Source organism: Copadichromis virginalis, linkage group LG3 (genome assembly GCF_057382275.1).
Source record: "Copadichromis virginalis isolate Kocher_CV1m ecotype Utaka linkage group LG3, C_Virginalis_male_GT1.1, whole genome shotgun sequence".
Lineage (NCBI taxonomy): Eukaryota > Metazoa > Chordata > Actinopteri > Cichliformes > Cichlidae > Copadichromis > Copadichromis virginalis.
The window spans coordinates 16739553-16883731 of record NC_140620.1 but is presented as its reverse complement, the minus strand read 5'-3'; the positions used below and the strand labels follow the sequence as shown (position 1 = coordinate 16883731).

Below are 144179 nucleotides of genomic sequence, written 5' to 3'. Positions count from 1 at the left end.
TGGCGATGAGGTGGGCCAGCTCCAGCCGCTCACGCATTTGCTGCACATACTCTGGAACTGAGGGTTGGTTGCCTGGATCAGGAGGTAGACCTGCGACAAGGTCCACTGGCTCACTCAGTTCTCGGCCAAACATCATGAAGTTCGGGGTGAAACCTGTAGCACTGTGTTTGGTCGCCCTGTAGGCCATAACAGCGTACGGGATCATCAGGTCCCAGTCCCAATGACAACGCTCTGCTGTGGAGGCCAGGATCTTCTGGAGAGTGGCATTGAAACGTTCAACCTGGCCATCTGACTGGGGTCGGAATGGCGTTGTATGAGTCTTATCTATGCCAAACAAACTGCACACCCCTTGGAACACATCAGATTCAAAATTGCGTCCCTGATCACTGTGTAGTGCTTGAGGTATCCCGTAGCGGCACACCCACTCAGACGCAACGACCTCGGCAACGGTTGCAGCCCGTTCATCTGGGATAGGAAAGGCTTCAGTCCACTTTGTAAAGTAGTCTTGTATCACAAGCACATATCGGTTTCTGCGCTCTGTCTCATTCAGTGGTCCCATAATGTCCAGCGCAACGCGCTCCATTGGGGCTCCTACCCGGACAGTTCCCATCGGAGCTTGCGGTGTCTTCTGGGGTCGGGCCCTGGATGCACAGCTGGTACAAGTACGGCACCAAAGAGCGACGTCTTCCCTCATGTGATACCAATAGAATCGGGTTCGTAGTCTGGCCACAGTCCTCTCGACACCAAAATGTCCACCCACTGGCCCTTCGTGCATCTGGCCCATCACTTCTGGTTGTAGCTTACGTGGCAGTACGATTTGGGGATAGAACTGGGTCTCGTCAAGGCAGTAGAAGCGACGGACCAGAACTCCATCTCTGAAGTAGAGCCGTTTCCATTGAGCCCAGTATGTCTTAGTTGCTGGGCTGCATGGTGAAACAATAGTCCATGGGGGGCGCTCACTGCTGGCCTCCATCCAGGCGCGTATGGGTGCAATGTCTGCATCAGCGTCCTGGGCTTGGCTCAGCTCCCCCATGGTCCAACCATGAAACAGAGAAGCAGTATCAAGGGTTTTAGCCACATATACTTTCTCAGTCAGCTTTACAGTGTGTGTATTAGTGGACATGTTCTGGTGTGATATGTCTGTTCTAGTGTGAATTGTCTGTTCTGAGATGTCTGTGTTGATAGAAGTGTTTTGACATAAAATGTCTGACTTTGTAAGAGCAGTTTGGTCTAAAGTCTTTGTTTCTGGTGTGGTGGTGTTATGACTTACCCCCACTAGACACACCGCTGTAGTAGCCGGTTGTCCCTCCACCCTCACCGGACTCAGCAACAGGGAGCTGGTGTCAGAGTCCAACTCGCATTGAACTGCCTGATGACTGGTCCCCCCGAGATGCTTGGGGGGGTCCTGCACTCTGCATGGACAAGACTGGCGACAGGGTCTTCTGGAGAGGCTATCAGCATTGGTGTGCACTCGACCTGGACGGTGGATGATCTCAAAGTTGTACTCGGCAAGCTTCTCGAGCCATCGAGCTAATTGTCCCTCTGGCTCTTTCATTTTTGTTAGCCACCGTAGACTGCTGTGGTCTGTGCGCACTTTGAAAGGCCGTCCAAGGAGATACTGGCGAAAGTGGGACGTGAAATCCACGACGGCTAGTAGTTCACGTCGTGTGGTGCAGTAGTTTTGTTCAGTTCTTGATAGCTTACGACTGCCATATGCCAGCACACGTTCCACGCCCTGTTGCATCTGTGACAGCACCGCGCCGATGCCAGTGTCGCTGGCATCAGTGTCTAGTGTCATTTCTCCATGGTCAAGTGGATAGCCAAGAACAGGGGCAGAGGTGAGTCGACACTTCAGCTTGTCGAAAGCTGCTTGGTGCTCAGCATGCCACTGAAAATGTGCATTCTTCTTGGTCAGGTTGTGCAGGGGTTCGGCTATAGAGGCAAAATCTTTCACAAACCGGCGGTAATATGAGGCCAGGCCGATGAAGCGTCTGACCTCCTGGATGGACGTAGGTGTGGGCCACATCTGAACCTTTTGAACTTTGCTGGGGTCGGTAGCCACACCATGCTCGGATACCACATGGCCAAGATAAGCAACTTCGCGGCGAAAGAGGCAGCATTTGGCAGGTTTCAGTTTCAAGTTAGCTTGTTGAAGTCTATAGAATACCTGGCCAAGCCGTTGCAGCATCCCCGACACGTCCTTAGCCAGCACGATGATGTCGTCCAAGTAGACCAGGCAGGTCTCCCACTGCATGCCAGCCAGGACGCGGTCCATCAGCCGCTGGAACGTTGCCGGGGCATTGCATAGTCCAAATGGCATGACGTTCCACTCAAAGAGGCCTGTCCTAGTGCAGAAAGCGGCGGCCCTGCGTGCTCTAGGCGTCAGCTCAACCTGCCAGTAGCCAGATGCGAGGTCTAATGTGCTGAACCATCTGGCAGTTGAGAGTGTGTCCAGCGTGTCCTGGATGCGGGGCAGCGGGTAGGCGTCTGTTATGGTGCGGTCGTTGAGAGCCCTGTAGTCAATGCAGAGACGGTATGTCCCATCTTTCTTACGCACCATAACGATGGGCGAGGCCCAGCTGCTGCAGCTGCGTTGGGCGAGACCGCTCTGTAGACTGTCGTAGATCTGCTGATCAGCATTTTGCTGCTTTTCCCCTGCCATTCTTCGTGGATTTTGTTTGACTGGGGCACCAGGACGGGTTATGATGTCATGCTGCACAAGGCTGGTTCGGCCCAGGTCAGCAGGCCCTGTAGAAAACACATGTCCATAAGTGCAAAGCAAGCGTTTCAGTTGGAGCTGTTCATAGTCATTGAGGTCTGTGCAGCTCTGGGCATAGAGCTCCTGCAGGTGCAGAGGAACCACAGGAGGGCTGGTCAGAGAGTCTGCAGCTGGGGAGACCATGGAGGGTTCCACGGCCTCAGCTGGCTGGAGGAGCCCGGCAATGGATCCCGCCTTAATTGTTACTGCTTTATTGCCAAGGTTAAAAAGGCGAAGTGGGACAGCTTTAGAAGGCTGTGCGTTGACTAGGACTCTGGCGATAAGTACTTTGTGCTTCTCAACAAAACCTTTGGTGGGACTAAGCATCATGTCACCTCGAGCTGCTGCACCAGGATGCACGTTGCCTTTCACCATATACTCTTGCCCCGGTTCCACCACCACAGTTCTAGCTATTCTCACTGCGTGTGACTTTGTACTGGCTTCGGTTTGGTAGTAGAGCACCTCTTCACCGAAAAGGATGATGCGGCGTTTGCCAAAATCAAGACGTGCTTCAGCTTGAGTGAGGAAGGGATGCCCAAGCAGCACCTCATTTCCTGCTATATCTGCCACCAAGAAATCAACATCCACCTGTCGATTGTTGATATTGACAGGTATCTGGGCTTCACCTAGCACCGGCACGTCCCCAGGTCCCACACCAAGCAAGGTCTCAACAACTGAGGGCTGTAGTGGTGGTCTCACGTCTGGGTGGATGGAGTTGTAGTAGGGCAGCGGCAGCACGCTCCTCCGGGCTCCACTGTCCAAAACAGCACATACCTCCACTTCGTAGAGGCGCATGGGGATACTCATTTCTTGGCTTTGGCACTTAAGGTGGAGCACAGTGGGTTTTGGGCTGTCCCAAGGGCTACTGTTCAATGTTAAGGCCTTGGTGGTTTTGTGAGGGGAAGGGCACTGCTTTTGGACATGGCCCCAACCTTGACAGTTATGGCAGCGAACCCCACTCCTTTTAAAATTTCTGTGATTGTTCGGTGTTGTCGAGGGTGTGTGTGGGACAAAACGATTCGGTGAGGGGCTAGCTGCAGGTGCATGCTCAGCAACAGTCTCATCTCTGTCTTTTTCTCTGACGACGGCAGCTCGGGGCCGGCGTTCAGCTGCGTTACGGGCTCCTTGCTGCATGGCACTGGTTACATAAGATGCAGCCCTTTTAGTGGTTTCGTGTCGGTGGGCTATTTCGTATGCGCAGGCAAGTGTGGCTGGGTGCCTCTCTAGCAACTTCTGTACTATTTCTGCATCACCCAGCCCATTGGTGAAAACTTCAACAGCTATAGAGTCTTGTTCAATCTCTGCTCTATTACCATATGCAACAGCCACTTTCCCATAAATGTCATCTCTGAAAACATGAAGGGCCTCACCAGGTTTACGCACTCGCTGCCTCAGTTCTACAGCAACAGCAGCTGCATGGTCAGAAGAAGGGCCATATGGAGTTTCCAGTTCGTCCACCAGGCGGCGGTAATCCCATTTGGATGAGCGGGGATTTCTGTGGATAATGGCCCCTGCTGCTCCAACTAGGCAGAATTTAAGCTGAGTTGTCATTGTTTTTTCTGACCAATAGTTGGCTTCAGCGCAGCTCTCAAACCTGTGCAGAAATTCCTTCCACGGTGTGGTGCCGTCATATTGGCCCGGACGTAGGGTGGGGACTCTCTCTCTAGTGTCACCGTCCTCTTCACTGTCAGATAGGGGCTGACGGGGCACACAGCGGGTCTTGCCTGGTTTCGAGCGGGGTTTATGCTGTGCAGTGATTTCCCCATAGCTAATGGCTTCATTAAGGCTACTGGAAGGCATACATTGCATGGGTGTATTTAACATTGCGTTAAACTGAGCCGGTGTGCTGTGTACAAAACTGTCCATGTGAGCGGAGGAAAATGGGTTTGAGTCTGGATAGTGGATTTTCATTTGGGGAGTAGGAGCTGGATAATAGTTCATGCTGCTGCCTGTGTTTCTCTCACGGCCGTAGCTGCGGCATTCAGCATCAACGAAGGGATTCGTGCGGGAAAACTGCGGCCGGGCAGGACCATCGGGCGGCGCGAATACACACTCTCCATTAGCGTGTGTGTTAGCACAACTTTCGGCACACAGGAATGGGTTCATATGTTCACATTTAGTCACAGCTCTGTCTCTGTTAGCTTCCCTAATGCTCGCGGCACCCTCGGAGACACTGGTCAGCGATATGAACGGGTTGGAGTAATTGGTCTCAAGTCCGTACTTTTCACGAGAATGGCGAGCAGCGGCCATCGCGGGTTAGCTTAGCTGCGGGCTAATACACTTGTAATTACAATCACTCGGCTTTATCGTTAGCCGCTTTAGCCTGTCGGTTTTTCTCTGTGCTCACCACTTCTTTAACAACGTGAGAGGGTCCCTTCGTGGTCGCCAGTGTTAACCATTCCTCGCCGTCAGTCCCCTGACCGTGGTCGGGAGACACGAGGGGAGATGCTTCCTCCAGGGCCGAAGTTTGTCCTCCTTCGGGGTTAACTCCCTTCACTTTTGTGGAGTAGTGAGGCAGACAGAAATCAGCCGAGGCACCGGAGAGTACTGAAGAGATGAGGCTTTAATAACAGTACTGCACACTTTGGAAACACACTGCATAGCCTGTAGCCCGTTAGAACGCTGCTCCCGGTCGCCCTCTACCCATGACACACTCTCTCACTCTCTTTTTCCTCTTTCGCTCCCCGCGTTTCCTTCACGCACATGCTCACACACACATTACATACACTCCTTACTGCACCCAGTCACACACAAGACAGCAATTCCTGCAACATTATCAAAACCAAACGTGATAAATTTGGCAAGCGCAGGAGACACGGAGGAGATTTGTCAATCAGCCTGCAGAATGCAATGCTGTACTGTGCAAAAAAAAAAAAATCAGCGAAAAAGCGAAGCAGTGACGGATGAGCGGGACCACTGTGTGCTGTTTATTAATAAACAAAATATATTCTTAAATGACAACATGCCTAAAAGCAGAACGGTATTTGTACATCAGTGGGAAAATAGCGGTGGCTTACTAGCTTTTGTGCGGCTTCCCCGGGTCAGTGAAAACTTTCAAAAGAGAAATAAATTAACTTACCAGGTTGCCCGATCTCTTCACATATCATCCTCCAAGCTCGTCCTTTATATTCCTGTCTCGATACAGAAAGCAGCTCCAGGTTGTTTGCTACAGCGTTGATTAGCCTTCCCTCCATTGAAGAATAAAGGGCTTTGGCTGGATCTGCGCCTTTGACCTAGGTCACAGCCACGTCACCAGGCTCCTGATTGGTTGTCGCGGCGCGATTTGACGCTGGAGTTCAGATTTTTCCAACTCGAGCACAAGACGCGAAACACACGTATGCACAAAATGCAACACAAAAACTCATGCGCTGGGTTTTTTTTGCGAGTCAAACGCGCCAGATGCGCTACACTGACGCGCGTTTCATGCGTTTTGGCATTTTCGCGACGCAAATCAGCTTCCGAATTTTCGCGGGACCCGCAATCGCGTGTCATCCTGCTTTTGCATTGACTTTACATGTAAACCTGACGCTCTGGCCGCCTCTATCGCGTTCGGTGTGAACACAGTCGTGATGACGGCACGTTAACGCTGACATCACAAAAGAAAAGTTGCCAATATGGGATTTCTTTAGCTTTAAACCAGATGAAAGAAGTAAACCTAACGATGTACCCAAAGCAGTGTTCCATTTCTGAAGATGAACGTGTAGGTATCCCCCATCCATCTGAGTATGCTAGGCTTTTACCAGCTCCATAAACAAGCATTTGGGCTCTGAGGAGGTGCATTTGCTCACAGATAAAAGAGGGTGCCTGTAGAGCAGCGTTATTATTATTTTTTCTGTTGACTACTCTCTGTGGGGCGATCGTGGCTCAAGAGTTGGCAGTTTGTCGTGTAATCGGAAGGTTGCGGGTTCGAGCCCTGACTCGGAAAATCTCGGTCGCTGTGTCCTTGAGTAAGACACTTCACCTACTGGTATTGGCAAGAGGGGCCGATGGACACAATATGACAGCCTGGCTTCTGTCAGTCTGCTTCCACCAGTGTGTGAGAATGAATGAATAGTGCGCTTTGAGGGTCTTGAAACTTGCTATATAAATGCAATCCATTATTATTATTCTATTGGCTCCATCGTTATTAGCAAACTTACTCATGGGCAAATAAATGAATAAATCGCTCTTGTAAAAACAATCAACGATGGGCTCAGCCTATCATCAAGAGTATATATATTTGTCCAATCTATGAACAACATGTGACGTTTAGTGGTCCTCAACGTCACATGTTGTTCATAGGATTCAAATTGCTTACAACTGATATGGAAAAGCACTCTGTTCCAGGATGTTACATTTCACATACAGATGCTTGCCTTTTATCTCTTTGAGAGAAAAAAACAATATCTGTACCTCCACTTAACTTTTTGGTGAAAGAGGTTACAGCAGAGCTACTGCTTTATAACAACAGTTAAATAGTTTAAGATCCACTAGTAAGACCATGAAACCAATTAACTGTAGGTTTAGGTTACATTTTACCTACATGCTGAAGAAAAATTAAATGGAATGAATAGGAGGGTATCATGAAATAACAGCAACCTACGTGTTATTTTATCATCGGCAGTGTTAATTTAAGTAAGTTTTTTTTAAGAAAAATAATTCTTCCATTGTTTATATTAGAAGTATGACACCATTTCCACAGTCTGTTTCATCACATCAGGCTTTACCAGGAACTGCACATGTGTGAGGACAGTGTTATTGTAAAATGTGAATCATACTGTTCCAGTCAGTCATCAGCAATTTTCCCTCTAAGCGTGTGTGTGCATGTGAGCAATCGCGCACTGCTGACATGGACTCCCCACACAGAAAATCTGCGCTGCGCACAAAAACAAAATCCAGCCTGAATTGGAATTAAAGTAAATGTCACAGGCTGGGTCTCCGACCAAGCACTTTGAGCTTTCTTTGTATTGTTCTCTATTTTTTGAGATGTTGTTAGTTTTGTGGTATTTCCTATTTGCCTTTAGTTTAGGCAGTTATTGTTCCTGGGTTTTCTGTTTGAGTTCTTGCATTATTCATCACGTATTTGGTATGTTAAGTTTGTATTGTCATGTCTAGTTTTAGTGTTTCCTGTTTTATTCTGACAGTGTCATGTGTTCTTTGGTCATTGTATTTAGTTTCACTCCTCCTGGTCCTGTCATTAGATTCATGTCAGTCAGCTGTTTCCTCATGTGTCGCCACTTCCCCTGATCACCTCATGTCTGTATTTAAGCCTTTTGTTTTCTTCATGCCATTGTCAGTTCGTCTGTTTATTCTCACCAGAGTCATAGCCTGTTTATTTTTCCACCTCGGTCATAGTTATAGTTTTTGGTCTTAGTACCTTTAGTGTTTTGTTTCTTAGTGTTTTGTCAGTTCAGTGTTTTGTTTCTTAGTGTTTTGCCTGTTTGCTTTGGTCTCTTGGTTCATTTCCTGCCGTCATCGCAATAAAGGTTCACTTTTCTGTTAATCATTACTATTCCTCGTCATCATCTGCTTTTGGGTCCTGTTTCCGCACACATCGGCGCACCCCGCCGTGACAGTAAACACATGTATTTATTTTATGTCGCTGATTTTCTGTGCGTGGAGTGTCAGCAGTGCGATTGCTCACTCGCTCAGCTTAGAGGGAACAGTGGTCATCAGTGTGTCTCTGCACAGCTGTAATTAAAATGTGTTCAGAGGGCCTCAGTGTCTGAATGGTTCCAGTTCAGCTCCATAACAGCAGCGTCCCTGGTTTGATTCCTGTGTTTCAGCTCATATCTGCCTCTCTCACTGAGGGGGACGTCCACTACATGGAAATGGATTTGTTCATCAACCAAACTACAGATCACTGAGAGCAGAGGAAACTTGAGTTTGTTATGTGTGTGCATATATGACTGTCTAAAGGCAGGTTGGATACATATTCTGCTGTCTTTTTAAAACACTGCTTATTTTTTATATTGCACAGGTTTTTATGTCTGCTGGTCATTATGTTTAACACATCTTTAGTTATGAGACAGGCAAACTGACAGGCAGATTTTAAAAGCTGTCTACCGATATAAGGTGAAATAATGTTAGCATTTGTACCTTTACATGAAAACAAAGGTGAGTCTCCTACCACTGTTGGGGACTCATTATTTCTTGTGCCAATAAGAACAAACCACAGACTCAGAGGAAGAGGGCGGGCTTTACTTGGTGTCAGTGACAGAAATGAAAAAAAGCTCAAATGAGTGAGAAGGACGATGAAGGAAACATCTGTGCTGTGTCTGCTCTGTAAGTAGAATCTCTGTGTTTGTTTGAATTCTTGTACTTTGACTGTCTGCTCTCCTGATAACTGATGATGGAGGAGAAGACACGAAAAACAAATCAGGCTGATTTCAAGTTCAAAACACCACAAGGACCAACTGCAGGTCTGAACTGACTCTTTATCTTTGCTCAGGAGTCGAGGAAACACAGCAGGCAGTGAAAAGATCAAATCATTTTATTTTTCTTACACAATTTCCTTTTTTTTTTTTTTTACGTCTAAACCTCTTCCTGCGGGAAGGAAATATGTAATCAGTTCTGTTAATTTCTGTTGTCTGTCTGTCTTTGTTAGCAAATTAGCATTCACGATTTTTCAACAAAATTTTTCAAGATAATATTTACAAATTATTTACCAAAATTTACAAAAACATTTACAAAAACATGTAATGATAGATACCAATAACAGCTCAAGCTGATTTCATTTTAGTAAAAATTGCTCTCAAGGTCACACATATATATATATATATATATATATATATATATATGTATATATATATATATATATATATATATATATATATATATATATGTGTGTGTGTGTGTGTGTGTGTATGTGTATATATATGTATGTATATTAGGGGTGGGGAGGGAAAAAAATCGATACTGTGTAGTATCGTGATATTTTGTTTGCTAATAATGTATCGATACAGGGTCAGCAGAATTCAATATTTTGTTACAAAAAAGGTTTTTGTGCTCTGACTTCAGAGCAATTTGATCCTTTTTCTGAGCAAGAATCCTGACATTCCTTCACTGTCCAAATGTGTTTAACTTTTTTTGGCAGCAATAAACATGACAGTTTACTTATTTTAATTTAAGACATGTTTTATTTTAATTAAGTTTAAAACTTTTTTATCTAATGTAAAATTATATTTTGTTTTAATTTACTTTCAAATTCTTCAGTTGCTGAATGGGCTGCATAGTTTTCATAAATTGCATAGTTCAGAATAGCTATAATTGTACCAGATGGTTGCATTCAATTAAGTTGGACTAGATTAGATTAGATAGAACTTTATTAATCCCTCGGGTGGGTTCCTCTGGGAAATTCGACTAGACTGTAATACAAACCGTTCAGTTTGTCAACAATAAAACTGACTGAAATGAAAGAATGACTGAGTGCGAGACTTTGATATTAGATAAAATGAATATTGATGAAGTTTACCTTTATGTACAGAATCTGAATATCGCAAAATATTTAAAAAAAATTACAATAATATCGTATCGTGGGATATATGGTGATTCCCACCTCTAATGTATATATATATAAATATTTGCCAAGGCTCACCAGACATTTGATCTTAATTGTTAGCGCCCAATGTCAAAGTCATGATTGCTGATTATTTTTAAAATATGAAAGAGCATGGAGGAAGTTTTACAACACAATTAACACTTTGATTTGATTTGATATACCTTTATTAGTCCCACAAGGGGAAATTTCATAAGGCTGCCGACCTATTGCACGCAATGGCGGCGCCATCTTACCCTCCGACCATACATACATTACACAAACATCACATGGGGAAGACAGGTCAGAGAGGTATAACAATGGAAAATGCACCACATGAGGAAAGATAAGGAGAAAAAAATAACTCCCCCCAGACTGAGCTCCAACAGGGAGATCAGTTTGAGAACAGAAAAAAACACCTCTGCACAAAGCACATGAAAAAACTCTTAATACACCAAAGAAACACATGACAAGCAACAGGGATGGGTAAAGGGTGCAGCATCGGAAGGGAATAAGCATCGAAGGCGTTTGGAAAGGGAGGGGGGATGAGTGTGTGCATATCAGTGTATGTGTGCGTGTCCATAGTTCAGCTGAGACAGTGTCCTTCACCCTGCCAGGCTAAGTAAACAGTCTTCCAGCCAACCCAGGTGGCCTTGCATGGAATGGGAAGGAACAGACTAAACACAGTCGTTATCAGGGTGTTGTTGTTCAGCTCCAGCCTTGCAGCTGGCGCCAAAGGGGTGTCCGCATAAGTGATGGTATTTTTTACTTTAGTGCGAACAGCTCATATGAATTTCAAAGCAGTTCTACAGTCTAACACTAGCTTTGCCATGCTTGCGTTCTATGATGTTGTCATTTCTTGTGCTCAAGGAGCTGATTTCTGAGAACTCACGGCAGTGTGCCTCCCCGAGATGTCATCCAATTTGCGCCCAGAGATGTTATTCCGAGCTAGCCCTTCCGAGATGTATCCAGTCTGCAGTCAGAGATCTTATTCTGAGTATTCAAAGCAGCCGTAGCCTCTCCAAGGTCTTATCTGTACTGACTCAATGAGCCCATTTTGAGAAACTCACGCCTCTCCCATCGTTCCAATCCCAGCGAGCAGCCTTGTGGGGGTTTGAACAGCCGGTTCCGCTTCCTTAATTCTTCGATAAGTCAGGGCCAAGCCAGCTCCGATCAGCCAGAACCCTGTTACCATGGTTCAGAATAGGTAGATATCTTCAGCACTCAGGCTCACCCAAGCCCAGACTTCTCGTTGAGAAAGGGGTGTCAATTGCATTTAGGGACCAGTTGATCAAATCCACAATTCCTCTTTTAGGTTTTAGAGAACAGACTCTGAGAGAGTGTTCCAGGGAAAATACAAAAAAAAAAAAAACCATGAGACTAGACAAGGACATAAGAGGCTAAGCAGGGAAGCTAAGGTAGAGGAGAAAAGTTATGAGTACAATACCCTATGACGTCACAAAGACACCAAAAAATTTCACAAACGCAATCTTAAAACTCATTTTTTTTACAGATTATTTTACAGAAAATGTCTTATAACATCAACATTTTAGTTTAGCCCAATCTCTCAGAGGTGAGTTATTGACAATTTGCAGGCATCAAAACAGAAAATGAGCAGATACGTGAGAGAGATGAGTTTGTGTGTTTGTCAGCTGTTTGTGTGGAGTTGTTCTTTATGTTCACCTCAAATCAACCTGAGTGTCATTTCTCTTTAGTTCTGATCTCACTGCTCAGCTGCACAACAAACCAAGGTCAGTAACCTTCTTCTGTCACAGTTTAAACCTGAGAAATGCTCACTGATATGACCTGATTGGGTTCATGTTTCACAATGGAGCTCACATATAAAACTGAAAAAAAAAAAGTTTGATGAGATAAATCTTCCTGCAAAATACCATTTTAAAATGGTTTTGACAAAAATCTCACAGTGATCATCAGTTTTTCATTGTAACCCTCACAGCTCGTCTGACTGTGAGTCCCAGCAGCTCTCAGTTCTTTGAAGGAGACTTTGTGTCTCTGAGCTGTGAGGAGGACGACAGCTCTGCTGGATGGACTCTGAGGAGAAACACAAGCAGACGACAAAGGACTCAGTGTGGAGATGGGTGGGGAAATCCTGCTGGTTTGACCTGTAACATCACTGTTTTCCCTCAGGACAGTGGAGTTTACTGGTGTGAGTCCAGAGAGGGTCCCATCAGTAACATGGTTAACCTGACAGTCACTGGTAAGCTGAGTGTGTGGAGTTAGTGTTGATGAAGCTGTGTGTAAATGGATGAAATGCTGTAGTTTGTCTCTGTGTTGAGGTGGATCAGTGATCCTGCAGAGTCCTGTCCTCCCTGTGATGGAGGGAGATGACGTCACTCTGCTCTGTAAAACAAAGACCACTCCCTCCAACCTCCCAGCTGCTTTCTATAAAGATGGCTCCCTCATCAGGAAGCAGCCTACAGGTCACATGACCATCCAGCATGTTTCCAGGTCTGATGAAGGCCTCTACAAGTGTGACATCAGCGGTCATGGAGAGTCTCCATCCAGCTGGATCACTGTCACAGGTGACACACTCACCTGTCTGTGTTTCTGCAGCTTTCAACATTCACAATGTGACGACAACTTAATGACTGTGTTTGCTTTATTTTAGGGGAACACACCACCTCTCCTACTGTTCTCTCTGTGTTGTCATCTGTTCGATCAGTCTGTGTTCTGGTTCTACTGGTGTTACTGGTTCTGCTGGTGAGACGATATGTTCACAAGAAACCCGAAGGTGAGATATTAAATATGTGCTTTAACCGAAGCATTTATTATCACTACATGTCTTAAATACACAATGGTTAGAATATATAAATATGGGAAATTTTTCTCACATTACATTTTTTTCTAAAAATTTAAATTTAATCTAAAAGATTAAAACAAAGATTCAGAGAATAATGTCACAGACAACATCATGTAGAGCAACAACACATCAAATAGTGAAAAACAGCCAATTTAAAACAGTACCACAGTAATACTGTGAGACGCTAGCTGTTTTACCATTAGTGTAGATGTTGGGTATCCAAGAGTCCACATTTCCCACATGCTCTTTATGTTACACCTTCCACTCGAGTTACTTATGTTGTAGCATTGAACAGAGGCCTCTTCTCATCCCTTGTCCTGTGCCTTCCTATTACAGTAGCCAACCTCTCATCAGTGTGTCCTGGTTTCTCAACACCTGACACAGCTCTTGGTAATGCGGGTGACGCCCAAGCTGGTATGGCTTCTGTTATCTGTCTCTTGTTCATACCTCAGGTAGGTTCGGTTAGCATGGGGGGAACTATCATAGGGAACCTTACTGGAAACAGACACCCTGGTCGGGAGTCTGAAACTTCAAAGGCGAGTTGTGTTAACAGTACACTATCCAGCTGCATATATACATATATACACAAATGTGTTTTAGGAAGAATAAAATATCTCAGACCTGTTTAGTTCAACTGTTGCAGATCTACAGGTTTTGTGACTTTTGACGGAGCCATAATTGAGCATTAAATCTCTCAGCAGAGTTGACTATTATTTAGTTCGTATCAGGTAGACTTTACTATCACCACGATGTCTAAAGAAACAGACTCTTCACAGTTAATCATTCATTGATACAATGAAGTATTTTTACTTCTTTCTGTATGAGAAACCACAGAAATGACTTCCTTTTGTTGACACCAGTTAACTGTAGTCTGAGACTGATCAGACCTCTCACCACAGTGTGTCCTGGTTTGGCTAACAGAAGTGTTCATGTTGTTAGAACAAGTTTGCTTTGTGCTCTGTGGTGAAGCGTCTCAGTCTGCATTAAAAGAAAATAGCAGCTTTGTGGTCTTTTGACTTCTATTCTCACTGCTTTCTGGCAACATGTTTTTCAGCAGAGGTGGTAAGAAAGGGGAAAAACAACTGTGAAAACCCACATCTGTGTATAAAAGCTATCATTCTGCCTAACCCGAAATAAAACCGTACTGCCGCAGCTATAGTGTAATAATAACACAATACTGTCATCATTGTACATGCAATAATTTCTGTTTGTTTCATTGTGCAGAGAGTGATTCAACTGTAATCTACTCAACAGTGAGAACACAACCCATCAATTATGAACAAGTAACGATCACAACACACAGGACCAGAGGTACAGCTACTCCTGTTTTTTAACTTTGGATGCAGCCAAGTGAGCTACTTGTGTCTGATTTCAGTCTTTATGTTAATGTAAGCTAATCTTGACCCAAGTTCACGATATCAAACTGCCCATCTCCCCGAAAGGAAACAGTTTTCTAGTTTTTTAGAACAATTGAGTTGGTCGGTTTACAAGTCTGAAGTGACACCACTCAATCAGCCAGTGAACAGAGCAAAGAGAAAGAGAGACAGAAAAGGTGGAATTATATGGCTTTTGTCATTTAATGTCATTTAATGCTGTTTATAAGCTAATTGCTACAGATCTGTGGGATTCAGGTTTGACCTTTGTGAATTGCTTCAACCTTTTATGAAGCAGTCGTAAATGAGCTGGTTCCCGGTAACGTCTGAAGTGGGACTGTGTGATGCAGAAAGGTGGTGATTGGAGGTCTTGATTTAACTGCAAAGATTGTAACAATGTTTCCTGTTTGTACTGTTTCTGTTTGTGTTCAGACTTTAAACCAGAGCCAGACGTCATCTACTCTTTACTACCATTCCAGCAGAAGTAGTCCACCAGTCCAACCACTGATGTCCAGCTGCTGGTCTCTAACTGGTCCCCGCAGTACCTCAAACCAGAAGACATCCACATGTTACCTGTATCTTCTTTTTCCAATTATTTCGCCATTTCAAATTGGATGTATTCTGAGCAGAGTTTTAAACGTGGACTTAAAATCACCAATAATAATATAATGGTTTCTGTTGCTCTCATAGTAGTGATCTGTTTTCTATGTTAGATTAATAAAACGTTTTTCTCATTTGTTTTCTTCGTGTGGTTCTGTGGGTTTTACTGAGACCTCATATGGAAAATTGGACTTATCCCAGTTTAGTTGTGGCTAACACTCAGTTTATTTAAATCCAGGTTGAAGACCCACCTATTCTCAGCTGCATTTGAATAAAACACTAAATACACACTTTTAAGCTTAAATTACAAAACTTACATTTAACTACTGATTTTATCTACTGTTCTGATTTTATCTACTGTTTTTTTTTTAATAAATTTTAAGTCATGCTTTTTATTTTTTTAAATGTCTCTGTAAGGCACTTTGAATCAACTTCTTGTTGAATTGTGCTATATAAATACATTTTCCTTGCCTTTCCTTGCCTACTATCCTTGGAAAGGTAAAATGATTGGCTAGAATCCAAAGTGTATGACGTCTTAGGGACAAAAAAGTATAATGTGCGCTGCTTTTCGGTCTGGTTACCCTTTATATCAGAACCATGATGCCATAATGGCACCGGATACCGGTTCACATCCCTAGTGCTGATGCAGCAGATCAGGAGGGTGACCACGTGGAAAGTGTCATGGTCCTGGGCCATGTTGGCCCAGTATTCTTAGTTTTCTTGTATTTTTGTATTTTGTTCCTTAGGCCATGTTTCCTGAGTTGCCCTGTTGTGTTGTTCCCTAAGTGTTTCCCCTTCATGGCTTTTACCCCCTGTGTGCCCCTCTGTGTATCTGTGAGCCCTCGTCTCTCCTTATGTTTTATTCCATGTTTCCCCTGCCCATTATGTCTGTGTTTTCCCCGTGCTCTCTCTCCTCCTGTCTGAACCTCTGTACTTCCTGTTTGACTCTGCCCGTCTCCCGTCAGTGTTATGTTCACCCCGCCCTGTCTCGTTATGGTTATCTGTGTCAGCTGTGTTCCCCGTGTGTTCCCACTTTCCTCGTTAACCCTCTGTGTATTTCTGTCTGCGTCTCCCTCTGTTCGGCGTCGCGTTCTCCCTCATGCTGCGTGGATTTCCCTGTGTCTCTCTCTCCCCGAGTGTTAGTTTACTTTTCCCAGTTTAGTTTTGTATTTTCCTACGTTCTGCCTCTTCAGCAATAAAGCTGTTTTTTGAGTTCATCCCCTGAGTCTGTGAGTTTTGCGATTGGGTCCTCATCCTGCCTGCCACACAGCGACCATGACATAAAGAGGCAGTGGCAATGGAATGACTGGTCACACTTGGACTGCTTGGTTAGCAGCTGGCGGCGACATGGGTGGGTACGAAGACCGTCAGTTGGCTTGGCTGGCAGTGTTAATGTGACCTCTCGGGTAGTTCGGTGGGTTTCTGTGGACGGGCTGTCTTGACAGGCCCCAGATGAAGTCCTGCCAGACGTGGACGTAGTTTGGCTGTAGGACCATACAAGGCAGGACCAGATGGCGGCGTGGCAGCCGCAGACAAAAGCATGGAAGCTGCTGGTGGTGGCTGAACGGACTCCCCAGAGCTATCAGCGGACATGGGGAGGTGCTGGACAAGCTCTCCAGAAACCCCAGCTGACAAGGCATGAAGATTGTGTTTGTCTTTCTTTACTTTATTTCCTTAAAACATCTTACAGCCTATAAGGTCTGTGTGGTCTCCCACTTCCTTGTCAAATCCTTAGAGCTGGGTAGTGACATTCTGTACATATAACAGGTCTAAAATAAAAACTTTTGTTCAAAGGAAAAATAGACAGGCATTTTGAAAGGTTTTTACAGAGACAAAGTTAAATAATGTTTCTCTACACGTGTTTCTTTACATTACAAAAAAAGTGGGTCCCTCACCCCTGTGGTGTATTCATTATGTCTTGTACCAATAACAAGAAACCACAGACTCAGAGGAAGAGGGCGGGCTTTACTTGGTGTCAGTGACAGAAAAAAAGCTCAAATGAGTGAGAAGGACGATGAAGGAAACATCTGTGCTGTGTCTGCTCTGTAAGTAGAATCTCTGTGTTTGTTTGAATTCTTGTACTTTGACTGTCTGCTCTCCTGATAACTGATGATGGAGGAGAAGACATGAAAAACAAATCAGGCTGAATTCAAGTTCAAAACACCACGAGGACCAACTGCAGGTCTGAACTGACTATATTTTTAATCACTGATTTCCAGAAATCAGTGATTACAAGCATATTGCGATTCCCTGACTTACTCTTCTTAACGGGTCCAACAAAATCCATTCCGAGGCGCTCAAATGGGGTACCAATAATAGGCAGTGGTTGGAGTGGAGCTTTGGAAGGGACTTTGGAGGATGTCATTTGGCACTGAGGACAGCTCTTACAGAAGTAGGCTACATCTCTGTGGAGGCCAGGCCAGAAAAAATGTTGTTTAATGCGAGCTGTGGTTTTGTGCTTACCAAGGTGGCCAGCCCAGGGAAAAGACTGTCCCAAATTAAGCACTGTCTCTCTAACTTCTTGGGGGACCACTAGCTTCAGAAGTGAGCCCACCTGATGGTAAAGTATGCCATTTTGCAAGACACAGTCACTTTTGTTAATGCCTGCCTCCTCTACTTTGTCTTTGTCTATCGCTCGCTGAAAAAAGAAAGCTAAACTAGGATCAGTTTTTTGCAACTCTATTAAATTGACAGGAATTTGAAGTCACAAAGCACTTCAAATTCCTTCACTGCACGGGCGACAGATCTGGTTGACATTCCTGCTGTCAGCATGCCAGTTGCACGCTCCCTCATTGCTTGTGGCATCTGTGGCATTTTGCTGTGAGACAAAACTGCACATTCCAGGGTGGCCTTTTGTTGTGGGCAGTCTGAGGTACACCTGTGCACTACTCATGATGTCAGATCAGCATCCTGATGTGGCACACCTGTGAGGTGGGATGGATTATCTCAATATAGCAGATGTGCCCACTACCACACATTTGGACTGATTTGTGACCACTGTTTGGGAGGGATGGTTATATTGTGTATCTGGAATGAATTTTAGGTCTCTACGTCCATCCCATGGGGAATGGGAGCAGTAACAAAGGTGTTGCGTTTATATTTTTGTTGAGTGTACTTAGCAGGCCAAAAAAAAGAGGTCAACTTAATATAACTCTACGGAAAGTAATTTCCAGAAACTTAAACAAAACAAAGTGACCTGATTACAAAGACAAACGAGGGTAGCTTTTATAATGATTTGGCCAAAACATTTACACACAATAGGGGGAAAAACAAAAAAAACACAATATTAACTAAGCACAGAATAATCTAACTAAACCATTTATCAGCTGGTGATAAATGTTTTCTACTGGCCACTCAAATACTTTTATTCTCCCTCATGGTGAAGTCTTTAAGAGGATGGATGTGGATGGACCTTCCACCATTTAAACACTTTTTTTTTTAAATTCAAACTTGGCATCAAATAGAAAATGAGCAGATATATAAGAGAGATGAGTTTGTGTGTTTGTCAGCTGTTTGTATGGAGTTGTTCTTTATGTTCACCTCAAATCAACCTGAGTGTCATTTCTCTTTAGTTCTGATCTCACTGCTCAGCTGCACAACAAACCAAGGTCAGTAACCTTCTTCTGTCACAGTTTAAACCTGAGAAATGCTCACTGATATGACCTGATTGGGTTCATGTTTCACAATGGAGCTCACATATAAAACTGGTGAAATGAACAATTAAAAAATGTTCCTTGAACATTTCTTACAGCATGTAGCATGATCAGTTTATAATTTTAACCCCCACCGCTCGTATGACTGTGAGTCTCAGCAGCTCTCAGTTCTTTAAAGGAGACTTTGTGTCTCTGAGCTGTGAGGAGGACGACAGCTCTGCTGGATGGACTCTGAGGAGAAACACAAGCAGACGACAAAGGACTCAGTGTGGAGATGGATGGGAACATCTGCTAAGTCTTCCTGTAACATCAGTATAACAGCACCACATGACAGTGGAGTTTACTGGTGTGAGTCCAGAGAGGGTCCCATCAGTAACATGGTTAACCTGACAGTCACTGGTAAGCTGAGTGTGTGGAGTTAGTGTTGATGAAGCTGTGTGTAAATGGATGAAATGTTGTAGTTTGTCTCTGTGTTGAGGTGGATCAGTGATCCTGTCCTCCCTGTGATGGAGGGAGATGACGTCACTCTGGTCTGTAAAACAAAGACCACTCCCTCCAACCTCCCAGCTGCTTTCTATAAAGATGGCTCCCTCATCAGGAAGCAGCCTACAGGTCACATGACCATCCAGCATGTTTCCAGGTCTGATGAAGGCCTCTACAAGTGTGACATCAGCGGTCATGGAGAGTCTCCATCCAGCTGGATCACTGTCACAGGTGACACACTCACCTGTCTGTGTTTCTGCAGCTTTCAACATTCACAATGTGACGACAACTTAATGACTGTGTTTGCTTTATTTTAGACAAACACACCACCACACCTCCACCTAGTTCCACCTCCATCATTCTTCCTCCATCACTATCTCCTCCTCCTCTCTCTGTGTTGTCATCTGTTGCATCAGTCTGTGTTGTGGTTCTACTGGTGTTACTGGTTCTGCTGGTGAGACGATGTGTTCACAGGAAACCTGAAGGTGAGACTCAGACTTCCTGATCTTTCATGTCTGAGTTTGTTTAGTAGAATAAAGTTCACATTCATTATGATCACAGTAACAACTTGATTAAATGTAATCTCTGTTTAGATATTTAATTTGAAATATTTTTCATTTTGGAAAATTTCAGCAGATCAACAAGCTGGAGAAGATGACATCATCACACGTGTCATGTACCGTGCTGTCAAAATACAAAGAGGTATCACTGTGTTTCCTTCACTCGGTTTTTAGTGTTTTGTGTCTGTGTGTGTTTTGGGAGTAGATGTGTGGTATGTTTTATAATGTGAGGACATTCATAAATAGGTAAGGCATATTTTGCTTGAAAGTTGTAGTAACAAACATGATGGTTGCAACGCTCTCAAAGAGCCAATCAGCAGCTTAAACACAAAGTATATGAACATCAGAAAGTTTCAGCTTCTTTTTTATCATAGTAAGGATGGATTCAATATACTTATGGTAACTTCCTGGATTACTGTGTGGGGAATAAATTTCTTTAGGAAAGTGATTATTAGAGGAACAGCAGCTTTTTTCACTTGTTCTTTTCACCTCTGCAAGTTTCTGCTTAGTCTGTTTATTGTTCTAATGAAGACTTATTAGAAAATCCTTACTAGAAGACCAGCTCACACATAAAGAGTAGAAGTATAACTTGTGTGGTTTACTTTATTTTCTATGACAAAGTCATCAAACCATTGAATCAAGTTTTATCAGATGGTGTCTGGTGATTCTGCATCTGCCCTTGTTGTTTCACTTTCATTTAGGCAGAGGTTATAAAATAACTTCACATTTCTGCTCAGAGTCAATATAAGACTGCTGCTGAGTGTTTGACTGGAGGTAGAATTAGATTTAGTCCATGAAGGTTGTTTATGACTTTGGTGATATGATGAATTTTGAGGACATTATGAAGCAATGAGGGATGATCAGAAGTGTAGAAATGCAGATTATTGTAACAGTAAAACTATTTTTGATCAAAAGCCTGAAATCGTAACAATTAAGTTCACATATATATATATATATATATATATATATATATATATATAATATATATATATATATACACACACACACACACACACATACACATCTGTGTCCTTTTATTAAACATTGGCTAACTTAGACGAATGTTACCATGTGTGTTTCATACTGTACTTACTGAGTGTTGTTCACTGTGAGCTGGACTGTGTGTTTGTGGTCTGTGGTTAACTGAAGCTAACAGCTCTGCAGTCGTCCAGCATCCTGTTTCTGATAGAAAGAAACACTTCAGCTGCAGGTGTTTCAACACAGAGCTGCTCATTTTAAACACAGGAAGGAACGTGGAGACATAACTTGGAAAAGCGTTTCTCTAAACTCTGCACACAGACCATCAACTCATTGATGATAACAATTCATTTCAATTTAATTTATATTGTGCCAAATCACAACAACAGTTGCCTCAAGGCACTTAACAATGGTCATGTTGTGAGAACATGTTTACTTTGAGCTCTGTGGTGAAGAGAGTCAATGTGCTTTGAAAGAGATGCAGCTTTGTGGTCGTCCACCTTGTTATTCTCAGAAACTCTCAGCAGTTCTTTGTGGTCAGTCTGTGTTTCTCAGCAGAGCTGTTAAAAAGAAAAAAACTGTACAAAGGTGCTGATTTGTTTAAAGAGATGTCAGTTAAAGTTTTCATGATGCAAGATTAAAAACATTGTACTACAAATAATAATAAAATAAAGTTAGATGTAGTAGTTGTACCTAATGTGTTTTTGTTTTTTTCTTTTTTTGTATTCAGCTGCAGTCTATTCAGAAGTGAGAACTGAAGACATCACTTACCAGCCAGGAAGCATCAGAACAAAGAAGGCCCAGGTAAAACTGCTCTTTACTTTAACTTTGGATAAAGGTCACTCTGCTTCCAGGCATCCTCCTAACCTAAGCTAACACAACCACAACACGATTCAAGTTCAGATCTCAGATTTGTGAAGGATATCACACTCACACTTCTCATCTCAAAAGCAAACACATAATATATAAAAACAAAAAACCTGTTCCTATAAAAAGAGACATGGACAGAAAAACGTTAGATCAGTGATAGAGGTGCTGTCCTTCTGTTGAAACAACAGTCAAGAGTTTGATGTTACATAACTTGTAAGATTTAAAGACATTTTGTAAATCTAATTGGATTGACTGACTGACTACAAACAAAACAGCCTCCTGATAGTCACACCTTTGGTATCCCTTTCAAAATCCTGCCACCTTGTCCTCCAGTTGTTGCATTTACAAGCAACAGCCGAAGAAAACTTGACCTCTGATCTTGACCTTGGAGGTTAATGATACTGAGATCTGAACTGATCCAAAAGTGTCAGTAGATGTGTCTATGATATCAATTTGAAGCTCATATGCCACCCTGCTCAAATTATCATATTCACAAAATTAGGTGTCCACACTGTCCGCCCACCAGGGTGACAACAATACCCCATCAGCCTGTTACATCTGAGAGGTAAAAACTATTTTGCACAGCAGGAAAAGCAGATTCTAACAGCAGCCTGGTCCTGTTTCTATATAAGCTAATAATGATTATCCCCCAGGGTTGCAGTTTTGTGATGCTTAGCAGTATTCCTAACAGCAGAAAGGTAACAAGTTAAAATCCATGTGCTTTTATGTGTGGATGTGCATGTTCTCTTGCATAGTCCAAAGACATCCATGGGTTTATTTTAATTTGTGATTTCAAACCGAACGTACGTGTGAATATGAGAGTTTGTTTCAGGTCTTTGGGTTCCAGTTTGACTTTTGGGAACTTCAAAAAGCTCTGTGATCTGAGCTGGTTCCCAGTAAAATCTGAACTGGGACTGTGTGTGATGCAGATAGGTGGAGATTGGAGGTCTTGGTTAAACTACAAAGCTTGTAATCATGTTTCCTGTTGTTTGAACTGTGTGTGTTTGTGTTCAGATTTTAAACCAGAACCAGACGTCGTCTACTCTTCACTGAAGTAGTCCACCAGTCCATCCACTGATGTCCAGCTACTGGTCTCTAACTGGTCTCCCAGCACCTCAGACCAGAGGACATCCACATTATATTATCTTTTTTTTTCCTATTCATGGTCACTTAACTTTTTTTTTTTTTTTTTAATATTTCATTGTGTATTTCACCAGTGTATCACATGGAACATCACACTTCACTGATTATCAGTGCAGATAACAAAGAATATGCATTAAACCAGAACCACACTCAGTCATCATTCAGTGGCTGCACAGAAATGATTGAGTAGAGGATGTATGTGTTTGAGAATGACTTTGTTTCCTTTGTCACCCAGAAACCAAAAGCAGCCACTGACACGACAATGATTCCTTTTGTTAAATTTTAAAAGCAAAAATTAAATAAAACTCTCTGGTTTCAGGTTTCTAATTGTGAGTTCTTGTTTTTTTTTTTTTTTTTTTTTTTTTTTTTTATGATTTCACATTCAAAATTCAGAGGAATATTGACTGTTAGTCAAATCAAATTAGGCAATTTGAACAGATGCAATTGGACTACATGGATATTTTTTCTGTTGTGATTCATCACAAACATATAATAATAGGAGTCAGTCTTTTCAATGTTAAATGTTTATCTGTCTATTTATTTCTAACATCCCTGTGAAGCATTCAGTGTCACACTCAGTAGTTCAGATTAAAAGCAGAGCTGAAGTGTTAATGGCTAATAAACAACAAACTCACGAACATGTGACTCAGGATCTCAAAATCTGAACCAGCCCAGAGCTCCTACTAATCTTGTCAGTGAAGCTTGAAATGGCCATAAGTCATTTAAAGTCTGCTGCCATCTACTGGTAAACTACTAACTTCATAATTTTCATAGATAACCATTTCAAATTACTTGTCAATTTTATAAGAAGCATAGTTCTTCATTTTTCCCAGGCAATTCCTTCATTTGTGTCCTTAGTGAGATGACAGCTTTTTAACAACATCTCTAAAGACATGAACAAAAACTCTACTAGCTCACCTGGAGGAACGCTCTGTTGATGTCATATATGAATGTGCCATCCTGGAAAATGTTTCCAGTCTTACTGGACTGCAAGTACCATCTTATTAATCCAGGGCTGATAAATACACAGAATAGGCAAAAAGTGAGTTTTGTTATTTTTATTTAATGGTATTCTACATATAGCACTTTATAAAATATGCTTCACAACCCAAACACTTTTCTTCTACATCTAGGAGACAGCATTCTAAATAACATTCACACTCCAATGAAGACACTGGGAGCAACTTGGGGTTCAGTATATTGGATTAGACAGGGATTAAATTCAAATTCAAATTATTATTTGTCACATACACAGTCATACACAGTACGATATGCAGTGAAATGCTTACACAACTGCTCGTGACCTGAAAGGAAAAAAAGAAGGCTATGAATAAGATGGGAAATAAATATGAAAAATAAAAAGGGTAAATTTAACTAGGAAGGAATAAAATAAAATATAAAAATTAAAGTTAAAAATGAAATAACTGTACAACAACAAATTAGAATGAAGGGTAAATTTAACTGAGAAAGAATAAGATAAATATATAAATTAAAGTTGAAAATGAAATAACTGTACAACAAAATACACAATACACAAATACACAGTATAGAAATATATAAAAATGTATGAAGATATATACACACACACACACACACACACATATATATATACACACACACACACACACACACACACATACACATATATACACACACACACACACACACACACACATACACATATATACACACACACACATACACACACACACACATATATATATATATATACATATATATATACATATACATATATATATATATATATATATATATATATATATATATACATATATATATATATGTATATATATATACACACACACATACACATATATACATATATGTATATGTATATATGTATATATGTATATGTATATATATACACATATATACACACACAATAACAGCAGCCGTACAAGTATTAAATGGAATTGAAGAAATATAATGTCCAGTGTTGTGCAATCCACATTTGTAAGTGTCTTGTGCAGTGCAAATATGCTTAAAGTGATTTAGTGATGAAGTGATTCGATTAGATGACCACGCATCTAACCGAATTAGTGTAAACAATGTCCAGAATGTCCAGTGTGTGTGTAAGAACTGTATGTTTGGGTCAGTACTGTGTGGTGGTGTGATTGAGAGACCATATTGCCTGCGTGAAGAAGCTCCTCCTCAGTCTCTCTGTGTTGGTCTTCAGGGAGCGGAATCGCTTTCCTGACCTCAACAGAAAGAACAGTCTGTTGTTGGGATGGCTGAGGTCCTTCACGATCTTCCTGGCCTTGGTCCAGCACCGCCTGCTGTAGATTGAGTGCAGGTCAGGGAGCTTGGAGCGGATGGTGCGCTCAGCTGACCGCACAACCCTCTGTAGAGCTCGTCTGTCCTGCTTGGTGCTGTTCCCGAAACAGGTTGAGATGTTTCCCGTCAGGATGCTCTCTATGGTGCACGAGTAAAAGTTCCTGAGCACCTTGGAGGGCAGTCGGAAGTCTCTCAAGCGTCTGAGGTGGTAGAGACGCTGTCGGGCCTTTTTCACCACGGTGTTGATGTGACAGGACCATGACAGGTCCTGCGTGATGTGAACTCCGAGGTATTTGAAGCTGTCCACTCTCTCCACTGGGCACTCGTTGATGACGGGGGTCTGGTAGTTCCTCTCCTGCTTAGTGCTGAAGTCCACTATCAGCTCCTTTGTCTTACTGACGTTTAGAAGGAGGTTGTTCCTCTGGCACCAGTTCTCCAGATTCCTAATCTCCTTCAGGTAGGCCGTCTCGTTGTTATCAGAGATCAGGCCCACCACGACGGTATCGTCAGCAAACGTAATGATGGTGGTGGAGCTGGTAGTGGCCACACAGTCATATGTGTACAAAGAGTACAGCAGGGGGCTCAGAACACACCCCTGGGGGGCTTCAGTGCTGGGAGTGATGGAGGCTGAGACATGTCCGCCCATCCTTACTGCCTGTGGTCTTCCAGTTAGGAAGTTGGCGATCCACTGACACATAGATGGGCTGAGTCCCAGATGCTCCAGCTTGGTGGTGAGTGTGGAGGGAATTATGGTGTTAAATGCAGAGCTGTAGTCTATGAAGAGCATTTTAACATAATTCCCCCTTCTAGTGTCCAAGTGAGTGAGTGATGTGTGGAGGAGATGAGAGATGGCATCGTCTGTGGAACGATTTGGACGGTAAGCGAACTGTAGTGGGTCCAGTGTGTCTGGTAGTGAAGAAATGATGAAGTCTCTGACCAGGCGTTCAAAGCACTTCATCACTACTGAGGTGAGGGCTACAGGGCGATAGTCATTGAGAGAAGCAGGGTGGGGTTTCTTCGGGACAGGAACAATGATGGACTCCTTGAAGCATGTGGGGATCACAAACTGAGATAAAGAGATGTTGAATATCTCAGTGAACACAGGTGCTAGCTGGTCGCAGTCTCTGAGGATACGACTTGAGATGCCGTCTGGTCCTGCTGCTTTCCTGGTGTTCACACTCTTGAAGGCTCTCCTCACGTCATGCTCGGAGATGATGAGCACGTTTCCGGTGTTGGCAGTATCTTCCTGTCTGCGGCCGTTAGCGCCGCTAGCACTAGCATCGTTGGAGTCCTTAGCTGCAGCCTCGAAGCGAGCATAGAAGGTGTTCAGCTCATCTGCCAGGGTCACGTCCGCATTCGTCATACCGGTTGTTGGTGCTTTATAATCCGTTATTGTCCTTAGTCCCCACCACAGGCTCCTAGAGTCACTCTGTTGGAGTTGTGACTGTAGTTTCCTCCCGTAGCGCTGCTTCGCCTCTTTCACCGCCTTCCGCACGTCATATGATGCGGCTTTGTACAGGTCTAGGACTATTTGTCAGGCCTTGAGGCATCCTGTTATATTCATGAAGGCCAAATGGGGAGGAGAATGCCGTGTATTTTTTGTCGTCCTCGTGGAGTCTGACATTGTAAAACCCCGATGTGAGATCCATTGTAGAAAAAAAAAAAACATTCCCACCAAGTGCTGCGAGGGCGTCTGACTGATGAGGCAATGGATGTGCATCTTTAACTGTTCTTGCATTTAACCATCTAAAGTCATTGCATATGCGCAGGTCACCATTTGGCTTAACAACTAAGACAAGGGGGGATGAGAATTCACTCTGGGACTTACGGATTATCCCTGACTCCTCCATCTCATCTAGGGCAGTGCGAAGCTTCTCGTAATGGCATGGTGGAACCCGTCTGTATGGCAGTCTGAAGGGCTTGTCATCCACCAGGCGGATTCTGTGGACAAAGTCAGCAGCCTCACCGCAGTCCATTTTGTGCCTTGAAAAGATGGACTCATACTGCTCAACACTTAGAGCCCCCGAGAGCAGCCATTTGGCTTTTCTACCTTTAAAACCCGCCTTCCAGCCAAATGGCTGGTAGGCTTTTAGCTAGGCTTTAGCTTCAGCCAAGTGGAAGCTAAATTGTCTAGTCATTCATATGTAAATTAGGTTGTTATCTGGGAATTCTGGAGGGGAGTGGGGGGTGTGTGAATGAGGGGGTGGGGGAGCTGCTAAAAGCTGTGAACTTCCTTTTGTGTTCGTCTTGATGCATTCTCAATCATCCAGGGAAATAAATCTCCAAAATTCACCAACTTGGAGTGTTTCAGTTTCAGCAGGGAGCTTAGCCCACACTAAATGTTCAGACAAGGGCTGCAAGGTGACGCGTCTCTTAAGCTTTGCAGTGCCAAAACTTGGAGGCATTGCTCTGCCATCACAGTCATCAGAATAGGACAGCAAAGTTGCCAAATGAGGAAAAGCATCATCCTGGGTACCAACAGTCATTTTTAACTGTGAAATAAGCCACTTTATCGCATTTCTGCCCAGAATCATGTCATCAGCCTGGCCCGGAACGACCAGAACAGGAATCACCACCTTAAAGCCATATATTGACACTGTAAGATCATACATAGCAGAAGGCATAACGAGGTGACCCCCACAACCAACAATGACAACGTCTTCACCTGAACGTCTCTCAATATCAGGTATCGATTGTGAAAGTTTCTCATCAACTGTTTCACTTATGGTGCACGCCATAGATCCATTGTCCACTAATGCTTTAAGAACTTGTCCACTACTAGTAGTCACTGCAGAGTAGAATAAGCTATCAGTGTTTGAGAGCCTATGCAAGCCCTGTGCAATCAGTGTTTTATTTGGCGGGACAATGCCACTGTAAGTGGAATACAAAGTGTCATAATCATTAATATCAGTCACATCCAAGATGGGAGGCTTACTTGCTGGATCTGCGCTGTCCTCCCCTCCACGCAGATCGTTCAGTTTCCCTGATGATCACTGGAAGGAGTACACTTGCCCTCTGGGCAGTTACGTCTCGAATGACCGGGTAGGTGACACAGGAAGCACAATCTGTTTTCCCGACAGTGCGTGAGTGTGGAGTGGGAGCTATCTCTGCAGATGGAACATGGTGTGTTATCTAAGCCCGGTATTCTCGGCAGTCGGGTACTCTGTCGCCTGGCATTAGCTCGAGCATAGCCTGGGCCTTGAAGCAGCACCTTCTCTAGCATGCTGATCAACCTCTCAATAGCAGAGCCATCCTGACTCACAGCTGGCCTCTGCTCATGGTCAGCCAAGCAAGGAGTAGCATTTGTGCTAACCTCTGCCTTATTCACAAAGACACAGTTACCCTTCTGTGGAGGAGACTGGAACCCCTTACCCAGGTGATACTCATCCAGTACCTCCTGAACTTCACGAGCTGACCATTTATCACATGTTTTGGTTCTAAAAATAAGAGCAAAGTCTCTGCAGGGGCAGTGTCTGATGAACATGCGTGCAACCTCCACACCAGAGTTCTCAAAAGATTTCCCCTGCTCCTTAAGACAGTTGCCAACAACATCAGCAGCCTTGTTCAGCCTCAGCCAATACTCATATGGATCCTCTCGGTCCTTCGGTAGGGTGGAATAAAAGTCAGCCAGGGGCACAGACGAGCACTGGGTGGAACTAAAATGTTTGTGCAGAAGTCTGTAGATAGCTTGTGGATTATGCTGGACATCAATTCCACCATTCCTCACACCAAATTTCACAACATCTTTTGCCCTGCCTCTCAGATGCATCAAAATCTCCTCAGCTTGGTTTTCTGGAAGAATGGCACTCTTCTTTATGTAACTCTGCGTGGCTTCCTGCCACTCATCAACAGACAATGAGCCCGAACTCTCCCCCCGAAACACAGGTGGGTCTTTAACCTGTCGTGGAGCCACCAGCTGGACTTGAGAGAGATCTAGTGAGCGGCTGGAGGGGAGATCTGTTGTTTCATGCGCCACCTCAGGACATGTATATGTAGCAGATGCAGGGCTCGAAGTGTGTGGCGTAGTCAGGTGTGACAGAATGCTATCAGCCAGGCGTTGCCCAATTTGCTGCACAATGTCACTCATTTGGTTGACTAGACTCACATCAGTTACTGGGGGGTCTGAGGTAGATGACTTAGTGCACTGTACTGACTGCGACTCAGCCACCAGCTCACAAGAACTATCTGCTGCTCTATGCCCCACCCGACAGTCACCCAGTGAAAAAGGAACAGTTGTGAACCCTCTACCCCTACCCACAACAAGGGGAGTCACATTTGGGGTGTGATCAGAGTCACTTAGATCCATATCTAGCAGGATATTAATAGAGCTAAGGTGGACTTAATACAATATGGCAATATACAAAGCCAATATAAAAGTATGTCCAACAGTCCCCAAAGTTTGATTCCGTTACCCAACAGGCTAAACAATAAGGAAGCTGATGCTCCACGATGATGCTGCGATGAGAAGACACCAGCCCGATTCAGCAGCGTCACGAACAAGTCACGGCACCAATGTGACCTCTGTGTAGGGTCTTCTCTGGTCTGCATTCACAACACAAAGGCAATGGTTAGAATGCTCTCTTTTTAATGTCGTGGGCAATCGGCACAAAATCTCGCAGGAATCCTCCATTATTCTCAGGATTACATTTCCACTTGCAGTGTGATCGTATAGTGGTAAATTTATACAACCAAAATAGAAAAACTTCTACACCATTAACATTGCCTGTTAAATTTCCCAAATGAAAGGAATATAGAAATATATTTTAAAGCTGTACATGAAACAATGTAAATTCTCTAAACAGTGTGGCACAGTCACATACCTGCATTCACAACAAAAAGGCAATGGTTAGAATGCTCTCTTTTTAATGTTGTGGGCAATTGGCACAAAATCTAAACGGGAAAGCAACAACAGAGTTAGCTAACTATGCTCCCATTTTGTTTCCTCTCCTCCCAATAAATAAATCTCACATAAACGTGCACTCAGTTCAACATAAAGACTGGAGAAATGACCCGCAACAAATGATGTATAAACAACAAAAATAATCGGGTCAGACTGTATTACTTTAACAGCCTGCGATATTATTTTTCCTCCCCACGACATTTGCGCATTCCTTACCTCGCAGGAATCCTCCATTATTCTGAGAATTACCCAGAATCCCTTGCCCTTTGTGAATGTTGCAGGGTGACTTTTTCAACAGTAGGTGGCACCAATGTCCCATTTAGCGGGATTTAACTTCAACTCTAATTAACCATGTTACACATGTCCCCCGCCGCGAGTCCCGTGTTGTAGGCAGCGGTGCGGGATCTCAGAGCGTCGCGGATGGTTTTATCCACCCAACACCAATAAACTAACAACCTTCAAATTAGTAGATAACCTGTTCTTCCTCCTGAGCTACAGGCACTCCTACAAGAAAGCATCAGGTTATTTGGGGCTATCTTGATGCTGCAGCACTTTTAGATGTGTCAAAACAGATAAACTTGATTCACATTAGTTTGTGGTTCCAATTCAGCACATTAATATCTAATATCGATTTAGTCGCTATCAATCTCTGGCATCCTTCCACAGCAATTCTTTTTGCCCCGTCTTCTATGCCTCACCCTCAACCAATCAAGGCAGCTGTCTACCCCTCCCTGACCCTGGTTCTGTTGGAGGGTTCTTCCTATTAAATGAGTTTTTCCTTACCACTGTCGCCAAGTGCTCACTCAAAGGAAATCATTTGATTGTTGGGGTCTCAGTGATTTATGTTCAGAGGCGAGTAAAGCCCGCCCTCTTCCTCCTGCTCAGAGGAAGAGGGCGGGCTTTACTTGGTGTCAGTGACAGAAATGAAAAAAAGCTCAAATGAGTGAGAAGGACGATGAAGGAAACATCTGTGCTGTGTCTGCTCTGTAAGTAGAATCTCTGTGTTTGTTTGAATTCTTGTACTTTGACTGTCTGCTCTCCTAATAACTGATGATGGAGGAGAAGACATGAAAAACAAATCAGGCTGAATTCAAGTTCAAACACCATGAGGACCAACTGCAGGTCTGAACTGACTCTTTATCTTTGCTCAGGAGTCGAGGAAACACAGCAGGCAGTGAAAAGATCAAATCATTCACTCACTATATCAACACAGCTGCACAGTGGACACATGACTTTACTGGGTTGTTATAAGTAGTGGATATTTTCTATAAAATCTGTGTATTCAGTTCACATGATTGTAATCATTATGATCACTGTAAGAACTATATTTTAGATCAAACTTGTTTAGAAAGCAGTGAAGACTCCAACCTATGCAAATACTTTAATATCCATACAGGTTTTCCAGAAAGGTTTGGATTTGTTGAGAAATGTTAATGAAGCTAAGTGATCCATAAATTATATTTAACGGTACAAGTGTCACAGAGGTGTAGTGGTAGTCATTCCAAACATCAGCTGGTGATTAATGTTTTGTACTGGCCACTCAAATACTTTTATTCTCCCTCATGGTTAAGTCGTTAAGAGAATGGATGTGGATGGACCTTCCACCATTTAAACACTTTTTATCTTTTTTTTTTTTTCAAACTTGGCATCAAATAGAAAATGAGCAGATATATCAGAGAGACAACTTTGTGTGTTTGTCAGCTGTTTGTGTGGAGTTGTTCTTTATGTTCACCTCAAATCAACCTGAGTGTCATTTCTCTTTAGTTCCGATCTCACTGCTGAGCTGCACAACAAACCAAGGTCAGTAACCTTCTTCTGTCACAGTTTAAACCTGAGAAATGCTCACTGATATGATGTGATTGGGTTCATGTTTCACTATGGAGCTCAAATATAAAACTAATTGAAATAAGTAATCCAGAAAACACCTTTTATATTATTGTATCACATTGTCGGTTTTTTATTTTAACCCCCACAGCTCGTCTGACTGTGAGTCCCAGCAGCTCTCAGTTCTTTGAAGGAGACTTTGTGTCTCTGAGCTGTGAGGAGTATGACACCTCTGCTGGATGGACTCTGAGGAGAAAGACAAATGCAAGACAGAGGACTCAGTGTGGAGATGGGTGGGGAAAGCCAGCTGATTCTTCCTGTAAGATCACTTTGATGGTGCCTCATGACAGTGGAGTTTACTGGTGTGAGTCCAGAGAGGGTCCCATCAGTAACATGGTTAACCTGACAGTCACTGGTAAGCTGAGTGTGTGGAGTTAGTGTTGATGAAGCTGTGTGTAAATGGATGAAATGCTGTAGTTTGTCTCTGTGTTGAGGTGGATCAGTGATCCTGCAGAGTCCTGTCCTCCCTGTGATGGAGGGAGATGACGTCACTCTGCTCTGTAAAACAAAGACCACTCCCTCCAACCTCCCAGCTGCTTTCTATAAAGATGGCTCCCTCATCAGGAAGCAGCCTACAGGTCACATGACCATCCAGCATGTTTCCAGGTCTGATGAAGGCCTCTACAAGTGTGACATCAGCGGTCATGGAGAGTCTCCATCCAGCTGGATCACTGTCACAGGTGACACACTCACCTGTCTGTGTTTCTGCAGCTTTCAACATTCACAATGTGACGACAACTTAATGACTGTGTTTGCTTTATTTTAGGGGAACACACCACCACACCTCCACCTACATCCACACCTCCACCTACATCCACCTCTCCTCCTGGTTCCACCTCCATCACTCTTCCTCCATCACTCTCTCCTCCTGTTCTCTATGTGTTGTCATGTGTTGGATCAGTGTGTGTTGTGGTTCTACTGGTGTTACTGGTTCTGCTGGTGAGACGATGTGTTCACAGGAAACCTGAAGGTGAGACTTCCTGATTTTACATGTGTATAGATGTTCCATTCTGTATAGATGCATAGTTTTTAAATGGTTTTTATCCTGGATTTAAAGACCACCACTGAAACTGATGTGAAAAGGGAGATCATTCCAAAGCTTAGGTAATCAACAACATCAAGAACAGATTTACATAGTCCATGTCACGGCCGAGGCCGAACCCGACAACCAGACTCAAATGCAGATCATACTCAGAGGCAAGGATGAGTGTAATTAACAGAACTTTATTTTCTAGGGCCTGACAAATACTGTGAGCTATGAGAAATAACATGGGACTTCAATTATGGTGGTAAACAGGAGTGATGCTAAACTATGAGAAATAGTTGATTTACAAAAGCACCAGAGGATTGTGACGAGGGGATATGTACAGGGGCCGGAAACATGACCTGGAGGCTCTGAACTTTTGGCAGGTGGAGGAATGGCAAAGAAGGAGTGAGTGGTCAGAGTGAGCAGTTTTGGCCCGATTGAGTACTGTGACAGGAGGGCAAGCAGGTGAGTGAATCCGAGAGGTGCTGTGACACAAAGAGCTGCCAAGCACAAACCAGCTTCAGGATGAAAGCGTGTATTGCCAGGAGATGGAGGTAGCAGACAACAGGATAATGTGGTTAGCTGAAGACTTGACGAAGAGGAAGAGGACTGGTGAGCGCCGGTCTTAAGTACTGGCAGCTCAATTGGCAGCAGGTGTGGAGACATGCAGGAAAGCAGCGACTCTGCCCAGGGGTGGAACTGTGACTGAGTGGAAAAACCCAAGGACTCACCCAGACCATGACAGTCCAGATGAAAGAGTAATCCATCTGAGCTGGACAACTTAGAATGACTGGATACAAGTTGATCGAACAGTGTAGAAAAATGCTCTGCTGTATTTGAGCCGAAGCCTCAACAGCGTTGGACAGGTGCAACCTGTTTAAGAGCAGCACCAAGAGCAACAAGGAGCAAACCAGGTGCTTTTTAATGTCCCAAAGACATTTTATAAATCCAGAGGAGCGAGTGTCTGGAGGTCAGGCAGGCTCCATCCCTTGCTGTTTTCAAAACTCGTTTAAAAACATCTCTTCTCCTTGGGTTTTAACCTAATTTGGGTCGTGATCTGTGTTAAACATTTTACCCTTTGTATATTATATTTTGTACAGCACTTTGGTAAGCTATAATGTTGTTTTTGAAGGGCTTTAGAAATATAGTGAAAGTGATATATAAAATGGGCACATGGTCAGAGAATGTAGCATCCTCGACATGTAAGTTACAGACAGATAACCCATTCTTGAGTGCCACCCTTAACAGATTAAATAAAATGAAAAGAGTTTATGAAGTCCATGAAGTCCTTAGCCAGGGGGCTTCCCTGGGCAACAGATGTGAATATTAAAATCACAGAGTAGCAGGATCTGGTCATATTGTGATGCACTGTCAGCGAGAATGTCAGAGAACTGAGATAAAAAAAAAATCATTATTATATTTAGGAGGCAGTTAAACCACTGCATACAGCAGCGAGTGGCCCAGTTCACACAAACAAAGTTCAAAGATGGTGTAGCATCTTCTTGAGGATAGCTGCTTAAAGGCGAAGTGTGCTTTAAAAACAACAGCTAACCACAAACAGAAGATCTTGGAGCGCTAAAATAAACAAAGCCAGCTGGCAGTAGTTAAGAAAAGGTGCTTAACTCACCAGGTGAAGTCCAGGTTTCTGTCAGACAGAGGAAATCCAATGCATGGAAAGAAAAGACATTTTCATTTGCCACTGATCTGATATTTATTAAACCCAACCTGAGGGGAGCTGGGTCGGTCCCCTGCAGCAACAACCTGAGCCACAGGTCGAATGTTGGATAAAGTCGCTCCCTACCAACGCAAATGGTGAAGAGGCAGGGATTGAAGAGGGCTCCTCTTGATAGAGCCAACAAAGGGAACCAACCAGGAGTCCGCAGGGTCCACGTCATGGCACCAGGATTCATGGAAAAGATTGATGAATGAAGTGAAGATTGTTGGGAAGGTAAGAAATCCAGAGTCTCAGCTTAGCGAGGTGACCTCCACAGGTACCTCGTTTCCTGCGTCGCTTGCGCATAGATGGTGGCGGTGGTATGGGAATCCAGCACAATGGTATTGCTTCCAGATGAGGAGGCAGAGAATCTTGGCTACATTTACCAAGCAGAGCTAAAACTTTGGGCCATGAACCTTTTTTCAGTATCTGGCAATCGCAAGACAGTGTGGAACTGAGATGCTGTACAACGTTGGCTAAAAACAATAAAATGAGACAAATAAGAGAGAGCAGTAGATGGCGTGCCAACCACAGGTGCCATTTTGAATCACACCAATAACAACAATTATTACAATACATTAAAATGTAGGAATGTTGACAAAATGTTTTTTTTTTCCTTGAGTAAATTTCCAGTGACAATTTTTACAGTAATTGATCTTAAATTTGGTTCATTTCAGCAGAAGAAAACATGACATACTGCAACATCAAAACATCACACTGTCGAAAACATCCAATCAAGCAATGCAGAGGTAATGTTCATTCTTTTTGGGTTTTTCTTTTCTTTTTTCATGGTCTAGTTCTTGTTGTTTTGAGATCAGATCTGTCAGAAGAGAAGGGTTATTTTAGAAAATTGGAACACTGTTGGAAAGGGGTGGTTTTTGCAACCAAAAGTGAATAATTTGTATTTAGAAAAGCTTTGTTTTAAGCTAAATACATTGATATTATGTGGTCAGACACAGATGGCTGCTAACTAACCACCAAAACTGGAGCTCAGACTTTGTGAATAGTCTGGTAGTACAGTTAACTACACACCAGCCATATTATTGGCCAGAATAGAAATTGCATTAAAAAAGCTCAGACGGTACAGTAGTCCAGTGGTCCACTACGGGGGATTCCCATTAGGTAGCAGACAGCTCACAGCTACAGCCTACTGCCTGTGTCATCAGCAACCTGTCTGTCAAAGAGGCCACCGCCCAGTTAATGCAAACTGTAAGAATTTTGAAAAGTTTGCATACATTTTACTACTAAACACTGAAAAAAACAAAACAAAAAACAAAAACCTAAAGACATAAAATGTATAACTGCTGAGTTGTTAGAAGAATTGCTTCCTTTGGCAAAAGTCTTTCTGACTTGGTTTAAGTTTGATGCTGATTGTGATTACGGTTGATATATATATATAATGGATGAGGACATTATGGAGTATGCGAGTGAAAAAAATGTGTGATGTAACAAGAATTGTTTTAGTTTACATTTATCCTTTCATTTCCATTGATGCATACTTTTTTTTATTTGCTTCCTTGTCCAAAATGTAACACCTTGATTATTTTAATCAGATATGATATGAGTTTGTCTTTAAAGTTTGCTGTTGCGTGTTATCCGTTACCATTTCTGTACAGGACTGTGTGTTTGTGGTCTGTGGTTAACTGAAGCTAACAGCTCTGCAGTCGTCCAGCATCCTGTTTCTGATAGAAAGAAAACACTTCAGCTGCAGGTGTTTCAACACAGGGGGGTTAAAAAGACAGACAAGTTAATAATGACTCTCATGAATACGCTCATTAATTCATTTACTCTGGTATTATTCACAGTTTACCTTTGGGTGCCCTTGTTCCTTCATATTAATGTGACACCAATATTTTGAATTCAGCTTATGTCTGTGTCTATTTTCAAAATTCTGAAATGTTTGAAACGTTTATATTTTTTTAGTATCCTGACATGCTGACTCAATACACTAATCCTGATGATGAACAGTCATGTTTCCAGTGTTTTCAATTACTTTTTGTATCCAAATTGTTTCTTGTCTAAATATTTCTGCAGTAGCATTAATATATATCCTCTGCTATGAGTTGTTCTGCCTGCACTGATGTCTTCTGTGTGTCCTTTATTGTGCAGGGAGTGATCCAGCTGCTGTTTACTCAAACTGGTGAGAGCACTTATGAAGAAATCATGGTGAAAGAAAGCCAAAATAAAGGTAAGTCTGCTAGTGATTGTTTTCATCATGGTTCATGTCTACAGAGTGGCCTTACACTGTAATGATTTCCACGTTTATCTAACACGCGATAGAGTCTCAGTTTGATTCTGGGAGGAGACACAAATCCAGAGCTCCAAGTCATTATCTCTCAAAAAACATTAGACACAAGAACAACACTAAATTATTCTTTTTTGACAAATTGTCAGGCAATCTATGGATTCCAGATAATCACAGGGAGCCTTCCCAATGCCTGACAGATAAAGAATTCCACAGATAATTAAGGCAGCTAAACTTCATTTCCAGGAATAGTTGTTTTCCCCATGTGAGCTGGTCATTTAGCAGTTCTATCAAAAAAACACAGGCTGAGAAAGAGGCAGAAATCTTCCACTCTACTTTACTGATCAACCAACCAACATATATGTGTAACAACTTTAACATTTTCAACTTTTTATTTATTGATTGACTCAGTTGGCTTCTATCGAAATGTAAATGAGCCCAAGTCCTAATCACACTCTAGATCTTGTGCTGACTTTTGCTGATTTCATGAAACCCCTTTTTGGTCTTCATAGCTTAAAAATTGGACAATAATGGACTACACAACTCTGCTGATAAGTCATCTCTATCCAATCAGTTTGACTACATTTAGCTGGACTTAAGCAGACAGTAGGTCTCTGAACACCTCATTCAGCTGCTTCTGTCCTGTGTCACATCATCAGTAACAAACACTTTGTTTGTTTGACACTTTGAGTCAATTGTCCCATTTTGTTTGGTCTGTTTGAAAAGAGGGTGTCACATGTTAAGGAGCTGAAACTCCTAAACCTTTCAGCCATTATTTTTATTTATTTAATCATTTTTCTTGTTATTTCTTTTTTTTTGTACAGCATGTATTCAAGATCAGGTTCAACTGTTACATGATAAACATATATGAAAATATATTTATATTGAAGAATATCAATATAGCATTGGTTGGTCCAAATGTGCAGTTTACTTTGGTCAATTTTGACTAATAATCTAGACCATGGTATAGGCTGACCTTGTATGGCCCAGATGTCAGGTGTGGTATGACTTTTAGAAGTGCTGTAACTAAGCAGTTAGTCTGAAAGCAGGTCAGGTGTATCTTCTAAATCTACTTTTGGCAGCAGGATGTAACCAGGATGAATTTGTTGTGAATGTGAGGCGTATAATGAGACATATGAACAGACTAAAAGTCTTTAACTGTGTGTTCAGGGTGAAAAACTGTCCCTTTAATACAATGAATCATTTTGACTTCTGCATGTAAAACCACAGCAGCAGCTTCCTGCTGTTGATTCTAGTGAACCATAGGCTGAAAACACTTTCATACTGTGTTGCTGCTTGGCTAAAAATAGCGTTGTGAGAACACACTTGCTTTGGCCTCTGTGGGGAGGGGTGCCAGTTTGCATTAACAAAAGATGGCAGCTATGTGGTCGCGCAGTTTTACTCACACAAACACCCCCAGTTTGTTGTAGTCTGTTGTTGTTTCTCAGCAGGTGTTTAAAAGTGGTAAAAACTGTGAAGAGAATAATTGTTCCTGTTTCCTGTTTTTATTTTTTATTTTCATTAAAATACGTAACCAACAGCTTGGAAAATAGATTATACATTTGTATCATACTAATTATATTATGATAAATGGCCTGTATTTATATAGCGCTTTACTAGTCCCTAAGGACCCCAAAGCGCTTTACATATCCAGTCATCCACCCATTCACACACACATTCACACACTGATATTATCAATCAGTTTTCCATTCATATTTAGAATTTTATGGCAGGGTCATATGAGAAGTGCGGAAGTGAGAGGCTTGTGAAATGGGATGCTTCGTCGCACTGTTCAGGTAGCCTAGCAACCATGATACTAACCGCGAGACACGTTACATACAGCATTGTTTGACAGAAATGAAGGAGAAAAATGTTTTGTTGGTCATTCATTTTTGTCATGACATCACTTTGATTAGTTGAGTATCTGAGGCTGAGACCACGGGACTGTAAAACATGATTGTTGGGCTTCATTTCTGTGCTGAACAGTCGTTTAAGATTAGTTAGTAAATAACAATCAGTTAATGTTGTTCATGAGACCAAAGTCATCTCACTGTGATAATGTAAATATAATATGGACAATATTATAGTATTGTCAGATTATTATGATATATATATATATATATATATATATATATATATATATATATATATATATATATATATATATATATATATATATATATATATATATATATATATATTAGGGGTGCAACGATACACAAAATTCACGGTTCGATATTTTTTCGATACAAAAAAATGTTCATGCCTTTTTAATTTGTCATTTATTAAAATTATAAATATATATTTTAACTCAAAAGTACAGTACAGAACTGCACCCAGATCCAGGTGGGTCTGGGTGCAGTTCCCCCCTCCAGGGGCAAGGGTACCTAGACCCGGTTTGTAGAGTACGCTTGGGGAGTGTGATCGTGTGTACAGCGTCTCTTTATGTCTGTCTCCACGTTGGTTGAGTGTGGAGTAAGTGCACATGAGAGCATGAGGGTGGGAATGAATGTTTGTGTCTGTGTGTGCCTGTATGTCTGTGTCTATATGTCAGGTTGGGTATCAGACGCCACCTCTCTGGGGACACCTCAGGCCCTCCAAGGTTTGGAGGCCTATCTCCACCCACCACCACTTCCCCTGCCGGTGGCGGACTCCCTCAGGTGTCGGTGCGTTGGTGGTTCTTTGTGTCTGGGGGTGGGCGTCCAGGTACACACCTTGGCGGCCGCTTATCGGGTCCTGGAGCCTGGGGCTCGCTCGGGCCCCTTCGGAGGTGGGGTGCCCCCGGCCTCTCGGCCTGGGGCTCGGTCACTCAGGCACAGCTGGCTGCCGGCGGAGCTCATGGGCGCGTCACTGCAACTCCCCCTGGCTTCTGCTCCGCGGCTGCTGAGTGAACCCTCATCTGGGACTCTCCTCAACTCTTACTGGAACAGTGGCGCGGCTGCCCCTCTGTTGGTCTTCCATGGTCTCTTGTGTTCTGGGGGCCTCTGGATGTCTGGAGTTTTGATCTCCTCCATACCCGCTTCACACCCTGGAGGATGGGGCTGTGGCCCCCCCCACACTCCCTTGCAGATCGTTACATGGAGAAACCTTTGGAATACAAGCGCGCTGATCCACACAGGTATGCACACGGGTGTTCACTGCTCGTAGACCCAAATTACACCTTTCTTGGCTACTACTTCGAAGCACATCTGTCCTGCGTGCTGCACAACAACATTGAATATTTAGTATTTACTGCTGTTTACACTTAGCTAGATTAATGCGATGGTGTTGTGTTTAGTATGTTGCTTTGTTTTTTTTGCTTGTTTTCTATTTTTCTCTCAACAGGTGATCCAGGAGATTTTTATTTTTTTTCTCCCCCCCTTTCTCACTGTCCCTCTCCCCTTCTGTTTTTCCTTTCCGTCCTCTTTCTTTCTCCCTTTCCTATCCCTCACTCATGTCTGTCCCATCTGTAACATCTGAAAATAAAATATAATAAATAATAAAAACAAAGATCGACCAAATGGACCAATACGGCAATGCCACGAAGATCCATTTGGCAAAGTAAATCCATTGGGTATCCTTGTTGGTCTTCAGACAACAATCCTGATGGCTAAAGAACCAAATGGGACAGGCAAAAAAAAAAAAAAAAAAAAAAAAAAGACTGCTGGGGTTGGGGGAAGGCTCTCATGCATTAACGCAGACATAAGCATGTCTACAGTACACTCAAGAGTCCCACCTCCTTGCGTGTTACACCCACGGGAGGCATCATCACTCTCAGAAGGAAACAGGCCAGTAAGTGAGCAGTCTTTCCTTCACTCACACCCCCGCCTCCTTTCCCCCAAAACAGAAAACACACTTATCTATGCTGGGGCCACCTGCCAGCGCCAGCTTGTCCTTTGTGTAGATATCTGTATAAGCCTGCGATTCTGTTACCCTGCTCCCCAGAGGGTTCAGGCTCTGCTGCAGCCAAGCTCCCCTGTGGCTGGATGCTTGAACAGTAAGACACTCGCGCAGGTCAATCACAGGTGGAAGTACACCACTTGTTATCTGTGCGTTTAGAGCTTAAATCCCTGAACACGTTCAGGCCAGCTCATCTTGCACTAGCTCATTGCCGAAGTCAACTTCTCAACAAAGACTGGATCAGATGTTGTGCACGAAGTGTGAAAACATGTTTGTGGTTTAAATTGAAGTATCATCTCCCTCTTTGCTTTCTCTTACATTTAAACATCCTTATATTTTGTAGGCATTCAACATCTGGTTTGGGATGTGGGTCAGGGTCATGGGGTGTGCTGCAGCGGCGCGTTAATCAACTCGCTTTAATTATTATTTGAATTAAGGTATCATACAATGTAATTAATCCTCCTAAAAAATGGTAGAACTTGAATCCATTAAATTCTCTTTCCCAAAATTGCTAGTGATCATGCATTAAGGTTATGTAAGCTAAGCTAGCAAGGTTAAATGCTTCATATCAAAGCAAATATAAAAATAAAAAACAGCAGCGGTGAGACTGAGTCTGAAGTTTACGCCTGCTCTTTTTGAAACACTGCTGTTTCAGAGGCCTGAACTTAGCTCCATCAGTGAACCTGAACTCATTTAACTTTGGTAACTGTTACCTAACGGTATATTTGAGAAGCTGGAGAGAAAATGTTGGCCGAATGGGTAGAGCAGCTTGGCATTAAGCAGAAACATGACATTTCTCTGCCAGTATTCTGTGTATCTGAGTTAAGTTACACACTTGAGGTCTATATGCCTAAAATAATATGTTTTGGGATCTGAGTCATGCAAAAAAAGAAAAAGAAAAAAATGTGCCAGGCATGCTGGGATCTTGCTAGTGGTTATGTGCTGCTGGGCTATTCTGTGATGTTGCGGTTAATTGTGTTAACACGGTTGTTCCAGCGACTGTAAACGAACATACTCATACAGTAGTATAGATACACAGATGGAGGCAAACATGATCTTAGGTTTAATCCTCCAGACCAACTGTCAAATGTAATTGTAGGAAAGTATTTGGAGGACGGCTCTTTTTCCTTACATCAATTGAAATTATATAATCATAGGTCTCCAGCAGGAGTATATACGTAAGAAGTTTAATGACTTTTGCATGTCTGAATTAAGGAGCTCTCAGCCTCAGAGGTCTGAATTGGAATTACAGCCCATCTGCTGAACAGGGCAGCAGGGATAGAGATGATTGCACCCTGGGATCATCCATTAGTGCTGTCATCTGGAATTCACAGTGGGACCACAGTGCAGTGAACTGCTATGCCTGGACCAGTTCATTTAGCAGCACACAGCATTTACAGCAGCAGCAGTCTATCAGCAGGTCAGATGTTGCTCTGAGCAGCACAGCCCCAACTTTCTGATGAGGCATCTGTTACTTTTCTGATTGAAGCACTTTACTTCTCCTCCCAGCACTGATTTCACTGCAGCTTTTTCTGTCCCTTTTGGTTGTTCCTTGTGGTCATCATCGCTTAGCACTATTTCTGTAATTTCTTATAATTACATTAATTATAATAACAGTGGCTCAGGAGGTCTTCCGCTAATTGGAGGGTCAGTGATTCAGTCCTCTGCTGTAATGCACTTTAAGTGGTCAATAAGACTTGAAAAAGTCAGTCCATTTACCAGGAGATCATATCTGTTTCATTTAAAATGAGTCCGTTGTAATGACGACCCACTTAGACAGACACCTGAAGGCAGGAGAGAACACAGTGGAGATTTTATATTTAGCAAATATATTTCAACTCCAAATTACTCCTTAAAAACAAGTGTTTGCTCGCTTGCTCTCAATAACACTTTAAGATGACATGGCACTGTCTGTAAATCTTTTGCTCATGTCATTTTTGTCCCTGTTTAAAATTTTAATACCTTCCTATAAACACAGTGAGAGTGAAAATAAAGTTATTAAAATGACAGTTTTATGTCAATATATCATACATGGCATATCTGTCAATAGATTTAAATCTTGTATATTTGATCATAAAATTGAAATGAGAGTGCCACATCTAAGGGATTGGACACCATGGCGTCTGCCTTTGACTGCCACCCAGCCCACAAAGCATCAGAACACCAAGCCTCCTCCTGCAGGTGATGGCCCCACAGGAACAAATCAAGCCTGTGGTACATGATAGCGGATCGTATCAGGAGTTTGGTTATTCAGGATTGGCTTATTGTAGAGTTGCTGCTCTCCCACATCAGAGGGAGCCAGTTAACATGGTTCAGGGATCTAACTACAGTGCCCACTGGAAGCCTCCTAAGCAAAGGTGCTTAACATACGCACATCTTATCTTGGACACTATGGAGACAGAGATAGATGGATGTTAGTGGTGTGGATGTCAAAACACAGCATGATAGAATATTATCACAATACTTCATGCATGATACAATATTAGTGCAATTTGTAATTTTGTAATATGCTGATTATCATAATAACAAGTGCAAACTGCAAATTATGTGCTCAAAGTGAAACTTTGTCGATATATGTTTTATATCTGTAATATCTGTAAGATGAATTTATCTCACTTCAGTTATTATTTTTGCTGCAAAAAGAGATCGTCTGAGTCTGCCGGCTGACAGCCTACAATTAAATGGGGTCAATTAACTATGATAAACTGTTGAAAATCATATCATATCTGTTGCTGTCTACACGAACAGAAATGTATATCATATGTATAGTCATATTCGTTGTGTTCCCACTAGTGCTTTCAGGTTAATCTCGTTGAAATGACCTTAACGCCACAACACGGCAAATCTCCGTTAACGAGCTACCGTCGATCGCCCCGTGCATGGGGCTAGATGGCCAACACGTTAACGAGCTAACTGCGCTAACACACTAGTTCCCACCCATGTAATTGAGCATTGCATGGCACATCCAACATACTGTTTTACTTTAGTCCATGACTCGCTTACCTTCAGGGTCATAACTGTTAGATATTTTAGTATTATGGGAGCATGTACTGGGTACTTGTTTTTATGATATTAGACAAGAAGATTCTGTGACTCAACAAGGCTCTTTATGTTAACCGTCATTTTCTCTTGCTTTGTCAACTCAAGATTTTATGGTGTGAAAGTAGATACTAAGGTTGGAGGGAAAACACCAACAAATCACTCTTTTACTTATCACTCCCTTGCAGAAGATGTTTATGTGAAGACCATCTGGGTTGTGTCAGAACTCACGGATGTAGGAGACCTCTGTATAAGATTTATAGGCCTTGAGAGTGCATCTTACTGCAATTGTAGAACAAAGGATTCTAACTGTCTAGTGTTGAACGGACCTGTCAAAGGTGTGTTGAGATACGATTGTAGAAGGCCTCTTTCAGAGTGGGGGGGACCTTCCTTATATGGTTCTAACTTGAAACTTGTTGACACACGAACTTTCTGCCTATAAATACCGCTGCACAGAAGAATAAAACTTTGAGTTGATTTTGGGAAAGCAACCTGAACAGTCTCTGTATCATTTTGTTCTCCTAACTGCTCCCGACGTCGTAACTAACCCGCTGACGGCATGTCGCGGCCTTTTACGTTCCAAACACCAAAAAAGTCCAAAAAAAGGCCGTGGGTGGCAACGGGAGGTTTGTTTTAGAACGCACTTCTGACTCCATTGTTTAAAAATCATATGTGGTTTATTTCGTGCAAAATTATAAACAAAAATCAACCAAATAACTTCTTTAAACTTAAAATTAAACGAAAGCTAATTTAATTTGCTTTAACAACTTCAAAAGTGGTCAAAAAATCATTTTCTAACCCTCCCGTCTTCCCATCTGACATTTGGCAAACAAAAAACGAAAACCTCTTTACCACTCCCATCCAGGGTGCTCTTAATCTCTTGATTAATGGGAGGGTCCATAAGCTAATAAACCAATCACTTTCCAAAAGCTTCTCCAATAAAATTAATTACAAATTTACATAACAAAACCAGGTCAGAATATTCTTACACCTTTAAAGAAAAAACAAAAATGAATACAAATTGCATTTTATAAACATTCAACAAAAATGGCCACAACACGGCATATCTGAGTGTTACTTGAGAATATATTGCTGAGTGTTACTTAAGAATAATTTTGAATCTTATAGGGTAAAGACGAAACTCTGGTTATAGACGCCCACGCCTCGGGGAAACCCGATCCACGGACCAGACCCGGGACGGAGTTTCTTGCAATATGTCACATGAAAACCAAAATAATTCCAAACGCCAGATCTGAATGAGGGTGGGGGAGGTCCATGTTGCAAGGAGAGCTTAACTTCTGTCTCGCTAGCTTGCCCTGCGCTCTTCCTTCTGACGATGCTGTCTGTGTTGAGCGCTCAGTGGATCTGCGCTCGACAGTGCAGCCTAGGCGGAGTAGTCGAACGCAGATTCACTGAGCGCTCATCGGGTGGCTGTAGCTCAGGTGGCAGAGCAGGTCAGTCACTAACCAGAAGGTCGGTGGTTCGATCCCAGGCTGCCTCCTGGCTGCATGCCAAATATCCTTGGGCAAGATACTAACCCCGTGTTTGCCTACTGGTGGTGGTCAGAGGGCCCGGTGGCGCCAGTGTCCGGCAGCCTCGCCTCTGTCAGTGCGCCCCAGGGCAGCTGTGGCTACAATGTAGCTTGCCGTCACCAGTGTGTGTGTGAATGGGTGAATGACTGAATGTAGTGTAAAGCGCTTTGGGGTCCTTAGGGACTGAGTAAAGCGCTATACAAATGCAGGCCATTTACCATCGTCAGAAGGAAAGTTGATAAAATAAATTACAAATTTTGTATTGTTCGATACATATGCGTACCGAACCGAAAGCACTGTATCGAACGGTTCAATATCGATATGAATATCGTTGCACCCCTAATATATATATATATATATATATATATATATATATATATATATATATATATATATATATATATATAACCTCTTTGGCCGCTCCTTTCTGCTGTATTTTGCGGCAAAATTATCCACACCCACCACCGCGCTATGAATTGTGGGATATATGGGACCACCTGTCAGACCATCCGACAGGTAAAAGGAGCCATCCTCAAAACAGAAAAATCCCACTACTTTGGAGGAGTTGTCACTGCTATTGGATACTTTGCTGGAACACAGTAAAGCTGTGGGTCGTGGGAATGAAAGGAGTTGTCACTGCTATAATGCCATAATGTTTTATCTAGGGGTCTAGATTTATGCCTGTAGTGCACTGCTGTGTAAATAATTAGCATTTACTGAATATGTACTGACTGAGTCCCACTGTTCAAAAGTTGAATAAACAAACAAACTAATTTTTGCCTCTTTTTTAAAACTTAAAACCATTTTATAGAACATCACATCAGTTACAGTGTAGAATCATGTCATTTATAGTTTACAAATGACAAAATGTTTACACAAAATCATGAGTGTTTACATGATATCACCCACTACTAACATTACTTTATTTACTCTATCTTTTGAAAAAATACAGCAATTTTAACAGCACAAGACTTTAGAATATGTAACAGGAGCAGGTTTCATTCTTCCCTGGTTTTATTATCACACTGTTCAACAAACGCAGCAAACCTTCACCATCTTATCCAGAAGGGTCACCTCTTCACCCTCACATGGAAGAAGTAATCTGATTGGCATGGTGGTTTGTTTGAAGCAGGTCCCTTGTGTAGTGCTGGAACCCAGTCCCGATGTTTCATCCATTTCATAGGCTGGTTTGCTGCAATAATGCCAAATTATTAGCAACTCTATAAATAGAAGGTAGTTCTGCAAAATCACTCAGTAGGATGTTTGTTCTAATTTGCTATGAGCTCAGAGCGCATCGAAAATAAAACTAATAGGCTATAAAGAGTGATATGAACATATTTAGAACTTACCGGAATGAAAATGTCTGGAGCACCAACAGATATTTGGAGATGGAAGAGAGCTGCACGTCAGCTCGTCTCACAGCTGCTCTCCAGGCTAGACGCCTGAGTTTGGTAACATCGATACACGAGCTGCCTCATGTTGCTTCCAGGTTGGGAAAGAATGAAAAGATAAACAATTTTCAAGATTATTCTCTTGCCCACACAGCAAATACAAACCATGGCTGTTGTGTGTGCCTTCGCTCCCTTTTCACTTGCGCTAGACCCCCAAAATGGCGGATCGGGCCAAAATGCTTTCCACGCCCACCCCCGTGACATCGCGCTCCAAAGCCCTATTGGGACACCACCACTGTGTTTCATTCAGTCTGTGTCGCGTCGTCTGTGTTCCACGCCCTATGTCATGTCAGGTTTCAAGTCTCTGTGCAGGTCATGACTCATGATGCTTATTCTTATATTTCATAGTTCCTTCATGTTCTGGCACAGTCTTGTTCATGGTCTCACTGTTCTTCCCAGTTTAGGTTCCTGTTTAGTTGTTGTCCCTGTTCAGCTCTTGTTTAGTTTAGTTCATGTACTCCAGCCTCAAATAAAGGCTCTCTTTTCTTTAAAGTTAATTTTGTCTGCTCATCTGTGTCCGCACCTGGGTCCTCCAAACACTCGACCACACGGTCAGCCACTGCGGACCGTGACAGTCTGACTCTTGTAACATAATTGGTTTTGTGGGTTCCAGGTTTTATTTTATGTATTTATTTATTTAGTTTTATTTCAATAAGCAGCTAAAGTGTAGGCAGTGCAGGAAGTAAAGTATTTTATATCTGAGCTCGTTCCCAGTAAAGTCTGAACTGGGACTGCACGTGATGCAGAGTGGTGGACATTTGAGGTTTTATTTAACTACACAGCTTGTAATCATGTTTTCTGTTGTTTGAACTGTGTGTGTTTGTGTTCAGACTTTAAACCAGAGCCAGACGTCGTCTACTCTTCACTGAAGTAGCCCACCAGTCCAACCACTGATGTCCAGCTGCTGGTCTCTAACTGGTTACCCAGCACCTCAGACAAGGAGACAACCACAAGTTCAAAAGATTACTCAGATTTTTTTCCACTTATTTAAACTCATATGCTTCAAAAATCACATAAGTTTAACTGGAATTATTTTAGTACTTAAAATAAACAATGATAATAAAGTCACTCTATGAGTTTGGCACTTTGTTCTGTTTCCCATACTAGTGATTTTGTTTCACTATAGGATTAATAAACCTTTGTTCACACTTTTTCTTCTCATGTGGTTCTTTTGTTTTTGACAAAATATAAAGGATAACCATTTTAATAAAGTCAAAACCAGAAATTTTAAAACCAGAAAATAATTTTATTTTGTACAGTTTCCTCCTTTTAAAGAAGCAGCTGTGTGTGTATAAATATGGAGGCTCAATGCTGTCTGTGTAAAATAAAGGAAAGCAAATAATAAAAATACAGAATCATTCTTACACTTAATGTGAAATTAGCCAGAGGGATAAAATTATTTACTTCATGACTCTGGCCCTAAACCAAGCAGTTATCAGCCCTCATATGAGTCCTGCATATAGTTGTCATTTAGATTCAGTGGATTAACTGATTCGCTTTTATTAAAGCTTCACTTTACTATTTACAGATAAACATCATGTGGAGTTAGTGTAAATCATTTGAAACACATCATATCAAATGAATTCAATCAGTTTTATCATCTGAAGAACCAGAAGCTCTCAAACTTTATCTGAAACAATATCAAGAAGAAAATCACCTCAGTCACAAAGAGGAAATGTACTCAGTTACTCTCCTGTACTCTAATTACAGTCATGTGATTTCCAGGAAGTGCTGCAGAAGCTGCAGGTGCTCTCTCTCCCTGCAGACTATTTGCTGCTGCTCATCTTTTCCGTTTTTTTCTCTGTTTGTGTTTCTGCTGCTTCTTTGTCCTCACTGTAAACAGTTGTACTGAGAGACTCCTGCACTGATGTTTCATAGGAAAGTCCAAACAGCCTCACTGGCTCTCTGTCTCGTTCATCACAGTTCTAAACACATATTTAAGTGAATATAATCTTCACCCTCAGTTAAAATGACTTTTATTAAGAACAGCACATCCTCAGTATTACTATAAAATAATTATTGATGTTCTGATGATCCATGTTAGTATTTAAAGTCACACTTCTCTCTCTAGTGGCCATATATAAACCACGTGTGAGGATAGGGTCCATTCTCCTCTACTTGTCCTTAACAGGGTCCTAGTGGACAACAGATCAGCAGGACTAACACAGAGAGACAGATTTCCATGTGCACTTAAACTTATGGGCAATTTAAAATCACCAATTAACCCAAATAACTGTTTTGGACTGTGGGAGACAGTCAGACCTGACCCATGCAAACACAGGGTGAACACTCCACACAGAAAGGCCCCAGTGAGATGGTGGAATCGATCCCAAAAGCCACTGTGTTGCCCTGGGAGGATGGTGTTCATGTAAAATTAGAATCATAGTGTCCCAGTCAGTCATCAGTGTGTCTCTGCACAGCTGTAATTAAAATGTTTTCCATACGTCATCCATCTGTGCTTGGTGCCAAGGCTGAGATAAACGAGGAGTTTTCTCATAAAGAGGAAGAAACAGTACTCCAAGAACAGACAAAGCCCAGCAGAAACCTTGAAGAGGAGCCTCGTCTGCCCCCACCCCGGAAGAGCTTCAGAAAGGAGAGACATCTGAGGCAAGAAGAGGGGTCCCCATTTGCCTCCAACTCTCTCAACAACACCAACGACCAGGACCAGGGACCACGATCTTCCCCAGTCCCCCAAACCCCTGACAGGCCATCACCCTCCTCCCCCTCCCTTTCTCCCCCCTCCCTTTCTCCTCCCTTTCTCCCTCCTCCCCACACCTGAAATTCACTGAGGAGATGATGGAGCAGGACAATGCTGGGCTCAGATCTACCTCCCGGCCCAATCCCTTTTTGTCCCCCATAAACCCCCCACCAGAGCAGCCAAAGGTTCGCCATCGAGCCCCACCCTCAACAGAGCAATCGAAGTTACATTGCCCAGGGTAACACCACCTGGGTCTGGGTGCAATTCCCCCCTCCAGGGGCAAGGGTACCTAGACCCGGTTTGTAGAGTACGCTTGGGGAGTGTGATTGTGTGTACAGCGTCTCTTTATGTCTGTCTCCACGTTGGTTGAGTGTGGAGTGAGTGCATATGAGAGCATGAGGGTGGGAATGGATGTTTGTGTCTGTGGGTGCCTGTATGTCTGTGTCTATATGTCAGGTTGGGTATCAGACGCCACCTCTCTGGGGACACCTCAGGCCCTCCAAGGTTTGGAGGCCTATCTCCACCCACCACCACTTCCCCTGCCGGTGGCGGACTCCCTCAGGTGTCGGTGTGTTGGTGGTTCTTTGTGTCTGGGGGTGGGCGTCCGGGTACACACCGGCTCACTCCTTGGCGGCCGCTTGTCGGGGCCTGGGGCCTGGGGCTCGCTCGGGCCCCTTTGGAGGTGGGGTGCCCCCGGCCTCTCGGCCTGGGGCTCGGTCACTCAGGCACAGCTGGGGGCCGGCGGAGCTCACGGGCGCGTCACTGCAACTCCCCCTGACTTCTGCTCCGCGGCTGCTGGGCGAGCCGTCATCTGGGACTCTCCTCAGCTCTTACTGGAACAGTGGCGTGGCTGCCCCTCTGTTGGTCTTCCATGGTCTCTTGTGTTCTGGGGGCCTCTGGATGTCTGGAGTTTTGATCTCCTCCATACCCGCTTCACACCCTGGAGGACGGGGCTGTGGCCCCCCCACACTCCCTAGCAGATCATTACATGGAGAAACCTTTGGAATGCAAGCATGCTGATCCACACAGGTATGCACACATGGGTATTCACAGACGCGGACTAAAGCTTTCTTGGCTGCTGCCTCAAAGCACACTGTGCGCTGTCTATCTTGCGTGCTGCACAATATCGTTTATTATTTAGTAAATATTGATATCTATGACTAGCTAGTTTATTGTGATGGTGCTTTGTTTTCTCTATTATTATGTTGCTCTTTGTTGTTTGCTGTCTCCTCTGTTTGTTTTTTTTGTTTGTTTTTTTTTTTTCTCCATACAGGTGACCCAGGAGTTCTTTTTTTTTTTTTTCTCTCCCTCTTCCCCCCCTCTCACCGTCTCTTCTCCCCTTTGGTTTTCTTTCTTTCTCTCCCCCTCTTTCTCTCATTCATTCCCCCTGTCCTATTTATAAAAAAAATAAATAAATAAAAAAATAAAAAAAAGACAAAGGATGAACTGAAGCTCTGCCATCACGTAATGTCGCATACTGCTGTTTCTGATGTCATTTAAAAAAAGAAAAAAAAAAAAAAAAGAAGTTACATTGCCCAGCCTCGCCCCCCTTAGTTCCTCCTTACCACCTTCATGCTCTGTCTCCGCAGTCTGATGTGTGATGTGTGGAGGGTCCGGACTGCGAGGATTATGGCAGTGGTGACTCTTCCCAGGAGAAGCTGGGACCCTGTTTACTAGAAGGTTTTAAAATTTCTGTACTTTTAGGTGACAGGAGACATGTGGCCTGGTCAAAACACAGAGAGGTGCACTCTAAAAGACCTTTGAACATAGTAAACATACCTTGTGTGCCACAGACTGCTCCCAAACACGAGGGAACAAGTAATACCTCTAAATCACTTAAGTTGGCTTTATTAAACATTAGATCTCTAGCTGGGAAAACATTTTTAATTAATGATTTAATCACTGAGCACAGCCTTGATTTTATGTTTTTAACTGAAACTTGGTTGGACCAAAGTAACAGTGGAGCTGTTCTCATCGAGACGACCCCTCCTAACTACAGTTTTATCAGTGAGGCCAGGGTGAGCAGGAGAGGAGGGGGGGTTGCTGTCTTATTTAATGAATCATTTCAATGTAAGCAGCTATCTCCTGGAAGTTTTCAGTCTTTGGAATATGTGGCTTTACAGCTGAAGGCCCCATCCAAAGTTGTTTCTTAATGTTTACAGGCCTCCCAAATACTGCACAGACTTTTTTAATGACCTCAGTGAACTGCTGTCTGTGATCTGTGTTGATTTTGACTATGTAATTATTGTTGGGGATTTTAACATCCATGTGGACAACCCTCAGGACAAAGGGACTAAAGACCTGAGTAACACTCTGGGCAACTTTGGGCTGACTCAGCATGTAACAGAGGCCACACATAATACAGGACACACTCTTGACCTACTGATCTCCAAGAGCCTGAGCATTTCAAACATTACTGTGTCTGATGTGGGCGTGTCTGATCATTACTGTGTTTTCTTTGAAAGTAAAATTTCAGTAAAATATATCAACAGCAGTGATCACAAAACGGTGTTGATAGGTTTGTAGCTTGAACCTATTCGCTGGAACGTTGAAGGCAATATAATTACTAGAGATGGCACGATACCACTTTTTTATGTCCGATACCGATACCGATATCATAAATTTGGATATCTGCCGATACCGATATGAATCCGATGTAGTGTTTTTTAATCAACAAAACTGTTTTTTAAAATATCTTGCTACATTTTGCAAGTCTGTAAGTTCATACTCAAGTTTAAAACAACAACTACACTAAAGCTATTCTGTTATACCTGTATACAAAAAAAAATATTTCATAGTTCAGCAATACTGATCAATCTAATAAACTTAGACCTACACCATCCTCCCTATTCTGGTATTTTAAAGAGTACTTAGCGTAAATATTAAGCAACCTAACTAATAGGGTTCCAACTCCCAGCAACAACAAAAATAAATAAATAAAAAATAGGGAACCACCCCTCACGCGCCACCTCATGATGCTTAATCGACGTAATCAACCTTAATTTGATGCAGTGTGAAAAAAAATGCACAGAAATCAATTATTTTTCAAGAAATATTAAATAGATTCAACATCTTCAACAAAATTGCAGACTGCACAGATGGTACCTTCCCAAAGTAAAAAGTACTATAGCTTACTAGGGTATATATATTAGACTTTATAGTCACTATATACAGTAATTGACTTCTATTCATTTTACATCAAATTAAAACTTTGGGTGTCAGATAATTATTTATTAAAAGCTAGACATTTTAAATGAGAATAAGAAAGAAAAGTACGTCTTTGTGCCCCCTTTTCCCAGTTAATGCCCTATCGGCCCCCCTGGCTAAACTTTGCTAGATCCGCCCCTGCACAGTTACCAGCCGTCAGCTACGTAGAAAAAGATCCTGGTGTAGAAAGTAATATTAAATACATTCTAACAACAGATGATCAAGCTTAAACGTGCTGCTGTTGTTCAGCCGCTGGTTTCCTCTTTCTGGCGCAAAGTGGACCAAAAAACAAACAAGAGAGACGGACTCGCGGCAGAAAAGCCGATCAGCTGATCATTGAGCAGTTTCACGATTGAAGTAGCAGCCGGAGAGCGAGAGGCAGTCGCTCGTTAAGCTTAACGCAGGAATGCTTTACAAACATTCAGAGATGGACTTAAACACTTGCTTTACTTCTCTCGGGGATAACTTTGTCGGAGATGAAATGCCAGGTTGCTAGCAAAGCTCCAAATGCTATCCAGACCACCGACAGGTCCCGCATGCCACAGCCGCTCTATCACGTGATGCATACTGCTCCGACTGCTAACGTTCTGAGGTGAGTTACGGCGTGTTGCAAGTTTTGTGAGGTGCTTTCGTGATATTTAATGGATCAGATTACATTTTTTATTTTTCTCCGATATCCGATCCAGTAATTTAGGTCAGTATCGGACTGATACCGATACGTAATATCGGATCGGTCCATCTCTAATAATTACACAGCAAGCAAGACACGAAGTAGGCAAAGTTCTTCTTGTTACTCATGCATGAGGGAGACCTGCCTGGAGCCAAGTGTCGTTCCACCACTTGACCTCCATCAGACTCTCAGCCAGGTTCCTCATAGCACTCCTCTTATTGTGGTTAAATGAATATGCATAGGGTCATTAACATATGACGTCTACATACACACAAAGAGTGTGTGTGTGTGTGTGTGTGTGTGTGTGTGTGTGTGTGTGTGTGTGTGTGTGTGTGTGTGTGTGAGGAAGTCCAGCAGTTCATCACAGATTATAAAGAACAACAAAATAAACTACCACAGCTATGCAGATGACACACAAATATATATCACAATGTCACCAGGAGACCGAGGCCCTGTACAGGCTCTTGGTAAATGCATTGAGGAAATTAATGACTGGTTGTGCCACAATTTTCTCCAACTAAACAAAAACAAAACTGAAGTAATAGTCTTTGGCGCCAAAGAGAAACGATTACAGGTCACCAGAGAACTTCAATCTATACATCTAAAAACCACAAACCAGGCGAGAAATTTGGGTGTAGTGATGGATGCAGACCTAAACTTAGAAAAACACATTAAGACAATAACAAAGTCAGCTTACTATCACCTCAAGAATATATCAAGGATAAAAGATCTGATGTCTCAACAGGACCTGGAAAAACTAGTCCATGCATTCATCTTTAGTAGGCTTGATTACTGTAACAGTATCTTTACAGGTCTACCTAAAAAATCAGTCAGACAACTACAGCTCATTCAGAACTCTGCTGCTCGAGTCCTCACTAAGACCAAAAAAGTGGACCACATCAGTCCAGCTCTGAGGTCTTTACACTGGCTGCCTGTCCGTCAGAGGATAGACTTTAAAGTTCTGATGCTGGCCTATAAAGCTCTGAATGGTTTAGGACCAAAATACATCAATGACCTCCTGACCCAGTATGAACCTTCCAGATCCCTCAGGTCATCTGGATCCGGTCTTTTATCAGTTCCCAGAGTCAGAACCGGACACGGAGAAGCTGCATTCAGCTTTTATGTGTTAGGGGTTCCGAAAGAGACTCAGGCGCAGGCCAGGGTTTTCCTTTAAGCGAAGGACAGTGCGTTTATTTACAGTGAACACATACACCAAGTGGCTATATACAACGTGCAGGGGAAATGGGTCCGGGTCGCCAGGGTCCGTGGGAAACAGGGTTGGGAGAAGGGTGTTCCACACTTTCTGTACAAAACGTTCCCCCCTCAATCACTCCTCTCCGCATCGGGTTCCAAAAACGATCTACACACAAAACGTCGGGTTAGCAGGATAATTATAAGAAATTCTCAAGGTAAAGGTTAGCCGAAACACAAGTCTAACTGACACTGATAGCTCAACGATCCAGCGAAGACTAGTGCAGACTCGCCATCTAAGTAGTGCAGTAATCAGCTGAGATCAGCGGCCGGTGTGGTGATGAGCAGGTGTGTGGGCCAGCAGCGGGAGCCCGCAGTGAGCATCGCCGTGGCGAGAGAGAGAGAGTGAGAGAGAGAGGGCGAGAGAGCAAACAAACCACAAACATATTGCCCAATAGAGGATTGACCAGCGGGGCACAGGGACCATGACATTATGCTCCTTATATCTGGAACAAACTCCCAGAAAGCCTCAGATCAGCTGAAACACTCAGTTTATTTAAATCCAGGTTGAAGACTCACCTGTTCTCAGCTGGATTTGAATAAAACACCAAATCCACACTTTTAAGTATAAATTTCAAAACTTAAATTTTAACTACTGATTTTATCTACTGTTTTTTTAATAAATTTTAAATCATGCTTTTTTATTTGTTTTTGTTTTTAATGTCTCTGTAAAGCACTTTGAATCACCTTGTTGTTGAATTGTGCTATATAAATAAACTTGCCTTGCCTTGCCTTACTTGGCCAAAGATCCAGGACCATGAATCATCATTATTTGTACATAACATGTTTTATAATTTGTAGATTTCTGTCTTTTAAATTCACTGTTCATGATATCTAAGAAATCTATCAAGATGAAGAGAAGAGTGTTTTGGAATTTTTCCATTAAATAAAGCCTGCAGACGAGCGGTGAGCATTAGCTAACATTCTTTAATCAAAAAACAAAGATCAGACAACCAAGCTTGTGGAGAGCCTGCATGATCTCGGGGCAAACGGTCAGCAGTCGCCCGAGTCTAGCATGGCTCTCAGTTAAATACCTTCTTCAGGAACAAAAGGCAGTACACAGCTGTTTCACACCTTAAGGTTCACACTCCCTTGCTACCTCCCAGAGTCCTGAAAGAGACAAAAGACTCTTCCTGTGGAGTTGTCTGCTTCCCCCAACTTCCTTACTACACCCCCACCATTTGTCTTACTGTATGAGTGTGAGACTTCTTCAAATGCACAAAGGCATTATAGGATAGAATAAATTGATTAATACATAAATAAAAGAAATTCCTATACAATTGATAGAGAAGTGTTTGACTTTTTAACTTCATCATGACAAAATAAGTCTGCTACAGTTGATGTAACCCAACACTGACCAACCACTGTGCACCAGTATGGGCTCTTTATCCCATTACAAACTACCAAGTATTTTCATGCAAAATTTGAATAAGATGAAGTTAGTATACTAAGTTTGTTTTGCAGAATGTTTCACTCCATGAAAGTAATTGATTGAACTACAAAGCTTGTAATCATGTTTCCTGTTGTTTGAACTGTGTGTGTTTGTGTTCAGACTTTAAACCAGAGCCAGACGTCGTCTACTCTTCACTGAAGTAGTCCACCAGTCCAACCATTGACATCCAGCTGCTGGTCTCTAACTGGACCCCCAGCACCTCAGACCAGAGCACATCCAGAGGCTTTTCTATTTATTTTTGTCTTTAATTATGTAATTTTAAAAAAACACAGGAGTTATTCTTAAGTACTTAAAACCAACCATGATAATTAAAGTATGTTAATATGTTTTATGGGCACAGTATCTTCACTGTTATTAATACTTAATCTATGCATCCGGCACTTTGTTCTTGTTCCCATGTCAGTGATTTAGTTTCACTGTTGGATTAATAAACTTTTGTTCTCACTTGTTTTTCTCATATGATTCTTTGGGTTTCACCAAAGTCTCAGATGTAAAAATAAGAATTGTGTTGGTCAATTGATACAAAACTCTTCAGTGCAAAAATTATAATTAAAACCCAAAAACAGGAACTTGTCAGTGAATGGCACAAAAACAAGCTTCAGAGGGGAATAGAGTATGAGTAAGACTATAGCCGGGATTTAGAAACGAGTGAGGACCAGAATTCTTCTCTTGATGTATCATACTAAAAGTGCAATCCTGTCATCTATTCACCAGGATAAAATGTCACACTTATAAAGAAACAAGAGTTGGAATCAAAAACAAAAAGTTTAAAGAATTTTAATTTGTTCTATCCTTTTGCAGGAGCAGCTGTGTATGTATAAATATGGAAGATGAATGTTGTCTGTGTGAAACAAAGGAAACAAAACATTTAAAAAATGCAGATTAGATTAATTATTTTAACTTGACATGAAATTAGCCTGACTTACTTTATGCCTCTGGCCCTACTGAGCCTCTGATTCACTCCTGGTGCCTGAACCAACAAGTTAACCAGTTAATAACCTAAATATAACCCAGTGAGTGGCAGGCAGGCCAAAACTTTACAGAATTCTCTACTTTAAAAATAGTTGTTTGTGCCATTTTTCCATCTTATTCTGAAATAAAAGAAAAAAAAAGAAGGTTTAAAGTCTTGACCTCAGTGATCTTATAGTTCATTCTGACCATGATTGTGTGAAATGTCTTAATGTCTTTACTACCTTACTCAGCAAGAAACCATACAGAAGGAGCTGATAAGACAAAAAAAATCAATTTTATTTACTGATTGTTTCATTTTAAGCACAATTGAACAAAATAATATTTTGCTTTCCTGTATTACTAGAATTAATATTAAAATTAACTAAAATAAAAATAATAATAAAAATGAAATAAAAGAAGAGGATTGAATGAATGTTGTGGTGATCAGCAGGAGAGTACAGCAGAAAGTAATTTTGACTGTTCACAATAAATATGTTCATTCGTAATAAACTGTGGAAGCGTCATTGACGATCTGCTTATATCCATGTGGTAATAAAACTATAACACCTCCCTCTAATGGCCACATGTAAAACTTGTGTGATTACGTGAAAGTTTTAAAGTTGCAGAGAATTGTTTCTCCTCTGATGAAGAGCCATTCAGAGGCTCGTTAGAGAGTTTGGTTTCAGTTATATCATTCTTGTGAATGGACCTGCTGACTATTAAAACTAGAAGATTTTCATTATTAATCTTTAAAACTGAGTGACAGATTCTTCTGAAATGTCAATATTTAGTCGTTCACATCACATAGAACACGTTTAATCTGTTAGAGATTTTGATATAAGAGTGAAATTATTTAAAGCCAATTCATAACGGTTTTTATTCATTTATTTAAACTTTAAACAATTTAAAGTTCCCTAAATTTTAAGTGAAATGTCTTTTTGCCGAATTATATCATGTAATGTTTTACTTGAACCTCATGGTGGCAGTGTTGCTCACTGTTATGTTACTTGGAAGACAGTGCATCACAGACATCATGTGTTTAAACATTAGGGTGCATTTACTGCAGAATCAATGTACTTTAGTGTACTTTAATCTTCATCAGTGTTGGATCACATTATATTGGACATTATTAGTTTCGTCGACTGAGAAAATTGTCGGGCGGTGGAAGGAATACTTCGAGGACCTCCTTAATTCCACTGACACGTCTTCCGAGGAGGAAGCAGAGTCTGGGGATGAGGGGAATGACCCGCCAATTTCCGGGGGCGAGGTCACTGAGGCAGTTAAACAACTCCTTGGTGGCAGAGCCCCTGGTGTTGATGAGGTCCGCCCCGAGTTCCTGAAGGCTCTGGACGTTGTAGGGCTGTCCTGGTTGACACGCCTCTGCAATGTTGCGTGGAGATCAGGGGCGGTACCTGTGGACTGGCAGACCGGGGTGGTGGTCCCCATCTTTAAGAAGGGGGACCGGAGGGTGTGTTCCAACTACAGGGGGATCACACTCCTCAGCCTCCCTGGGAAAGTCTATGCCAGGGTGCTGGAAAGGAGAGTTCATCCGCTAGTCGAACCTCGGATACAGGAGGAACAATGCGGTTTTCGTCCTGGTCGCGGAACACTGGACCAGCTCTTTATCCTCTCGAGGATACTTGAGGGTGCATGGGAGTTTGCCCAACCAGTCTACATGTGTTTTGTGGACTTGGAGAAGGCATTCGACCATGTCCCTCGGGGTGTCCTGTGGGAGGTGTTGTGGAAGTATGGGGTGTCTGGCCCATTGCTACGGGCCATTCGATCCCTATACAACCGTTGCAAGAGCTTGGTTCGCATTGCCGGCAATAAGTCGGACTCGTTCCCGGTGGGTGATGGGCTCTGCCAGGGCTGCCCTTTGTCTCCGGTTCTGTTCATAATTTTTTTTGGACAGAATTTCTAGGCGCAGCCAAGTGGCGGAGGGCTTTCACTTTGGTGGCCTCAGAATCTCATCTCTGATTTTTGCAGATGATGTGGTTCTGTTGGCTTCATCGGGTGAGGGCCTCCAGCTCGCACTGGAACGGTTCGCAGCCGAGTATGAAGCAGCGGGAATGAGGATCAGCACCTCCAAATCTGAGGCCATGGTTCTCAGCCGGAAAAGGGTGGAGTGCCCACTTCGGGTCGGGGATGAGTTCCTGCCCCAAGTGGAGGAGTTCAAGTATCTCGGGGTCTTGTTCGCGAGTGATGGGAGAAGGGAGCCGGAGATCGACAGACGGATTGGGGCTGCAGCTGCAGTAATGCGGACGCTGCACCGGTCCGTCGTGGTGAAGAGGGAGCTGAGTGTAAAAGCGAAGCTCTCAATTTACCGGTCGATCTACGTCCCTACCCTCACCTATGGCCACGAGCTGTGGGTAGTGACCGAACGAACGAGATCACGGATACAAGCGGCAGAAGTGAGCTTCCTCCGAAGGGTGGCTGGCCTCTCCCTTAGAGATAGGGTGAGAAGGTTGGCCATCCAGGAGGGGCTCAGAGTAGAGCAGCTGCTGCTCCACATCGAAAGGAGCCAGCTGAGGTGGTTCGGGCATCTGACAAGGATGCCCCCTGGGCGCCTCCTGGGTGAGGTGTTCCAGGCATGTCCCACCGGGAGGAGGCCCCGGGGCAGACCCAGGACACGCTGGAGAGATTATATCTCTCGGCTGGCCTGGGAACGCCTTGGTATTCCCCCGGATAAGCTGGAGGAGGTGGCTGGGGAGAGGGAGGTCTGGGCCATGCAGTGCTGCAACTTTTAAACAAGCATTAAAACTCAGTGGCTGCACATTAACAGCAAAGAACAGTCTGCAGTCTGCAAAAAGAAAGCAATTTTTACTTCTGACTCTGATTATTAAATATGTTCACTGTACTGTACAGCTGATCATTCATTATTATCAGGATGTCCAAAAAACTCACTCAAAAGCCTTCAGCTAATCCAAAATGCTGCAGCAAGAGTACTGACAGGGACTAGAAAGAGAGAGCATATTTCTCCTGTTTTGGCTTCCCTTCATTGGCTTCCTGTTAAATCCAGAAATGAATTCAAAATCCTGCTCCTCACATACAAGGTCTTAAATAATTGTCAGGGTTCCTGGGTCGTTGACCCAGTGTTTTCTGTTTTGTCATGTTCAGTTTATTTTCACATCTGTTTTCCGTGCCAGCATACCGCCTGCGTATTGTGTTCCAGTTATTTCCATGTATCATTAGTCAGACTAAGTTCAGCTGCGTACTCAACGGTTTCTAATCATTCATCACCCAGCGTGTATTTAAGTCCTCAGTTCCATCCGATCGGTGTCGTGTCATTGATGATGATGTTGTTCCTGTCGTGTGTTCAGTCCAGTCAGCCAGCCATCCATCCTATCATCTGTTGTCTACTTATTCAATAAACCTCGTTCTGCACCAAGAGTCCTGCATGTGGGTCATCCCTTCCTCGCCACCACACACAACGCCTGACAATAATCAGGCCCCATCTTATCTTAATGACCTTGTAGTACCATATCACCCTATTAGAGCACTTCGCTCTCGCTCTGCAGGCCTACTTGTTGTTCCTAGAGTATTTAAAAGTAGAATGGGAGGGAGAGCCTTCAGTTTTCAGGCCCCTTTTCTGTGGAACCAGCTTCCAGTTTGGATTCGGGAGACAGACACTATCTCTACTTTTAAGATTAGGCTTAAAACTTTCCTTTTTGCTAAAGCATACAGTTAGGGCTGGACCAGGTGACTCTGAATCCTCCCTTAGTTATGCTGCAATAGACGTAGGCTGCCGGGGATTCCCATGATGCATTGAGTTTTTCCTTTCCAGTCACCTTTCTCACTCACTATGTGTTAATAGACCTCTCTGCATTGAATCATATCTGTTATTAACCTCTGTCTCTCTTCCACAGCATGTCTTTTATCCTGTCTTCCTTCTCTCACCCCAACCGGTCACGGCAGATGCCCGCCCCTCCCTGAGCCTTGTTCTGCCAGAGGTTTCTTCCTGTTAAAAGGGAGTTTTTCCTTCCCACTATTGCCAAAGTGCTGCTCATAGGGGGTCATATGATTGTTGGGTTTTTCTCTGTATCTATGAAGCGCCTTGAGGCAACTTTTGTTGTGATTTGGCGCTATATAAATAAAATTGAATTGAATTGAAATTGAATCAGGATGTCCATACATGTTAAAAATTAGTCTGATCATCATATTTATGAACACATGTCACACAGTGGAAATTTGTGTTTTTATGTTTTATCAATCTGTGTATTGGTACATAGTGTTGATTTTATGATATTTATTTTGTGATATTTATATTGCATGTTTGTTTATTTATATTTATACGGCATGGTTTTATCCTCATATTTATATTATGTGTGTTAATGTTGTACCATGTTCCTTTAATCCACTGTGGACTAAACAGACAATTGTAGCCACCTGTGAGGTGGGGGCGTTCCCCAAGGTGGCCTATCAGCCGCCAGGTTGACCTGTTAAAGGGGATAGCGAGCGCAGAGACAAAGAGAGGAGTGACACACGAAAGGTGAGCAGGAGAAAAAGGAACGCGTGCAAGGCCGCACGTGTGTTGAAGGAACTGCTGCCTGACTGTGGGGTGCTGTTCGGCGATCCAGTCCCAACGGCAGGAACAGCAACAGTGGGTGGCGATGGCCGCAATTCACAACAGGGCATGGATGCCCTTCTGCCTGCATCTGACGGTGAGACGAGGGATGCCGTGTTCAGGTGTGGAGTGGGGCGGGACTGTGCGGCGACGCACTGTCAGGAGGAGACAGGTCTGCGATAGGAGCCTCCTCCCTGGTCTGCTGCTGGCGTGTTTTACCATCCCGGAAGAGAAGTTCCTCTCCTGTCTCTTTCAGATAAGGACCACTCGCCCATGTGTGGCTGGACTGTGGGATTATGGGACTATGGGAGGGTAATTTTAGCATATGGAAAACATGTTTTAGCCTTGTTTTAATAGTGTATAGTTATTTCTGCCGGCAGGGTTTTTAGCGGGTTGCAACACTATTTTTATTGTATACGGGGAATTTTATCTTGTATTTGTGACTGTTTTTTTTTTTTTTATGGAAATAAATGGTGTTTGAAGCCAGCTTAGTTTCTGTGCCCTTAGCGCTGACCCGCTCACTCCCCTTTCGCTTGTATGTATAAAGAGGTGGTGGTGAAGATTTAGGTCCACCAGTCTTAGCGGCATATTTAAGTAAATATATTTTTTAATAACGCGTTGAATAAAATACTGACATTTTATTAGGAACTGCACATGATCAGCTCGTTTATTCCTCAGAACAAACTGAGGAAGCATCACTGATGAGCTGCTTGTATTCATTAAAGTGTTTAAAGTCCAACATCTCCCTCTAGTGGTCATATATAAACCATGTGTGAGGATGGTGTTAATGTAAAATGTGAATCATAGTGTTCCAGTCAGTCATCAGTGTGTCTCTGCACAGCTGTAATTAAAATGTGTTCAGAGGGCCTCAGTGTCTGAATGGTTCCAGTTCAGCTCCATAACAGCAGCGTCCCTGGTTTAATTCCTGTGTTTCAGCTCATATCTGCCTCTCTCACTGAGGGGGACGTCCACTACATGGACATGGATTTGTTCATCAACCAAAATACAGATCACTGAGAGCAGAGGATAGATTGGATAGACGTTAGATCCTCTTTAACGTTTGTGAATAAACTGTGAAGTTTCACTGAGTACAATGTGCTTTATTGATCCTCATATAAAACTTATTACTTTTTTTATAATACATGGGCATTGCAATGTGACATATTTAAGAATAGATTCTTTAATGAAACGGATATTCAGCACTACTTCCGGGGCATCAGTTGTACCACCGTGTCTGTACTAAGAAAGAAACAGGACATCTTCAGAAGAAGACGGAGGACTTTACTAGGTGTGACGGTGACAGAAATATATACATGTGTTTTTTATAATGTTATCACATGTAGTGAGACACCCACAGTCTTTGTACTTATAGATAAACCACAGACTCAGAGGAAGAGGGCGGGCTTTACTTGGTGTCAGTGACAGAAATGAAAAAAAGCTCAAATGAGTGAGAAGGACGATGAAGGAAACATCTGTGCTGTGTCTGCTCTGTAAGTAGAATCTCTGTGTTTGTTTGAATTCTTGTACTTTGACTGTCTGCTCTCCTGATAACTGATGATGGAGGAGAAGACATGAAAAACAAATCAGGCTGAGTTCAAGTTCAAAACACCACGAGGACCAACTGCAGGTCTGAACTGACTCTTTATCTTTGCTCAGGAGTCGAGGAAACACAGCAGGCAGTGAAAAGATCAAATCATTCACTCATTATATCAACACAGCTGCACAGTGGACACATGACTTTACTCTGGTATTTTTTAAGCTAATATATTGTGTATATTCACAGTGTAGTCACGTGAACATATATATTTTTATTATTAATATATTCATATAATTTTGTTAACTTTCAGAGCTGCTATTTAAAAATGCCAAACTAGAGGCAGAAGAAAAAATTGTGAGATTTTCAATAGTTGCTTTTCAGCATCTGCTGTTGAAATGATTGTAGTATTAAAGGCATCATAACGGTCCAGTTGTTAGTGCTGTTTGTGTTGAGTTGTTCTTTATGTTCACCTCAAATCAACCTGAGTGTCATTTCTCTTTAGTTCTGATCTCACTGCTGAGCTGCACAACAAACCAAGGTCAGTAACCTTCTTCTGTCACCTGATTAATGCTCACTGATTTGACCTGATCTGGTTCAAGTAGTGATAATGTCATATGTCAGCACTCGAGATGTGATGCAGAGGCAAGTTGAACTGAAGGCTTTTTATCAGCACTTTATTGAGCTGATAAAAAACAGATTTTGACAAAAGCAAACAGTGATCATCAGTTTTTCATTTTAACCCTCACAGCTCGTCTGACTGTGAGTCCCAGCAGCTCTCAGTTCTTTGAAGGAGACTTTGTGTCTCTGAGCTGTGAGGAGGACGACAGCTCTGCTGGATGGACTCTGAGGAGAAACACAAATGCAAGACAGAGGACTCAATGTGGAGATGGGTGGGGAAAACCAGCTGGTTTGACCTGTAACATCACTGTTTTTCCATGGGACAGTGGAGTTTATTGGTGTGAGTCCAGAGAGGGTCCCATCAGTAACATGGTTAACCTGACAGTCACTGGTAAGCTGAGTGTGTGGAGTTAGTGTTGATGAAGCTGTGTGTAAATGGATGAAATGCTGTAGTTTGTCTCTGTGTTGAGGTGGATCAGTGATCCTGCAGAGTCCTGTCCTCCCTGTGATGGAGGGAGATGACGTCACTCTGCTCTGTAAAACAAAGACCACTCCCTCCAACCTCCCAGCTGCTTTCTATAAAGATGGCTCCCTCATCAGGAAGCGGCCTACAGGTCACATGACCATCCAGCATGTTTCCAGGTCTGATGAAGGCCTCTACAAGTGTGACATCAGCGGTCATGGAGAGTCTCCATCCAGCTGGATCACTGTCACAGGTGACACACTCACCTGTCTGTGTTTCTGCAGCTTTCAACATTCACAATGTGACGACAACTTAATGACTGTGTTTGCTTTATTTTAGGGGAACACACCACCACACCTCCACCTACATCCACACCTCCACCTACATCCACACCTCCTCCATCACTCTCTCCTGCGGTTCTCTCTGTGTCGTCATTTGTTGGATCATTCTGTTTTGTGGTTCTACTGGTGTTACTGGTTCTGCTGGTGAGACGATATGTTCACAGGAAACTCGAAGGTGAGACTCAGCGTTGTTCATTTTAAAAACAGGAAGGATCATGTAGACATCATTTGGAGTTAAAGATCATTTTAAATTCCTTCTCAGCGTCTTTACTTAAATTCTTAGCCTGACTTTAATAAAGTTAATTTTGTAGTTTCTGTGACATCCTAATGTGTTGAAACTTCACCCTGATGATGAACGCTTACAGCTCTGTGAGTGTGGTTGGTCACTTACGCCTGTATTTCCTATATTTAATGCATCAAAAACATTTCCCGGCTTCTCTGCTCTCTCTGTTCCTCCTGATGAACGCAAAACTGAATTTAACAACCAAAATCATATTTTTTTAGTCTTTCTCCTAAAACACCCGGTAAACGTTACTTTCAAACTGAACAAAATTAATTTGTTAATGTTTTTTGTCTTTAGCAAAATTTTGTGTGAGTCACAGCAACCTGCAGTGTGTTTTCATGATAATGAAGAATCAACATCACCTCTTCATGACACCAGCTACATATACTCAGAAGCACAAGACACTTCTCTTTTGGCTAATAATAGTGTTCATGCTGTGAGAACATGTTTGCTTTGAGCTTTGTGGTGAAGCGCGTCAGTGTGGAAATAATGGCAGCTTCGTGGTTGTGCACCTTTCTTGTTCTTAGAGACACCTCGCTTTTCTGTGTGCTTGTTGGCAAAAAAAAGAAGAAAAACTGTAAAAAGGTGCATAAAAGTAATTAATATTAAATAATAAAACTTATTTATGTGGCTGTATTGCAATAATATCACAACGCTGTTGCAGTTGTACCTGCAATAATTTTAATGTGTTTTATTCTACAGAGAGTGAACCAGCTGCTTTTGATCTGTCACAGAGAACTGAATATGTCAGTTATTGACTAAAAACCATCAGAACGTGGTCCAGGTACAGCTGCTTTTTATCTTTCACTTTGGACGGAGAAAAGCTATCTGCTCACCTTGTTTCCATTCACCATGCTAAGCTAAGCTAACCGCATCAGGACTTGTGAAACAGACTTCTCATCACTGTCACACAAAAAAAATCTTTTGCGTTAGTACCGACTCAGATCGACTCAACATGATTTGATTTGGATCAAGTAATTTTTTCATTATAGTCTAGTACCATAGACTATAATGGTACTAGACTCACATTATAGTCTAATGTGAGTGGTCATCGCAACAAAGGTGGGTGACAAGGCCATAATAGACCTGCTGCTCGGTCTGTGGCTCTTCGTCAGACTTGGGGACCACAGCGTTGTTTTTTCTTTGCTATTTCAATTTCTGGGTTTCACAAATGGTGTGACGCTCTCAAGACTCATCGAGGGACGGCACTGACAGTCCAATCGGTGGCATGCAGTTTGTTGACATGATATTTTCAGATGGCCTTGGATAGTATCACAGTGCAGTAGATACTAAAAAAGTACCGGATACCAGTTACTATGACCTAATGGAAAACCCTGACAGCTGTGGCGAGCTAACCTGAGTAGGTACTAATGGAAAAGTATTTCCTGAATAACTGACCTGCTCCTTTAATGAGATATGAGCAGCAGGAAGTGAGGGCAGTTACAGATGTGTGTTCCTCTTTATTCCTCTCAGAATAAAACTAGCTCCTACACTTAGTGTATTTTGTGTCACACTAAATATAATGTTTTTGTGATAATGTTCTAGAAAACGTTTTTGTCTACTTTTTGATAAGTAAGAAACACTTTGGACAGTACAAACAGAACCTGACAGAAGCCAGTTTCTATTGAAATGTAAAGAAGAAGAAAAAATGGTGATAATCTTTGTTTACAGAGGACCTGTTCTGGTGTTTCTTATTTTTTTTTTGTCATATGCCTCATGTTCCTCTTGTGGATGTTTGTATTGAACAAAGTTTCTATTAATGGGTTCAGTGTATATAAATGTAACTGTGAACCTAAAGCTCAGGCTGCAACTCTAAACGAATCCCTAATATGACAGATAAGCTCCAGGGAACAGAGGGAGAACAGACAGGGAATGCAGAGGGAATAAATTCAAAGTAAAAATTCAAGGTAAAAACTGAAGCTGAGAGAAGAAACAAACTAGAAGAAATCATGTGATCAAAGTTAAAGATCAGCACAGATCTGTGAGCTCTAGGTTTGAAGAAGCAGCTAAAGTGTGAACAGAATGGAAGCTCTGTGATTTGTATCGGAGCTGGTTCCCAGTAAAGTCTAAACTGGGACTGTGTGTGATGCAGAGAGATGGAGATTGGAGTTCTTTACTGAACTAAAAAGCTTGTAATCATGTTTCCTGTTGTTCTAACTGTTTGTGTTTGTGTTCAGACTTTAAACCAGAGCCAGATGTCGTCTACTCTTCACTGAAGTAGTCCACCAGTCCAACCACTGATGTCCAGCTGCTGGTCTCTAACTGGTCCCCCCAGCACCTCAGACCAGAGGACATTCACATGCTAACAAGACTTCTGTGGGTTTCACAAAGGTCTCAGATGGAAAACTGGACTTCTGGTTTGGTTCTGGCTAAATGACACATACCTCTATTAACTGAAGAAAACAAAGAATAAAGACTAAACCACAACCTCAGCCTAAATACAACCGGAGCATCAACCTGTGTCTTTAAATCTTCTTTTATTTGTGTTTGAGACTGAAGAGTGTTATCTCTTTGTTTACTCAGTCACCTAGAAACCAACCAGCAGCCACTGGCATGGTGAAAAAGTTTTATAATTTTTCCACTTTTCTGAGTAAATAAATATAATTGCCTGGTAGTAGTTATTTGTATTTTTTCCACCTCTTCAATTAATTTTTAAATATTAATAAACAAGTCAATAAAGAATTCTTTTTACTGATGGTATGAGTTGCAAGATCTTTGGGTTGATATTGTTACAGCATCACCTTGATCACAAACTACGCCATTGTTGATCTAAAACTCATCATAAAATTCAATGAGATAAGATGGGTAAAGGAGAGACATGAAATGATCATGAACAAGCATGTCCAATTCAGCTTTGGAGACAACAGTCCTGACTTTAGCCATATTTCTTAAATGGTAAAAGCTAGAGTGGGTTACAGACTTGATGTGAGCATAAAAAGTCAAATATTGGTCAAAAAATAACCAAAGAGTCTGAGCAGCAGCTTTTACCATGGATGAGAAAGAACCCAGATGTGAACAGTGTTCTTCAATAGTTGACTTTAGTTTCCACAAAGCATTGTTGTTACAGCAGAACAGCTGATGTTTAACAACAGTTTAACCCTTAATTGACCAAGGTTCCAAGATAATTAATTGCTATGAACTGGTGGTAGTGTGGACTTGAGGCAGCCAGGTATCCCAGAATGCATTTCAATTCAATTTTATTTATATAGTGCCAAATCACAACAACAGTTGCCTCAAGGTGTTTTATACTGTAAGGTAGACCCTACAATAATACGTCATTTCAATTCACAAGCAACAATGGTGGTGGTGATCTAAACTGTAAGTAAAAGTTTTACAATTTTTCTGTCACCAACTACACTTTAAATATTGTTTTGATATTGAATGTAGTGGCGTAATCTTCACATGTGTGCTCAGGTTGTCAGCATAGAACGTGTTCGCTAAAGTGCTCCATTCTTTTCGGTAATTTCGTTAGCTCTGCTAACAGTCAGCTGATAGTTCCATATGTTGCATCTGCAGATTCTTATTTTCACCAACGTGTCATGATTCGGCTGTGGCGTGGATCTAGGAACCAAATGCAGGACAGTCAGACGGAGGAATAAACTCAAAGAGGCTGCTTTACTGCAGTTGCAGAAAAATTCCATAAACAATAAACTTGCAATAACAAACCAATACCAATGCTAAATACTGAGAAACCTTGAGAAAAGAGACTAGGGACGAGAAGCATGGAGGGAAACACACACACACACAGAGCGTAAGGGTACGAGGCAACAACGAGCACTGGAGGACATACACACAGGCAGGAACATGAGGGAACAGGTGGAAACACAGCTGGAACTAATTTGGCAGGACAAGGCAAGGTAAGCAAAAGAGAATTGTCAGGGTCCTGGGTCTGAGCAACCCAGGATCCCTGAGCAGTTATGTATTATATTATTATTATTATTACTATTATTATTGTTGTGTATTTTGGTGTTGCTCCCCCTTCCCTGTGCTTGTGTATATGTGTGTGTGTGTGTGGGTGGCTGAGCACTTGTTTATAGGCGGCGTCAGGCCTGGAGGGTGTGGCCCTGCAAGGGGACTGGCCACACCCGAAGCCACACACCTGCTGCTGATCAGGCCTCGTCGGGGGAGCTACTTAAGAGAGTCTTGGAGCTCCCACCGACGCGGGATCATTGCATGAGACTCCACGTTAGTCGTCCTGTTACTGAGTTAGTGTGTGTGTATGTATGCCCGCGTTGTATGTGTCCTGACGGCTGCGTCTTTTGTTTCCCGCAGGAGGAGCGTGGAAGACACGGGAGCAGCGAGCACCGGGGGGTGCTGACACGGGAGCGGAGAGCACAGAAACACGGACTATTCACGGGGAGACACGACACGGGAGTCTGGGAAAACACGGGGATTTATTGTTACGTTGTTTGGATTGTCACCATTGTAAATAAACACTGTCTATACATAGAGCACCGCGCCTGGGTCCTCCTTCTCCACTCCTTCCACGGTGTGCCATGCCATACCGTGACAAGAATACACTGACATGAGACAAAGACCTTCAAAGTAAACTGAACCCAGGTGCCCAACACACTAAATTTGCAAAAAATAATTTTATTGTGTAATTTATATCTTTGTACAGCACTTTGGCCAACACTTCTGTTGTAATTAAACTTGCTTTATAAATAAATAAACAAAACAGTACAGATAGAAACACATTGGCAGGAAAGACTAGACACAAAAAAACCGAGGGAGCACATAACCCAAAACCTAAGAACTAGAAAATCTTAACCAGAATAACACCAAAATGAAAAGATAATAATAATCAAAACAAAACCACTGAGTCCGAAAACTCAGGACGATAACAGAATGGTTGTCTCTTTCTGTCAGTGGTTCATCATGTGGTTTAACAAGATTAAAGACTCAGCAAAAAAGGTCTCCATCCTCTCCAGCTCCAACAAATACATATATCTCTCAATATTATCTTCAGACAACAATTAAATTATTTTAATTGAAATTCTGCCTGGTCTACTGTCTCTGTTTCAGTCATATAAATAATGAGCCAACATTTTCCTCACGACACAACCAATAAGCTCGACAGAGCCTCAGTTTACCTGCATACATCCTGGTCACCTGTCAGCTGTTTAACACTTCTGCTGATTCAAGAAACACACCCATGTTACCTGGTGACAGTCACAGTTTAACATGGGCAGCTGCTGCTCGATATAATGTAATGTTGGCACGATATTGTGCACAAGATAAGTGAATGCTGTTTGTTTCCAGAGCGCAGAACTGCTGGATTAAAGATGAAAAACAGGATTGAAATGGACGAGACTGATACTGAGAAAACTACAGAGCACTTTATCTTTATCTCTATTATCTGGTGTTCATATGAGTTGGAATTTTTTAACTGTGAATTTTGAGTTAAAACTAATATTAGTTTTAACTGTCTCGAAATATTAAATCATCTGTTTTTTAATAGTTATTCAACTGTATTCTAAGTAACAGCTGTCTGTTAGAATGTTCATGTTAATAAAATAAAAATAAGTAAGGTTAACATATGATTCATGTCAGTTGTTTTTTTATGTTGGTGTTTCGGTCATGTTACGTTTAGCTGTCAAAGGTTTTGTCAAAACTATGAAACACATCACAGACTTCTGGATTTTGGAAGACAATTGGTAATGCTCATGAATGAGGCTAAAGGCAGTAAGCTGCCCTTTATAACAAAACATGTTAATAGCACCTCCACATTTATATTGTAACAGACTGGGTTACAAGTTAGTTGACCGTTGTGTTATCAGTGTTTTGTGTTCAGAATTGCCACTCACTTATGGCATAGTTGATCCACACCGGTAGCAATGTGATTTACTGAGTGTCTTGAATCGGTAATCGGCCTGTCAGATAAGCTACCTATGACAGAGAGTCTTGAGGAGAGCATGTGTGTGGTTTGGCTGATAGTGTTTGGGGGGTGGATGTTAGAGAGTGTTGTCGTTGGTGTGTGCGGGGAAAAGGAGCACAAGTTGGGGCAGAGAGTAAGTGGGGGTTTGTTTTGATTCAGAAGAGCATGTTTTTTCCTGTTTTTTTGGTGTTGGCTGCAGTGTTGGTCAAGTTACTTGACAAAAGTAATCAGTAACTAATTACCGATTACTTCCCCAAAAAAGTAATCCCATTACTTTACTGATTACTTATTTTCAAAAGTAATTAATTACTTAGTTACTTAGTTACTTTTTAAAAATACGATTTACAACCTGAATAGGTGATAAAGCGATAGATCTTTCAGCCCAATTCTACTTTATCTGCATAACCCATCATACAAAATGTAATCAAATCAAATGGAAAAGTCTCTTTTTAAAACTTGTTTTATTAGTTTTAATCTTTTAACTTTATGCATCAAGCAAAAATTTAATTATATGCAACATTGTCTGACTTGAATAAATTAGTTTAACATTTAAACCTATTTTCTGCACATTCCAGCCGGCGCTAGCCGCAACCTGAACTCCCCTTCCACTGTTTATTAGCTCCTGTGTCACAGTGCTGACAGGTAAAAGCATATGCTTGGAACTCTGACACATTTCCCCAATGCAGCCGAGCTACGAAAGGAGCCCTGCTGGCCGCGTTAACCCACGAGCTGCGGGCAACACGTCAGGCAGGCTAACCGGCTGGAATGCTACTCGCATGCCGGCTAACGATAGCTGGCATGAACCATAGCATAATTCCCCACTGTTTATTCCCACAGTGTTAAGCAGGCCAACAGCGAACGTTTGGAACGCTGAAGCCGTATCCCCTCTGTGTTAACACACTTAGCAGCCGAGCTGCACAGTGCCAAGGCGACAGCGTATGCTTGAACACTGAAGCCGTGTCCCTGCCGCGTTTCCACACTGTAGCTGAGCTACTCGCTAGCCGGCAGCTGCACAGCATGGTCCGACCAGCGCATAAGCCTGTTTTTTTTTTTCGAGGCGATATGCCGGGGAAGGGGGACCAACATAGGGGAAGCAAGGGCCAACTAGGGGGAACCAAGCTAAGGGATACCAGGGGAATACCAGGGCTACCAGGGGACCTAGAAGGAAGAAATACATCGCCCACGAAAGATGCCGAAGCACGCTCCAATAGACGCGCACACACAGTACTCTCAAGGTAAGCACTCTTTTGCACACACACACAACAAGTGGAGATCAAATGATCACCGGTGTCACGTCTGCACAGCTGTTTTATATGTAAGTTGTGGAGCATAGCCGGGCGTGCCGGAGTGTCTTAAAGAAATATCCACACACCACGACCAAGGGGGGTCATACCCCGTACAACGAGGACCTCACTTGGAGCACACATACGGAATTCCTTATTAGTAAAGGCAGACAGCGCCTCTATCACCTGAGGCGTCTAAAGAGGTTTAAGATCTCCAAGAACATACAGAGGAGATTCTACACTGGTGTCATTGAGAGCATTTTGTGCAACAACATCATGGTGTGGTACGGGAACTGCACAGTACAGCAACAGAAAGCCCTGCAGAGGGTTGTGCGCACAGCTGAACGCACTATGGGAACACCTCTACCAGCACTGCAGGACATCTATGTTGAAAGGTGCAGTTCCCGGGCCATCAGGATCATTAGGGACTCCAGCCATCCAGCCCATAAATTGTTCAGGCTGCTGAGGTCAGGGAAACGCCTCTGTAGCCTGAAAACAAGAACAGAAAGGTTCAGGAGGAGTTTCTACCCACAAACAGTGAGACTCCTCAACCAAAAACGCAAACCGGATAATATGCTGGACAATCTCACACATAGTACATAATTCACACTTTACTTTTTTCTTTCCTGAATCTTATCTTATCTTATCTTATTTTATCATATACATTTGTACTTATGTAAATATGTTCATTTTTATAGTTTTCTTAGTTTAGTTTAGTTTAGTTTAGGTAAAAGTTTTTTCTAGTATGTTTCTCACAGTCGGGGGGAGTATTTTTTAGCCAGGAAAAACATTTCACTGTATGTTGTACTAGCTATAACTACATGTGACAAATAAATAAAGAATTGAGAATTGAGAAAACATATGGAATATGTAACGGTGTGAACGTGTTACTGCCCATCTCTGGTTGGCTGTGGCCCACAGTAGCCTGTGTTACTGTTTTTAACAAACAGCTGGTAACGTCTTGATGCATGCTCAATCGTCCAGGTAAGTAAATCCCCAAAAGTTTTTTTCTGTTCATCTGGACATAGCATTTTCATCGGGAGAAACGTTTTGTCACTCATCCAAGTGACTTCTTCAGTCTCAGCTGACTGCAGGTTTCCCAATCAGTACACTTGCATAATGACTGAAACCAGCCCACTGAAGGAACAATGGGCTGGGAGGTCAGTTCATAATCATAATTATGCAAATTCTCATGTCCATTGATCAACAACCACTGATCAAAGCTCACTGATCAATGGCCATGAGTACCGATTCTCCGAATCAAGGAGGGGGCCTAAGGGTACATCTTTCACCATCTTATAATGCTGTGATTGCAGCCATTCCCCAACTCTCTGTTAATGGTACTCATGGCCATTGATCAGTGGTCTGGCCACTTTGATGTCAATAAAACACTCCGCCGCCTCTGGTAGGAATTTTGTTGGGCCTGACATAGGCAGGATGTAGTGGACTTTTGCCACCAGCTGTACAACACTGAAGAGTCTCACAGCCAAATTATATGCTCAACTCCAACAGGGTGGATGTAGAGGGGGTGGGGATGGACATCCTGGGTCCATTCCCCTGCACAGAAAGGGGAAACCGCTATATCCTCACAGCTATGGACTATTTCACAAAGTGGCCAGAGGCATACAGCTTACCTGACCAAGAGGCCCAGACAATTCGAATGCTGTGGTCGAGGGGATGTTCAGCAGATTTGGGGTGGCTGAAGTAATTCACATGGACCAGGGCAGGAATTTTGAGTACCGCGTGTTTGCGACCATGTGCAAGAAACTAGGCTCCCATAAGACCTATACAACATCCCTCTGACTACAGAGTGATGGACTCGTTGATGGATGACAGAGCAACTGGCGCTAATGACAGTTAAACATCAAAGTGACTCCATGTCGATGAAGGTTCTCAGTCATCCAGGTCATTGTAGTCCTAGGAGCTTGGAAAGAAAAGTGTCTGGACTTCTTTAAGTCGCTTGAAGACGTTTTACCTCCGAGAAACTTCTTAGGTTCTAGGGTGAAATGATGGAGAGTCCCAGATTTAAGCCCTGTGGGAGAATCTTCCAAAGAGGGACAATGGACCCTCTAATGATCCTCTACCTAATCAGACAAGTCAAGGTGTGAAAATGGGTGTAGGTCACAATCAGCCAAGGTTTCAGGTAAGGTCATTGGGAAACCTAGCCCCACCCTATCATGTGATTTCCTGAGGTCACATGGCCCAGTATGTGAGTGGGTGTTAAGGCGTCTGGGAAGGGATCTCAGAATCAGAATCAGAATCTTTATTGTCATTGTCACAGGTGCAACGAAATTAAAAATGGTCCCCGATCATTGCATCATCCCTAACGATATCAAAATATAAATAAAACAATAGAATTCAATAGTAAAATAAATAGAATACCTAAAGTGCTAATAAGAGGTATCAACAAACATTCACATACATTCCCACATACATGCTTCAGTCAGCGCATAGATTAATACGAGACTGGCGTGATTGGTGATTGGCAACAGTTCAAACAGGGAGTGACCAGGATGTGAGGTATCTTTTATGATGTTTTAGGCCTTTTTAAGACAGTGGGTGTTGTGTAGATCTTCCAGTGTGCAGAGGGCAGCCGGTGATCTTTTGGGCTGTGTTAATGATCCATTAGAGTGCTTTCCTCTGAGCCACTGTGCAGCAAGTGTACCAGATGCATATGCAATAGGTTAGAACACTCTCAATGGTGGCTTTGTAGAAGGACACCAGCAGTCTCTGTGTGATGTTCTCCTGTGAATTCTCAGGAAGTACAGTCTCTGTACCTTTTTCAGTAGCTTGGAGGTGAAACTGGATTATAGATGGCATACAGGTGGTGTCATAAACCACCGCCTCTGTTGAAAAATGGTCAACTGACAGCGGACATAGATGGTTTCTTTTACTCCTCTTTCAAACAATCTGTCTTCTCTCCAAAATGTGAACATTGGCATCCTCGAAAGAGTGACCTTTGTCCTTTAGTTGCAGATGGACAGACGAGTCTTATCCTGTGGAGGTGGCTCTTCTATGTTGTGCCATGTTTTTATGAAGTGGCTGCTTGGTCTCTCCAATATAGAGGTCCGAGCATTCCTCGCTACACTGTACACCATACACGACATTGTTAAGTTTGTGTTTAGGAGTTTTGTCTCCTGGGATGAACCACTTTGCCTGAGTGTGTTGCTGGATCTGAAGTAAACTGGGGTGTTGTGCTTGGAGAAGACTCTCCTGAGTTTTTCCGATACACAAGCTACATAGGGGATGACAATGTTGTTGCATTTGTCTTTCTAATCCTCCCTAGTTGGTGTCTGATGTTCTTTTCTGTGAATCTTTGCTGTCTTGATGAAAGCCCAATTAGGATGTTTTAAGAGCGGGCTTTGTGTGTGTGAGCTTTCAGAAGCCCAGGGTTAATAATCAGGACCCTACAAAACCGGGCAGAAAATGTTCCCTATGAGCCTGAAAGGAAAAAGAGGGAACACACACATGTTCCCTTAAAACATGAGGTTATCCCAATTGGGCTTTTAGCAAGTTTCCAAATGCCGTTTGTTATTGTGGAGAAACACCTACTAAAGAGAAGGGCCACCAGGCCAAAGCAAAGGTTTTGACTCAATCAGCGTTAACTTTGTGTTAAAATAAATTCATGAAGACAGCCGAAGGGTCAGGACTGCCAAAATGAATTAAATAAATACATCATTAAAGTTGATAATACTGATGATGTGCCCCTGGACACATCATCAGTGATGTAACCTGGGGTCATTGGGGGTTTCGTGTCTTTCAACAATCAGACCCCCTCTCCCAGGAGACCCAGCCAGGGTTGATCAAGCCCCAGCTTGTTACCTTGTTCTTAACTGAGCAGGTGCTCTTACTATGACTGATCCCACTTCAGATCAAATCCGCTACAGCCTACAGGACTTGATCGTGTTGCCAGCGATATTGTCCTTGGGCCAGGGCTTTTGGGCAGCAACTTAAAATGTGCTCCAGGGTTCCTCTGTTCTGACAGAGAAGACAGCCTGGTGTCTCTACTTTCCCCCAAGTGAAGAGATTTGATGGACTTGGTAGCACATCATATACTGCGTGAATCAGGAATTTTATCCGCTGGGGTTCTGCTTTCCACAGATCATTCCACGTGACCTTGCACTTGTAACCTTGGGTTGTGTTGCGTGGTTGAGAGGAGGCGGCAAAACACTTAGCAGGCTAGTCGGAAGAACACACACCCACGCTGGTATCGGTAATCCACGGTGGTTCTTTAATACGCCTTCTTCAACAACCATATAAAAGCCTGGCAGTGGCACAAACTGATGACACCATCAACCCTCGACCTGGATGTCTTAAAGGGACACCACACCATAGTGGCTTTTACACACTCTACAACTTGCTCCGATTTTGTCCAAGCCCCCTGCTGCCTCAATTGCACGCTGACTTCCCCTCAACTCCTGCTCGCACCTCCTCACGGATCAGCGACCGCCTATCTTTCCCCTGTGCCTTGTTGTAGTTAGGTGTTCTACTGCTACCCAAGCCCACTCTTCCCTGGGCCACTGTACCCACTATCACCCTTTGCTGCAGCCTTGATACTGTAATCTCAACAGCCTCAGCAGCCCTCCACTTCCGCCCGGTCCTAACCTCTATTCCAGCCAGGGCAACCCGGGGGTCACTGGACTCCCAATATTGGAGCAGCTCCCTGGAACGGCTCACCATAAACTCCTTGCTTAGGCTGCTAAAGTGGAGCTTCAGCTTGTTGTTATGACCATACAGAGCGATGCTACTAAGGCTTCGAGGCAGACCCAACCACCTGCGCAGAAACCTGCTGATCCTCATCTCGAATCCTTCCACTGTTGAGATGAGAACTTTATAGACTAAGAGGGGACACAAAATCCGGGTTAGAATTTCTTGCTGATAAATCCAGGCTTTAAACTTGCCAGGAAGGCCAGATTTATCCACTGATGAGAGCCAGGCCTCCAGGTCTTCGTTGGTTGCTTGTATAATTAATTAAATGGGTCAATAATTAATTAAATGTGTTAATTAAATAAAAATTTAAATAAATAAATAATTGATTGATTGAATGTTTTAAATGAAATTAATGGCCATCTAATTAATTATTGTAATATTTGTATAATTAATTAATTCCAAATGTAATTAATTAATGAAAAAATAATTAAATATTTAAGGGTCTATTTAATGAATTCATTTTGTCACTCCTGGCCCTCCATGGCATACTATTTCCTGTAGTATCAGCTGTACCACTGTCTCTGTACAAATGAAGGAAGAGGACATCTTCAGAGGAAGAGGGCGGGCTTTACTTGGTGTCAGTAACAGAAATGAAAAGAAGCTCAAATGAGTGAGAAGGACGATGAAGGAAACATCTGTGCTGTGTCTGCTCTGTAAGTAGAATCTCTGTGTTTGTTTGAATTCTTGTACTTTGACTGTCTGCTCTCCTGATAACTGATGATGGAGGAGAAGACATGAAAAACAAATCAGGCTGAATTCAAGTGCAAAGCACCACGAGGACCAACTGCAGGTCTCATCTGACTCTTTATCTTTGCTCAGGAGTCGAGGAAACACAGCAGGCAGTGAAAAGCTCAACTCATTCACTCATTATATCAACACAGCTACACAGTGGACACATGACTTTACTGTGTTATTTAATTACACTGAATATTTTGTAAATACCCACAGTATAGTCAGTGCAAATAAAATAATTATTTTAATTATTGCTGTTAAAACAATGTTGCTCATTTTCAGAGCTGCTTTTTAAAAATGCATGCCAAACTAGAGGTACGGGAAACAGAAGGTTCGTGAGATCTTTCAATAGTTGCTTTTCAGCATCTGCTGTTGAAATGATTGTAGTATTGGAGGCATCATAGCGGTCCAGTTGTTAGTGCTGTTTGTGTGGAGTTGTTCTTTATGTTCACCTCAAATCAACCTGAGTGTCATTTCTCTTTAGTTCTGATCTCACTGCTGAGCTGCTCAACAAACCAAGGTCAGTAACCTTCTTCTGTCACAGTTTAAACCTGATTAATGCTCACTGATATGACCTGATTCTGTTCAAGTAGTGATAATGTCATATGTCAGCACTCGAGATGTGATGCAGAGGAAAGTTTAACTGAAGGCTTTTTATCAGCACTTTATTGAGCTGATGAAAAACAGATTTTGACAAAAGCATATCATAATTTTAACGCTTACAGCTCATCTGACTGTGAGTCCCAGCAGCTCTCAGTTCTTTGAAGGAGACTTTGTGACTCTGAGCTGTGAGGAGGACGACAGCTCTGCTGGATGGACTCTGAGGAGAAACACAAGCAAACAACAGAGGACTCAGTGTGGAGATGTGTGGGGAACATCATTTAACTCTTCCTGTGACATTAGTTACATCGTTGAACGAGACAGTGGAGTTTACTGGTGTGAGTCCAGAGAGGGTCCCATCAGTAACATGGTTAACCTGACAGTCACTGGTAAGCTGAGTGTGTGGAGTTAGTGTTGATGAAGCTGTGTGTAAATGGATGAAATGCTGTAGTTTGTCTCTGTGTTGAGGTGGATCAGTGATCCTGCAGAGTCCTGTCCTCCCTGTGATGGAGGGAGATGACGTCACTCTGCTCTGTAAAACAAAGACCACTCCCTCCAACCTCCCAGCTGCTTTCTATAAAGATGGCTCCCTCATCAGGAAGCAGCCTACAGGTCACATGACCATCCAGCATGTTTCCGGGTCTGATGAAGGCCTCTACAAGTGTGACATCAGCGGTCATGGAGAGTCTCCATCCAGCTGGATCACTGTCACAGGTGACACACTCACCTGTCTGTGTTTCTGCAGCTTTCAACATTCACAATGTGACGACAACTTAATGACTGTGTTTGCTTTATTTTAGGGGAAAACGCCACCACAACTCCACCTACATCCACACCTCCAGCTACATCCACAACTCCATCTACATCCACCTCTGCTGCTGTTCTCTCTGTGTTGTCATTTGTTGGATCATTCTTTTTTGTGCTTCTACTGGTGTTACTGGTTCTGCTGGTGAGACAATATGTTCACAGGAAACTCGAAGGTGAGTCTCAGGGTTGTTCATTTTAAAAACAGGAAGGATCATGTAGACATCATTTGGAGTTGGAGATCATTTTAAATTCCTTCTCAGCGTCTTTATTTAAATTCTTAGTCTGACTTTAATAAAGTTAATAATTTTGTAGTTTCTGTGACATCCTAATGTGTTGAAGCTTCAGCCTGATGATGAACGCTTACAGCTCTGTGAGTGTGGTTGGTCACTTACGCCTGTATTTCCTATATTTTATGCATCAAAAACTTTTCCCGGCTTCTCTGCTCTCTCTGTTCCTCCTGATGAACGCAAAACTGAATTTAACAACCAAAATCATATTTTTTTTAGTCTTTCTCCTAAAACACCCGGTAAACATTACTTTCAAACTGAACAAAATTAATTTGTTAATGTTTTTTGTCTTTAGCAAAATTTTGTGTGAGTCACAGCAACCTGCAGTGTGTTTTCATGATAATGAAGAATCAACATCACCTCTTCATAACACCAGCTACATATACTCAGAAGCACAAGACACTTCTCTTTTGGGTAATAATAGTGTTCATGCTGTGAGAACATGTTTGCTTTGACCTTTGTGGTGAAGCGCGTCAGTGTGGAAAAAAATGGCAACATTGTGGTCGTTTACTTTTCTTGTTCTCAGAGGCACCTCGCTGTTCTGTGTGCTCGTTGGCAAAACCTGCATAAAAGTAATTAATATCACAGCACTGTTGCAGTTGTAACTGCAATAATTAAATGTATTTTATTCTGCAGAGAGTGAAGCAGCTGCAGTTGATTCATCTGTGAGAACTGAATATGTCAGTTATTTACCAAACACCATCAGAACATGGTCCAGGTACAGCTGCTCTTTATCTTTCACTTTAGACAGAGACATGCTAGCTGCTCACCCTGTTTCCATTCACCATGCTAAGCTAAGCTAACCACATCAGGACTCCAGCTCAGAGCTCTGACTTGTGAATCAGATTTCTCATCACTGTCACAAACAAAATCCCCTTTTGCATTTTGTCAGACTTGGGGACCACAATGTTTTTTTGTAGCTATTTCCATTGCTGGGTTTCAAAAATGGCAAGATGCTCTCGTGACTCATCGAGGGACGCCACTTACCATCCAATCGGTGGCATGCAGTTTGTTGACATGAGATTTTCAGTTCGCCTTGGATAGTATCACAGTTAAGTAGATACTAAAAAAGTACCTGTCAAGAGATGTATTCTGAAACACTTCTTCAGCAGAGAATCAGAGAGGAGAAACACACAGGTTTTCTTGATAGCAAGGGCAGCCACCAGAGCATTCGCACATGAGTGAGGGCTCAGAGCTCTCAAGAGTAGCAAACCATCCAGCTCCCGTTAGACAGGAAGTAATGAGAAGTAGCACTTCCGGTAGGATGTCAAAATAAAATGAACAGTGTGCCAGAAACAAATGAAGATTCCATGAACTTATATAACATTACATAACATGAGGGGCGACTCTTAAGAAGCCAGAACATAATGAATTACAGTAGTCCAGCCTGGAAGTAATAAATGCATGAACTAGTTTTTCAACATCACTCCGAGACAAGATATTTCTAATTTTAGAGATGTTGCACAAATGTAAGAAAGCAGTCTTACATATTTGTTTAATATGTGCGTTGAAGGACATGTCCTGGTCAAAAATGACTCCAAGGTTCCTCACAGCGTTACTGGAGGCCAAGGTAATGCCATCCAGCGTAAGAATCTGGTTAGATACCATATTTCTAAGCTTTTCAGGGCCGAGTACAATAACCTCAGTTTTATCTGAATTAAGAAGCAGAAAGTTAGCGGCCATCCAGGTCTTTATGTCTTCAAGACATTCCTGCAGTTTAACTAATTGGTGTGTGTTATCTGGCTTCACGGATAGATAGAGCTGGGTGTCATCTGCATAGCAGTGTAAATGTATGCTATGTCTTCTAATGATGCTGCCTAAGGGAAGCATGTATAATGTAAACAGAATTGGTCCTAGCACCGAACCCTGTGGAACTCCATAATTAACCTCAGTGTGTGAAGAGGACTCTCCATTTACATGTACAAATTGGAGTCTATTAGATAGATATGATACAAACCACTGCAGTGCAGTACCTGTAATACCTACAGCATGTTCTAATAGCTCTAATAGGATATTATGGTCGACAGCAGAGATGGGCAGTAACGCGTTACTTGTAACGCGTTACTGTAATCTGATTACTTTTTTCAAGTAACGAGTAAAGTAAGGGATTACTATTGCAAAAACGGTAATTGGATTACGGTTACTTTCCCGTAGGAACGCTGCGTTACTGCGTTACTAAAACCGTGATTTTTTGCGAGAATGTCTCACGACAGTGACGTAAGCAAGTGCGCCGTTAGTGACAATAGCTGTGTGCAGAGCAACAATGGATCATATGATTGTGGGAGAGAGTATGAGCGTGCAGCGTTTAAAGCGTGGAAGTACTGACCTTACTTTGAGTTTGATTCCATAAAAAGTGACAAAAACATTAGCGTCCATCGTGCGTGGGAAGAAAACTTCTTTTTACAGCGAAAAAAACCCCTAAACTTCCAAGCAAGCACCGAGTGTGCTATGACGTAATGGGAAATTCACAGAGAAACTCGCGGATTCTTCAACTGACCGCGGCACACCTGCACCAGAGTAAACCTCTGCCTACCGCAGTCCTGCTTTACAGGTGAAAATAGAGCAACAGGACCGCTGAGTCTTTGACTTTATTTATTTTCTGCTGTGTTTTACTTGCATCTATTTGAAAGAGTGAGTGTAAACACAAAAAATATTTTATTTTATGTGCTGGAATGTGTAGAAAATAAGTTTAAATGTTAAACTAATTTATTCAAGTCAGAGAATGTTGCATATAATTAAATTTTTGCTTGATGCATAAAGTTAAAAGATTAAAACTGATAAAACAAGTTAAAAAAAAGAGACTTTTCCATTTGATTACATTTTGTATGATGGATTATGTAGAAAAAGTAGAATTGGGCTGAAAGATCTATCGCTTTATCACCTATTCAGGTTGTAAATCGTGTTTTTAAAAAGTAACTAAGTAACTAAGTAATTAATTACTTTTGAAAATAAGTAATCAGTAAAGTAATGGGATTACTTTTTGGGGGAAGTAATCAGTAATTAGTTACTGATTACTTTTTTCAAGTAACTTGACCAACACTGGTCAACAGTATCGAACGCTGCACTGAGGTCTAGCAGGACAAGCACAGAGATGAGTCCACTGTCAGAGGCCATAAGAAGATCATTTGTTACTTTCACTAAAGCTGTTTCTGTGCTGTGCTGAGCTCTGAAACCTGACTGAAACTCTTCAAATAAACCATTCCTCTGCAGATGATCTGTTAGCTGTTTGACAACTACTCTTTCAAGGATTTTTGATATGAAAGGAAGGTTGGAGATTGGCCTATAATTAGCTAAGACTGCTGGGTCTAGAGATGGCTTTTTGAGTAAAGGTTTAACTACAGCTAGCTTGAAGGCCTGTGGTACATAGCCGATTATTAGAGATAGGTTGATCATATTTAAGATTGAAGAATTAATTAATGGCAGGACTTCTTTGAGCAGTTTTGTAGGAATGGGGTCTAAAAGACACGTTGATGGTTTGGAGGAAGTAATTATTGAAGTTAACTCAGAAAGATCAATTGGAGAAAATGAGTCTAAATGAATATCAATGGTACTAAAAGTAGCTGTAGATAATATTACATCTGTGGGATGATTATTGGTAATTTTTTCTCTAATGATTAAAATTTTATTTGTGAAGAAATTCATGAAGTCATTACTAGTTAACGTTAAAAGGATGGTTGGCTCAACAGTGCTCTGGCTTTTTGTCAGCCTGGCTACAGTGCTGAAGAGAAACCTGGGGTTGTTCTTATTTTCTTCAATCAGTGATGAATAGTAAGATGTTCTGGCTTTGCGGAGAGCTTTCTTATAAAGCAGCAAACTATTTCTCCAGGCTAAATGATGATCCTCTAGATTTGTGACACGCCATTTCCTCTCCAGCTTACGAGTCCTCTGCTTTAGGGTACGTGTTTGAGAATTATACCACGGAGTCAGGTACTTCTGATTAGAGACCTCAGTTTTCACAGGAGCTACAGTGTCCAGTCGTACGTAGTGAGAATGTAAAATTATTAACAAGATAATCGACCTCTGTTGGAGTAGCGTTCTGATAGCTGCTCTGCTCTATGTTGGTACAGGGCATTGAAGATGATAACAGTGGGTGGATTATATTCTTAAACTTAGTTACAGCACTTTCAGAAAGACATCTACTGTGATAAAGTCTCCTCTCCACCGCTGTGTAATCAATTATTGTAAATGTAAATGTTATCAGGAAATGATCAGACAGGAGAGGGTTTTCAGGAAACACTGTTAAATGTTCAGTTTCTATGCCATATGTTAAAACAAGATCTAGAGTGTGATTAAAGTGGTGGGTGGGTTCTTTTACATTTTGAGAGAAACCAATTGAGTCTAATAACAGACTAAATGCCATGTTGAGGCTGTCATTTTTAGCATCTACATGGATGTTAAAATCACCCACAATAATTATTTTATCTGAGCTCAGAACTAAATTAGATATAAAGTCTGAGAAATCAGACAGAAACTCTGTGTAAGGCCCAGGTGGACGATAGATGATAACAAGTAAGACTGGTTTCTGAGTTTTATAACTAGGGTGGACAAGGCTAAGTATCAGGCTTTCAAATGAATTAAAAGTAACTGTGAGCGTAAAGTTCAGGCTGCAGACTACACTAAACACATCTGAAGCTGAGAGAAAGAAACACTAAACCACAGTAGAAGAAATCATGTGATCAAGGTTAAAGATCAGCACAGATCTGTGGGCTGTTCGAAGAAGCAGTTAAAGTGTGAGCAGTATGGAAGCTCTGTGATTTGTATCTGAGCTGGTTCCCAGTAAAGTCTGAACTGGGACTGTGTGTGATGCAGAGAGGTGGAGATTGGAGTTCTTTACTGAACTACAAAGCTTGTAATCATGTTTCCTGTTGTTTTAACTTATTGTGTTTGTGTTCAGACTTTAAACCAGAGCCAGATGTCGTCTACTCTTCACTGAAGTAGTACACCAGTCCAACCACTGATGTCCAGCTGCTGGCCTCTAACTGGTCCCCCCAGCACCTCAGACCAGAGGACATCCACATGCTAACAAGACTTCTGTGGGTTTCACAAAGGGAAAACTGGACTTCTGGTTTGGTTCTGGCCTAACAACACACACGTTTCTTAACTGAAGAAAACAAAGAATAAAGACTAAACCACAACCTCAGCCTAAAAACAACCGGAGCATCAACCAGTGTCTTTAAATCTTTCTTTCCTCAGTCAGCTAGAAACCAACCAGCAGCCACTGGCATGGTGAAAAAGTTTTATAACTGTTTCACTTATTTATTTGTATCACTTTCACCTCTTCTTAAAGTCAATAAAGAGTTGTTTTTTTTTCTACTGATGGCATGAGTATGAACATCTTTGGGTTGCTATTGTTACAGAATCATCTTGATCACAAACTATGCCACCACTGAACTAAAACACAACATAAAATCGGGTATATGGGTAAAGGAGAGACATGAAATGATCATGAACGATCATGTCCAATTTAGCTTTGGAGACTACAGTCCTGACTTTAGCCATATTTCTTAAATCGAAAAAGCAAATAGGTCACAACCTTGATGTGAGCATCAAAAGTCAAATATTGGTCCAAAAAATAACCAGAGTCTGAGCAGCAGCTTTTACCATGGATGAGAAAGAACCCAGATGTGAACAGTGTTCTTCAATAGTTGACTTTAGTTTCCACAAAGCATCATGCTTTATTCATTCCTCCTTCACTTGGGAAACATTCATAGTGACTCAGTCTGTAGTGTTTTAGTGTCTGATAAACTACGAACTAATGAACATGTGAATCACACTGGACTTCCTGAACTAGCTCAGCTCACAGCTCCTCCCATTAACCCTTTAAAACTGATCGGAGCGGGCACGCTCTGTTTTGCATAACTATTTTAAAATCCCGGTAGCACTGCAACGGCGTAAGCTAGCGCAAAAAATTTTTTTGCATATGAAACCGGAGGAGTTGTACTTACATCTTATGCCATCAGCTTGTCCTAGGTCACGGTTTCCTTCCACATATAGCTTTGCAAAAACTGCATAAAAAGCACTTGCAGCAACAAAAACATAATATTCCAGAAACACGCTTTGCCGTTCCGATCAGCTGTTCATAACACTTCCTATGTTGGAATAGACGTCAGCGCGAACTTTCACATGTCCGCCATGACCTGCCTAAAACCGGAAGTGATGTCATTTTTGCGGAAATGTAGTCTTTTTTACCATCAGGGCCTCAGGGCCTATACTGGTGTTTTTAAAAGTTATGTTTGAGTTTATCACTTTCTGTGTCTTTTCTGGGATGCTTATGACTCATATTGCACTGCTGGAAATAGTTTATTTTGATGCATATGCTGCTTTTTTTTTTTTTTTTTTTTTTTTTTTTTTTTTTTGAGGCAGCACGGTGGCACGGTGGTTAGCACTGTGTGGAGTTTGCATGTTCTCCCCGTGTTTGCGTGGGTTCCCTCCGGGTACTCCGGCTTCCTCCCACCGTCCAAAGACATGCAGCTTGTGGGGATAGGTCAATTGGAAAATCCAAATTGCCATTAGGTGTGAATGTGAGTGCGAATGGTTGTCTGTCCCTGTGTGTTGGCCCTGCGACAGACTGGCGACCTGTCCAGGGTGTACCCCGCCTCTCGCCCTATGACAGCTGGGATAGGCTCCAGCGCCCCCCGCGACCCTGAAAAGGATAAGCGGAAGCGAATGGATGGATGGATGCTGCTTTTTTGCAAATTTGTACTATAATATTTATTTTCGTTTTTCCTGCAGTGTATAAAAATTGGTGTATTTCAAAATTAAACTATGAAGACACTCAAAATAAATTTTCTGTGGTGGGAAACTATTTTGTGCAACTTTTTTGTATTTAGGGTTTTGAGGGATAAGCCTCTTAAATTTCTCTAACTAGAAATATATGTTAAAAAAACAAAAACGATTTTAAATTTTTTTGTAGTTTATTGCACTTTTTGCAATTTATGTAATTACTGTGCACTTAATGCAGACATATTATTGAAATTTGGGCTATAATGGTTGTATTGATGTATAGCAACTTGAAATGCTCCCAAAAATGGCTCCACAGCATGTAAAAATATAATATAAGCTCTGGCGGACTTGGTTCTATGGTAGGTCTTATATCCAACAATGATGAGACAAACTATAGGACAGAGGTGCAACAACTAGAGTCATGGTGCCACGACAATAACTTGGTCTTAAACACCAAAAAGACCAAGGAGATCATTGTAGATTTCCGGAAGAGGGGTCATAACAACCATCTGCCTCTCTTCATTGGCAGTGAGGCGGTGGAGAGGGTGAGCAGTTTTAAATTCTTGGGGGTAACTGTGACCGAGGACCTGTCCTGGGGCAACCATATCACCTCAGTTGTACGGAAGGCCCAACAGCGCCTCTACTACCTGAGGAGACTGCGGAGCGCACACATTCCCAGATCTCTGATGTTGAACTTCTACAACTGTGCCATCAGCAGCGTTCTGACGTATGGATTTCTAGTGTGGTTCCCCAGCTGCACCAAGGCCGATCAGCAAGCACTCCAGCGGGTGGTGAAGGAAGCTGGCAGAATTATTGGAACAAGTCTGCCAGAGATCAGTAATATCTTCCCCACTCGCTGTCTGAGGAGGGTGCACAGTATCCTGCGGGACCAACATCACCCTGCGCGCCACCTTTTCCATCTGCTGCCCTCAGGGAGAAGGTACAGGTCTATACAGGCCAGAACATCCAGACTGGCCAACAGCCTGTATCCACAGGCTGTGAGGCTCCTGAACTCTCTGCCCCCCTCTCACGGACAATAACCATATCCAACTTCTTAATAGCAATGAACTGGTCTGCATTGGTGGATCATATCTTTATTCTCTTCCCCCTCCTGCCCCCCCCCCCCTCTTTCTTAAATAGATAACTATCATATCTGATATCATATCTCACAGTACAATAATATTGAATGGGTTGCATTGTTGTATTTTGTCATGTTTCTCAGGTCTTTGTCTGAATTTCTACAAACATTATTGCTAAGGATTGTCTTATTGCATTGGAGTCACACTGGGTTAAATATGTACACTTGGGTTTTAAGGGGTATTTATTATTTTCTTCTTTTTTTTGGGTTGTATGGAAGCCCCAAACGCAATTTCATTGTTCTTGACAATGACAATAAATAAATAAATACTAAATACTAAACAAATACTTAAAGGGTTAAACATGTCAGTGAATAAAGTATTTATCTGCAATTATTGACTCTGAGCAAACAATCTTGGTATCAAAATAAAATTTCATCAGAGGTGTAAATATTAAAGCAGATGTTACTATGTAGAAATCACAGAGGCTGGAACATAGACAAATATGAAGTTTTTCCTCACCTTTCCTTTTTTGTAGTTTATAGCAACCCCATTTGTAAATATGCTACTGTATCCTAAGCAGTGTTGGGTGTAACACCTTACTAAGTTAACTAAGTTACTGTCCTTTATAAGGCATCAAGATGGCGCCAGTGTGTACGGCTTGCCGTCTGATTCTGTTTGTACTAGTGTTTTATTTTTACTTTGTTTTAAAACATGCTAACTCTCTGCTTGTATATGATCGTCAAATGCTGCTGCTATAAGATCCTCTCAGTTAAAAACTCTTTATTGCAATCGTGGATATCAGGGAACCTTCTCCCCACCACTCCTGTCAGGAGTTCCAGCTTGTCTCCGTTGCGTTCCGGCGCTACCTCAACTGAGAGGGCGCCGTAGACGCCGTGGGAAACGCAGTGGCTTATTGGTGAGAATGAAGGCTACCTGGACACAATTTCGAAAAATACCTCACCCTATCCCAACTGGATTTGACCGCGTCAACTACTGGCACTCTCTGGACACGGCTTACACCTACCTGACATCTGTTGTCGGGCTTACGACAATAACCCCACGCCAGCGTGTCCCCCCCCCCCCCCCCCCCCCCCGTCTTCGCTCAGGTGGAGTAAACCCTCAGAATCTACGGCCGATAGGTCGGGCACCCACATCGGCCGCTGAGCCACCTGTACCACTGAGATTAAGTCTTGTTAATGCACGATCGCTAGCAAATAAAACTTTTATTCTTAAGGACTTTTTTACCGATCGGGAGCTGGATCTAATGCTTTTAACGGAAACTTGGCAGAGAGTCGGTGAGTCCAGTTGTTTTACTGAACTTTTACCGCATGACTGTGAGTATCTTAATGTGCCGAGGATCACTGGGCGTGGTGGTGGAGTGGCAGCTGTTTTTAGGAAGAAGCTCTCTTGCAAACACCTCTTGACTGACTCATATTCTAGTTTTGAACTTCTGGCGTTTGAATTGGGGCATCCCCGCCCGACACTCGTTGCAGCTGTATACAGACCTCCAAAATACCACAAGGATTTTACCCAAGACTTTTCTTTTTTTTTTTTTTTTTTTTTTTTCTGGCCTGTCCCGTTTGGCTCTTTTGCCCTCAGAATTGTTGTCTAAAGGCAAAGAAAGATGCCCAACGGATTTACTTTACCAAACTGACCATCCCAGCCTTGCCGTAATGGTCCATTTGATTCACCTTTTATTGTTTATTTTATTTTCACTTACTGAATACGGGACAGACTTGACTGGGGGAAAGAAGGGGAGAAAGAAAGAGGGAAAGAGAAACAGCTGAGAAGAGGGACGGGGGAGAAGGGCAAAAGACAAAAACCAACAGAACGGGCAGAGAAAAAAAATGCATATATCAATCACCTGGATCACCTGCTGAGAAAGAAAAAAGAAAGCAAGCAGAAGAGAACAAGAGTAATAGAATAAACAACATCACAATGATATATGGGAATATGACAGTAAATACTAAATGTTAAACATTATTGTGCAGCACATAAGATCAACAGAACACAGTGTGCTTTGAGATAGGAGCCAAAAAGGGTGTAGTTTGTGGGTGTGATCACCCGTGTGTACACCTGTGAGCATGGACGCGCTTGTTTTTTGTTTTTTTAAAAGGTTCCTTCATGTAATAATCTGCTAGAGGGTGTGGGGGGGCCACAGCCCCGTCCTCCAGGGCTTGAAGCAGGTGTGGAGGAGATCAAAACTCCAGACATCCAGAGGCCCCCAGAACACAAGAGACCAAGGAAGACCAACAGAGGGGCAGCTGCGCCACTGTCCCGGAAAGAGCTGAGGAGAGTCCCAGATGAGGGCTCACTCAGCAGCCGTGGAGCAGAAGCCAGGGGGAGTTGCAGTGACGCGCCCGTGAGCTCCGCCGGCAGCCAGCTGCGCCTGAGTGACCGAGCCCCAGGCCGAGAGGCCGGGGGCACCCCACCTCCGAAGTGGCCCGAGCGAGCCCCAGGCTCCAGGCCCCGATAAGCGGCCGCCAAGGAGTGAGCCGGTGTGTACCTGGACGCCCATCCCCGGACACAAAGAACCACCAACGCACCGATGTCTGAAGGGGTCCGCCACTGGCAGGGGAAGTGGTGGTAGGGGGAGATAGGCCTCCAAACCTTGGAGGGCCTGAGATGTCCCCAGAGAGGTGACGCCTGACACCCAACCTGACATATAGACACAGAAATACAGGCACACACAGATACAAACATCCATTCCCACCCTCATGCTCTCATATGCACTTACTCCACACTCAACCAACGTGGAGACAGACATAAAGAGACGTTGTACACACGATCACACTCCCCAAGCGTACTCTACAAACCGGGTCTAGGTGCCCCCGCCCCTGGAGGGGGGAACTGCACCCAGACCCAGGTGGTGTTTCCCTTTTCCCTGCGGTGGGGGGAGGCAGACCGCCCCGACTCCGCAGCAGCAGGAAGGCTCCACACTCCAGACCGCAGTCGGACGGCCAACTCCTCCTCCTAGTCCTAGCCCCCCTGCTCCAGCAGGTCGCAGAGAATGGGGGTGAGAGAAGACTCCAAACCTCCCTCCACCCGCTCGTTGTAATGTTGATGCATGTGTGTTCTAAGGTGCATTTAAAACCCAGGAGGGCTTGGAGCTACCTGCCAGAGAGCAGCAGGTAAGCGCATGGTCCCTCCTGCTAGCCCTCAATGTCTACGTGTATTTAAAATTGAGAGGTGGGCAACGATGCCAGTGGTGGGGTGTACACCCTGATTACCCAAGACTTTTCAAACTTCTTAGCTGGAACTGTGCCAAGCTACAATCGAATCTTAATCGTTGGAGATTTTAATATTCATGTGTGTTGTACCTCTAATTCACTGGCCAGAGACTTTTTAAGCTTGATAGACTCCTTCAGTCTTGTTCAACTTGTGTCAGGGCCAACCCAGAAACAGGGTCATACATTGGATCTTGTGCTGTCTCTAGGGTTACCGGTCCTAAACATGGAAATATGTGATGCTGTTTTTTCTGATCACTGCCCTGTTGTGTTTGACATACTTTTATCTCTCCGCCATTTTACACCTCTTATTTCAACACGTCATTGTCATGTTTTTAACCCATCTACAACAGAACAATTTTCTATTGCTTTTAGAAAAGTTTTAAGATCTCCCCTTGGCTTTTGTACTGAGGAAATGACAGTTAATTTCTATGATAAATGCAAAACTGTCCTTGATGAGGTCGCTCCTTTTAAAACTATAAGTTCGAAACCACGACCAGACCCATGGATAAATAAGGCCACTCGTTCAGCCAGATGAGAGTGCAGGAAGGCTGAACGTAAGTGGAAAAAAGATGGGCTGCAGGTGTCCTTTCTCATGTTGAGAGACAGTCTGTACAGGTATCAGGACATTGTTAAAGCAGAAAAGTCAAGGTTTCTTTCTAATGTTATTGAGAATAGCTCCAATAATCCTCGGGTTCTTTTTTCAATTATTGACTCTGCCCTGAATATTTCCCCAGCTTCTTGTATTAATAGTTCCCCAGACACCTGTGAAAGGTTCTTGCAGTTTTTTATCAATAAGATAAAACAGCTTCGATCTATGATCGCCCTGCCTTCACATGACGTGTCTAAAATATTCACCTGCTCTGCTGTTTTTGATCAGTTTGAGCCTGTGTGTCTTGATCAGGTGGAGGAAGTATGTAGTGGCACAAAGACATCATCGTGTCTAAATGACATTATTCCAACACATCTTCTAAAAAAGATTTTTAAGGTTGTCAGTTCTGACATTTTAGCTATTTTTAATAGCAGCCTTAGCTCAGGTGTTGTGCCAGCCTGTTTTAAACATGCTGTTGTACAGCCTGTACTTAAAAAACCTAATCTTGACTCCTCCGTCCTCACTAACTTCAGGCCTATTTCAAAGCTCCCCTTCCTGTCGAAAATTTTGGAAAAGATTGTGTTTGTTCAGCTGCAATCTTTTCTAAATGGACACAATGTTCTCGAGAGGTTTCAGTCTGGTTTTAAAACTCTTCATAGCACAGAAACTGCACTTTTAAAAGTTCTTAATGATCTTTTATTAGCCACTGACTCAGGTGACTCAGCTGTACTTCTGCTTTTAGATCTGACCGCAGCCTTCGATACTGTTGACCACAGCATTTTAATCTCACGGTTGGAGCATTGTGGTGTAAAGGGCACCCCATTAGAGTGGTTCAGGTCATACCTGTCTGACAGGACCTTCTCTGTGAGTTTTGGCGATTTTATCTCTTCCTCAGCTCCCCTTACTTGTGGTGTTCCCCAGGGATCTATACTGGGGCCAATATTGTTCTCTATTTATATGCTGCCTTTAGGTCTAATTTTTAGAAAATATAACATTTGTTTTCATTCATATGCCGATGATACTCAGATCTATCTTCAATTGAAGGGAAACAGTCCTGCCTCACTAGAACCCTTACTTCAGTGTCTCGGTGAAGATAAATCCTGGATGGCCTCTAATTTCCTTAACTTCAATGAGAACAAAACCGAAGTGATCATTTTTGGACCAAGCGGCAATCCCAACACTTCTAATTTTAACCTGCACAGTCTTGAGCCTTTTGTCAAATCACATGCCAAAAATTTGGGGGTTATATTTGACAGCAATTTCACCTTTGAAAAACAAATTAGCTCAGTCGTACAGCGGTCTTTCTTCAAACTGAGGCTTTTATCTAAGGTGAGATCATTTTTATCTTTTAAAAACTTTGAACGAGCGATTCATGCTTTTATTATATCCCAGCTGGACTATTGTAACTCCTTATACGCTGGAGTCAGCCAGACCTGCCTGGCAAGGCTGCAGTTGGTCCAGAATGCTGCAGCTCGTCTTCTGACACGTACTAAAAGATGTGAACACATTTCCCCGGTACTTGCCTCCCTTCATTGGCTCCCTGTCCGCTTCAGAATTAATTTTAAAATTTTATTGTTGACTTACAAAGCCCTGAATGGACAGGCTCCCGGGTATTTGTCTGACCTCTTGCAGACTTATACCCCCCTTAGATCTCTTAGATCAAGTGATCATTGCTTTTAGCTGTACCAAGGTCGAGGCTGGTTCATAGAGGTGATCGAGCATTTGCAGTCGTAGCGCCTAAGCTGCGGAATAATTTACCCCTATACATCAGACAGGCTCATACTGTCAATCTTTTTAAATCTTATCTTAAAACGCATTTTTATTTACTGGCTTTTAATACAGCATGAGAGTTATTTATTTCCACTGAAAAAGTAGAGTAACTGAGTACTGTTCATTTTTAGATATTTTAATTACAGTTACTTACAATGTACTTGTGTTACATTGTAAAATAATTAAACTCGATGAATATCATTCTTTAATTTCAATAATTTATCTTCTAAAGGTAAAAATAAACTCTGCCGCTTTAACATCGCTGTAGTGCAGGTGCGCGTCATTGGGCTAGTGTTTCTAGATGTCAAGAAAGCATATGATATGTTATAGAAAAAAGCATTATTTTTTTGTGATCAACATTTTATTGATTTACAACGGGGGTTTGTGTGTGTGGGGGGGGGGGGGGCAGACATGTACAGTACAACTGTAAACTGCAGTAGCAAAGCAAACATTGGTCACAAGGCATGGGGACAGGAAAGAAAAAAAGAGAGAAGGATTATTGATTAAAATGAAACAGGTGGGGATCAAGGGTAAAATGTTTCAGTGGATAAGACATTTCTTACAGAAGTATTAGTGCTAGAAAGGGGAAAGAATTAAGTGCAAATTATCAAGTAGAATTTGTACCCCTTAAGGGAGTTAGTCTAGTTTTATAACAATGATCAATTATACTTTTAGCAATAAAAAAAAAGTCTGTGGGTGTCTCACCTTGCGCAGATAAATGTGTTATTTGGAAGAGGAGAAGAAATATAGGATGCATCAAAGCCAACTTACAGGAGGCATTACACAATGTAGAATCTTGGGCCTCAGAACTGGGCTTTAGATTTTCTTTATCCAAAACAAGGGGAATCATCTTTACATATAAGGAATACAGTCTTCATATTAATCTTAAATTATATGAGAATGCTATAGAAAGAAAAAATCATTTTAAATATTTGGGAATCTGCTTTAGCAGTAAACATATGCACAACAAGATGTAAAAGGATTTTAAATATATTTAGATGACTGAGGGCCAGAGAATGGGGTGCAGATAAAATGCCATTAAAGTCTATCCACACAGGGATAATCAGATCAATTCTTGATTATGGATCTACCATTTATGGTTCAGCTTTAAAGATTTTACTAAGGAAATTAGATACAATTCATCATCAAGCCTTAAGACTCCAATTTCTGTGTTACAGGCTGAGATCATGTCAACCTGGTCAAAAACAAAGAAAAACGAAACAGCTCAGTAGTTTGGTTGGATAATTCAGGATAAGTAAACAGAAACAGCTATAAGGAACATTATGATCCGTCCCACCATTGCTATTTCTGTTGTTCCGCCATGGATCCTTGGACATGTTACTGCCTAGATAGCTACACAGTAAAGAGGTGGGTAAATATATAAAAAAGTGAATATTCAGTATATGTCAGAATCTTAACAGATGCTTATAAAACACTTGATATTAAGGTTATCTGTTGTTATTCCAGATTTAAATATTACGAAAAATGGAAGAATGATAGTTAATTTAGCAGTTTAAGCAGGAAAACTAATGGCAAATCTGATGGCACTAGATTGGGCAGAGGAAGTCAGAGTGAGGAAGGTTTCAATATGTTTAGATTCAAGTAGCACATTACCAACAAGTAGCACAATACAAATATTGCAGAGCAATCAAGTTAATGTGGGTTCCTGCACATATTGGCATAAAGGGAAAGCAGCTGGCTGACAAACTTTCTAAAAGTGTAGCAAAGAAAATCCAGATGATTGGTGTACCTGGATATAATGTCGAGGTACAACAATCACTTGCACATTACATGACTGTTTCCACTGTTGCAACTATAACTTAGTTACTGATCAAATGTTCGACTTAATTCATGAACAGATTATAAAGTCATCTGCCTCCATCAGCCTCATCTTTATCTCTGTTATCTGATCATCATCATAATCAGACTGTACACAACTTTTCTAAACATTATTAACATAATCAATCCTCTCTCTCATGTTCATGTTTACTGTCGTTGAATAACACTCAACATACAAACGAGTTGTTGGAGATTAATGTGTTGATCAGCAAAGTACAACCTGCAGGAAGAGGGCACTTTTTACTCCTGACTGACTATTAAATATGTTTCCTGTACTGGACAGCCTGATCAGGATGCCCATACATGTAAAAACTTGGTCTGATCATAATAATTATGAACACTAAATTAACTAAACATATTTTTTAAAACGAGTTAAATGAACTGCAGACATTTTATTAGGAACTGCAAATGCTCAGCTTGTTTATTCTCCAGAACAAAATGTGGAAGCATCACTGATGATCTGCTTGTATCCATGTTAGTGTTTAAAGTCCAACATCTCCCTCTAGTGGCCATATATAAACATGTGTGAGGATGGTGTTCATGTAAAATGTGAATCATAGTGTTCCAGTCAGTCATCAGTGTGTCTCTGCACAGCTGTAATTAAAATGTGTTCAGAGGGCCTCAGTGTCTGAATGGTTCCAGTTCAGCTCCATAACAGCAGCGTCCCTGGTTTGATTCCTGTGTTTCAGCTCATATCTGCCTCTCTCACTGAGGGGGACGTCCACTACATGGACATGGATTTGTTCATCAACCAAACTACAGATCACTGAGAGCAGAGGACATTTAATTTTTATGATTTATTTTAATCTGAGGGAACTGATAACTGTAAAAAGGCAATTTTAATCACCTTTTTCTTATTTTAGAATTTAGTACCCACTCACTGTCTTTGAACCAACAGAAGGACCACAGACTCAGAGGAAGAGGGCGGGCATTACTTGGTGTCAGTGACAGAAATGAAAAAAAGCTCAAATGAGTGAGAAGGACGATGAAGGAAACATCTGTGCTGTGTCTGCTCTGTAAGTAGAATCTCTGTGTTTGTTTGAATTCTTGTACTTTGACTGTCTGCTCTCCTGATAACTGATGATGGAGGAGAAGACATGAAAAACAAATCAGGCTGAATTCAAGTTCAAACACCACGAGGACCAACTGCAGGTCTGAACTGACTCTTTATCTTTGCTCAGGAGTCGAGGAAACACAGCAGGCAGTGAAAAGCTCAAATCATTCACTCACTATATCAACACAGCTGCACAGTGGACACATGACTTTACTGTGTTATTGAAATGCAGTGGGTATTTTGCTTATACTGACCCAATTTTGAGATAACTATAATAAGAAGGAAATATGTCTGTGAAGGTTCTCAGTCATCCAGGTCATCGTAGTCAAAGGAGCTTGCAAAGAAAAGCGTCTGGACTTCTTTAAGTTGTTTGAAGACGTTTCACCTCTCATTCGAGAAGCTTCTTCAGTTCTAAGGTCAAATGGTGGAGAGTCCCAGATTAAGAAGGAAACATTTTTTGTATTTTATTCCAAGCATTTACAGAGTCCAAAGAGTCCAAAGATATTCCTTGAGCTCTATTTTTTTATTTATTGCATTTCATTTTTGAAACAGTTTCCTATTTTCTGATGTCAGAATTTTATTTTCTCCCTCAAGGGAAGACGTAGGAAATCAGTTCACTTAATTTGTTTGTCCATGTCTGGCTGTCCATGTCAGCCAAATGGCTGCTCTCTGGGAGTTTAAGTGCTAAAAACTGAACATCCACAATTTTAAATATATCACTGAGTTGCTTTAATTTCAGTAAAGATTTCTGTCAAGGTCACACCCAACGTAAAAAACAAAAATGTATACTGCAAACAATTTCTTTCTTTTTTCTGTTATATTTTTTTAATTGTTTTTAAAAGCATCATCTTTAAACTTGACATCTATATAGTAGCCCTTGGAATGAGTTACCAAGGCTGGCCAAACATTTGACCCTCATTGTTAGGGCCCAAGCTCAAAAATGCAATGAACCATGTTGATTAATATAGAAAGAGCATGGAGGGAGCTTTGAAACAAAACTTTGAAACAAAATATACATATTTTTTAGTACAATGCCATATGGTGTCACAATAATGCCATAAAGTTTCACTCACAAACTGCATGAATATGTCTTAAAATGTAAAGTTTTCACAAATCATAATTTCAGTCAATTCTGCTACTCATCTAGATAATAAAATACACCATTTTAGTAGGTAAGGCATCAAGGACATTGGCCAAAGGTCAGCCTACAGTGTTATTAAAGCACGTTATAACATGTTGTAATACAAAATGTCATAAAATATCCACATTTTAGTTTAGCCCTTTCACTATGCTTGGAGTTGTACTCTGAATGCTCTTACTGAAACATGCTGGCGACATCAAAGAGAAAATGAGCAGATATATCAGGGAGGCGAGTTTGTGTATTTGTCAGCTGTTTGTGTGGAGTTGTTCTTTATGTTCACCTCAAATCAACCTGAGTGTCATTTCTCTTTAGTTCTGATCTCACTGCTGAGCTGCACAACAAACCAAGGTCAGTAACCTTCTTCTGTCACAGTTTAAACCTGAGAAATGCTCACTGATATGACCTGATTGGGTTCATGTTTCACAATGGTGCTTGCATACAAAACTGAAACAAGTGAATAAGCAAAATACATTTCACAACCATAATAGTTAGGAGAAAATTGCTGTAAAGCAGAGAATTGATTTTTCATTTTAACCCTCACAGCTCGTCTGACTGTGAGTCCCAGCAGCTCTCAGTTCTTTGAATATGACTTTGTGTCTCTGAGCTGTGAGGAGAACGACAGCTCTGCTGGATGGACTCTGAGGAGAAACACAAGCACAGAAACCAGAGCTGAATGTGAGGAGTGGGGAACGCCAACTAGTTTAGTTCATCCTTCCTGCATTGTCACTTACATCATCCTATTAGACAGTGGAGTTTACTGGTGTGAGTCCAGAGAGGGCCCCATCAGTAACATGGTTAACCTGACAGTCACTGGTAAGCTGAGTGTGTGGAGTTAGTGTTGATGAAGCTGTGTGTAAATGGATGAAATGCTGTAGTTTGTCTCTGTGTTGAGGTGGATCAGTGATCCTGCAGAGTCCTGTCCTCCCTGTGATGGAGGGAGATGACGTCACTCTGCTCTGTAAAACAAAGACCACTCCCTCCAACCTCCCAGCTGCTTTCTATAAAGATGGCTCCCTCATCAGGAAGCAGCCTACAGGTCACATGACCATCCAGCATGTTTCCAGGTCTGATGAAGGCCTCTACAAGTGTGACATCAGCGGTCATGGAGAGTCTCCATCCAGCTGGATCACTGTCACAGGTGACACACTCACCTGTCTGTGTTTCTGCAGCTTTCAACATTCACAATGTGACGACAACTTAATGACTGTGTTTGCTTTATTTTAGGGGAACACACCACCACACCTCCACCTACATCCACACCTCCACCTACATCCACCTCTCCTCCTGGTTCCACCTTCATCACTCTTCCTCCTGTTCTCTCTGTGTTGACATGTATTGGATCAGTCTTTGTTGTGGTTCTACTGGTGTTACTGGTTCTGCTGGTGAGACAGTGTGTTCACAGAAAACCTGAAGGTGAGACTCAGACTTCCTGATCTTACAAGATTGGGTTTGCTGAATGATTTAAAAAAAAATACTATTTTTACTTTGTTGGATTGACATTCTTTTCCCATTGAAGTAATTGCACATTGTTGAAAATTACAAACATAGAAATGGGTTCCAAAATAATTTCTTCATGCAAGTAAGAGTAATGACAGTTGTTAAATTTTATTATTTCAGCTATACAACAAGAAGCTGCAAATGATAACTCCACAGGCATCACATATAGTGACATCATATCATCACAACATCACCAAAGGGCAATCAAACAACTCAGAGGTAAAATTGTGTCTTTCTGTCACATAATATGGGTGGTAGTTGTGAAATAATTGTTTCTGCCGACCTTGTGAAGATAGATATGGGAACCATAAAGATGCTGCTAGGAAAACTTTAACTGCCAATTACCTGCAGAGGAAAAGGTAAGTCCTGAGTAGGTCTGATCTGGGCAATTAATAGCTATGCCTTGCCGGGATAATAAACTGGCAAAGAAGGTGATAGAAGCCACTGACATCAAGGCAAGAAAGCTCCTGAACATGCATGGAGGTTTCACCCCAAATCCTGAGACTCTATGCTAAGAGGAAGGAAAGAGGGAGGAAAGGAAGGACTAGTGAGTGTCCGAATGAGACAACAAACATCCATGAGTTGTTATTATATAAAATTTTAGTTAATATGAAATGTATAGATAGACATGCTGAACAGACTAAATGTCTTTTTGATATAATGATTTATTTTGTCTTCTCTAAAGTCCGCATTGTAAAACCAAAGAAGCAACTTCCTGTTGCACCAGTTAGCGTGACCATGTTTCTCACTGCTGTGCGTTGCGGTTTGGTTAAAATAATTCTTGGTGAAGTGCAACATTTTGCATTACCAGAAGATAGCAGCTTTGTAGTTGTTGACCTTTTTCACACTTGACCTCTTTCTAGTCAACTGTTGTTTCACAGCAGAGTTTTAAGGAATTAGCAAAAACATAAAAAAGTCTATCATTTCATTGCAGTTGTTGTTGTTGAACTAATTTACATGTTTTATTCAGCAGACATTGATACAGCTGTGGTGTACTCAGCAGTGAGAACTGAAGATGTCACTTATGGACAAATAGCCATCAACCAAAAGACGATCAGAGGTACAGCTGCTCTTTGTCTTTAAGTCTGAACAGAGTAAAACCCAAAAGAGTAAATGTCCTCACGTTTCCATTCTAATTTAGAAGTCTCATTCATTTGGCAGTCTCAGATAGGACCACATATGTGGTCCAAAGTTTTGTTTCTGCACTAATAATTACTGTCATTGAGTAGGGATGTCAGACAGGCAAGCTAAACCAACAATCCAGAATACTAGGCTGTTGAATACTGTGTAACACTGGGTAGAACACTACAACTAAAAAAATATAAACCATTTGGTGCAGTCCATCAAAGAATGAACTGTTTAGATATTACATGTTCAATTCAATGTAATTCAATTCAATGTTATATACACAGTGCCAGATGACAACAGTTGCCTGAAGGCACTTTATATTGTAAGGTAAAGATTCTCCAACAGAGAAAACCCCAACAATCAGAAGACCCCCTATGATCAAGCGCTTTGGTGACAGTGCGAAGAAAAACTTTGAACAGGAGTTTTAACATCTGGCAGAAGAAAGCTCAGGGAGCGGCAGCCATCTGCAGTAACCAGCTGGGGGTGAGGAGAGGAAGACAGGACAAAGACACACAAAATACAAACCACGTGGTTGTGGTTCCACCACCACCAAATATGAAAGTCAGGCGAGCAGAAACCCAAACGTGTACAGCAACATGAGAGCAAGTGTGGGATGCTCAGAGAGCAGCTACTATTTATAACCTTACCACATAATGGAACTGGCCACCAAACAAGCAATTAGTTATGAAATACTGAACAAAGAATTTATTCTCCCACAAATCTGTGGGTTCTAGGCTTGTTTTGTGAATTTTATGATTGATTAAGACACAGGTAAAGTCGTAGTAAAACTTTAAACCAGAGCCAGGCATCGTCTATTATTCACTGAAGTAGTCCACCAGTCCAACCACTGACGTCCAGCTGCTGGTCTCTAACTGGTCCCCCCTGCACCTCAGACCAGAGGACATCCATATGTTGACTATTTTTATATGCTTCATATATTTTTTCTAACCAAATTATACTCAAACTTTAAGAGAAAACACATATTTTTTGAATTTTTTTTTTAAATGCAATTGGTCATTTAGAAATGTAAGTACATTTTTGACACTAATACCTTTAATAGTATTTGATATCTTTGCATTATTAAAAACAAACAAACAAAGAAAAAAGTTTTGTTGTGACACTTTTGTTGTGTAGTTCTGTGGGTTTCACTGAGGTGTCAATGGAAAATTTAACTTGTTTACTTGTGGCTAACTGATGCACATCTCTCTTCACTGCAGGAAACAAACACGATACAGGAAACAGGCATCATTTGATACTGTGAACTGCACAGCAGAGCTTCAATGCAGGGTGTGTCTGTTTGAGACTGAAACACTTTATGTCCTTGGATACTCAGAACCCAACTAGCAGCAGGTGACATGGTGCAAATGTTCATGAAGTGTTTAATCTTGTATAAAATGTGAGAAATGTCCTGTAGTTTCAACATTAATTTTTGCCATTTTTCTCATTTTGTAATGTAATGTAATGTTTTGAAATGGCATAGATTCAACCACAGATCACCCTGCATGAGCCACATGTCAGGTGTGGTCAAACCTGTGTCATAACTGAGAAACAAGTTTCAAACTGATTCAGATTAGGCCCGTTTTGTCTTGGTACTCCCTTTTATTAGCAAGATGAATTTCTATTTAATATGAGGGCGATTTAAAAAAAAAAGAAAAGCAGACTGAATGTATCAAATGTTATTTTTTGATATTTAATTTAGTCTTTTCTAGAGTCTTGAATGTAAAACCAAAACAGCAACTTCACTACAGTATGTTCTACTCTAGGTTTCATGCTGTGAGAACATGTTTGCTTTGTGCTTTGTGGTGAAGTGCATCAGTTTGTAGAAACGGAAAATAAAAGCTCTGTGGTCGTTCACCTTTTTTGCACAAACACCCACGGGTTCATTCTGGTCAACTGTTTGTTCACAACAGAAGTCTTAAGCAGTGGAAAAAAATAACCCTAAGGTGTACAGTACTATTACAGTTTCTCCTGTGAAAGTAAGTTACATGATTCATTCTGCAGACACTGATCCGGCTGCAGTGTATTCAGCTGTGAGAACAGAAGAAGTCAGTCATGGACAATTAGCCATCAGACCAGAGGTACAGCTGCTCAACTAAGCAGTTTACAGTCTTTAATATAAGCTAAACACTTCCTCACTCAAGCTCACAGCGTAAAATAAAATTAGGTAAACTTAGTAAGAAAAGTGATAGCTTAATCACACCCAGATTTGAGTTTTGTGAATTTCATGTTTATTTGAGACACATCTAAACTGCTGGCAGTATGTGAAGATGCTGATATGAGTAAACATATTAGTATATCTTATGAAAGTAGTAACTTTAATGATGAAAAAATGTGCTTATCGATGACTGTGATCTGGTGTCTTTGCAGTATTGATAAACTTTAGTTCTTATTTTGTTGTCACGTGGTTCTGTGGGTTTCACTGAGTTGTTGGATGGAAAATTTGACTTTTTTGGCTGTAGCTAAGTGCAAGAAACAAACACTAAACTGCAACTGCAGACTAGAGACAACAGTACTATCTTTCACTAACCATATATTTGAGAGAAAAGCTTCAGAACCGGATGTGTCTGTTTGAGACCGAAAGACCAATGAGTAGCATGAGACATGGTACATTTAAAAAAAGATTAAATTGTTGAATTTCTCCAGCAGTTTAAAGAAAATTTTTTTCTTTTTTTCCTTTTTAAACGGTTTCAAAATCAGTATTTCAAGTTTGTCTGATGGTCAGACTAAAAAAAAGCTATTTCGGCATGTTAGACTGGACACCAGAAAATAATCACAGATATTTTACAGCTTTGTTTTTTGTTTTGTTTTTTTAACCTTGGGGTAGAGGAAAATAAACTTGGTGCTGTCAGTAGATTATTACTGTCAGCTGACCTCACTTTTTATTGTACTTGTGCAATAAAAAGTGAGCCATTTCCGTGAAAACGGGAAAGACCATCTCTGAATTGAGGAGGGGGCCTAAGGGTACATCTTTCGCCATCTTACAATGCTGTGATTGAAGCCATTCCCCAACTCTCTGTGAATAGTACTCATGGCCATTGATCAGTGGGATTTAGTCAGTGGTTGTTGATCAATGGTCATGAGAATTTGCATAATTATGATGAAGGAACTGACCTCCCAGCCCATTGTTCCTTCAGTGGACTGGTTTCAGTCATTATGCAAATGTACTGTTTATAAGATTTGGGGAAACCTGCAGTCAGCTGAGACTGAAGAAGTCACTTGGATGAGTGACAAAACATTTGTCTCACAAAAACGCTACCAGATTAACAGAATCAACTTTTGGAGATTTACTTTCCTGGATGATTGAGAATGCATCAAGATATTTGTACAAAGCATTGTACAAGCATGTACAAACATTCTGCAACACATTCATAGCATCACAGCCAGAACTTTACCATGTGAGATTTTTATTAAAGGTTTTTAGTTTTTTGAACCACAACCTCATGTACATGTGATCACATCTCATGAACCAGCACTGAGCCCTCCTGATAAACCACTCAGTGAAGCATGAAATAGCCATGACTCACATTTAGGGGTGGGCGATATAAACGATATGCGATATAAACGATATGCGATATAAACGATATAAACGATATAAATTTGGCCAATGATAGAGATTTTGACCATATCGCTCTATTGCGATAGCGCATGTTGATGATGTCATCAAGCTGCGCCTGTTTTGGTCGAAAGCAGCGCAGCGGCTACAACCATTATCATCTGCAAATTATGGCGGGCGACAGTCGTAGCAAAGAGATGAAGCACTTTTGAAATATGGGGAAAGCCAAAAACTGCGCTTCCTTCACTTCCATAACATTGATTCATTAATGTTGAATTCTCTGGCAGCTGTTCTATTCCCATGTTGTTGCAGTATATTAATAACTAACCTCGTATTGTGGATGAATAATCTCAGTTGTTCTCCTGACTGAAGTTTGGCCCGTGTATAGCATCCTGCGATGCTAATGATAAGTGTGTGGTATCTGTCAGAACATGGTATGAAATGTTTAGGTGTAAACTAGCGAGCTAACTTCCTGTTAACTTCTAACTCCATTAAATTTAATAAATTCTGTTTTCATGGATCCATGGATGTAAAACTTAATTGTTACACCCTATAAAGCAGCTGATGATTTAATTAAAGAATTTAGACTGTTTTAACTCTTAGTGTTCGTTTGACTTTGGGACCTGAATGGACGGAGTTTTGGACCCAGATTACTCCGCGAAGCTCCTCACTACAGCAGCCGTAATGCTCTGACAATCCATCAAGCAGTGCGCCTTACCAAAGTTGTACTAAAACATTTTTTAACAGATTTCTGCATGCCCAAATCGGTTCGAGGTCAGTAAGCACAACCAGAATTCATACATAAGGCACAATCTTGATTTTTGAGAAAATTAAAGGATTTTAAGTGTGCCTTATTAGTGTGGAAAATACATTATACAGAAGAAAATAATATATCGTGATATATATTGTTACCGCACATGCTTCAAATTATATTGCGATATGAATTTTAGGCCATATCGCCCAGCCCTACTCACATTTCAAGTCTCCTATCTACTAATTATACTGAGTATTATGGTTTGCTGGCCTGTTGCCTTGGGGGTTGTGGTCCGGCGTGGCTCAAGCCTCTTATGTCGTAGGGGCTCCGCCAGGCTTCTGATGGTTCTTCGGGGTCTGAGGTTTGTCACACACACACACACACACACCAAAATTGTATATTTGCTTGGGTACACACATCTACATCTGCTTTCTATCAGCACAAAAAAGACACAGAATGTTAACTTTAAGGACAATACTTTGCACAACATCCACTAGACAATAATATGAACAATAAAGTAAAGTCAATAAATAAATAAAAGAACATGAACAATAGGCCCCACAGGGAATCTTTGTTTTAATCAGTACCGTCAAAAATTTTACATTTGGGTATGACACATAGTTGAAAAACCCATGAAGTGATAAAGAGAAGCTAACACTTAACAGTTCACTGATGAAGCCTGAAACTGGATTTTTACTTATCTGGCTAACTGTAGAGTAAACCCTGAGTTTTCGGCATTGCAAATATGGTTGACATTTTACCGAGGCATATCGCTTCGGTAACGTACATGTTACACCGCTGAAATGATGGGCCAACTCATCTCCCGTACAACATATTTATTTTTACAGAAAACTGTAAAGACAGAAAAATGTCTAGTGTCAACAACATTACTTTATACAAGTAACTTATACAGTTTCATATTCATATGCACCACTTTTATAAACTGGTTAAATCACAAAAATACATTTTACTATACGCATGAATAACATAGTGAACTCTCATTACATTTTTATCTTGTTTTTACTTCTGTTTTAATCTATTTGTGCAAAACATATTAAGTGTAGCTTTAACCCAACAATATACCTGCAATGAACTCACAAGCTTTAGGTACAGTCTAACACTTGGATCGGCACAGCCTAACAACTGGACCAACTTGGAAATTAGCTCTTTAGCTTAACATTCGCCACAAACAAAACATTTATCATTAATCGCTACTGCTGTCTGTCAGTTTTAGAACCTCTGTTTTATATTACCAATCACCCAGCTTACCTGCAAAGACAGAAAAATGTCTGATTAATCAGTTATTTCGGCGCGCGGGCCGTACGCTGCCTCTTCACCACTGACACTACTTCTTCTAGTGTAGCGTCAGCTACCGATGCGTACAGGACTGAGTGCCCTCTGCTGGTGGAACTTATACAACAGTAAAACTGACATTACAGTGGTCTTCTAAAAGAAAATGTCTCTGAGCATCAAATAAAATGGGGGGCTACTATCCGGTTGTTCAGTCTGACGTCACTAGCCGTGTCTGGACCTAAACTCCGCTGCAGGTCCATATATCAAACGATCACTATGGCATTACTGAGAGTTGAAAAACTGTCTAAAGTCTTTCATCTTTAATAAAATGATCAGTGTTCTGCTCTACCAGGTGTAACAATTGAGTTTAACATCCAGGCATCCATGAAAACGGAATTTATGACATTTAACGGAGTTAGAAGTTAGCAGGGAGTTAGCTCGCTAGCTTCTATCTAAATACAATATAGCATGTCCTGACTGCGGGGTTTTGGAAACAAATTAAAACGTACAGCTCTGCTATCACTTCCAGCATAAATGAAGACAGAAAACTAAAAAGCAGTGACGTTTGTAGGGTTACTGAAGTTGGGCTAGCTGGTATATAATGATGTGCTACGTGACCGCTAGCGACACAGCTATGTTAGCATAATATCATCATCATCATCATCAACTTTATTTATAAAGCACTTTAAAACAACCACAGCTGACACAAAGTGCTGTACATTGGAACTGTAAAATAAAATTACATGAGATATAAATAAAAAACAAATAAAAGAAGAGTGAAATCATTAATTGAATAACTACTGCATTAAAAAAAGAAACTAAGTCTCACTGAGGTTAAAAGCCAAGGAATAAAAGTGGGTTTTAAGACGTGATTTAAAAGTGGACAGTGAAGGGGCCTCTCTAACATGCATGGGCAAATTATTCCATAATTTTGGAGCCACAATAGAGAAGGCCCTGTCCCCTCTGAGCTTCCTCCTGGATCTCGGTACCTCCAGGAGCAGCTGGTCAGCTGACCTGAGAGACCGACAGGGTATGTGGGGATGAAGAAGCTCAGAGAGGTAAGGCGGGGCAAGACTGTGTAGGCATTTAAAAACAAACATAAGAATTTTAAAATTAACTCTAAAAGACACAGGCAGCCAGTGCAGAGAGGCCAGCACGGGGGTTATATGCTCTCTTTTTCGAGTTCCTGTTAGGAGTCGTGCAGCCGCATTTTGAACCAGCTGCAGACGTGAGAGCAATGACTGACTGACCCCCACATAAAGTGAGTTACAGTAGTCCAGGCGGGAAGAAATAAAAGCATGGATCACTGTTTCAAGGTGCTGCCTCGAAAGAAAAGATTTTAGTCTTGCCAGTCGCCTTAAATGATAAAAACTGGACTTCACCACTGCTCTGATTTGGTTGTCCAATTTAAAATCACTGTCCAACTTAAAACCAAGGTCAGTAACAACAGATTTAAAATAGACTTCCAGGGATCCTAAAACAACAGAGGAGGACTCACAGGGACCACTGGGTCCAAACACCAACACTTCTGTTTTCTCAAAGATTCCATTTTCATCTAGAAAATCTTTCAGTTGACTAAAAACAATTTTCTCTAAAACCTTGGAGACTAAAGGCAGCTTGGAAATAGGCCTATAGTTCGCTAAAACTGTGTGATCAAGGCCAGGTTTCTTAAGCAGTGGCTGTACTACTGCATGTTTGAAATTTGCAGGAACCACACCAGAAGACAGACTGCTGTTAATAATGTCAAGGACATACTGTTGTATACTAGGAAAAATTTCTTTAAAGAATTGTGGAGGGACAGGATCCCGTGGGGAACCTGTGGGCTTAATATGGCGAACCACATCCTCTAAAGAGGAGAGCGTCACAAGCTCAAACTGAGTGAAAACAGCAGCGCAAGGGACAGAGACAGAGGGGTCAGAGTCAGGAGCTGTGATAAGAGCCCTGATGGTGACAACCTTTTCAATAAAAAAGTTCAGAAAATCATTGCAAATCTCAGGAGAAACTTCCAAACAGACATTCAAAGGAGTATTAAGAACAGTGTCAATGGTCCTAAATAACACACGTGGGTTATGACAGTTGGAAGAAATAATATTTGCAAAATATTCCCTTTTTGCCTCTTTAACTGTGTTCTGGTAGCGATGCCAGCAGTCTTTGAGAATTTGAAATGATACATGCAGTTTATCCTTTTTCCACCTCCGTTCTGCTCGACGACATTCCCTCTTAACAGCACGACTGCTCTCATTAAACCAAGGCTCAGGTTTAGCCTTAAGCTGCCTGGTTTTTAAAGGAGCCACAGAGTCCATGATTTTTTGACAGCAAGAATTAAACCAGGAATGTAGGTCTTCTGTGTCAGAGGAAACAAAGTCAGAAGGCCCGCCGAGCTGATTAAAAGCAGCAGAAAACTGCGCAGCAGTGGCGGGGTTAATAACCCGACAGCACCGAGTAGCAGCGCCAGGTTTAACTGCGGTATATGTCAAACCAACGTTGAATAACACAGGCATATGATCTGAGAGTGCACAGTCACAAATCTCCAAGTCAGTGACAGGCAGACCATATGACAGAACAAGGTCCAGTGTGTGTCCGTGCTCATGTGTAGGGCCACGTACGGACTGTACCAGGCTAAAAGAGTCAATAAGGCTTAAAAAGTCCTTTACCAGTGGCTTATCAGGACAGCATACATGTATATTAAAATCTCCAACAATAAGAACACTATCATAGTTGGGCATAATCCCAGCTAAAAAATCAGAAAAGTCGTTTATGAAGTTCTTATTGTATTTCGGGGGGCGATAGATGACAGCGCAGAAAACCGGGTTTGTACGACTCACCTCAAATGAGGTAAGTTCAAAGCTGGAGAACGAAGGCTGTAGAAAACACTGCTTACATTTAAAATCCTTTTTGTAAACAGTCACTGTGCCTCCACCTCTGCCTGACGTCCGTGGCGAGTTAAAATAGCAACAATCCACAGGTAAAAGTTCAGATAGAACACTGGACTCACCAACACTCAGCCACGTCTCAGTCACACACAGAAAATCCAGATCACGGGAACTGAAGAAGTCCCGAAGAATAAAAGTTTTGTTTAAAAGTGATCTGGCGTTCACCAGGCCAATCCTAGCGGGAGCTGGAGTTGGCGCTCGGGGTTCAGGAGGTCCAGAAACCCGCCGCAGCGATCTCAGATTCCGATAATGTTGACAGCGGAGGTTTAGCCTGGGAGGGCATGGGCAGCGAGGCCGAGGAGCATCATCATCAAAGCCGACCACAGGCACCAAACAGGCATCAACAGGATCCAGAAAACGCCGAGACGCAAACAACCTTGGCAAGAATCCATGCACTGGTCGGAAAACAGCAGAATAATTCTTTAGGTAAACCTTTAGCTTCACCAGGCGACCGCTTCGTTTACCCCGGCGACGAGGACGCTTTCGCCGGGAAGGTAGCGTGGGAACCCGGTACAGGTAACCTGGGGTTTCCGATGCAAATGGGGGCAGGGGTTGCTGCCCACCAGCTCCAAAGGACACAATATTTTGGACCACAGGTTTGAGGTCCAATAGTGTCTGGCGATCATACCTCAGCAGAGACTTTGCAGCCAGGAGAACAACTGAGATAATCCATCCACAATACGAGGTTAGTCATACTGCTGCATGGGCTGGGCTGTAGTTACATCCTAAGGTTTTAAAAACTGAGCTTAAATAAATGATTAGCGGTAATAAAAGCCGAGGGAGGTCAACAGTGATCACTGACTGTTTTAGGAGCTTTTTGAGATCAAATAGAAGAAAATACATAACATTAAACATGTTAACAACACAAAAGCCATATTAAACGCAGACTACTTTAGGCCCGGAAGTAGGATTCGTCGCGTCATCACTGAATAACTGGATTTTCATGACTCTGTCGTTAACATAGTGCCACATAAAGGTAGACATAACAATATACTCAGTAGGTCCGTTTATAATGTGTTTTGAGTTCAGAAACACAAGCATGTCAGTTCTTCAGGGCTCTGCTCTGCAGGTAGTCCATGCACTTAATATTATATAATATATATTATATTTGCAAATTTAAAAAAAAAAAGTGGGGTTTTTTGGGGGGGGGGGGTTTGCCTGTCCCGTTTGGTTCTTTTGCCATCAGAATTATTGTCTAAAGGCAAAGAAAGATGCCCAACGGATTTACTTTACCAAATTGACCATCCCAGCCTTGCCGTAATGGTCTATTTGATTCACCTTTTATTGTTTATTTTATTTATTTTTTTATTTTCACTTGCTAGATGTGGGACAGACTTGAATGAGGAAAAGAAAAGGGAGAAAGGAAGGGGGGGGGGGGACAACGGAGAAGAGGAACGGGGATAGAGGGCAAAAAACAACTAAATAAGCAGACAAAAAAATTCATATATCAATCACCTGGATCACCTGTTGAGAAAGAAAAAAGAAAACAAGCAGCAGAAAACGAGAGCAATAGAATAAACAACATCACAATGATCTATGGGAATATAACTGTAAATATTAAACATTATTGTGCAGCACGTAAGATCGACAGAACACAGTGTGCTTTGAGGTAGGAGCCAAAAAGGGTGTAGTTTGTGTGTGTGATCACCCGTGTGTACACCTGTGAGCATGGACACGCTTGTTTTTAAAAGGTTCCTTCATGTAATGATCTGCTAGAGGGTGTGGGGAGCCACTGCCGGGTCCTCCAAGGCATGAAGCAGGTATGGAGGAGATCAAAACTCCAGACATCCAGAGGCCCTCAGAAGACAAGAGACCAAGGAAGACCAACAGAGGGGCAGCTGCGCCACTGTCCCAGAAAGAGCTGAGGAGAGTCCCAGATGAGGGCTCACTCAGGAGCCGCGGAGCAGAAGCCAGGGGGGGTTGTGTCCGTGAGCTCCGCCGGCAGCCAGCTGTGCCAGAGTGACCGAGCCCCAGGTCGAGAGGCCGAGGGAACCCCACCCCCGAAGTGGCCCGAGCGAGCCTCAGGCTCCAGGACCCGATAAGCAGCCACCAAGGAGTGAGCCAGTGTGTACCTGGACGCCCACCCCCAGACACAAAGAACCACCAACGCACCGATGTCTGAGGGCGTCTGCCACCGGCAGGGGAAGTGGTGGGGGAGATAGGCCTCCAAACCTTGGAGGGCCTGAGATGTCCCCAGAGAGGTGGCGTCTGATACCCAACCTGACATATGGACACAGACAAACAGGCACACACAGATACAAACATCCATTCCCACCCTCATGCTCTCATATGCACTTACTCCACACTCAACCAACGTGGAGACAGACATAGAGAGACACAGCAATCACACTCCCCAAGCGTACTCTAAGAACCAGGTCTAGGTACCCTTGCCCCTGGATGGGGAAACTGCACCCAGACCCAGGTGGTGTTACCCTTTTCCCTGGGGTGGAGAGAAGCAGACCGCTCCGACTCCGCAGCAGCAGGGAGGCCCCACATTCCAGACCCCAGTCGGACGGCCAACTCCTCCTCCATGTCCCCCGCTCCAGCAGGTCGCAGTTGTGTGAAGACTCCAAACCTCCCTCCGCCCGCTCATATGTAGTGTTGATGCATGTGTGTTCTAAGGTGCATTTAAAACCCAGGAGGGCATGGAGCTACCTGCCAGAGAGCAGCAGGTAAGCGCATAGCCCCTCCTGATAGCCCTCAATGTCTACGTGTATTTAAAATTGAGAGGTGGGTAATGACGCCAGGGGTGAGGTTGTACACCCTGATGGTCTTTTGGAGTCCTCGTAGCATGCCCACCCCCAAGATCCTATATGTATGTGTAATGAGAGTGTGAGTAATGTGAATGTCTAAGTTGTGAGATAAAATTGAGGCACAGGCAACCAGAAGGGGACAGAGGGGAGGATGCCTCCCCTGCACCCTGGTGACACACCTTTACCCCCAAGGCCCTGCATGTGTGGGTGATTGTGGTGGAGCGGGAAGAGGGAGGCAGCTGGAGATGGGTAGGAAAGGAAGGGAGGGGCAAGTGACCCCTCCCTGGGGCCAGCTTCCCCGCTGACCTCAGTAGGCACCCCCATACTCTGCAACCCGCCAGGGAAAGGGGGCCCAGGCCCATCCGGACCGGGGCCCAGTACAGCAGCGACGCCCGGCCCCACAGAGCCCGGAACAGCCCACCCGACCCCACCACAGAGAAAACTGCATCCACCCCGTCATCCACTCATCTTCCAGACTACACAAGACAATAGACGCCCAGGCTGAGATCTTCCTCCACCTCTCCTGTATCTCCCCCTCCTGCAGAGTGAGTTCCTGAAGAGCTCCTGCAAGGTGTAACAACCTCCCCCACCAGTTGGAGAGCCCCCCAGGTGGCTTGATGCAAAGGCGGCAACCTGCGCCAGGGCTGGGCCCCCATACACCCACCCGCCCACAACCCCAGCAACACACCAACCAGGACCCAAGCCCCTGAGGCCCGGCCAGGGCCCCAGCCCAGAGACGGAGCGCCCCCAGGACCTTACGCCCGTCCCGGACCCACCCAGGGGCAGCCAGGCTACCAGGTCAGTAACCCACGTCCGTCAGCACAGACCCTCCCCTAGCCCCGCTGCACGCAGCCACGAGGAAACCGTCACCTGAGAGCCAACAGAGCCCCTAATAGGTCATGACTCCTACCCCGGGTTGAGCCCCCCAAGGAAGATGCTCCTGGGGAAACCCCCGACGCCCTAAACCTGTCCCTACCCCCACACCAATCACAACAGCGAAGGTGGGACCAAACTATGACCCCCCACCCCCACTGGGTGATGGAGCTGATCAAAGGAGCCCAGAGCAATTGATCTGATGTGGTGGCAGAGGCTGTATCAAGACTAATGTAATCTAATAGATAATTTCTATATTGGTTAGAATTAAGATTATTTTTATTTTTCCAGTTCATGAGGACTGTTTTCTTGGCTATGCATAGGGCAGTGAAAACCATATTAAAAACTATATTCTTTTCTGAAGTGACATTATCTAAGCTGCCCAACAAACACACTAAGGGGGAAGTTGGAATGTTACATTTCAGACACTTTGATAAGTCTTCACATATCTCGCGCCAAAACTTCTGAACTGGTGGACAGAACCAAAGAGTGTGGATATAATTGTCCGGTGAATTGGTTTGGCAGTGTGAGCAGTTGTTGGTAGACGTAAAGCCCATCTTGAACATCCGATGACCTGTATATTGCACTCTATGTAGTATTTTGTATTGAATTAATTAAAGACTGGGATTGCTAATTAGATGAAAGGTTTTTAAGCAAATCTGAGACCAGAAGTTTAGGTCTAAGTTAACTGATAAATCCGCTTCCCATTTTGCAATAGGAAGTGATATTGATTCATCTGTTTTAGAAAGCATTCTGTATATTTTGGATAGTAATTTGGGGGTTTTAAGAGTAAGAAATTGAACCACACTTGGTGGTGTTTGTAGTTCAGCTTGACCTGTTTTAAATTTCTTTTTTACTATGGATTTAATTTGTTGATATTCTAAAAATCTTTTCTTGTTGATCCCATATTGTGTAACTAGTATGTCAAATGAAATAAATTCTGTTTCTGTTTTTTGTTTTTTCTTAAGATTTCACCAGTGTTCAATGAGCCCACTCCACCATCTTTTGGGGTAGTCGTTTAATACTGTAAAACTGATTATTGTAATAACACAGTAAGTATGTAATATACCATACAATGTATATTTGTAATTCATTCTTGAGCAAATGCTGAACTGAAATTATGAACAGACCATAAAATCAGGAGCCTCTATTAGCCTTATCACCATCCCTGCTGTCTCATCATCTTCATCTGACAGTACATATGATTTCTAAACGTTATTTAGATGACCAAGTACATCTGCAGTGAAACTACTCAAAAGTTTTTATAGAATAAATACCATAACACAGGCATTTTTTTTCTTATAAAAATCAGTTTGAGTCTTGTTCCTGTCATGATCCTTTCAATAATATAAAGAAACACAAAACACTGTGTCTGACTTCTTTATATTATTCTGTGTTTTTTGTTTAGGTTTGCTATGTGTTAGGGTTTTGTTTTATACTGTGTTCCCTCTGTCTGTCTTTGGTGTTACTGTGTCTGCTCGTGAGTCTGTCTGTTAAGTTCAGTGTCTTGTCTGGTTCTCTGTGCCTGTTAGTTTCCTGTTTTATTCTAAAGGTCTCTGTCTCATTGTGAGTGTGTTCAGTTACCTTCCCCTGTCTCGTCAGCCGTGATTTCTCCCAGGTGTGTTCCTCTCCTGCCCCGCATCCCTTGATTACAGCTGTGTGTATTTAAGCCGTGTGTGTTCTCCTGCCTGTTGCTGGTTTGTCTGCAATAATCCCCTCTGTCATCCTGAGGAGTTTCCCTCCCTCTGTGTCTCTCTGTCCTTCACCCCGTTTGATTATCATTTCAGGTTTGCTCTTTAGTTTTCCCAGTTTAGGTTTCCCAGTTTAGGTTTCCTCAGTTGTTTCTCATACCCCGCTGCCTATTGGTGTCATTTTGACACTTTGAAAATAAACATTCACTCATATTATCAATCGTTTGCCTGTGTTTAGGCTCGTTTAATAATTCCACACTGCTCATCCCACGAGCCGTGACAGTTCCTGTAAAATGTGTCACAATAACAGTCGTGTTGAGAAATGAAGGATCTCTGCCCACAAAAAAAAAGTCACTAGTGTTGATTTAACTTACAATGTGATTATTTAACTGCTTTAAACAGATAAACAAAGAGCTAAATGCAGAAATACATAAAGTGACATAAAATGGGATGAATGTGCTGGAGTATTGTTGTCTGCTTGCGTCCATGTTAGTATGTGAAGTCCAACATCTCCCTCTAGTGGCCATATGTAAACCATGTGTGAGGATGGTGTTAATGTAAAATGTGAATCATAGTGTTCCAGTCAGTCATCAGTGTGTCTCTGCACAGCTGTAATTAAAATGTGTTCAGAGGGCCTCAGTGTCTGAATGGTTCCAGTTCAGCTCCATAACAGCAGCGTCCCTGGTTTGATTCCTGTGTTTCAGCTCATATCTGCCTCTCTCACTGAGGGGGACGTCCTCTACATGGAAATGGATTTGTTCATCAATCAAACTACAGATCACTGACAGCAAAGGAGATTTTCTGCCATGTTTCTTTTCATATGTGTGAACTGACAAATGTTTTACTTCAGAAAAAATTAAGAAATAGTGCGCATAGTTATTGTGTTTGATTCACTTGATGAATTAAAATTATTTGTAGTCTCCCACCACTATATTTGAACCAATAGAAAGCTGGTGCTCAGAGGAAGAGGGCGGGCTTTACTTGGTGTCAGAGACAGAAATGAAAAAAAGCTCAAATGAGTGAGAAGGACGATGAAGGAAACATCTGTGCTGTGTCTGCTCTGTAAGTAGAATCTCTGTGTTTGTTTGAATTCTTGTACTTTGACTGTCTGCTCTCCTGATAACTGATGATGGAGGAGAAGACATGAAAAACAAATCAGGCTGAATTCAAGTTCAAACACCACGAGGACCAACTGCAGGTCTGAACTGACTCTTTATCTTTGCTCAGGAGTCGAGGAAACACAGCAGGCAGTGAAAAGATCAAATCATTCACTCATTATATCAACACAGCTGCACAGTGGACACATGACTTTACAGGGTTATTTAAAAGCATTTTATTTTATTTTGTTTTATTTTATTTTTTTGACACACTATTTTTGATGTCCAAACTGTAGCTTCTCCCCGAAGGGAGGAAGTATGTAGTCACTTCTTTTAATTTGTTAGCAATTTAACATCCACAGTTTTTAATATATAATTTTTTTCAAACTTTGTGTGATGGTAGATGCCCAACCTGATTTCATTTCAGTAAAAATCGCTCTCAGGGTCACACCGACTGTGAAAATCGCAACTATTTATTACAATCATATTCTTCCTATTTAAATTTTTTTTGTATATTCATTTTTTAAAGGATCATCTTCAAACTTGACAGCTATACACTAGACCTTGGGGGAGGACATGTGTTACCAAGGCTCGCCAATCATTTGACCTTGATTGTTAGTGTCCAAGGTCAAAGCTGAGCTTGAAAAAAATATTTCAATGAACCATGTTGATTAATACATAATATTAAAAGCACATGTACATTGTACTACACAATGTACATATTTTTGGTACAATGTCCCATGATCACAATGACGCCATAAAGTTATTCACAAACTCACACACTGCATGAATATATGATCAAATGCAGGGCGACCGTGGCTCAGGGGGTTGGGAATCGCATCTGTAACCGGAAGGTCGCCGGTTCGATCCCTGGGCAAGACACTTTACCCTACTTGTCTACTGGTGTTGGCCAGAGGGGCCGATGGCGCGATATGGCAGCCTCGCTTCTGTCAGTCTGCCCCAGGGCAGCTGTGGCTACAACTGTAGCTTGCCTCCACCAGTGTGTGAATGAATAGTGGCATTGTAAAGTGCTTTGGGTGCCTTGAAAAGCGCTATATAAATCCAATCCATTATTATTATTAAATCTCAAGTTTTTACACTTTATAAAAGATTTCAGTCATTTCTGCTCCTCATGTCGGTAAAGATAATAAAATACACAGTTTTAGTAGGTAAAGCTTCAAGGATATGGGACAAAACTCAGACACCATAGTGTTAAAATCAGCATGTTGTAATACAAATGTAATGAAACATCCATGTTTTGGTTTAGCCCTTCCCTTTGAGGGGAGGTGAACTCTGACTGACTCTTATTGAAACATGTTGCTGGCAACAAAAACGAAATGAGCAGATACATCAGAGAGAGACGAGTTTGTGTGTTTGTCAGCTGTTTGTGTGGAGTTGTTCTTTATGTTCACCTCAAATCAACCTGAGTGTCATTTCTCTTTAGTTCTGATCTCACTGCTGAGCTGCACAACAAACCAAGGTCAGTAACCTTCTTCTGTCACAGTTTAAACCTGAGAAATGCTCACTGATATGACCTGATTGGGTTCATGTTTCAGAATTAAGTAAAACACCTTTGTGTCAGGCAAAAGTATAACCAAGCAACAGTTTGTTTGTTTTTTTGTTTGTTTTTTTCATTTTAACCCTCACAGCTCGTCTGACTGTGAGTCCCAGCAGCTCTCAGTTTTTTGAAAGAGACTTTGTGTCTCTGAGCTGTGAGGAGGACGACAGCTCTACTGGATGGACTCTGAGGAGAAACACAAGCAAACAACAGAGACTTCGGTGTGGAGGTCAGATGACAAAGCCAACCAGTTATTCCTGTAACATCAGTGAAATATTCACATGGGACAGTGGAGTTTACTAGTGTGAGTCCAGAGAGGGTCCCATCAGTAACATGGTTAACCTGACAGTCACTGGTAAGCTGAGTGTGTGGAGTTAGTGTTGATGAAGCTGTGTGTAAATGGATGAAATGCTGTAGTTTGTCTCTGTGTTGAGGTGGATCAGTGATCCTGCAGAGTCCTGTCCTCCCTGTGATGGAGGGAGATGACGTCACTCTGCTCTGTAAAACAAAGACCACTCCCTCCAACCTCCCAGCTGCTTTCTATAAAGATGGCTCCCTCATCAGGAAGCAGCCTACAGGTCACATGACCATCCAGCATGTTTCCAGGTCTGATGAAGGCCTCTACAAGTGTGACATCAGCGGTCATGGAGAGTCTCCATCCAGCTGGATCACTGTCACAGGTGACACACTCACCTGTCTGTGTTTCTGCAGCTTTCAACATTCACAATGTGACGACAACTTAATGACTGTGTTTGCTTTATTTTAGGGGAACAAACCACCACACCTCCACCTACATCCACACCTCCACCTACATCCACACCTCCTCCATCACGCTCTCCTCCTGTTCTCTCTGTGTTGACATGTGTTGGATCAGTCTGTGTTGTGGTTCTACTGGTGTTACTGGTTCTGCTGGTGAGACGATGTGTTCACAGGAAACCTGAAGGTGAGACTCAGACGTCCTGATCTTACAAGAGTTGGTTTACTGAATGATTTTAAAAAATTTACTATTGTTACTTTGTTGGATTGACATTCTTTTCCCATTGAAGTAATTATAATTTGTTGAAAATTACAAACATAGAAATGGGTTCCAAAATAATTTCTTTATACAAGAGTTATGACAGCGGTTAAATGTTATTATTTCAGCTGAACAAGAAGAAGTTGCAAATGATAATTTCACAGATGACATCACATATAGTGACATCAAATCATCACATCATCAGCAAAGGGCAATCAAAGAACACAGAGGTAACATTGTGTTTTTCTCTCACGTGATATGGGTGGTAGTTGTGAAATAATTGTTTCTGCCAGACCTTGTCAAGATAGCCAGCTAGATAGATATGGGAACCATGAAGAAACTGCTAGGAAAGCCTCAATCACCAATTACCTGGAGAGGATAAGTTAAGGATAAGTCCTCATAAGGTCTGATCCAGATAAATAATAGCTACACCCTGCCAGTGGTCAGAAAACCCGTTGGGATAATAAGCTAAAGGAGGAGATAGAAGCCACTGACATCAAGACAAGAAAGCTCCTGATACAATTCAGAACAGCAGGGTGCAAGTATGGCCTGGAAGTCCCGAGATCAAAATGGGACAAGCACCTACCACAACACAAAGAGAGAAACGTAATTAAATGTATTCTACAAGATGAAAACCGCATTGTTGCTTCTAAAACCAAGGTTAAACTAATGGACTGTCCTTAAACTAACTTACATCTTTCATTCTGCAGACATTGATACAGATGTGGTGTACTCAGCAGTGAGAACTGAAGATGTCACTTGTGGACACATAGCCATCAAACCAAAGAAGATCAGAGGTACAGCTGCTGTTTGTCTGAACAGAGTGAAAACCAACTGTTCTTTTCATGTCCTCACGTTTCCATTCTACACTGAACAAAAATATAAACGCAGTGCTTTTGTTTTTGCTCCCATTTGTCATGAGCTGAACTTAAAGATCTGAAACATTTTCTACATACACAAAGAACCCATTACTCTCAAATATTGTTCACAAATTTGTCTAAATCTGTGTTGACATGCCACACCTGTGAGGTGGGATGGATTATCTGCGCAAAGGAGAAGTGCTCACTAACAGAGATTTAGACAGATTTGTGAACAATATTTGAGTGTAATAGGTCTTTTCCTCTATGTTGAGAATGTTTCAGATCTTTGAGTTTAGCTCATGAAAAATGGGAGCAAAAACAAAAGTGTTGCGTTTATATTTTTGTTCTGTGTAATTTAGCTAATCCTAACATGATGTCATCATTTGGTAGTCACAGATAATCAGGGAGGACCACCCTGTTTCTGCACTAATAAGCATTGTTAGTGAGCAAGGATGTCACACATGCAAGCTAAACCAACAATCCAGAATACTGGGTCATTGAATACTAGGTAACACTGGGTAGAACACTACAACTAGAAAAATGTAAACCATTTGGTGCAGTCCTAGTTATAAGAACACCATCCAGGAAGGTACTGTTTGGATACTACATGTTCAATTCAATTTTATATTTACAGTGCTAGATGACAACGGTAGCCTGAAGGCACGTTCCATTATAAGGTAAAGATACTACAATAATACAGGAAAATCAGAGAAACCCCAACAATCCGATGACCCCCTATGAGCAAGCACTTTGATGACAGTAGCAAGGAAAAACTTAAAAAAAAAAAGAAACCTCCAGCAGAACCAGGCTCAGGGAGGGGTGGGGATCTGGTGTAACCAGGTGGGGGTGAGGAGAGGAAGACAGGAAAAAGACATGCAACATATAAACCGAACCGCGTGTGGTGGTGGTCTGAATGTTCAGCCTGTCTGAGAAATCGTGTCCTTCTTTTAATTCTTAATGTTATTCAATGGAGTTGATGACTGTGGCTTTGAAAGAGGAGGGGAGAGAAACCACTGATATCACATGCACCAGTATGATGACTGAAAGCTGGAAAGCTTTAAAATTACAGGGAAAGTCTGAACTGGGACTGTGTGTGATGCAGAGAGGTGGAGATTGGAGGTCTTGATTGAACTACAAAGCTTGTAATCATGTTTCCTGTTGTTTGAACTGTGTGTGTTTGTATTCAGACTTTAAACCAGAGCCAGACGTCGTCTACTCTTCACTGAAGTAGTCCACCAGTCCACCAGTCCAACCACTGATGTCCATCTGCTGGTCTCTAACTGGTCCCCCCAGCACCTCAGACAAGAGGAAATCCACATGTTGAAAATTTTTTTATATGCTTCATATCATTTTCTAACCAAATTATACTCAAATAATTAAAAAATAAAATAATTTGTCTTAATTGAAATGCAATCGGTCATATACAAATATTAGTTATTTTATGACACCAACGTCTTTGATATCTTTGCATTATTAAAGATGTATATATATTTTTTTGTTGTGACACTTTCGTCGTGTGGTTCAGTGGGTTTCACTGAGATGTCGGATGGAAACTTTAACTTGTTTACTTGTGGCTAACTGATGTACATCTCTCTTCAATGCAGGAAACACACACATTACAGGAAAAAGCAAAGACATCATTCAATACTGTGAACTGCACAGCAGAGCTTCAGTACAGGATGTGTCTGTTTGAGACTGAAAGACTTTATGTCCTTGGACACTCAGAAACCAACCAGCAGCAGGTGACATGGTGTACATTTTCATTTTAATGTGTTTAATTTAGTTTAAATGTGAGAATTGTCCAGTGGTTTCAACAATTTTGCCTTTTTTTTCCTCATTTAAATTGATTATAAAATGGAAAATGGGGTTAGTCTTTGAAAGCTGAACTTACTTTTTATTCAATAATCCCAAGCATCATTTTAGTTATCATTAGTCCTTGTGGGAAACCTTCACAATGTCACAAAGAGACTTTTAACATCCAAACTTAGAAAATATTTTTTGGGCTAAACAAATCCTTTAGATCTTGCCCTGAGGTCTTTTCTGAAAACTGTTTGGTCACCACCTACAGACAAATCAGTTCTTCTCATTAGCATTCAATTTTTTTGTGGTCTGAAACTACAAACTTCTGTAACAAACACATACAAGGAACGCCATAACCATTTGGCTAGCATAGCATACAAGAACATCTGTGCTGAATACAGTCCAGAGGTGAAAATGAGACACACCCTCTAGGGTGATTGAAAATGATCAAGCTAAGATCCTGCAGGACTTTCAGACACAGAAAAACATAAAAAAATTTGTGATACAGATGTTTTAATGCTTCAGTTTATAACTTCTGTTATTCTGGTAGGACAGAAGAATTCCCAACTCAGCACTTCCTGCATTTGCCCTAAGCTTCCTATTTGACTGTCCCTAAAGTACCTCACCTAGGATGTGAACTGAAGGATCCTCAAATGGTTCAATCACCTTGAATCTAGTCCCTTTTAGCCCTTTTTAATAGACCAAGCTGAGACTCTTGAGAGAGCCCAGATACAAAGGAAGCCATTTTGACCCTCAGTCATCTTTTTGGTCTCTTCCTACAGAGCTCATGGCCATAGTAAGAATGTTCGCCGATAAACCCAAAGCGTTTTTTTCATCTCTCCATTAAATATAACATAGCACTACATCTGTGTTATAGAGGTGCACCAGTCCTTTATAAGCAAGATCAGAAAAATACTTGAACAAGGTGTTCAAGTATTTTGCAATCTTGGTCACAAAATGCTTAACAAAAGGCTTCACATGAAACCCTTAATTCGAGTCAGGAACTATCTCAACCCAGAGTGTGCACTCTGCTTTATTCCAGTTAGGAATGATAGTATTAAACTGCTGAAGGTCTGAATTCTTATTCCAGCTATTTCATACTTGGGTACAAAGTGCTTGAGTGTGAGGTGGAGGTCTTTATTCTGTAAACCACAATGTCTGCAAAAACTAGAGAGATCCTAAAATCAGTGAACCTAATAATGAATCCAATACACTGTCCTTGTTGGCTATAGAAATTCTGTCTGTAAAAAACGTGAACAAAATTGAAGATCAAAGTGCAGCTCTGGTGGAGTCAAACAAGCATCAGGAAGGAGTCTGAGTTGTTGTGGACTCACTACCCTCACTACAGTAGCACAAGGACCAGTTTTCCTGCAGAAATTTATCAGATTTCCATCCATCCATCTAAATATTTTAACCCAAAAGCACCTGGCAAACGACACCCAGAGTAATGTAACTGAATGTATTCTCCGAGATGAAAACCGCATTTATCCACCTGAATCCAAAGTCTGAGTAATGGACTTCCTGTCCTCTCCAGCATTATGGCATTGATCTTACAAAAACAAGCTGAGGATTTATACTTGTAGGAAAAAGAAATCACTCAGCAAAGCTTAATGTCATTTTTTTTTTTTTTTTTTTACAATGGCTGATCTAACAACTCAAACAAAAAGGAAATACTGTGGATGTTAATTGTTTTGTGAGGATTAGTAAAAATCATCTCAACGTCTGGACAAAAGGATCTGTAATTTAGTTAAAATAATGCACATCTCAAATTGTAGCAAATTAAGCTATTGCTTAATTTTGTCTTCTCTTGAGTCCTGAATGTAAAACCAAAGCAGCAACTTCCTGTTGTTCACTACAGCGTGTTCCATTTTGGCTCATAATACTGTTCATGTTGTGAGAACATGTTTGCTTTGTGCTTTGTGGTGAAGTGCATCAGTTTGCATTAACAGAAGATAAAAGCTCTGTGGTCGACCGCCTTTTTTGCACAAACACCCACGGGTTCCTTCTGGTCAACTGTTTGTTCACAACAGAGGTGGTAAGCACTGTAAAAAATTAACCCTTAAGTGTGCAGTGCTATTACAGTTGCTGCTGTTAAAGTGATTTACGTGTTTGATTCTTCAGACACTGATCCATCTGCAGTGTATTAGGCTGTGAAAAAAAAAGATGCCACTTATGAACAATTAGCCAAAGAGGACCAGAGGTACAGCTGCTCTTTATCTTTAACTCTGAAAAAAGCCAAGCAAGTTGTTTTTCTTCCTGCCAAGTTAAACTACTCCTTTTTAAACACAGTGAACAGTGCTACCCTACCTATTTCCAGTTTGTATTATCCACAAAGCTAAAGACACACTTACCATACTCAAGATCATTCTGTAAATTCAAATTAAACTTACTAAAAAAACTTAATGCAAAGAAAAAAAGATTAAAAAAAGAAAACATATGACACACAATAAACAATTTGATGTGCAGTAACTTCTTGCAATCAATGTGCTGTTAAATGGCTACAGGATCTAGAACTGAAAGAGCAAACATTTACTCTTCCTAGTGGCTGAAAACTGCCTAGTTGTTGCACTTTTTTGACCACATTTCCAAGATGGTGATCACAAAGTTTCAAGCCTATCTGAGTTTTTCATCACTGGCTCTGTGAACCTGCTGAGAACCAAGAATAAAAAAGGATCTTACAGTTTAATTTCTTTGTCCACTACAGAGGACATAAATAAATAAATAAATAATAATAAATTTTTATTTATATAGCACCTTTCAAGACAGAGTCACAAAGTGCACAATATGCACAAAGCGAATTGTCAGGAAAGAGATGGCTGTTTGGAGACACACCTCTTTTATTAATATTTTGAAAAACAAGTTATGGGTACATATTTGCACAACTTTTTAGGTATATGTACAAGTAGCGGTAATTACAAGTACGAAACATGTGCTGTGCTTCATAAACGAGTAACAAATGTAGTACATAACAATAACTTACAGCACACCAGAAAAATAGATTCAGACTACCTTTTAGGCTCAGGTGGATGAATGGATGTTTTCACACTTTTCCACGCTGTCAGATTCCACCGGTGGAGTTGAGCATAACTTGCTTTTCACAAGTTTATTGCCGCACACCATCCACGACTCCCGCTGAACACGTAGCGCTACTTTGAAGTTTGTTTTTCGCGCTACTTGTACGGCACTATGTTGCCTGGCGGATGGACATGTGACCAACATACCACTCTTGAACCCCGATACTGTGTGTCTGATCACATGCCCTTCCGCCAGGCAACGTAGTGCCGTACAACAGCGGAACAAACAAAACAAATCGTCTTACGATATGACAAAAATCAGGGACGATCCATAGAAAAGCCGCACCTGACTAAAAGCCGCAGGGTTCAAAGCTTGAGGAAAAAGTAGCGGCTTATAGCCCGACAATTACGGTAATTATTAAAAAGACTGGTTGAGAAATCAACACCATTTTGAGTCCCCAACTATAAGCAAGCCCACCACCCCGACCAGACAACAGAGGCTGGGTAATAAAAGTATAGCCATCCGGGCAAAGTTCAATAAGTGACGAGTAGTCTACATCCCGCTGCCAGGTCTCAGTCAGGAATAAAAAATCGAGTTTTTTAGATAATATAAAATCATTCAACAAGAATGATTTATTAAAGAGAGATTGAGCGTTGAAAAGCACCATATTCAGTGAGCTAGAAGCCTCATTATTTGCAGAGGCTCGAGTTAAGGGACGTAAATACACAGGGTTCGAGCCGTCACGCTCATAGAATCCACTCACCGAGGGAAGAAAAAGCCAGCCCGCAGCAGAGTCTGGATAAACCCTCCTGAGGTGGCACAGTCTCAAAGAGCCGGGCCCAGCGTATCCAAACAAGGCCGTGGAAAACAAGTCCCCCTCCATGGAGCTTTTCTGGATACAGGAGACAACGCACGCTCGACGTCACTTACCAGCCAAACCACGCCGCCAGTACATCCTGAGCTTTACCTGAATACCTCCTCTTCTCCCTCTCCTTCTCCGTGGTCTAGAGGGACCACTGAAATCGCCTGACGAGGATCCAGCTAATGGAGGAGGGTGGAAAATGCCAGAGGACGACGAGACATTGTGTGGCATCATAGAGGATCGGATGGATAGCAAAGCCAGGCGATCATACACCAGGGCCACAAATACATCATTAAAACTGAGTGAGAACAGTAGAGCATAAAAAAACAACACAACAGTAGTAGAGCACGACAAACTACAACCGGAAGCGGCAGAGCCAAACACAGGCGCCATCATACCGGAAGCCATCGGTCTGTATATAAACATAATGGATAGGTTGGGTGTCAGGAGGTTAAAAACTAATTTTATTAACCTTTTTTGGTTTTTAACTTTTTAATGTAATTTAATTCTGTAGATGAACTAATTGTTAGGTTTGTAGCATAAACCTATTCGCTGGAACGTTAAGACAATATAATTACACTGCTAAGCAAGACACAAATAGGCAAAGTTCTTCATGTTACTCGTGCACGGGAGAGAACCGGACAACCGCTTGACTCCAGTTGGTCTCGTCCGTTCTCCCATACACTGTCCTTTTATTGAGGTTACATGAATATGCATAGGTTCATTAACATACGACGTCTACATACAAACAAAGAGTACCTTGCCTGTGTGTGTGTGTGTGTGTGTGTGTGTGTGTGTGTGTGTGTGTGTGTGGGGACTGCTGATCAAAGGGTCAAACATCCTTGGTCAGGAAGAGGGTAGCCTCCCCCTCACCCTAGATGGTTCATCCTAGATAACACGGTGAGGAAGTCCTGCAGTTCATCTAAACAAAGAGCACTTAGACTAGAACAGACGCAACTACGTTAATCCTACCATAAAACAATAAGACACGGTATGACCTCTCATGCTCCCAAAGTGCTGTCTAATACACACAAAGTTTGCAGACTATCAAGGATCAAAACCTCTACCAATCTACAACTAATTACAAAACTCTAAGCATATATAAGTAAATATTTCTAAGCATAAATGACAATCAACAATACAAATCTAACATTTCCCCCCTTTTTGACCTTTATGCCTGAAAAGTTCCCAGGTATGAATACGTCATGTCTGACAGTTTCAATGCAAACCTTTTTATACTCAGCATATGTCAAATCACCCTAAATTACTGAAAGGTACACAGTTTAATAAATGTATTAGCAGTTACCCCATTCATTGAGCTCATCTCATGGCAAACTGCATCTTACGAGCAACCAAAGAAATTGTTAATTTAATAGTGAAACTAAAAAAGTAACATTTTCAAAAACATCTCAACTTGGTGGTGCTTCCTCCGGGTGTGCACATCACATGTCTTTCTGCAGAGTGGTTTAAGCTCTGCAGGGCGTCATGAATGTCTCTTCCAGTTGTTTCCATCACTGTCCATAGGACCAGAGTCCAAATGTATGTAGAATAGACATTCAAACATACTAGTTGGTTTTGTGGTTCGTCAACATGGGTCTCAGCTATTTCCAAGCTGCAGACCTCTCAGCACTCTAGTTTTATGGCCTCTTACCAGCCCCCATCACCTGACTTCAGACCTTCGTCTTGTGAGGGGGATATTTATGACTCCTTAATTGTCCACGCTCTGCAGAAAAAGCTCTCTGTGGAAAGGGTGCTGGGTTCCGTCATCTTACTGCTGTTATGATCCCAGCAGCCTTCAGAGTGTCATCGTATGCACAGTATAGTGGCACAGCATTAGGTGATGTTCATAGGAAACTGCTGTCATCACCACCATAGCTTCTGGTTCCTGTGCTTTCACAGAATCATGATGTCATCCTCGAACTCCTTCTGCGCTGTCGATGGAGCTTGGCACGCTCCCCTCATCCCACGAGTTTTCATGTTCCAACGCTGCTGAAGGTTTAAGGCAGAGCACGTCGTACACCTTAGTCGTCTTCCTCAGCGTCAATATTGAATCTTTCATTTTATTTAAAATCTTGCTGTGGGAAGTCTCCTCTTGATTTCCTGGAAGCTTAGTAGCACAGCTCTCTGTGTGATGTCTGCTGTGCTGAAGATGATCTCTGATCCTCCTGAAGCCTCTCTCCCATCTTGTGGACGATCCTCTCCTCTATTTTGCAGGCAGTTTCATGGTCCTTGCTGTGGCTCCAAGGTCTGATTTCATGATGGGCCCCAATCAGCTTGATCTTTGACCTCAACCACTGTCTGGTCCTGTCAGCTATGCGCTTCTCACTGGGCCTCTGAAGATTTCTCAGGAGATTACTGCTGCACCTGTATTTCCTTGCTAGGAAGACAAACTATTTGGAGAGTATGTCAACAATCATCAAACCACATTCTTTAGTTCAGTGAACTTCACTTATAGGCCATCAAAGCCTCATCTGAACATGGGTGCACCACTTGCATAGGTTTAATATTTGTAAATAAAACGGCTAATCACACAAATCACTGCAACAATAATAAAAAACATTGTTTAATGTTAATCCTTGGACCCCTCCTCTTGACGCATGGACACACCCATGCGTCAACTCACCAAACCTGGATTCCAGTCTTAAAGAAAAAGATTAGCTAGATCATATCCCAGGCAACATCAGGGCATCTCCTCCCCTGGAGCAGCACCACCCTGGACCCATAATCCTGCAATGAAAATGTTAGTGTGCTTTGCATATTAAGTTTGCTTAACACCTGGCTCTCCCAGGAGCCTGCATACACACCATCATGGCCTGGAAAACAAAATCTGGAAGTAAAATCAAACTTCATACCTGTAAACAATTGTATCATAAGGACAAGAAGCATTCAACATCAGCAAGACAAGTGTCATGTGCAGGTTTTCTCAAATCAGTAAACTACAATTATTTTCATAAGTCGCCTCAGACATGGATCATCCCATGTACTCAGGCAACATTAATGTAATCGGTGACTGCTCTTAAGCAAAGACACTCCACTTATATATTACTATGGGCTCAAAAGTGGCCAGCTAATGAGCCCATATCAAACTATCCCAGAAACACTGTATCTCTTATTTGTTTTACTCATGTCACTTGTCCGGTTCAGCTGAATCTTCCACAGCATTCTCAAAGAAACTAACATTAGCAATACACATTGACTGTAGTCAGACAGAGGTCAGACACAGGTCAACAGGTTCCAGAGGTGCCATAAAAACACCATAAAGTCAACCCTAGCTGTGGAAAGAAGTAACACCAGTTCTCAACACAGGAAATTTCACACAGGTTATTCACATTATCAAAGTAACCTTCACATTTTCCCATCAACACAATGCAACAGCATCACCACTCATAACCTGTAAACACAGTTTTCCTCACACATAAACCCAGAAATCCTGTAGTAGGAAAAAACATCAACCAGTTGTCCTGGTATAAATCGCATCATCAATTCACATGAAGAACTGGCATGCTGTAAGAAAAGAAAATGCAAATATTAGCGCTTGCGCAGGCGTATGCATACTTTGTCACAGATATCTCTGTGAGCAACTCAAGCCTATGAATAACACACCTGATAAATGCACAGACACAGAAAATGGCATTTAAAAGGTTAAATCATCATGCAACCTCGAGTGTTGCTGTCATCTTTCTGCTCCTGTAAAAGGAAACACATGGGTTCATCTGCACCTTTGTCAGGTGGGGGTTAGCTTCACACAATCATGTTCAGTCAGTCAGTCAGATATTTTAAAATTCTTACTCATTCACTCAGTGGTTCCTTCTTTTGCTAATTGTGGAAATTATCATCGCATTCGTTTCCACGCTCAGCAAAACGACGTTATTTCAAAAAGAAAAATAATTTAGACTGGATTTCCTCGGTGAATCCTTTTTGGGGGGGACTCTCATTTCCTAATTGTCCCAAATAAGTGGCTTTCTCCTGAACCCATTTTAAATGTGGAGAAACTCACTTGCAACAATTTTCTTGACGACGTGTAACGCTTTTAATTCCCGACTTGCAGATCTGCTCAAAGAAAAGAAATTCACAAGCAAAAATCAGTGCTTGTTCAAAAATGAAAAATAAAAAATAACAGAGATTATCAAACCAAACTCTCAGTGCACTGTGAAAGTATCAAAATAAAAAGGCCTTGTTAAGTCATGACACAAGCTCCTCATCTCAGGAGGGTAAATCATACCATTAGCATGGTTTATCATACCATCATACTAATCGGCAGGCTCAACTTCACAACAAAAGAAAAATCATCAGCTAGATTCACTCCAAATCAACCATCAGCTGCACAACACACAACATAATCCTAATGTCTTATTAGCTATGAGTTTAATTACCAGGTCTGTGCTCTTCACTCATTTAGGCCACAGATCTATTTTATTCAATTTTCCTTTTCCCTTCATCATAAAACATGTGACATGCTGTCATGCACTTCACAAAACAGTCTGTTCTGACGTATTCAGAGTTGTGTATCTAAATACAGGATTCACTCGCACATCAAAGCAGGAAACTCAGTGTTTTAGAGTCTCCACTCAACACACAACAACTCCAACACATCTCATTCACTCGTGCTAGAATTCAGTCACCTTTCATTAATCTAAAACCGATCACTAATTTGCATATCAACTATTAACCCATTAAGTTGACAGGACGACAGAAAAGCATGTTCAAAATAGTATCACAAAAGACAATTTCCCTCATACAGTAAATTACATGTGCTGCCTCAATCAAGCAGGAAGCTTCTCCCAATTTACCATTTTAACAACTAAATTTATTGTCTGATCACTGGTTGGTCAAACCAGGATCTTTTTTCCCACAAAAGTTAAACTGTTGTCCTGCAACCTGGAGAGTCAATTTTTTGCATTAGATAAATTCAGTATTTAATAACAAGTGTCTGCTAAATTGACACTATTTTAACACTGATGAAAGATAACAAGCTAATTTTCATTACATGTGTTTGTGTTATTAGGCAGGTCTAATGCATGTCTGTGGAGCTGCATATCCAGCAGAGCATGTTCTTAAAGCTGCCTTTCCTACACACTTCTCTGCTATTATTTAATCATTTCTTAACTAATGTGCTATGAGTCTTCATGAGTCATTTTGTGTTTGGAATTGTTAGTAGGGTTAATGCATGTTCTGCTTGTGTGTGTGTGATTTTGTATATGTTTCTATTTTCGCAATGTTTCAGACTCTGTCTCAATTTTCCAACTTAAGCAGTCAGTTTTCTTTTCCCCAGGTTTGCTAACCCAAATTTTGATTTCCCACATTAAATAATTCCTATGTGTTCTCACCTAGTCTTCTCACTCTGTTGTCCTCTCCCACTTCAACAGTCCAACAGCCGGCAGTTCTCCTTCAGCTTTGTCCTGTGTCCCACTGTCTCTTCTTGCCATTTTACTCCACAGGTGGCAAATGTCAAACTCCAACTGTTCAGTTCTCCTCAAACGTTTTCTTCACATGCACAGTGAAGTCACAGCCACTCTCACTATTGTCCTCTGATGCGGTTGACTTCGTGCTAGTGGCTGAAGTGCTGCTGCTGCTTCCTTCCTGGGCGACTTCTTAGCAGCTGCTGCCGGTTTCTTGGCTTTGGCCGCGGCGGGCGTCTTAGCTTTGGTCTCAGTAACCCTGTTCATCTTGAAGGATCCGGAGGCCCCGGTGCCCTTGGTCTGCACCAGAGTGCCCTTCGCCACCAGACTCTTGATGGCGGTCTTGACACGGGCCTTGTTCTTGTCCACATCGTAGCCTCCGGCAGCCAGAGCCTTCTTGAGAGCGGCCACGGCTTTCACAATCAGCTCGCCCACGCTGAGGCCGACCTTCTTGGGCTTGGAAGTCATCGTCTTCTTCTTCTTGGCCTGAACCTCGGCGCAGGGCGTGTTTATGATGGAGCCTTTCCCACCACAGCGCTGGCACGTTGAACGCATCATGAAGGGTCCATTTCTTTCATGTCGCTAGCCAGCATGCTAGCTGCATGTGGCTTGCCCGAGTCACTCAGTCCTTTTTGAGCATTTCAACATGCTGCCACCGCCATCTTGCTCGCCCCTCCGTGGAATTCATCCAATCAGACAGGAAGATGGGTTTGCTTTCTTCTGCTGCTGTTTATCCACATTGCTGCTGCTTTGCTGGGACTTTTTGTGCTCAGGACTTGCTGCTGTCTCTTTATCATGGAGCTGCATTCCTTATCTTCAGGGAGGAGTGAGCTCGCTTGTGAGGTTGAGAAACACATGGCACTGTAAATAAGTCAGCCAGAAACTTGGCCTGCATGTTTCCAATGATGTTAAACTATAACTTTCTTCCGACCGCTGCATGTGGAAAATTGATTCAGGTCTGCTTTTCACCTGAAAGTGACAAACTAAGACATTTCATTATTATCATCACTGCTTAATCAACACATATCTCTCTCTCTCTCTCGCTCTGTGTTTTTGTGAACAGTCCTTTCTTAAAAGCAGAAAATGAAATTATAGTTGTTGTTTTTTTTGGTTGATCAACACAAAACCTTTTTCCTATGATTATTTTTTTTCTACAATATAAATTCTCCCTCTTATTCACTCTTTTTTTTTTTTTATTTACAATAGCTGGTGACCTGCAAAATCACCGCTGTCACTCACAATCAAAGGCAATTACTCTTGCACAGTGCACAAAAACACTGTGATGTCAGACACATTCACACTCACTTTGTCATCTGCAAAAATAAATCACATGGCTGATGATATGTGCCATGGTGATCCGTAAATATGATCACCAGTTTATTTAACTATTTTTCAACCCAACAAACAAATAATCAAAAACATGATGCTGATGTTATGAACACTCTACACACAAGTCAAGATGCAGGAAAACTGCTCATGGAAACGTTGCACACTCCAGTTATCACAGTTATCATAGCGCTGTTTCCCTCTCTTAGAGTAGTTCTCAGACAGCTCTCGATCTGATAATGTGTAGCCTGCTCATCAGCTCAGAAGAAAAGAAAAAACTGCAACGCAACATCACACAGTAGTTGCTCTGCCCACAGTGGCAAAGTCTTACACTTTCATATTCAACTCAGCTTCTCCATCATGTACTTTTAGATGTTTCATACAGGGTTCAGCATATTAGTTGTTTTCACAGGTGTGCTCTACATCTCAACAATGGTTCATAATAAGACGACAGTCTTCCACACAGGTCAAGTGCCTCTATGCACTTCAGTAGTTTAAATATTTATCTATATCACTTCACCTCACATGTCATCGTACTGAATTTAAGCAACCACAAGCGTAATGTAGATGACTTTTAACAACTATCCACCTCAATTACGTCTATGGTCTGGCACACAGGCTGAAGAGTTAACGTTTTGTGTCAGCAAGGGGTGGGGGGACAGCCACCCACCAGAGCATAGCTGCTGATGTGGGCTGGCCTTCTCCACACGCTCTTCAAGGCTGGTGTGTTTTCTGAAAACTTCTAACATTTTAATCTCTTCCATTTTTAAGCCCGCGATTAACCGCACGGCTCAGGTCCGCGTGAAACCCGCGTGACCGCGCTCGCGTGAACCCGCGCAGCTGTGGAGCCGTCGCTCCCTCTCTTTTTTACATAAATACTTTGTGCTGCCAGGAGCAAAGTCCAGCACAAACGTCTGTCTCCCTCCGACTCACTCTTGGTTGCTTAGAAACCCATGATAACAACAACAGTCGGTGTCACAGACCACATGTTCTGCTCCGCACACACCCACACAACAACAACAACGATGACAACAATGACAACGACAACAACACAAAATAGGCCTATCGTCCAGCACAGTCTGGACCCCGCGGAACTTCTCAACGCCCCACAAAGCGGCGGAGAACTCACCTCTAGCCACACAAAGTAGCGAGGAACCTCTTGCTCCACAAAGTAGCAAGGAACCCGGGTATCGCTACACAAAGTAGCGAACTTCTCAACGCCTCACACAGTGGCGGAGACTGCACAACGACACGGTTATAGAGTCGGCCTCTTCTCAACGCCTCACACAGTGGCGGAGACTGCACAACGACACGGTTATAGAGTCGGCCTCTTCTCAACGCCTCACACAGTGGCGGAGACTGCACAACGACACGGTTATAGAGTCGGCCTCTTTAAACTTACTTGGCGTTGCTTAGAGTGTAATATCAGCCCGAATCCCGCCGACCGTCATTCATCGAGGAGAAAAGACAGACCGCGAATCCACAGGAACTTCCTGGCTGACGTCAGGCTTTCAGCGTGCCTCTCCTCCCCTCGGTGAATGCAATTCCAGGGCTCCGGCATCGAAGGACCAATTAATGTTAGGTTTGTAGCATAAACCTATTCGCTGGAACGTTAAGACAATATAATTACACTGCTAAGCAAGACACAAATAGGCAAAGTTCTTCATGTTACTCGTGCACGGGAGAGAACCGGACAACCGCTTGACTCCAGTTGGTCTCGTCCGTTCTCCCATACACTGTCCTTTTATTGAGGTTACATGAATATGCATAGGTTCATTAACATACGACGTCTACATACAAACAAAGAGTACCTTGCCTGTGTGTGTGTGTGTGTGTGTGTGTGTGTGTGTGTGTGTGTGTGTGTGGGGACTGCTGATCAAAGGGTCAAACATCCTTGGTCAGGAAGAGGGTAGCCTCCCCCTCACCCTAGATGGTTCATCCTAGATAACACGGTGAGGAAGTCCTGCAGTTCATCTAAACAAAGAGCACTTAGACTAGAACAGACGCAACTACGTTAATCCTACCATAAAACAATAAGACACGGTATGACCTCTCATGCTCCCAAAGTGCTGTCTAATACACACAAAGTTTGCAGACTATCAAGGATCAAAACCTCTACCAATCTACAACTAATTACAAAACTCTAAGCATATATAAGTAAATATTTCTAAGCATAAATGACAATCAACAATACAAATCTAACACTAATTGTTAAAGATTGCTAAGTTCCAGGTTTGAGTATTGTGAATACCATGGTTGATTCAAGACATATTTTGTCAGGGTTCCTGGGTCGGTGACCCAGTGTTTTCAGTTGTGTTCATGTTCAGTTTATTTTGCCACTTCCATGTTCTCACTTCCTGCTTTTCCTGTGTCAGCTCGTCTCGTGTCATTAGCCAGATTATGTTCAGCTGTGGACTCACCGGTCTCTCATTATCATCCTCATCAGTCTATGTATTTAAGCCCTCTTTTCCCTTCGGCCCTTGTCGTGTCATTGATGTTCATGTCGTCTCTCCGTATGTATGTTCAGTTAGTCAGCCAGCCAGCCATTCATCCAGTCTTTCAGCCAGCCAGTCCTTCGTTCCTGCTTTGTTCATTCACCTGCTCCAATAAATCCTCATCATTTCTGCACCGTGAGTCTTGCGTTTGGGTCATCTCTTCCACGCCTCCACACACAACTCCTGTCATATTTAAAGTGTTGGCATCAGTTGAAGATGCTAATATGATTCTAAGTAAATATTTTAGTATATTTTAAGAAAAAAAGTAACTTTAATGCCATTATGTTATTTATATTCCCACAGCTGTGATCCAGTATCTTTGAACTATTATTCAAAGTTTGTTTAATAATGCTGCAAATTTAATTTTTTTTCCTGTGGTTCTGAGGGTTTGACTGAGGTGTCACATGGAAAATTTGACTTGTTTGATAGTGGCTAACTGATACATGTCTGTCTTCAGACATGTATTCATCCTGGCCACTGTTTACATCCCGCCAGATGCGGATGCGCAGGCACTCGCGGAGCAGATACTGCACATGGAGCGGACATTCCCGGACTCTCTCATCATTGCTCTTGGGGACTTTAACAAAGCCAATCTGAGCCATGAGCTTCCCAAATACAAGCAGTATATTAAATGCCCGACCAGAGAGGAGAGGACATTAGACCACTGTTACAGCACGATCAGCGGGGCCTATCGTGCGGTGCCCCGCGCTTCACTCGGACTTTCTGACCACGTCATGATCCACCTAATCCCCGCGTACAGACAGAGGCTGAAGCTCTCCAAACCTGTCGTGAGGACCAAAAAACTGTGGAGCAACGAGGCTGTGGAGGAGCTTCGCACGTGTTTGGAGTCTACAGACTGGGACACAATGAAGGCTGCTTCTAACAGCTTGGATGAGTTTACGGACACTGTCACCTCCTATATCCACTTCTGTGAGGACAGCATTGTGCCATCACGCACCAGGGTGAGTTATAACAATGACAAACCCTGGTTTACTCCTAAACTCAAAAAGCTGTTGCTGGAAAAGAGAAAGGCGTTCAGAAGCGGAGACAGGGACTGCTACAGAAAGGCCAAGTACAGGTTCACTAAAGAAGTGGACATTGCTAAACATCAGCACTCTGAGAAGATGCAGCAGCAGATCTCAGAGAATGACTCGGCCTCTGTGTGGAAAGGTTTTAGGAATATCACCAACTACAAGCCTAAAACCCCCCACTCCACTGATGACTTGCTCTTGGCCAACACCCTTAATGACTTTTACTGCCGTTTTGACGAGCCATCAGGCAGCCTTCACACCTCCAACGGCCCCAACAATAGAGGCACTTTGGACACTCATTCCCCCACCTCTCCCCCCTCCATAGAGCCATCACCACCTTCAAATACTTCACCTACAACACCCCCCTCCTCACCCCACACAAAAGAGGATTTCACATCACCTCCTCCCACCACAACTCTTCATATTCATGAAGCAGGTGTGAGGAAGCAGTTTAAGAGTCTGAATGCTCGAAAAGCTCCCAGCCCAGACGGTGTGTCTCCTGCCACCCTCAGACACTGTGCAAATGAGCTGTGTTCTTTCTCCTCTGCTCTTCTCCCTGTATACCAACTGCTGCACCTCCATCCACCAGTCTGTCAAGCTAATCAAGTTTGCAGATGACACCCCCATTATTGGACTCATCTCGGACGGGGATGAGTCTGCCTACAGGAGGGAGGTTGAACGTCTGGTGTCCTGGTGCAGCCACAACAACCTGGTGCTGAATGCCCAGAAGACAGTGGAGATTATTGTGGACTTCAGGAAACACACAGCTCCACTCTCCTCCATCATCCTGACTGACACCCCCATCACCTCTGTGGACTCATTCCGCTTCCTGAGTACCACCATCACCCAGGACCTGAAGTGGGAGCCCACCATCACCTCCGTCATTAAGAAAGCCCAGCAGAGGATGTACTTCCTGAGGCAGCTGAAGAAATTCAACCTGCCAACACGGACGATGATGCAATTCTACACTGCAATCATCGAGTCCATCCTCACCTCCTCCATCACCGTGTGGTACGCTGGAGCCACTATCAGGGACAAACAGAGACTGCAGCGTGTTGTGCGCTCTGCTGAGAAGGTGATTGGCTGCACACTCCCATCTCTGCAGGACCTGTACACCTCCAGGACACTGGGGCATGCAGCTCGGATCTCAGCTGACCCTTCTCACCCTGGACACAGTCTGTTTGACCTGCTCCCCTCAGGCAAGAGGCTCCGGTCCATTCGCACCAGAACCTCGCGCCATAAGAACAGTTTCTTCCCCTCTGCTGTTGGACACATGAACAATAACCGTATGACTGTTCCCACTACTAACACATGACCCTACGCTGTGTTCACTGCATCATTCCATGTTTGGCACTGATCACCACCTGCACTCATGTATATATCTTTCTACGTAGCACTTTTAATTCTTATTCTTATTTTTATTTTTTCATGTCTATTTAAGCGTAATTTATGACAGTATGTTTGCACTGAAGCACCGCAGCAATTTCCTAATGTTGTAAACCTGCTCAACATTTGGCAATAAAACCCTTTCTGATTTCTGATTTCAGTGCAGGAAACAAACACTACACTGAAACTGCAGACTAACAACAGCAGTAACATCATTAAGTAGCCATAGATGTGTGAGAAAATCTTCAATATAGGAAGTATCTGTTTGAGACTGAAAAGTACACTTTTAGAGACCAGTGAGTAGGACATATGGTGATTTTATTTTCCCTTTAAATTGTTCAATATTTCCAGTAGTTCAAACATGAATCTATTCATTTTCAAATGGTTTAAATTCAGTTTTGGGGGGTTGTCTACTGCTCCTCCTTGAATTGCTACCTTATCGTGGTGGAGGGGTTTGTGTGTCCCAGGGATCCCAGGGGCTATGTTGTCTGGGGGCTTTTGCCCCCTGGTAGGGTCTCCCATGGCAAATTGGTCCTGGGTGAGGGACCAGACAAAGAGCGATTCAGAAGACCCTTATGAAAAGGATATCGAGGGAACAGGCCCGGGGACGGTGCCCGAGAGCGAGCGTCTGGTGGCCGGGCCTTAGTCCATGGGGCCCGGCCGGGCACAGCCTGAAGAGGAGACTGTGCACCTAAACGCACAGTGAGGGTGTGTTGGGAACGTCTAGCAGAGGCCCCAGTCCGCGAGATCTTCAACGCACAACGCACACCTCCAGCAGAGCTTCAACAGCATTCCGAGGGAGACTGGGGACATTGAGTCCGAATGGACCATGTTCAGCGTCTCCATTGCCGAAGCTGCTGCATTGAGCTGCGGCCGCAAGGTGGTTGGTGCCTGCCGTGGTGGTAATCCCCGAACCAAATGGTGGACACCAGAGGTGAAGGGAGCCACCAGGCTGAAGAAGGAGTCCTATCGGGCTTGGTTAGCCTGTGGGACTCCGGAGGCAGCCGACAGGTATCGACAGGCCAAGCGGAGTTCGGAGAGGCCATGGAAAAAGACTTTCGGACTGCCTCAAAGAGATTCTGGCAAACCGTCAGGCGTCTCAGGAGGGGAAAGCGGTGCTCTACCTGCACTGTGTATAGTGCTGGCGGAGCGCTACTGACGTCGACTGAGAAAATTGTCAGGCGGTGGAAGGAATACTTCGAGGACCTCCTTAATCCCACTGACACGTCTTCCGAGGAGGAAGCAGAGTCTAGGGATGAGGGGAATGACCCGCCAATTTCCAGGGACGAGGTCACTGAGGCAGTTAAACAACTCCTTGGTGGCAGAGCCCCTGGTGTTGATGAGGTCCGCCCCGAGTTCCTGAAGGCTCTGGACGTTGTAGGGCTGTCCTGGTTGACACACCTCTGCAATGTTGCGTGGAGATCAGGGGCAGTACCTGTGGACTGGCAGACCGGGGTGGTGGTCCCCATCTTCAAGAAGGGGGACCGGAGGGTGTGTTCCAACTACAGCGGTTTTCGTCCTGGTCGCGGAACACTGGACCAGCTCTTTATCCTCTCGAGGATACTTGAGGGTGCATGGGAATTTGCCCAACCAGTCTACATGTGTTTTGTGGACTTGGAGAAGGCATTCGACCGTGTCCCTCGGGGTGTCCTGTGGGAGGTGTTGCGGGAGTATGGGGTGTCTGGCCCATTGCTACGGGCCATTCGATCCCTATACAACCGTTGCAAGAGCTTGGTTCGCATTGCCGGCAATAAGTCGGACTCGTTCCCGGTGGGTGATGGGCTCCGCCAGGGCTGCCCTTTGTCTCCGGTTCTGTTCATAATTTTTATGGACAGGATTTCTAGGCGCAGCCAAGTGGCGGAGGGCTTTCGCTTTGGTGGCCTCAGAATCTCATGTCTGATTTTTGCGGATGATGTGGTTCTGTTGGCTTCATCGGGTGAGGGCCTCCAGCTCGCAGTGGAACGGTTCGCAGCCGAGTGTGAAGCAGCGGGAATGAGGATCAGCACCTCCAAATCTGAGGCCATGGTTCTCAGCCGGAAATAGGTGGAGTGCCCACTCCGGGTCGGGGATGAGTTCCTGCCCCAAGTGGAGGAGTTCAAGTATCTCGGGGCCTTGTTCGCGAGTGATGGGAGAAGGGAGCCGGAGATCGACAGACGGATTGGGGCTGCAGCTGCAGTAATGCGGACGCTGCACCGGTCCGTCGTGGTGAAGAGGGAGCTGAGTGTAAAAGCAAAGCTCTCAATTTACCAGTCGATCTACGTCCCTACCCTCACCTATGGCCACGAGCTGTGGGTAGTGACCGAAAGAACGAGATCGTGGATACAAGCGGCAGAAATGAGCTTCCTCCGAAGGGTGGCTGGCCTCTCCCTTAGAGATAGGGTGAGAAGTTCGGCCATCCGGGAGGGGCTCAGAGTAGAGCAGCTGCTGCTCCACATCGAAAGGAGGGTGGTCAAATCTCTGCACTCCAGCCCTCTGTGCATAAGAGTGCTGGAACATCATTATTATGTACACATTTTTCCATCTGGTATATGTAAATGTTCTCTTTCTCCCGTAGCCAGACTGACATTGCGATTTCATTTACCTATCGGTGCAATAGCCTGCATCCTGCTCAGATCCATCATAATGCCACAGTACTTTGACTTCCTCTCGCCAGATTGCCATTAATAGACAGAGGATGTATGTATTCATTCCTGAGGTGTAAAAAGTAATCAGGTAGATGCATTAAGGGCAGAAGGGTGATAATCCTCTCCTCTTCGCACTCTCATATTTCGTTGCCTTTCATCACCCTCTTTGCCGGGAGCAAAATTTGATTGATAAGGAAAGCATAAACAGCGTGACATGGAGAGAAGCTGAGTTCATAAAGAACATCATCGATTGTTTGTTCACCTATGGCCACGAGCTGTGGGTAGTGACCGAAAGAACGAGATCGCGGATACAAGCGGCAGAAATGAGCTTCCTCCGAAGGGTGGCTGGCCTCTCCCTTAGAGATAGGGTGAGAAGTTCGGCCATCCGGGAGGGGCTCAGAGTAGAGCAGCTGCTGCTCCACATCGAAAGGAGCCAGCTGAGGTGGTTCGGGCATCCTACAAGGATGCCCCCTGGGCGCCTCCTGGGTGAGGTGTTCCAGGCATGTCCCACCGGGAGGAGGCCCCGGGGCAGACCCAGGACACGCTGGAGAGATTATATCTCTCGGCTGGCCTGGGAACGCCTTGGTATTCCCCCGGATAAGCTGGAGGAGGTGGCTGGGGAGAGGGAGGTCTGGGCCTCTTTGCTTAGGCTGCTGCCCCCGCGACCCGGCCTCGGATAAAGCGGATGAAGATGGATGGGGTTGTCTACTGGTCAGACAAAAGCATATTTCAACGTATTAGCTTGGACACCAGACAAAGTTTTGCAAGTTTTTGTATTGGCTGTTTTACAAAACCTTGTGCACAACCAGTGTTGGGGAGTAACGGAATACATGTACCGCCGTTACATATTTAAAATACAAAATATGAGTAACTGTATTCCGTTACAGTTACCGTTTAAAAAGGTGGTATTTAGAATACAGTTACTTTGTTGAAATAAATGGATTACACAGCGGTACTTTCCTGTTTCATGTTGTCGCGGGTCAGGACTGTTTGGGTTTTGTTTGACAGCTACGTTCTGTTGTTCCAGGCGGCAGCGTTACGGTTGCCATGGTTACAGGGTGACGCTATCTCTCTCTGTGTGTTTCCTGGGTGAGAGAGAGCGCCTTTTTGTTGTTGTTGTGCTAAGCTAATAGGCAGAATGCTACAGGTATAGCTCTAAAGAATGTAGCATCATCCGTACTGCAGGGAGAATGGACTGCCATACACGTTGTGTGTCTGTGAGCGAGGGAGGGAGAAAAAGGAAAAGTACGAATGGTCATCGAGCAAAAACGGGAGCTGGAAGCATGTAAATATAATACAGGGAGTGCATAATTATTAGGCAAGTTGTATTTTTGAGGAATAATTTTATTATTGAACAACAACCATGTTCTCAATGAACCCAAAAAACTCATTAATACCAAAGCTGAATGTTTTTGAAAGTCGTTTTTAGCTTGTTTTTAGTTTGAGCTTTTTTAGGGGGATATCTGTGTGTGCAGGTGACTATTACTGTGCATAATTATTAGGCAACTTAACAAAAAACAAATATATACCCATTTCAATTATTTATTTTTACCAGTGAAACCAATATAACATCTCCACATTCACAAATATACATTTCTGACATTCAAAAACAAAACAGCGACCAATATAGCCACCTTTCTTTGCAAGGACACTCAAAAGCCTGCCATCCATGGATTCTGTCAGTGTTTTGATCTGTTCACCATCAACATTGCGTGCAGCAGCAACCACAGCCTCCCAGACACTGTTCAGAGAGGTGTACTGTTTTCCCCCCTTGTAAATCTCACATTTGATGATGGACCACAGGTTCTCAATGGGGTTCAGATCAGGTGAACAAGGAGGCCATGTCATTAGTTTTTCTTCTTTTATACCCTTTCTTGCCAGCCACGCTGTGGAGTACTTGGACGCGTGTGATGGAGCATTGTCCTGCATGAAAATCATGTTTTTCTTGAAGGATGCAGACTTCTTCCTGTACCACTGCTTGAAGAAGGTGTCTTCCAGAAACTGGCAGTAGGACTGGGAGTTGAGCTTGACTCCATCCTCAACCCGAAAAGGCCCCACAAGCTCATCTTTGATGATACCAGCCCAAACCAGTACTCCACCTCCACCTTGCTGGCGTCTGAGATAGATAGGGGGATATCTGGAGCTCTCTGCCCTTTACCAATCCAGCCACGGGCCCATCCATCTGGCCCATCAAGACTCACTCTCATTTCATCAGTCCATAAAACCTTAGAAAAACCAGTCTTGAGATATTTCTTGGCCCAGTCTTGACGTTTCAGCTTGTGTGTCTTGTTCAGTGGTGGTCGTCTTTCAGCCTTTCTTACCTTGGCCATGTCTCTGAGTATTGCACACCTTGTGCTTTTGGGCACTCCAGTGATGTTGGAGCTCTGAAATATGGCCAAACTGGTGGCAAGTGGCATCTTGGCAGCTGCACGCTTGACTTTTCTCAGTTCATGGGCAGTTATTTTGCACCTTGGTTTTTCCACACGCTTCTTGTGACCCTGTTGACTATTTTGAATGAAACGCTTGATTGTTCGATGATCACGCTTCAGAAGCTTTGCAATTTTGAGACTGCTGCATCCCTCTGCAAGATATCTTACTATTTTTGACTTTTCTGAGCCTGTCAAGTCCTTCTTTTGACCCATTTTGCCAAAGGAAAGGAAGTTGCCTAATAATTATGCACACCTGATATAGGGTGTTGATGTCATTAGACCACACCCCTTCTCATTACAGAGATGCAGATCACCTAATATGCTTAATTGGTAGTAGGCTTTCGAGCCTATACAGCTTGGAGTAAGACAACATGCACGAAGAGGATGATGTGGAAATACTAATTTGCCTAATAATTCTGCACTTCCTGTAATAACCACTGCAGCCAAGAAGAGTGCCTGACGAGCCCAGTTGTAAGTAAGCTATTAAGACTCGACTGTACGCTGTGTTCGTGTTTTCCTCCGAAACAATAAGTTCCATTGGAGCAGCCTTTCAACGCCTCTCTCTGTCTCTCGCAAGCAAAGTTGACCCACACAACAAAGTAAAGCTATTTTTCGGCTATGAGCCCGACACGGAACCAACGTATTAGTCAGAGGTCTCTTTACTACAGTTCGGAGCCGCGAACCTTCAGTAACAGTAATAAATCACACAGCAATAGTAGATTCACGTAGTTGTAAACAGCATGATAATATAGTAAGTAATCCAAAGTATTCAGAATACGTTACTCTCATTGAGTAACGTAACGGAATACGTTACAGAATACATTTTGGGGCATGTATTCTGTAATCTGAAATGGAATACATTTTAAAAGTAACCTTCCCAACTCTGTGCACAGCAGATAATATTTTATGAGAACACGTATTTAAGTTATTCACATCTATTGAAAAATGTATTGTTGAATGATAATCTGGCTCTGGATTATGGAGTAAATGAATGAAATGGATAGGCTAGATGTGCTTCTCTCCAGCCAGGAGATCTTGCTGTTCTCAGACAATACCAAGGAATCCCTAAATCCGCTGAAACTCATAATCCCTATAGAGTTTCCTGGCGCTCCACCTCTTACTCCTGCTCCTCTGAGGGCACAGAAGAGGTGGAGTAATCAGCTGAGGGCTCTGTAATTTGGTCATCAAAGAATTCCCAATTCAGCATTTGCCCTTGGCTTGTGACAAGGCAGGGTCCAACGCCCACTGGGAATGAGTCTGAATTATTGCCAGCAATGCGGACCAACCTCTTGCAACAGTTGTACAAGAACTGAAACCCCATACTCTTTAAACACCTTACACAGAATACTTCAAGGGACATGCTCAAATGCCTCTAAACTCCACAAAAAACATATAGACAGGTTGAGCAAACTCCTGTGCACCTTAAAATGTCCTTGAGAGGATAACGAGCTGGTCCAGTGTTCCACGGCCAGGATGAAAACGACAATGTTCCTCCTGTATCAACTAAATAGTCTTTCCTTGGGAGGCTGAGGAATGCGATCCCCCTATAACTCGAGCTAGCCGTTAAAGATGCACACTCAGACCAAAGCACAAACATTTGTTAAAATTATTTTTATATTTTTATATATTGTATATTGTTTATTTAGACTCAAAGAACTCAAAAAAATCACATACTTGAAATACCAGTTAAAATTGTATTTTTTTTTCTTGTTTTGTTCTGCCAGGATTGCAACTGTCATATAAATATGTTATTATGTTTTATAACAGCAGTAGTTTTAATGCTATTTGTATTTTATGCATGCTTATTGATTCGTGTTCAGCTGTGATCTGGTTTCTTTGCATTATTAATAAAACCTTTGGTCTCACCTTTTTTGCTGTGTGGTGATGTTTGTTTCACTAATGTGACAGATGGAAAATTTCATTTGTTTGGTTGTGGCTAAATGATAATTAGAAAAAATATATATCTTCAGTGCAGAAAGCCAACTTTAGACTGCAACTGCAGACTAAAACCAGTAAAAACATTGTTCAGTCTCTGAAAGATGTACAGGAAAGCTTCAGTACTTCAGACTGAAACACTTGTACTAATACTAGTATCTGAGGAAATATTTTTTGACACTTGATCTTTTTAATTCATTGGTCTAAAGCATCACATTTTTACACTGTTATTTACACTGTCACATTTCACTGTTATTGCTCTGGGAAAATTTCAGTGTCACAAACAGAACTTTAACATGACAAAAAGAACTGAAAGGTTTTGGTGTCTGAAACTAGAAACTCATGAACATGTGATATGACTCAGACTGGACTTCTTTTTGCATCATACCTCATGAAACAGCACAGAGCCTCTCCTAATAAACCACCCAGAAGCTTGAAATGATCATGACTCATGTTTCAAGTCTTCCATCTACTGGTTTTACTGGGTATTATACCAGAGCCGGATAACCTCTTAATATCCACCAGTTGACTAATGAACCAATTTTATTTTGTTATCTTGGATTTTAGACCCACCTAATCAAACTTTAATCAGCATGGATTTTATATGCAAAAGATATGCATTGCGCCCATATGCAAATTTTAGAGAGAATTAATTTGAAATGTGATGTCTTCAAACTTTGTTTTCCCATGATAACTTTTTTATATGTACAGTGTGTATATGCCCTACACGGCAAGTTCGAAAACCAGATAATTTTGAATTTTGTGTCATTTTTTGCAACACTCTCAGTGTGTAACAGCCTTGATATTGGTAATTACCATAAACACCCACGTGAAGCTGGTTATCTACTTTATATGTTAACTGAGGGTTTCCATGCACTATCACATGAAAGAGGTGGAGTTGGCAACATCTGACTAATAACAAAGGGACATTTCAGGGGTCATGTGACTCTTCTTCTTCATGAAATGATCCCCATGACACTTACACCAGAGATGTTATCAAACAACGATTAAAAATACATAAAGAACACAGAAAATATAACAGTGAAATGCAATGATGTTGACTTTATCTGACACAATATACAGACCAAAATCACCTCAATGAAAAAAAAGAAACATAATTACTCTCGTCTATTCTGGTTATGGTCATGTGATTTATGAGAAGTGCTTACAGGTGTATCCTCTCATGGTCTTGTGGGTGGTTCTGCTGCTTCTTTGTCCCTCACTGTAAACAGATGTACTGAGAGACTCCTGCACTGATGTTTCAAAGGAAAGTCCAAACAGCCTCACTGGTTCTCCATAAAGAACAAAGATTTGCTCTCTGTGGCTACAACAAAACTTAAAGACAATCAAAGGTGGACAAAGTTTTCCAGAACAGCTGTGGTTTTATGGAGGCTACAGCTAAATGCTGCCTTCTCCATAGTACTATATACTGTTACGAGTTCAAAATTGGGGATGGAGACAAGAGAAAAAAAACACAATAACAACACTGGTCCGGCCGGGTTAAGTCAAACGATCATTTTAATGATCACACACGTGGGAGATGGACACTGTATGCAGACAGCCTCAGATCTCAAAATGGTGGAGCATTGATCACACTCTTATAGCCTCTGGTGCCCCCACCTTATCATAAAAGCCTAAACATTCACATGCTTTTCTCTCACACAGCGCCTAAGCTACATCCTTGGCTCCCCGTTTATCTGCTCCTGCTGAGATGGGGCAGAAAACTCCAGCATGTTCTGTTCTCTTCTAATCAGACAAATAAGGCAATGACTTTTTGCAAACAGCATTTCTTATGACATCATAAAACAATATCATTCATCCACAATAAATCAGCAGTCTAATGTAATGCAAATCAGTTTAACTACTGCAATAGTTATCAGCTTCTTCTAATTCAGGATAATAATGCAAACTAAAACTACCTAATAATTCACAATCTTTAATTAGGGGTATAACATGGCATAAAATAATATTATAATCTAACAATACATTTTTATAGAGTTTTCATATTGATTCAATTCTTTCATGTTTGAAGATGACACAAGGTTGGGTATGAACCATCACATGCACATGCGTGGCTGTTGGCAATTACTGGATAACTGATTACTGTATTTGTACAGTAAGTTTGTTTCTAATATACCAGATATGGAGCCAGAATATGTCGATTAAGGGGATATGCAGGACAGGCAGATGAAGGACGGAGATGTAAGTTTGATTCTAAAAAGTGTGACAACTGCTATTAATAGAACATACCAGTGTGATGTCTTCATGACAAGAACAAATCCCTGGAAAAATGAGCCAATTAGAATCTTCAGCCGGAGAGCTGTTCCTCCAGGTGTGTGAGTAGAGTTCAGTGCGCCTGTGATCAGATAGGAGCTGCTTTCAGCCATTTGGCG

General features: G+C 42.4%; 3 protein-coding genes, 1 long non-coding RNA gene and 1 pseudogene across 5 annotated transcripts in view; 3 read left to right on the top strand and 2 right to left on the bottom strand.

Moving 5' to 3' along the window:
* LOC146713092 (uncharacterized) overlaps positions 1-5008 on the bottom strand; it is a 6354-nt gene extending 1346 nt beyond the window's left edge. Inside the window, exon 1 of the mRNA XM_085437486.1 lies at positions 1-5008. This exon is cut by the window's left edge and continues 1346 nt beyond it. Coding sequence (XP_085293612.1) covers positions 1-5008 — 5008 coding nt within the window.
* Positions 5009-8922: 3914 nt separating this feature from the next.
* LOC146713091 (Fc receptor-like protein 5) lies at positions 8923-19709 on the top strand. The gene is made up of 5 exons (XM_085452375.1): positions 8923-9022; positions 11990-12025; positions 12232-12492; positions 12572-12817; positions 19522-19709. The coding sequence occupies exons 1-5, from the start codon at positions 8992-8994 to the stop codon at positions 19707-19709; spliced, it is 762 nt and encodes a 253-aa protein (XP_085308501.1). The 5' UTR covers positions 8923-8991.
* A 12895-nt stretch (positions 19710-32604) lies between these two features.
* Positions 32605-47863, top strand: LOC146713090 (uncharacterized). Of its 2 annotated transcripts, XR_014919132.1 has the most exons (4): positions 32605-32804; positions 35256-35324; positions 36685-36763; positions 47552-47863. It is a non-coding gene; the product is annotated as an uncharacterized LOC146713090 (long non-coding RNA). The 2 variants fall into 2 exon arrangements; XR_014919131.1 differs by lacking the exon at positions 32605-32804 and having other exon boundaries at positions 35208-35324.
* Positions 47864-62905: 15042 nt separating this feature from the next.
* On the top strand, positions 62906-118715 carry LOC146713089 (uncharacterized). The gene is made up of 7 exons (XM_085437478.1): positions 62906-63005; positions 63555-63590; positions 63801-64061; positions 97704-97892; positions 116484-116552; positions 117335-117421; positions 118672-118715. The coding sequence occupies exons 1-7, from the start codon at positions 62975-62977 to the stop codon at positions 118713-118715; spliced, it is 717 nt and encodes a 238-aa protein (XP_085293604.1). The 5' UTR covers positions 62906-62974.
* Positions 118716-123716: 5001 nt separating this feature from the next.
* Positions 123717-130144, bottom strand: LOC146713088 (histone H1 pseudogene; annotated as a pseudogene).
* Between the last annotated feature and the right edge of the window lie 14035 nt (positions 130145-144179).

Excerpts from the sequence above, each read along its gene's own strand:
- LOC146713089 (XM_085437478.1), top strand. The coding sequence starts at position 62,975 with ATGAAGGAAACATCTGTGCTGTGTCTGCTCT. Across the intron at positions 116,553-117,334 it reads TGTTCACAGGAAACCTGAAG|ACATTGATACAGATGTGGTG; the intron begins GTGAGACTCAGA and ends TTCATTCTGCAG. Across the intron at positions 117,422-118,671 it reads CAAACCAAAGAAGATCAGAG|ACTTTAAACCAGAGCCAGAC; the intron begins GTACAGCTGCTG and ends GTTTGTATTCAG.
- LOC146713091 (XM_085452375.1), top strand. The coding sequence starts at position 8,992 with ATGAAGGAAACATCTGTGCTGTGTCTGCTCT. Across the intron at positions 12,026-12,231 it reads CAGCTGCACAACAAACCAAG|CTCGTCTGACTGTGAGTCCC; the intron begins GTCAGTAACCTT and ends TAACCCTCACAG. Across the intron at positions 12,818-19,521 it reads CAGCTGGATCACTGTCACAG|ACAAACACACCACCACACCT; the intron begins GTGACACACTCA and ends GCTTTATTTTAG.